Here is a 115157-nt window from a genome sequence, read left to right as displayed (position 1 = left end):
TGTCAGAACTTGGGCAACTGCTTGAAAAACCACTTTATTTTCTAGTTACCTGTTGACACCCAAAAATTGTAGGAATGATACTTCTTTGAGGCTGGAGTATTTCTAGGTATCCACTTTCCATAGACTGTGGAACAGAAAAGCATTTTTTGCAGTCACTTTCTTGTCAATCTAAGGGTAATACTTCCAGGTTTCACAGGTACTGTTTTTCTCAAACTTCTTTGGCATTTATGAAAAGTCCAATACTTTGAAGGTAGTTGCTGGCATCACCCTGGTGCAATACTTTTTTTTTTTTTTTTCTTCTGAATCAGCTCCCATTTAATTTAGGAAAAAGACTCTGGCAAGCCATCTCCCTTTCATGTTTGGGGTGTTTTTCTGTTTGTGGTTTTGTGAGGGGGAAGAGAGAGAGGGTTCAAGAACAGTCTGGATATCTGTCATCTTTTCGTATCATCTGATGCCATTTCTTCTTACCACAATAGTTCCTGCTACGATATCGTAGGCTGTTCTGTTATGCTGAAAAAACAGCAGTGTAATAAATGCAGGGAAAAATGAAGCAATAGAAAAATTCTTGATCAGAGCTCGTATGGTAGACCTGCAGAATGAGAATGAAATAGTCGGTGCCTTGTTTTCACTTCCCTGCTTAGAGCAGTAGTCACTTTGCCTTCAGTTTAGTGCCTCAGTTTTGCACAGCGCAAAGTCAGTCACAGGAATTTAAGAGGAGATATTTTAATACCTAATGTGGACAATACCCGTATGATTAAATTAGTATTTTATTCTTAGATCACAGAATGGCAAAGCCCAACAAAAACATGAAGGTGTCTTTCCCTTCAAAGCATGTGCTTTCCATACTGTTAACGTGAGCTAAGAGCACTTACGTTGTCATGCTAACGTTGGAGGAAGGAATCACCAACACACGACTTGGTGCAATAAGAACAGAGGTATCACAGGTCACAACTCGCAGCCCAAGCAAGAACTTCCCTGGGGTTGCTCCACCTGCTCCCCAAATACAGATAATCTGTAAAAAGAAAAGCTCTTTGAGTTCTACAACAAACTGCTGTTGACTGGTCTAGCAAATTTGGTTTTCAAACTGTCATACAACTTCAAGTGAACCAAAACATAGTAAAACTACTTTATAGACCAATGATAAGCGGAAATTTAAATGTTTACTCAGTAGCTGACAATTATTAATTTTAGAAGTTAATGTTTATGACTAGTTACCTCATAGAAGCAGACTAACAATCTGTAGATAAGAGCTACTATCATCATTTTCTGAAGATCCTCCATGGATGTATCTTCATCTATTTCTTCTATTATGTAATGCATAGCAAATTTAGAGATGTCCCTGTGCAAAATAAGACCGAGCTTTAAAATTAAAATTTATTTGACCCTTGTCATAATACTGATGTTACTCTTTTAGTACTAGAATCCAATCCTTTAATTAATTTATTATAGTATAAATTAATAAACAAAAAAAACCCTTGACTTAATACTTAGCATTAAGTATTAACAATTAAGTCATTAACGGTGCTGGATTTCATTCCAGGTTCTTGCCCAGTTTGTTTAGTCTTTCTCAATAATGAGTAATTCTATATAGCCACTTGGGCAATATGACAGGACAAGGTAGAGAACTGCAGAACGTTCTTGGGAAGAGACACAGGAGATTCTGTGTGTGATCATGTAACTCGGTATAAATGTAGTGCATGGTAATGCAAGTGAGAGAAAAGAAGAAAGGGAAAGGCTCTTCTCTCCTAATGCCACACAAAGAAGGGAAGACTTTTTCCTCCTTCGTGTGATCGGGACTCTGCACTTTCAAATAGCGCTCCACAAGATGATGAAATGAGGAAATAAACATCCTCCTGGAAATTAATTCCAAAAAAGACTCCTCCTCTTTCACCTCACCCTCCCTACTTCACAGAAGCAACACAGAGTTGCTCCCATCTTTCCATTGCTTCGGTATGAATCCTTTTCAGGTGACTGACAAGGAGAGAGAGGTGCTGTCACGCTGCACTCACACATGCTGCCCAGGCCCTCGGCATTTTAACTGCATGTTTATTTGAACAACAAAGACTGATAACTTGCATCAGCATATTTATTATTTTGGACTTAGCCCTATTCCAGACACCTTTCAGTCTGAGAGACCTTATCTCAACATACCACTTTGCATTTGGAAGGCTCTCTTAGTGGAAAATTTGGCTTCTGGAATATAATTGTACAGTAATGGAATCTCCTGATCAGACAAAAAAATACATGGTTACACCAATCCAAAGCACAAGAACTAAACTAGCTAGCAGGTAAGACATCTGCAGGTAAAGAAACTGATAAAAAGGAAACAGTCCTCGAGGTGAGTGATCACATCAGAGGATAAAATGTGAACTGGAAGCTGCTCCAGCATAATGTACTTGATGCAGACACATACTTCATTCTACTTGTTCAAGAATCCACCTTAAGCCAGTAAAGACTACAGCACGATAGCACTACTAGCAATCAAGCTGTATTTTAAACTATATACATATTTTATATGTAGGATCTGAATTTTTAAAGACTTTTAAAAATAAGTTCATTTAATAATTGATTTTTCTTTGAGATTTTAAAATGATTTTTAAAATTTTGGCAATAGCATCAAAAATAAGATTGCAAATCTAATCAATTCTTAATAAGGAGTTTGTGAGCCTATGAAAAGTTCTTTGTTCCCATCAAAAGAACCGAAATCAGAAAGTATTTTACAAGAGCATAAACAAGCGGTGCTTTTTTCCGTATATCTTTGACAGATAATGAAGTACCATCATGCACTTAATCATATCATATAGACCATAATCAGACTTGAAAGAAACAAAGCTGTATATAATAATGATTTAAACTGGTCAACTTACTTTATTCCACTGAGGTGCATGATGCCTAAAACAATGGCTGCCTTTATAAAGAACAGAATAAAAAAATCCACCATCTCTGCTACAAATCTGTGTGCCAACGAAGGAATAACAAACTCCCGACCTGCAACAGGAATAACTGAGATTATCCTAGGTTCTACTGAGTTAAAATGAAGTTAACACTGTGCTCTAAGAGACATTTCCCATTAATGCCACTGCAAGGAAAATTCTAAGATCTTCATCCCAACCCAAATCTTTTTCAATAAAATCCTCTTAAAAAAAAAGTGATTATGATCCCAAACAGAAATGAAAATCGCAAGCAAAAGCCACCCCTTTAAAAGAAGTACACTGAAGATGCTCTTATTTTTGCAATCTTCTGTTTGCAACAGCTTCCTGCAGAAGATTTCATCAAATCTGAAAGCATGGATGAAAGGAAGATTCACTTAACTCCCTAATTCTATCACATCCTTTATTCCCCTCTGCAACTAGATTTCAAAATGTACCAAACATGAGCTCTCCAAGTAAGATGCAGCCTCCTTGATGGCTCAAATCATCAAACCATGAGCCAAAGCAGATTAAAGTTATCAGCCACATTTAAGGCTCTAACTAACTGCTACATGGAATCTCACTCCCCTGGATGAGAGTTCCAGGAGCTTCCTGCTGTGCTTGCTCAGAACACGCAGTTTGTAACCACAGGCACTTGGGGGACATGGGTGCTGCCAGCTTTACAAGCAGCAGGGAGGCAGTGTCAGAGCTGGGAGCTCTCTTCCTGGCTGCTTCTTTCTCTAGGCTTCACTTCTCCAAAGCTCCATCTTTTTTTCACAGAGAAAGGGGATGAGAGAAAAGAATATTCCCATGTAATTGTATCTGTGCTACAGGATGTACCGCTGCAACTCCACTGTTAGAACAGATTAAAATATTACATATATTTGAAGTAAACATTCTTGTAGAGTGCTTATTAGGGCAAAACACAGCCCACTTTTTCACAGAAGAATTTCATCTGGGCCCATTTGCCCTTCAGTATTTCCCCGAACAGCACAAACCAACAACCTGCCACATGAAACGAGCAAAGGTTTTCAGCAGAATTTCAGTTAAAAACACCTATTACTACATGCAACTTCCAGGAATGAGCATCCAGGTCTGTCAAGTGTTTCTTGTGCCTCTGATCTGGCCACACATACAGGGAAAGGTCAAAAGAAAGCAAAAAGACTCTATCTCAATAAAAACACCAAGCTTTCCTTAGAAGAAGCTTCCACAACTCAGCTGGCAGGACTGATATTCCCAGGCCTGACCTCACAGGCTGTACAGGGGGAGCTGACAGCCCCTGGCACTTCTGCCCTTTTAAGAAAGAAGGCTGCAAGTTTAACTGGGCAGTGATCAAGAGCAATTTCTTATTTAATGCAGCTCACTTCACATGTTTATTTCATACCTGTTTCACTGACAGCTCTATGTCAATACTACTGAAGAGTGTGACTGTTACGTAAATAATACTTAGGTGGATTCAAGTCTGATTGTCAACAAGTTGTCAGCAAAGCTCTAATTAAAGATGCTTTATAACTGAGACAGGAGGGAACAGAGCCAATCTCCCCAGCAAGCTACACGCTCCTAGAGCACTGGAGAACACGGAGACTACGAATTCTTTAAGATGAGCATGTTCACTGAAGTTAGTGGCACCAGGTTTTGGCTGAATATACAGTTATTGCTTCAGTCGAGCATAAGGAAAAAGGTAACCGTTTGGGCCATGAAAATCAGCATACGAGTTATTTTAAACTCCACCATATTAAGCAACTTCCACAAGCCATCAACTCTGGCAGATTTACGTTGCTATGATCTAAGATTATGTCTGGCATCAGAAATGCACTGTTTTGTCAGGAGTTGCTATCAGTATGGGAAGGACAGCTAAATGAAATACGCCTCAAAGTCTTACATGAAACTAGTAATAAAGGATGGGTTTGTTAGCCAGGGGTTTAACACAACTCTTTTGCTGCTATTCTCAGAATAAAAGTAGTAATCTCCCACATTAAAGCTGAGAGGAGAAATCAAAAGGGGTGAGGAGAGGAAACATCTTGAATTCTGATGACTAAAATCTATCAAAAGCCTGGTAGTATCCAGAGAGCTACTTACACTGCTGCTCTGACATATCTGCAGGCAGACTGAACAGGAACAGGATGTCTTTATCAAGACATCCTTGATAAAGGTCTGCAACATTACACTGTCTCTTGGTTCAATTTACATGCACGCAGGCAGCAAACCACAGGGGTTTAGTGACGAGTAGACGTCCCATCCTGCCAGTGCTGCTGAGGGAGCTGTAATCTGCAGCGGAGAGGAAATAGCTGTAATCGCTTTAGCTGCTCCAGATAAATCCATACGCAACTGGGAGCAAAAGCACTGGAACAACAGTGCTTGTTTATAGCTCTGTCACTTCACTGTATCACACAAGGAATCCCCTTTGGACATTTGGGTGCTGTGATAGTATTTAACACTCATAACAGCCACATTCATGCTGACTTCACATTCAGCAGAATGGAGTGTTATTCATGCCCTAAATTACCTTCAGCATAAGGCATTAGTTCCTGAAGAACTAGGTAAAAGTCCAAGAGTTATTCCGGACTAGACTGGATCCACACTATCTTTTCCGATGATCTGCAATACCTGGTCACAAGCAATGTATAAATCAAGGCTTATTACTACTTTGTTTTACAACCACCATGAAACAACATCAGCTCAAACCCACAACAAAGCAGCAAGTTTGAGAGCTGGATTCTCTGTCAAAATAAGGAACAAGCCTCCCCTGATACTCAGTCACTGACTGAGCTCAGGAATAGCGTTACAGGTCATCAACCCAGCACTTTGCCCTAGAGAAAGCAAGGGCATGTGGCTTTTCTCCAAGCCCTTCAGCAGCATGTTGCTGTTACTGGAAGTACCACCGCACACCCATGGCTCACGAAGCCTGCATTCCAGCTTTGCCTTCCCATGCCGCCAGAGAGAAAGCTTGCTTGACTTCAGAGCAAACATATGCAGAAGCCCAGTTATTCCCCTGCTAAGCCCCTCAGAGCCATAGCTGATTTGAAGAAAGAAAACGTCACGTTCACTGAAACACTCAGCGAACGCGAAAGTAACAAGTTATAAATACAAGGCTTCGGCCTCGGCCGCCACGGCGCGCACGAAGCTGCCGCCGCCACCCCGCTCCCCTCGACCCCCTTCTCACCTGCGGGCCGCGGCGCCTCGCGGGGGGCGCCGCTGGGGGCGGCGCGGGGCAGCCGGGCCGGCGCGGGGGCCGCCGCGGCGCGGGGCGGCGGCGGGGGGGCGGCCGCGGGCGCCGGCGCGAGCAGGTAGAAGGGGCTGTAGAAGGCGGCGGCGGGCGGCGGGGCGGCGGCGCGGGCGGCGAGCAGCGCGGGGAGGCAGCTCTGCCAGCTCACGTAGCCGCAGTACGAGTCCCAGAGCCACTGGTGCACGCGGCGTGCGTACTCGGCCGCGCTCAGCGCCGCCGCCGCCTCGCCGCCAACGGACGCCGCGCAGGAGGAGGAGGGCGGCGGCGACGCAGCAGCTGCAGCCTCCGCCGCCTGCCCTCCTGCGCCGCTATCGCGCCGCTCGCTGCTGCTGCTGCTTCCCCCCGCCGCTGTCGCCATCGCTGCGGCCGCCGCGGGTCCGGCTCCAGGCCGGCCCGGGCCCCTCTCCGCACCAGCCTCCGCCATCTCCTGCAGCGCCTCTGACACTGAGCGTCGCCGGCGCCCACGGCGCTCACGGCGCACGCGCGGGGGCGGTGCCTCGCCTCTACCACGCACCGAAGAGGGGGAGAGGGTGGAAGCGGGCGCAACCTAGGGAGAGTCCTCGGGGCGCTCCCCGCCGCCCTCCTTGAGAATCAGCGCAGCACTTCTCCGTGGTCCCCATTCTGCTTCTGTGCCAAGGAAGAACACGCTTCACCAGGGGGGTAGGGAGGCTTTTTTCCCCTCATCCCAACTCCCCCCCCCCCCGTAAGATGGTCTCGTCCGGCGCGGAGGCAGAACCACCACAGACCGGTGGTGGGCGGGTGGGCCTGACGCTCGGCCGCTGGCGGCCGTTAATACCACGGTGGGCGCCGCAGAGCCCTCGGCCGCCTCGTGAGGGAGCTGCGCCGCGCGCAGGTAGCGCCTCGCCCCTCAGCTCGCCTCTGACGTCGGTCCAAAGAGCAGATACATTAATCTTAACAGGCTGCGGTAGGTCAGGTCAGCGATATAGACGCCGATAAGTAGTAGGGTGTTGCACTCGTTATGCACTTGTTATGCAGATCAGTTTCAAACGGTTCTGATCATAGAGGTGTGTTTTTCATCATATAGCTGGCTAAAATTAATATGGACAATTTATTTTGGAAACATGACAGGTTTTGTCATGATTAGGAATGACATTGAAGAATGGAAAAAGGGAAGGAAAAGACAGGAAGATAAAAGAAGGAAGACAGTCAAAGGTATAGAAGAAAGCTACCTTAGCAGTAATATGTTGAGGAAAGACAAGGAAGAGTCTGAATTTATGAAAACACAAAAAATACATTAAACAATCCCAGGACTATGTTTAGGATAGCCTGAAATATGTGATCTCAGAATAGCTATTAACTTGTAATAGGGAAACTAGTTTGGAAAATGACACTAGAAGTAGCTTACTAGAGATCCATTTTCATAATATTTCACTGATTTCTTTATCAGCTACAAAATAATTTATTTTTTTTTAATTGGCTGTACTGCAAATCTTTCAGAACCAGCCAGTGTCACTCAGACCTTTCTTTTTGTGTCTGCATAATTAGAGTTTCTACAAGCCAGATAAGATCTTTAGCTACAATTTCAAAAGCTCACAGGCTTCATATAATGGTGCCAGTCACCTGTAAATTTTAGGGGTGTCAGCAGCGTTACAGAAGCCAAACCAATTGGATTGCACTGTACAGCTGTGCTGGATATCCAGGTGAAAATTGCATCAGTTGGCAGCAGGGAAGTAACAGGTAGTGGAGGCAGATGATGCAACACTGCATTTCTTCATTGCCTTGGAAAGAATACCATAACAACAACAACAAAAAGCAATTTCTGTATAACCCAGCACTTAAATTACTCTGTGGTGATTCTTTGATGGTTCTGATAGAAATACATACTGAATCAACAAGGCTTGCCAGTGCTGTTGTAACTTGTACCGTATTATTCTTTTTGATTACAAAGAATCTTGTTTCATCGCTGTCTTAGGTTGTCACACATTATGGATATACTTACAGTCTTCCACATCACTGATTTCTCCCTCCTTGAGCTTGTTTTCTCAGTCAGAAAGGGAGATAATCTCTGGTAGTTCATTCTGCCAAGTGATGAAAATAAGTGGTTGAATGCCTTTGGCAGCTTTTTCTTTTCTAGAAGCAAAATTCAGGCAGGAGGAAACCTTTTGAGCTAGATCCAGAAAAGGGAGTTAAACCCCTAAAAGATGATGATGCAGTAGTTAAGAATCCCATCTTAAGCTTTTTATATATAGACAGGTGTTGAAAAGCATGATCTATCACTATGAAATGGGGAGCCTTTCACAGCCAGTAGAAAGTAATAAAGCAGTGGTCTGCTTTAAATCTGGCTGTTGTTCAGAACTACAGAGGTTCGTTTTTGATCCACATCCCAGCATCTTGTTTTCAAGGTAGGTTTTTAACCAATTTTTAAAGGACGTGATGAAGCATTAATTTGGGTGCATAACATCCCAGCTTATTTCCTTCCTTTGCCTGGGGCATTCATACCACATCTGCTTCACATTAAAATGCCCTAATAGTAGGAGCCCAAGAATCCTTGGTTGAGAGTTGTTGGACATTTATCACCAAGCAAACTATTGTCATTCCACAGTAGTCAATTAGTGTTATATGTGACCTACATACATTCATCCCATTTAGAACAAGTATGTGTGGTCATGTACAGAATGAAATTTAAATGCAGACTTTGGTTAAAGTGACCCTTCATTACTGAAACATACATGAAGTCACCAGAGGGCAAGAACTTTTCCCCTTGTTGGGGCAAGCAACCAGGTACAGACCTTGGCATTTGAACCAAAAAAAAGAGAAGCATACGCATCTACAGGAAAGTAAAACACTGTGCATTTCAGTGCAAAAGAGTGGCACAGCTGCCTCTCAGATTAAGTAAATTTAGTATTTCACTGTAAAGCTAATCCGTCTGTCCAGCTAAGGATTTTGAGGGAGAGATTGACTGTAAAAGGTAGCATGGCCCTCTAAGTAGAGGTTTCTTTTTAATAAGTCCACGCTCAGGTGGGATGCATACAGCAAACAGAATCCCAGTGGTCATGTTAGACCACAGGCCTTAGTGTCTCTCCCCGTCCACTCCCCCAGGTTCTTAATGTACCTAAGTTAGCATGGTTTCTTATTTAATAGCATTGTCTGTCTGGGGAGTTGTATGCAAATTTTTCTGTTTGACTTGGTTTAAATGAAGAGTTAAGTAGAAAATTCCTAAGGAGCGTGATAAAAATAGTAAGTGCGATGCTGAGAAGCTGTAACAAATACCTAATCCCCTGGCTTCTGTGTTAGTGAACCTGGAGAGGAAATGGAAGTGTGGCTCCGCTGACACTGTGTTTGCTGGTGGCACTGGGACCTAGGGGATTGGAGAAGAAAAGTGTGGTGCCAAGTGATCCAGAAGATATGTGGTTTGTATTTTTTATTCTTCCCTCCTTGTTCCAATCAAACCCTTTCCTTTTATTAAGACGACAAGTTCAAAATCAAAGTTCTTTAATGTTTTTAAGAATGACTTTTGGGAGTAGAGTTTCTAGATACACAGTACACACGTCCTTCCTAAATATTCTAGTCGGGCACTTCTGCCTTAGCAACAGAACCTGTGATGGGCTGCACCTCAGCGGGTTTCTGCCACCTGGTGGATACACAGAGGCACTAGCTCTAATACTTCCAATTTCCACTAATTCCTGGTAACCAATATGCTGAATAACTAAGCCGATACATTGACAGAGGTTGTGTTTAGGACAATGTGAGCTCCGTTGAAGCTTTATGTAGGATAAGAAAGCTTTCTGCATTTGGACACTGAGTTACAAATCTCCTCTTTAACATTACGTATTTATTGGCAGGCTCCTAGCATCTATACCAATGAATATTTGACCCATGCAGATTTAGAAAAATAAGCAGGCTAATTACATCATATACTTTTTGTTCCATATCGATATATGCACCAAACGTACCTCTGCCTGTTCAGACAGTTGCACTAAATCAAAGCATAGCCATAACTTTAGTGCAGTGCAAAAGCAACATAGAAATACAGATCTGAAATGGTGTGGCATGTCTTGTGTGACAGTACTGAATAGAAAGGAACAATCCCTATCACGTTAGGACTGCTCAGAATTCAGCAGGTCATCCTTGCTGGAGTCAAGCATTAGAATCATAGAATAGAATAGAATCATAGAATGCTTAGGGTTGGAAGGGACCTCTAGAGATCATCTAGTCCAACCCCCCTGCATACGCAGGGACACCTAGAGCACGTGGCACAGGACTGCATCCAAGCGGGTTTTGAAGATCTCCAGAGAAGGAGACTCCACAACCTCTCTGGGCAGAAGGTCAAGCTCTTGAAAGCTTGGTGGCCATAATTTATCATGGTTTGGATCATCATTCTGCAGAGTAACAAGCACACTGATCTTTCAGAAAAGTTTTTTTTTTTTTTTTTTTTTTTCACAAGTGGTTTCAGGAGGATCAGAGCTCTACACCAAACAAAAGTTGGTTGTAGATTTGCGTCATGTGCCTGATTGCAAGTACTGGATAAAAGATGTCTCACTGCTATTTTAGATTTCCGGTGTTTAATGATGTATGTAGTCATTAGCACTTCTCCAGTCGAAGCAGTTAGTTTGGGACCCTCCACACAAGGCCTTCCTCCTTTTCACCCTCTGTTTTGTGCTCAAGTTCCTGCAGTGTTCAGAGTGGCACACATGCAGGATTGCTGCTTAAGCCTTGTCTCTACTATGAAACCAGACAAAAAAAAAAGTGCACTGGGGTTTTGTATGCTGCAGAAATATCAGTGACTGAGAGAAGGTATAATTTCAAAGTCGAGTTGCCTTCAAATGTTTTTAAAAAAAAATTGCACAAGCAGGCACAGTCTGTTTGTTGGGGGTATCTGTGCAACAAGTCAGAGCTTTCTGTCTCACTGCTTTCTGTTTATTAAACACTTGATACTTGTTTTCTATCATCTCCATAAAGGGTATTGTGGCTTCCTGTTAGTGCATAATGGCTTGATCCCTATTTGATGTTGGATAAAAACAGGAGTCAGTATTTTAGATCAGAGTGTTCCAGAGTGTGATTTTTTTAATAGAACAAATGATGATTGTGTTAAGTATTAAGTAGTCCTTCACAAACACTTCTATCATGGTATGTATGTGATGCCCATTTCTCTGGGTCAGGCTACTTAATGTGGAACAGGTTAATGCAGGAGGGACATGTCCAAAGCCTTGCAGGAAAGCAATGGGAAAAGCTAAGAGAAGGCGGCAAACCCAATAAGCTTGCATCAAGGCATGACCAGCTCCCTATACATACTCTTTGGAAGATAAAAACGTATCTAAAAATGAGAAACACGAGAAGCTGAATTCTGTGCCTGTCAAAGATGATATGTACAAAACTGCAAGTTTATCTGTTAGCATGCAAAGTATCCCACTATTCACTGTCAGGTGGATTATGGCATCAGGAGTCATAATGCTTAATGAAAGGAAGGCAGAATTACTTTTTCTCAGTTAAGCTTTAGAGGTATTTTTAAAGAAGGAAGCAAACAATTAAAATGATGCAATGGAGGAAGCTCTGAACAATTTTGTATTTAAGCAGCTAGATTTTCCTTTTTATTTGAAAATAAGTTTACTGTTTAAAAATGGTATGTACTAAAGCAGCCACATTATACATATAGATAAAACATAAGATTTTAAAGCAAAAAAAACTTTATGGAACTTTGCTTTTTAAAGCAAAACTTTACAGAATGAACACTAGTGTTTGTTGTACTGTATAGGGTTTACAATCCAAAAGAGTTAAAAAAACCCTCAAGGATTAATGTGCTCTCAAGCTAAATTAGGCACAAAGTTTAGCCTGTAACTAGTTCTACAAGCATCTCACTATGATTTCATTGATACAAAGTATTACAAGTGATCAATAACATATGCTATATTTTTAAATTCTTAAAATTTTATTAGTACTATGTGCTGAAATAGTACAAATGTACACAACACTCCACCTTTGTTAGAAAAGCATGGGGACTATAAAGTAGAATCATAGGGCGAAACAAGAAATTATTTCTCTGTTTTGGGCTCTGAATTAATAGGAAATAAATCTATGACTTTGCTTCATGGACATAGTTGAAGTTTAGTAAGTCTTACAAACATAGGGGAGAAAGATATTTTTAATGAACATCAGCTACAATAGCAATATCTTAAATGAAAAATATTAGCATGGAAACCAGCCGATAAGTGCTCCAAAGCAAAATAACCCTCTCAGTTTTCTTAATGGGATGCAGAATATGGAGTGAAATTTTATCAGGTGAGAGCTTTTCTCTCTCTCTCACACACACACATAAAAACAAAAAGAAAAAAAAAGAAAAAAAGGAAATACAAGTGATTTGCTGCAAGGTTTTGGCTTAGGTAAGGTTTTTCTTAAGAAGATTTGTGAATTTACAAGAAATAAGAGCAAGTCTGCATAGACTGTAATAAAATGTTCTCTCTCTGAAAACCTAGGGATCTTCGAAATATACATACTAGAAAAATGTTTGATTAAAATACTGTTTTTTATTGTTTTCTGTTAACAAAATGTATTGCTGAAAGCTGTCCTTTTTTGCTTGTTTGAAACAAAATCCATTATGATTGCCACTGAACTACAAGGAATTGCACACTTCCTAAGAGTACATTTCTTTTTTTTCTGCTTAATTCAGGAATTGCCTGAAGGTAAAATAAACATTGAAGTCTTAATACTGTTTTTGACCAGCAGGAACAGAAAAGGGAATGCACTGAAGCAAGATGATAACAAAATGTATCATGCAGTATTTTGGCTTAACCTCTACAGTGTTTCAAACCAATGATGTAAGTGGAGGCTGGGAGGTTTAATCCATTACATTCACAGGATGTCATTTAGAATCAAAACCATAAGTGAAGGCAAACTGCGTGGAAACTCGAAAAATACTGGGATGCCTAACAAAAGCGTGTCAGATGTGTTACTGTTTCTAGCATGCAGAACTACTGCTTGCAGGCCTTATCATAGCAGTATGAGCTACTGCAACTTCTAGCTCTTTACATTACTGCTTTGCTTATGCTGGCTGGGGTCAGCAAGTACTGTATGGCATTAGGAAGTTAACCCACGATCTCTGCAGGTTCAGTGACCAACTTAGATCCGTCCCATGCTGTCTTGAACTGTTCAGGAACCGGAAATTCTTTCTGGTAAGAAACAAAAGCAACAGTGCCAGTTAGATACACACTGGCTACTTTATGAAAACGAGCGCAATAGTGTTAGTGATACATGACTGACAAGCATTGAGAGCTCAGACATGTCAGGATTACAGAGAGGCCTTCCTCATTACCCTAGGCAGCTAGTTTACAATGCCACACAGGAAAGAGCTGTATTGCTGTCCGGTTTCAAATTGCCTTGGTATGGTGCTACTTCATAATAATCCCTCTCACTGTTGTTTGGAACAACTAAATAAATATACTTCATGCTAGAAGTCACTTCAGACGCCACCAGTGATTGGGTTGGAAGACACAGGAAATGATTTGAACATGGAGTCCTAGTGAGACCAACCATTTTAGTGAGGAAAGCAATATTCTAGTACAGAAGGAAAAAAATAAAACCACTATCATTTAAAGTATAATATACTTAAAAAGATACAGTATCCCTTGCAGAATACACAAAATGAAACAGAACATTGCAGAAAGTCTCCCTCCATGCAGTGTATTTGTTAAAACTATGGGAGGTGTTGCTGAGTCCTTCCTGTGGTTCCAGAAAACAAAAAAATAAACTAAAAGTGTGGAAAGACTTTTCTTTCAGATCTAAAGAGGGTGTCTTGATAACCAATAATTTCAGATGTGACGGGTGATTTGGGGATGGTTTATGAAAGGGGCCTGTTTTTTCAGGGGGCCTGTTTCATTCAGGAGAATGCACTCCCTAAAGGTCACTCCCTTTTTAACTATCCAAGCTGAGTAACCCGTAGTCACTTTTGGAAGTGTGGAGCATGCAAATTCTCTTTTTTAAAGTATTTTCTTTTATAATACCCAAACCCCTTCACCATAAAAAATTCCATTCCAAGAGAGTTATGAAAAATATAAGGTCTCTCTGAGGCCTTTATGGAATTTCAATACTGCTTAGTTTACTCAGTGTACTGCTTAGTACAACTGAAAGTATGCTCCACCTCTGTGATACTTGTCCTGCTGTGTGCAGGGACAGAGGCAGGACTTTACTTGAGATGCTGATAAGCCTAGCATGCAAACTGTATTTGTCCAGAAAAGGAACCTTTGCTTCAGGATATGCATATCTCTCTTGTTCCAGTGACTTTGAGGGACCTTATTTGAAAAAACATAGGAAGTACTGCAGATGCTATGCGTGTATCAAAAAAAAAAGAGTATATAATAATATAAGTTTTAGAAAAAAAACAAGTATATAATACCATATCATTTGATCTGTAGTACTTTATCTTAGCTTTAGCATCATCATTTTAAGGCAAGAGTGTTCTTACATTGTATGTGAAGTGAGTTTTTTTGGGAGATTATGTTTAGATACCAATTTTTAAAAGAATATTAACTGAATGGACAGGAGATGAACATGAAGTAAATTCTAATTTTTGAATTTACTTTGTGCCCCAGGAAAAAGTTCTTCCTGCACTCATAGCTGAACTATTGGTATATAGAAATTCAATCTTTTTGAATCATGCTTTGGTGATGTAGTATGTGCACTATGTTAGTCCTTACTTTCCTAGCAGTTTAAATGCTAACAGCTACTACAACTAATGGGGCAGGGTAAGGAAATCTTAAGAAATATCCCACTCACATAATCGCCCTCTTGAGGGATGAGGATGTTCATTTCAGATGACTTGGCACTCACAATCTCACAATCCAAGGATTCCTCACTGAGGTAGATGTGGCAGCCTTCAGTTTTGTTAATGGAAATGGTTGGCACTTTTCCCATAACCTGCAAAGTATAGTTAATATCAATCTTAACATGTAAACAAAAATACTGTTAATAAAATCCTTCTTCCCTAATAGGTCTAATTTTGGTCACCAGCATCTGATCATTATGTCAACTGCCTGTGCAATGCTTATGTTTGAGATAGATGCTGTGAAAGTTCATAGTGGTGGTAACAAAGATATATCAACAACAGCAAACTTGTAGTTGTGAACGTATAAACTTTTAATACAGACTTTGGCAAAAGTTCTTCCCCCATTCACTCTAATTTCAGTGATACTTTCTTGCTGTTTTTTAAGCAGCAAGAAATTGGACACCTCAGTATCAACCCAGTAAGGGCAAAGCAATAATTCCTGCGTACAGCACTACCGAACGAGTGTTTTGTAATACGTTCTGAAGACTTCAGAGTTCTTTCAGAAACACAGTAGGAAAGAATTTTTAATGACCTAGAGGCAAGGACTGCTCTGCAAAAGTATTGAGACCAATTTAGTTGCAACTCTAAAGATATTTTGTATGTCACTTTAAAAGCAAGCATGTGATTTACTTGAGGAGAGAAAGGGAAATAAATCTTCTCTTGTTTACAAATCTACAGATTAAAAGATTTCTACAGGATTAACTGGCTGACTCATTGTTTGTCAGTAAAAATTCCTCCTTCTCCTCTTGCCTTCATAGCACAAACCAGCAGCAGCAATACACTCTGGACAATGTATTAAAAGGACAGAGGTTATTGGAGCTGTAAAACAGCAAGAGCACATGATACATAAGTACTTACTAACAAAAAGGAGTGTCATGATTCAAGTCAAGTTCTGCTTCAGTTCCTTAAGAGAACAACAGCAGGCAAAGACCAAATAATCTACCCTCTTGCATCCCACCCTGATCTGTGGAATGGATCAATGCATCCTAAACTGATCTCTCTTTTCCTTGATGAGGTCTCATCTAACAGTGGGCAGAGAAGGGTGTGTTTAACACAAACATCTATCAAGAAAAATAAATAGGGAGAAAGGAAGGACAACTAGTACTGTACTACTTTTAGCAAAATCTTTAATGTTTGGCCTTTACTGAAATGTGTTGCACTCGCATACCATGTTTTTGCAGTTTACAGGCACAGGTCTTCAAAATACACAGAAAATTGAGGTGCTCAGTACTTGGCTCAGCACTCAGCATAGGTGCTCATGCCCTGTGAAAGCTGCCTGATTGAAGCACTTTATAGCCAGAGTGTCTTTTTAAATGAAACTCACTTAGCTCCATTGCATAGAAACCTTATACAATATTAATTGAACCTGCTTAATCAAAAGAATTTTGATTCTTAGGAAAGCTTTCTCCCTTATTTGAATATTAGCAAGCTGTAGCTTTGCTGTTCATTACGTATGAATTTTTCAGCTTTTATGAATAGTTCTAGTGGTAATGATAAAAACCGTCTAATTATTAAAAAAAAAAATCCAATAAATGCCTAGGATTTTTTTCAGCAATTGCTCTGTCATAAGAAGACATGTGGTGATTATGAATAAAGCAGCTTGTTCAGAAGATGATGCACTGCTAATAGTAATGTTATACGCTTGCATGATGTTTATCTTGCTATTATTCTCTGTGGTGACTGTGACCTGTATTACTTAAGCATGGAGCAGGGCTGTCTGTATTTAATATCATTCAGTAGGAACAGACTTTTAAGCCGAAGAACTCACCTTGCTTGAAGTCTGGCATTTTTGTATAATTTAATTCACATTTCATTTATTTTTCGCTTAAAATAATTTATTTCTAAATCCTTACTCGAGATTAGATCTATGTCAGACACAACCCAACATTAGAGCATGCATAACTAGAGCTCTTTGGGATAGAATGAGTGAAGGCAGTGGCCAGGCAGAATCTGACTGTATTTTGAACCAGGCAAGTGTCTCCTTGAAAAAGAGCCAAATACAGCGTAGGAGTAGGTCTGTTTTCATTGCACCACTTCCACAAAGGAAAATGATCACTTTGCTCCCTAGTACAAGATGTACAAAGACAAAACTAGCACAGGCTCGTGGCCCTTTTCCAGACAAATGATTAGGCCATTTATTCATGCAACATGGCATATTGCTGACAGGGGAGATTTTCAAAATTCCAGCACCTACTTTCACTTCATGTCATTTAGCTGTCATTTGACAGTCTAGTTCAGCATTTCCAGTGAGAAATTAAGACAAGAAGAAACAGCCATCATTAGGAATCAATTAACTCTTTGCTAGGATTTGTTCCGTGAAGCACTGCTCAACTTTCAAGTGTGAGGAGCTGTTTACCAACAAAGCAAGCAAATTTGGAGCAGAAGACATAGTTCTCTTTATGTAAGATCTGTCTGCTTCACTGGAACGTAAAGGAGGTTTGAGCGATGCTCAATATTTTTAATAGCCACTTTCTGTATGCTTTAGCATACTTTAGTGTATTTAGATGAATATGGATGCATCAGCCTTCTAACTGTAGTGTGCTCATGGAACTTTTTAATAGCCTGTTGTAGGTTCATATTGGGCTCTTTTTTTCTGCCTTTATTCTTACTGTTTCAGTCTTTGTTTTGCACAGAGATTAATTTACCTGAATCTGAATATCCCTCGAATTGATCACTTCCACGATTCCCACAACGTTGTCAAACACAAGGCCGAACTTTTTACAGTTGTCTAAAATAAAGACAATCATAAATAAGAAAAACAAAAGAAAATATATATACATGCATGCCTGCTATATTAACTATTATAATTCCTCATCGTACAGCAAATAGCTAAGCAACTTTATTCATGTGATCAATCCATTAAAGCAAATGGAGCTATTTGGATGCATTACCAAGAACATAAGTTTGTTTTTTTAACAAGATTAGCATTTAAAGCTGAGTTGAGCTGTCCACTCACCAATAGTTATTGAATTGATTTTTCCTTTGATCTGAAGCGTAGATTTGTTACACTTAAAAATATAGGCCACTTGCTTGAGTTCAGTGTTGGTAATAACCAGGTCATTCTTATCCTCTTGATATTCCTATTTCAAAAGAAAGTCTGTTTAAGGGGTTGTCTCTAACTAGCCAGCAGTCAGTCAAATGGTAGTACAATTTAGCTTCAAGTCACTACATCTTCAATTGCAAGGGAATAAAATTCTTCCTGCGGTTTCACAGTCTAGTCTGATTGGCAATTGGGTGTTGCAGCTAATTCAGTCTTAGGTGACTCATGTACAGATTTCAGAGTTGCATAATCGAGCAACTTAGCATACACCAGGACAAAAAAAAAGTATTAATTTGGGAGCAAAGGCGTTATGCATAACTATTTAAAACTGTACTGGCAAAACTGTCACTTGTCTCCCATGGAATTTAGAACAGGCACCCTAAAGAACAGAACAAGTTACTCCTCTCGCGAATGTTATATAAGGCTCTATACAGTGCATTAGGAACAGATGTGAGCATCACTATACACAGTAATGCATCACAGGGTAAGAAATTTCTCTGCACCTTTACACCCTACTGATGTAAAGGACAGGGGAAGGACCCACAAGGAATATTCTAGGTATTGTAACTGTAATGGTACATAAAATGGGCAAATTCTGGCCTCACTGTATGCAAACTCTGCTCTCCACAGTAATAATTGTTTATTTCAGCTCCCAGATGAATAAACTACATATTGTTTCCTGCCTCTTTTAACTAAGAGTCACATGACTTATCCCACATGTAGGCATATCCCTCAAGGCATATGCCTACATAAATTAATCCCTAAGCTTCAAGCAAATATTATATTTCCATCCATGAATTGAGAAAAAGGGAACACTTGTCTCCTAAATTTATGCATGCAAGAGATGTTTGTGTGGAATTAGTGGTAAAAAGAAATATGTCTAATTGCATTGGTTACCAAAAAGAGAAAGTGTACAGTGATAATAATGTTATCTCATAACATAACATCGTAACTCATAACAATGGCCTGCGAGAGGGATTTTAATTGGAATTCTCCACTGGATTTGCTTCTGAGGAATTGCGTGACTTTGTCAAGAGTTGCTATGTTGGTTCTGATACTCTCCAGTTCACGTGAATTAGCATATGATTCTCAAAGACAAATGAATTAATTTCAGAACCTCTGGAATGGTAGCTACTAAACTGCAGCAAGGTAAGTACTGCAGAATCAGTGCTCCTTAGTTGCAAGATGCATTTGTTGCATCTTGCTCCTGGACAACCTTTTGCCCATTCAGGGCCTGGGCTGGTCTGCAGTGTGCAGAGTGCAATTCCAGGGAGTTAACGCAACTCACCACTCTCCACTTCTTTCCCTCTAGCTCTAAAACAGGGGCATGGCTCTGCTGAGGCAAACTCTTGGGAGATGTGGGGCTTGGAGTATAGCTTTTTGTGGGAGAGGGAACTGGCGGACATTGGGCACGGAGGCTGGGGTTCTTGTGAGTCTTCTGGTCATCAGAGACATGTCGAAGCCCTGAAAAAAAAATCTTAATGAAAAAGAGCCTCTTTTTCAGTCTAAGGATATTCACATTTAAACAAGAAAGATGATATGTAATACACTTGTAGTAGTGTTATCTAATGAATTTACATTTTTGACTTTATTGAGATTTGCCTCAGTAACCACCTAGAGGGTAACTGCCTTCATATTTTTAGCAGTTCATATAAAACCTGTCATTGCAGATAGACTATCCTTATAGTCTTACTAAGTTATGAAGACTATCCTTTATATCTTTACCAGGAAATGCAGCAATGTCTTTTAGTTGCTCTCTGTTTGTAGGAAGCTTGCTTGCTCTTTCATATTGCTCCATGGAAACTACTTTTCCACTAATTTCATAGCTCTACCTATAAAAATGAGGCACTGTGTCTAATTTATGACAGCCCACAGCAATAAAGGAAGATACGGTATGCATTAAGTTCATTGCCATCTACCTTAATTTCAACTGCCTGGTCTTATCTCAATAAGCCTAATTATTGCACTCCACACTGATATGTGAGCGTGCCACTTAATAGCACATTTTGACACAGATTCAGACACTGAGTGTGAATCAGAAAGGGGAAAATTCTGATTGCAATTACAACTTAAGAGATTCATCTGCCACCAGGGGTTGAAGATGTCTAGCTTAGATGCCTTAAAATTAAATAAAGGCTATTAAACAAATAGTTTTGATATTTGGAGGATGTTGTTCCTAAAGCAAGTTTTAGTATTCAGGCTCATCCGTCAGACTTAGTGCACATCACAGAAAGAACCGAGTTGCCTAAACGTAAAACTGTTGTTGGAATTTGGATCAGTACACTTAGCTCTTGTAGCTGGACTGAAGGACCACACTTTGATTTCTTTTCTCCTTACCTTTGGTAATTGCCTCTCCCTGGTTTAGTTGCGCAAATAGGGCTGAGCGAGCTGCAGTCCCCTCCTCCTTCCTGCCTTCTGTGTTGAGGACGGGAGGAGGCCCCGGCGGGGGCGGCGGCGGGGAAAGGCCTGGCCCGCTGCTTAAAACAGATCTCATAGACATGGACGAGGCAATAGGACCCTGTGTGAAACGGATGGCAATTACATTTTTGTATATACATTTTCAAGAAACATTTTATTATGGTAGATCGTATTTATTGTCTGTGAATGCTGAGTTAAGCCTCTGGGCAGTGACAGGCTCAGAAGAACTGCTGGCTCCATAATCAAAGTTACACTATGAACTTTCTTCCATATCAAAAACGGCAAGGTGAAAACCTAAGGATCTACACCATGACCACCCTGCAGAACTACTCCACTTAAAAGATTTATATCCATCAGATGCCTGTCAAGACTTTAACAGTAAAGATTCCATAATTTATTCTAGTACTGGTGATTCAGGTGGTTCATTTCTGAAATACATTTTTGTTGAGCTTCTAGTTCACTTTCTGAAGTTATGCAGTCCTGTGCCACGTGCTCTAGGTGATCCTGCGTGTGCCGGGGGGCTGGACTAGATGACCTCTAGAGGTCCCTTCCAACCTTAAGCATTCTATGATTTTATGATTCTATGTTTTTCTTCTCCACTGCAGGAGATCATAGCGCATGAATTATGAGAGTGTTGCTGCAGTAAGTAATCCAGTCTATCAGTTTGCATAATCAAAAGTACATGTTTTGCTCTGAATTATGATGCTTATGTAGCGTATTATAGAGCAAACAAAAAACATTAATTAAGATCTGATTAAGATTTCATGCATCCCATAAATAGAAAAGATAGAAAGAATCTGAGAAACTGAGAATCACTTTTTCTGCCTTGCCACAGAGTGTCACTCTGACTCCAAGCATTGCTCATCTGGACAGCACTTTCCTGCAGCAGAGCAGAGTCTATATTTTAGAAGAATTGTTGTGAAAAAATAGAATGGTTCTGATGAATTTAGCTAGCTGTGAATTGCACTAATACATATTTACTACGGAAACACAGCTTTTCTAACTGGCTACCTTTGCTAAAAGATGCAGGTGGTTAAAAATGCATCCCTAGTAATCAATATTGGGATTAGGGGATATTTTCTGCCCTTTATGATACCACTCTTTCTGCTTTCCACTGAGATGAAACACCAAAGTATCCATATGGTTCATACCTCTCACAAGAGTGAAAATGGCAGGTATTTTCTAAAGAGTAGTAGTAAAATAGTTCTGGCCTCGGATCCCAGACTGACAGTGGGAAAGGGCCTGAGGTGTATGTGCTCTCTTCTTACTTTTCAGACATGCTTAAGAAAAGGGCACATTTGAGTAAGTAACTGCATTCATACCTCTTTGTCAGTTTGCCCCTAATTAAAGTAGCACAGAAAGAGTAGTAATAAAATTAGCTGATGTATATCCTTCTCACCTGAGCTGCCAGCATATAGGTGCTGTTGCATTTGAGCGAGCTGCTTATGGAATACTTTAGTGATGAACACACTGCAAGATTCTTTGCCACATCAATGACATTAAGACTATGCTGCACAAACCAAACTCTGGTAGAATCACCAGTACTCAAATGAAACTTATGTAATGGAACAGTGTGTAAGATCTCTTAAGACAATGAGCTCTCTTCTGTGCTATTAGATCTCTTTGATCACATGTAAACAAATGCGAACAACTGATTATCACGTATTGCCACAATATACCAGAGTTAGATCCTGATGTGGATGGCTCGTAGAGACATTTCACTGCTGCATGGATGCAGCTAATGTGGAGCTGTTCTGCTAACACACTTAATCGTTAGTTGTATTATTTTAGTGTGAGGACAACTTCTCCACAGGGCTCCCAGTTTATGCTGTTTGCCTTCCTGGTTCTGCTATTGCCAGTAATGTTACCTGCAGCAGAGCCAGCACAACTGTGAGGTAGTATAGTCAAAAGAGTTAATGTAAGTGAATTTAGTGGCACAATCAGCTCTTGCTGCCTGAGGCACAATAGACATCTTTCCTATCTGTTGCTTGAAACCATAGCAACTGAATCCACTATGTCCTGGTTGTTCAGAATTATGAGCACTGCATTTGCAGCTTTTTTTTTTTTTCACAAAATACTCAGATGCCCTAAAATTTTGCTCACTGTTCACATTGCAGAATTTCGTGTGCTTTATGGGAGGAGATGATGTAGCCGGTCATAATTTGTGATTTCAGATAAAAAAAGGGCATCTGATTTCTCAGATGCCAGAATCACAGAATGATTTAGGGTGGAAGGGACCTTTGGAGATCATCTAGCCCAGCCTCCCACACAAGTAGGGTCACCTGGAGCACACTGTACAGGAAACAGACCTTATTGATTCCATCTGCATAAATACGCTGCTGTGATACTCTAGAGACTTGTATGTGAAAGATTTACTGTTTGAGGAGTAATTGTCACCTAGAAGCAGAAGCAGTGGATAATATTTTGAAATTAACACCAATTAAATTCTGCGAAGGCTGCAAAGATGCCTTATAGCAAATAGATGCAGGAGTTAACTGGATATCCTATGTATGGTATGGGATGATGGGCCACTCTGCCAGTCTTCTGCTTGAACTGTCAAAATAGGAGGCCACCTTGCTGCTGAGGCATAGAAATATGGGAATGTGTATGCAAGCAAGGTGGAGGCAAAACTGAGAGAGATTTAATGGGGAAGTGGATGATCTTCCTCACAGGACTGAAAAAAACTACCTTGGGAAAGCACAGACGAAATGCAGGGATTTTAAATATGGAGCCTTTGGATATGGTTCTGTATGACTGGAGAATGTCTTTTTTGCTTTTAAGAAAGTGAAGAGGAGGGAGAGGATTTGGGCAACTGGAAGCATCTTTACCTTCTAGAGCAGTACTTACTGGTGAATAGCTAAGTCTGAACAGAAACTTCAGACCTTGATCTGAGGACAGAAGATACTCTAATTTTTGTTAGTTCACAACAATAGGAAACAAAAAGTATCCCTTTCGCTCCTGTTGCCCATCTGCCTCCTTTTTTCTTACAAGTTCGGTCCAAAATTCACTAAAGTCAATGGCTATCTATCTCCACTGAGTTCAGAAGACTTTGAGTTAGGCCTGAAAGCTACAGAGGAGCTGTCAAAAGCTCTCAGGAGATACCCGGGGTTCAGTCAGCCTCCTTTCTCTCTCAATTCCATGGGATCATTCACAGAAATAAGAAATGGCATGAACCTTTGTTGGAAACTTTTCTGCTATGTAAAAAATTATTTTCTAGGCTCTAACCTGAATTATAGCTATACAATTTAACAGACCATCATGGCATTTCCAATTACGTCTGAACATTTATGGCTAATGTCTGAAAATCTGTTCCCTTCTGGAAAACACAAACCATTTCAGACATAAATAAGGCCAGACAGAATCTGAGCACCAATCAAAGGAGAAAGGGTTGCTGAAGTAGAGGCCAGGACCAACTGCTCTGCTGTAGGGCTACCATCTTGCAGCATAGAGAGAGCCAGGAGGGATACCCAAACAGCCTAGTCTAAAAAGCAGTTTTAATAACAGACTAGAGAAGTGGTCCTAACAACTTTTTTGATTAGTTTTGACCCCTACTGATATACAGACTAGCATGTTATGAACCTACCTCTAAGAACAAAATTGGTTTGCTTTTTTTTGTCACCTTTCACAGCGCTGAGACCCTCAGGGTCTAGAATATTTCTGTCCTAGACTCTTAAATTTCTCTGCTATCTGGCAACAATGGGGTATAGTCCTATCCAATTTCAACTAAAGTGCCATTCACAAAGTCCATTCATTTCTTTTCTGTACAGGGTGGTATTCAGAGAGCTCTTGGGAATAGAAAAAAATGGCACGTTTTGTGCCCACAAAAGTTCATCTTTCGTAAAGCAGCAGCTGCTTACCAGCTCTGCTATTTGCAAACAACTCTTTAGATTAACTTTGAGCAGATGTTAACAACAGTGTATCTTTGCACAAAGAGTATTAAGAAGCATTTGGACTAGCAAAGGCAGATATTTGCAAGCCCCCTTTCTTCCTCTTTTATTTCAGCTGTTTGCCTTGGTGACAGCTGCTCTTCTCAGTGCTTTGGTGTCTGCAGACACCAGGACAAGTTAGGCTGACGGATGATATTTTCCTCATTCACGTGTTGGAGTGGTCATTTTCCGTCATTTTCAAATGAACCCTTGTAAGAAATATCAAGTGAATGGATAGCTTTAGCCCTGCTTACTGAAAATGTAACACAGAAACAAGCCATTCTCTTTAAGCCTGTTAGCTTTGTGCAGTACTGAATTTACTGTGTTTTAGGGCTCAATCCTAAGGCTTTCTGAAAAGTGGGGGGAAAGGTAATTGCCTGAGTGAGGTCCTATGAAGAATATGGGATGCAGGCCCTACTTCCATGTGGTAATAGCTCTGTAAGGGATGGAACATTCCAGAGATTTCCTATCGGGGAAAAAAAAATGTCTTCAGCCTTCTACTAAGACTCTAAATGGGGTGACAGAAATCATCATGAAGGCTCCTTGTTGGACAGCCCAGAGCCATCTGCACAGGTACTCCAGGACTCCCATTGACTGTGGCTCAGCAGCTGCCCCGAGTGACAGTGTCCAAGGCTGCTCACGAGATTGTATTTTAAAATGGGGCTAATTGCAGGACTACAATACCACCTCAAATATGTTGTATTTCTACATTTATCTCCTAAAACCAGCAGAAGGGTGAGGTAGTCTTCGTCTTCTCCTTTCTGGCCACCTAGCTGGCTCAGTGAGAGAAACAGATGACTGGTGGTGTTGAGGCAGCTGGCTGATTAAAATTCATCTGTGACGATTATCACTTAAATCTGTCGAATTTGCAGTAGTGAGGAGTGAAGTCTTAGCTTCTGGCAAGATGGGCCTTGCTTACAGCACACTTCTGTGGAGTACGCTGAGCCCCTGGAGCTCAGTGCAGCAGCCGGCCTCGTTTGCCAAACAAAATGCTATTGATGCCCAACACAAGTGCACTGGATGCCACCCTGTCAGTAATTGCTGATGGCCATATGCAGCTTGAGGTGTTACTTATGGATTCTTTACGTCCAAACCTAGCTACTGAGAGACAGAATTTGGTTTTATGTCTCATCACAGGTTCTATTTCCTGAGCTGGCAGTTTTCTGGGGTAATCTTCCATAATACATTATTATATTTGTAGTATCAGCACCAAGGAGTCCTAATGAGGGGCCCTGACCCCAAGGGGCAGAAATCATACCTCTGTCACTGCTTCCTCGTGGCAGCTGGGCAGAGTTGAAGTAGAACTACCCAGTTTAATGCACTAGTGCATTGCTGTCTGGGGGTAGGAAGGGCAGTGAGGACTCTGCTGAGACCTGAACAACCTCCCACCCTGTTATCCAGTTTTGGCTGACACAGCAAAGCACAGAAGCTGGGGTGGGGCAGTTTGTAGAGTGGAAACCTGCTACATAGAATTTAAACGGAGACCTAACTCTTGTAGCTGTTGTTCTTACTGAGGACAGGTAGATCACAAACATCTATAGAATGCACATAAATAAGTTAAATACGTGTATAATATACAGTACTCATTAGTAATTCATATTTAAATATAAACATTTATTTGTGGCTGGGGCAACAGGTGGCTTGAATGGAGGCATAAAATCCTTTCCTTAATTTATTGAAAAGCCTGGTTTTCCAGACAGCAGATAAAGAGGAATCCTAATGGGGATTTTACATTCTCCTCATAAAAAAGATGTTCTCTCCCCTCTGTTCTCCCCGCCTCCGTTGTAATCCTAGTTTCACACCTCAAATGATTACTGCACTCTATCTTGTTCTTTCCATACATACGCACACCCAAACACAAGAATGGTGAAGCTCCAAATATCATGTATCAGCCTCTGCAAACAGGTGGACCGTGACTCAGGGGCACAGGGCTCTTGTTGAGGTGTTTCCTCTGTAAAAGTAGCTTAGCACAACAGTCCTATTACCTACCATATTTTAAGCCACCTGTTTGCAATGGGCTATGCTGCCCTGAGATACACGATTTACTAGATGAAACAGCTGACATACCTGGCCTCTAATCTTTGTGAGTTAAAGTCCAAAACAACAAAAAACAGCTCACTCTCCTCTTCTTCTTACTACTGCTTCCCAGCACAATTAATTATCTGTTGAGTCTGCACACTCTGAAGTGCCTTTTCATACACTTCTGCCTTTTATCACCTGCTCAGGATTTGAAATGGTGCTCACATCTCACAGTTACCCGGTCAGAAATGTTTTACACAGCCAAGGACTTCTAAATTGTTTGGCAACTGTACGCTAATACAGGCTAAGCTGTCAATAAATAACTTGCTCCAACAGGTACATTAAACCATGTTCTACTTATATACAATGCCAGTTAAAAAGAAGACAAATACCTTTTGCAATTTATTAAAGTTTTAATAGATGCGCTTTTCTCCTTTCTTTCCATTTTATGTGTTTTCAAATTTCTGTTTCTTTTCCCCTTTCCTCTTTCTGTTGGAACTAGCTTGCATTATGTTACAGGTCGTGTTGTATTTGACAGCTACCATCAAACGAACCTCTCCAGGTTCTCCCATAGTGTGTTTGAATGATGTTTGGGCACTGATGCTGAAAGGACATTGCTGACCTCCAGCAAAGACAAAGTATTTTTGGAATGAGGGGGTAAAATTACTTTCTTTCAAAGGGAGTTGGATGTAATTGAGGCACTCTCCACCAGAGGCAACTAATTGCAGGATTTTATAGGACAGTTTCCAAATAGAATGATGCTTTAAGAAAGTTTTTTTTTTTTCAAATCTTTCTGATGCCAGTTTTAGGTTTGACACTGTACCCAAAGCTGAACATTGCCTATTCTCTGGGAAGGAAACAGTGAAGATTAAAGGATGCAGGATGCAATGAAAATGTATATGGAAAGGCGAACGGGGAAATGGGAAAGAAGGAAGGGAAAGGGATGGTTTTGACACAGAGAACTGGAAAGTTCTGGAAAAGGTCTACATCTTAACCAAAATACACGTATTTAAATCAACATATGTTGCCCTTACTTCCATCTGAAAGAGGCCACTGGGGTTGCACAGCTGTAGCTTTGCATGGAATTTGACTGTACGGTTTTAACCTCTAGCTTCAGTGCAGTGCCGCAGATGATGGCTTCTTGACAAATGGGTCATACTAGACATAGCAGAGAACAGTATTGGTAAGGATGACAGGAGGCTTTTGTTTGCACAAGCTGGTCTTTTGCAACTTGTTCACTTGGAGAGTTATGATTTTATTTATATAATCTTTTTCTTAAATGATACATCAGGAAAAAAAAAGACCGGAAGATAAAATGTTGGCATCAATGGGAGCAGGATATAAATGAATCTCAACTACTTGTAAAGATGAAAACTTCCTCCTACAAATATGTTTTGAATTGTAAATACGGGGAAAGCATGATTTGTAACTTGTGGGAAATTCAGTATTAAACCAAACACTGTAGTGAAATTCAACCCTGTTGTATGAATATTCTTCAGATCCTGCTGGCAAAATTACTGTACTACTACTCTACTACTTTGTGTACTACTGTACACAAAGGAAAAAAAAAAAAACTTGCTGCAGTTCCACCTGCAACTGAGAGGAGTGGTTAGGACAATAATCCTCAAGCAGGCTTTGTTTTTAACGCTTACTTGATGTGCAGGAAACTACAGCAAGCTCTCCTTATTGCCAGTTATTTTACTGCTGCAAAGTCTCCTGTGGAAATAGAAGTCTCCCTTCCCCCAGCTTCCTTGTGCAATCCTTGTGGCAAGCAAACTTTTATGAGGCATTCTTGGGAGCTTATAGTACAGCTGTCCAGTTCTTTGCACCACCAAAAAGGAAAGAAAAAAAATAAAAAAGGATGGAAAAAAAGAGCCATGCTTCAATAGAGAGCCTTTTAGGCCAAATAAATAAATAAAAAGACACTGGCTCTTTATCAATGATAACTGAAAAAGACATAGGTTACTAACACAGATGCAAATATGAACTGCAGCATGGGTAAAGTGCTATATTGAGCATTTAAAACATTTCTTGATAATGACAGATTTTGCCCAAAGGTCACTGATGTCCAAAAATGTAAAAACCAGTAGCAAATTAAAAGGTGGAGATCTCCATCAGGCTGGTAATTGCTATCGTTCCCATTAAGATAGAGTGAGTAGAGCAATAACAAACTCCAAAATTACACCTTTAAGGAAATGCCAGTAGATCCCTCTGACTGCCACCAACAGGCACATGGTTTCTGACACATGCAATTTCTTGTTAAGGCTAGTGAAAATCAAGACTTTGGATCATGATAAAAGTCCCCAGTGGCAGGATGTTGTTCTCTGGGACAACCCTGCTCACAAAGATGCACATTTTAAAAATGCAGATTCCTTCTGTAAACAAAATATCAAGAAATATCCTAACTGTATCCATGATGCCCTGAAAGACCTGTTTTGTACCCTCATTTCCCAATAGTAGTATAGACAGACAGTCAGGTGTTGAGGTGCCTGACACCACTGATTTCCAGGTTTTCTCCTCACACAGCCCCACACATTTCAATAGGATGAGCTCCTGGAGTTAAATACTGTGACACAGCTCGGCAGAATGAGAACGAAAGCAAGTAAGAGAGAACTATGGCAGTTTTTATCCCTGAGTTTTTATAATGCTGGTAGAAATACCTATTATTTTCAGAGCCAATTGCATTGCCAATTCTTTCCACCTTTTGCAGACGTTTTAGTGTCCCTGTCTTGTAATTTATTAAGACATTTCTTCCCCTCTTCTCCAAGCGAGTGTGTGCACCGCTGCCGGGGCTGAGCATGTGACAAAAAGTGTGCTCATGATCTGCTCAGAGGTTGGCTGCAGCTGCCCGCGCAGCACGATGGCAGGGTATGCGGGGGCTGGAAATCAGGCTGCTTTGTGATCCTGCCGTGGAGCACGGCCAGAAATGCACACTCTGATACACAGCAGCAATAGAGAAAGGGGCCAACTGCCCATTTGAAAACCTGTCCCTTCCTCTTTGTAAATCCAAGCTTAGTCTGAGCTGGGCTGATGTTACTGTTGTTTTGTTGTAGGTCGAACTATGAGAATAGGGTTTGGAACCAAGCAGCAGTTAATGTTCTCCCTGACTCAGTCTCTTTAGAAATGACAGAATATGTTACTTAGTAGCTTTCTATATAAAGCATTGCTTTGTTGACTTTTGCAGATAGGAAGGGTATATTATTGGTATTATGTTCTTATAAATGTGTACTCATACTGGCCAAAGGCTTTTTATGTCTCCGCCTCAATAAAACAGCATTTCAGTATCAACTTTTGCCTTTCATAAATGTGCCACTTACTTTCTCAATGCCTTGCCAAACTACTGCTTTTTCCTTTTATGCATACAAGTGAAAGCCGCTGTGTGCAATGATTAACAACCGTGTCTGGAATATTTCTAAAGCTTTTATATATATTGTATTCCTGTCTAGGCCCTGATTCTGCAGACCTTTATGCTTAGCTTCACACAACATGAATCTGTGACTATTTCATTTTAAATTTAAAATGTAGAATCAAAATCAAATTATCGCTTTAGTAACTCATTGCTTTCTTGAATATATTTGCTATCAAGCTTCGTAAAACTATTTAAACAACACTTGAACAACAAGCTATTTAAACAACGGACTAGTTTTCTGGATTCTGATTTCATTATACATACATAAAGTAAAGCCTAAAAAAATTATACATCTTTAAAAATGTGTTTGTATTTTAATCTTTGAGCCACATACTACGTAAATGATAATTTGAATGATCCATACTTCCAATACGGCCTCTTTCGGATCTGAGTGATATCCAAAGTTAGTGTTATCACTAACTATCACTAACTATCACTAACATCAGAGGCAGTAATGGCAGTAATCACTCATGAGCGTGGTTTGGAGGAAGTCCTTAATATGAACAAACAGTCACAGCTAGATTTGTATTGCGCAACTGAAGAAGGGGAAATGTAGAGACATAATGGCTCAGATGCTGTTTTTTAGCCTAAGTATTATCTGCAATAGCTAGACTTCTGGATAAGACTGTCAGCACTTAGAACACTGAGAATGACTCCTATTTGATAAAATGGCAGTAATAAAACCTTGTCTTATAACACTATTTCTGTATGTGTAAAGTTCTGTTAAAGGTGAAGATGATTCTATGTATTAACAGAAATAAATTTGGCCCAGGTTCTCAGGCTTATTCTGCTGACAGAGTACTACTACTTTTTCCCCTTAGCTCGTAATCATTTCAGAATCATTAGTCCTTATTACACTCACTGATTAAAGCAGAATAGGATGTAGCAAGTGTGTAATTTTGTACTGAACAAGAGAACCTCATTTAATATTTTAAATTCTACAGAAACCTACAAAGCAGCAGCTAATTTCAGACATCTGATTTATTGGGTTTAAACGTTTTTACGTTACTTCAAACTAAAAAGTGCCTGCAAGTCATCAATTCTCCATGCTTCATCCTGCCCTTGAATAATTAAATACTCTTGGTCTGCACAATCTCTAGAGAAGGGTGTGAAGTTGAATGGCAAAATTTGTTGTTGAACACAATAAAGTTTAGTATTCGGCATATCATGAAAAAAAATTGAACTCAGAATCTGTCTTAGTCAGAGATTACACACACATTCTTCTAAGGAGCATTGTCAATAGTTACCATTGCCTGATATGTAACATTCACAGGGATGATCTAGCTCGTATTCTATTTGATGGGAAGTTTACCCTTTCTCGTGCAACTACATAAAATTAAAGAATATATGCAGAACGAAGTCCGGATGGGACTGCTGAGGGAGTAAGGAGCACAGAACTACTAGATGACATTTGTTCACATGGTTATCACCTCTGCAAAAGAGGAGATGAAGTAACTTCTTTAGATATGATGTTAAGATATTCTGCCATAAAGCTGTATTTCAGTAAGCTGTTACACTGGCTTGGTTTGGGTATTTATCTGGTGGCTTATATCAGTCTACTTAACAGTCATTTAATATTTTGAAATTTATTTGTCTAAACAGAAAAAAAGATATTATGAATGACTGTATGTGCAAGTATGCTTGTGAACTGATAAGTTTAGGAAATGATAACACCAAAGTGTTGGCTGATTATATTTTTGATGTGCTTCAGTAACTCTAATCTGAGCTGGAACATTGCATTAATGTAGACAGTGGACATGAGCTCTTACATTTATACCCAAGAGAAGGTTAATTCTTTGTATTTACACCTCTAGAGAAAGGTATTGAATGCTGTCATCTTGACATGCATCCCAGATGTAACACACAGAAAATATTTACATAAATCAATAGAGTATAAATACTTCTGCGCACAAGTATAATCTTCCTCTATATACACATATATAAATATGAAGTATTAATTTCAGAAACTATTAATATATATAAAAATTAACAGTTTTATGACGATTATATAAAGTAATAACTTGGAATATATCCCTTTTGTTTCTTTTTCTTGTTATTAGGTCACTTCCTGTGTTTAGATTCTTTCCACCATTCTCCTTTTCCCCTCGTGCTCACTCAGTTTTCCTTTAGACTGACATTTCCTTTTATTTTTGGTTTTGTTCTTAGCTTCTACCATAGCAAGCTCGGAAACCTGAATTTACCTTTTCTTCTCCTGTGCTGCTGGGGGTTATGGCTACGGCCCTTCCAAGTAACTCCTCTGTCTTCCTCAAAACCTGTGCTGCAATGGCCTAATGTATCTTCTCCATCTGCTTTTCAAACTTGATTGCTTGGTTGAAAAGCCCATGGACCAGGACTTATGTTCCTGGCCTAGATACTTATTTTCCCTGACCTATGATCTCCATTAAAAGCTAAATTGGTTGCTATTATTTTAATGTTCTTCATGAAGTACTTACAGTTTTGCTCCAGGTGAGACCTGTGGTATGGTGCTCCTTGATATAGGCTTGAAGCTCAGACCAGATATTCAGATATGCCTTCACCCAGTCGACATGGCGTTCATCACTGTGAAAAAGGGGCAACGTGGGTGAATGTTGTTTGAAAACACAACATGTCGCTACCCCTGTTTCAAGCAGGAAAAGCCCAAGGTCTGCCTTACAGCCATGCTCAAAACTGTTAGCAGGCTGAGGCCTAGAAGACCAGAAAGCTTTTGGATCCTTCAAGAGGTCAAACAAGGGCTCTTGCACAACTGTTTCCTGCTCGCGGGTTGTGTCACCATCCTGTTCAGGCTCAAAGTCAACTGCAGTAGCACTAAAGATATATGGAGCCCTGTTCCACCTACCTGGACTCAGTCTCAGGGTCCTGAATTTTAGGAAATAAAAAATCAGTGCGTTCTGTTAAAAAAAAAAAATAGTTTCTATGTTCAAACATAGCCAGTTTCACAGCTAGTGTCACAAAACTAAGAGAAACAGAGTGAGGACTGTTCATAAACATTCTCCTCATCAGGAGAACCAGCCTCACCTCCGACTAATGTTTCTGACCCTGTTTATGGCTTTATGAGAGACATTTCTCCGGAGTAAGTATTTCTAAAGTTACTTTGCAAAGGTTATGCTAAACAGATAAACCAGGACTTCAAGAATAATATATATTTCTACATATAAAATAAGTATAGAAAAATTACACTATAAATATATAAGTGTACATATTCACATACATACACATACATGCTTATATACATATGTGTGTGTGAGAATATATATGTATATAAAGACATGGAAGCATAGATTTTACCAAGGAGACAGGAAACAGTTGAACAATCCTACACTTTTGCTAAAGAAAGGTGCTAGATAAAAGCTAGATGCTGGGTGCTAGATGCATGAACTAGAGCGGCAGTACAATGGCATTTAATATGAACAAAAGGACAAAACATGATTTTTTTATATATATTTGTTATATATAGCTAACTCGTTATATATATGATCATTAGTGTTAATGATCTAATGATAGCCTAATTTGTTATATAAAATTATCATTAAAGAGGAAAAACTCATCTGCAAATACTGTTCTTCACTGAGAGTAAACTAAGGTGCCAAAATCAGACCTCCAAAAATGCCAAGTCAAAAGAATTCAAAGAAAGTTTTTTAAGAAGGGCATAGGAAGGACCTGTATTTGGCCTGTTCCTCTATCATATCTCATTAATGGAGCTGTTCCATGAGTTCTTCATGCTCTCTGAAAACAATGCAGCAGTACAAAAAATCACTGTGGGAGCTGTGCAAGTAGACGCTCAGCTGAATTCTCCTAGCATCTAAATGCTCATTTTAAAGCATGGAGCAAGAACAGCAGCAGTATCAGTGCAGGTGAGATAGGACATGCTGTTGCTGGCTAGCTATATGTTCATATGTAAATACACATTTGCATGTAAGCTTATGATGAACATGAACACAACATGAAACATAACCATATAATTTGCAGAGAGCCAGCACTGATGCTGCTAGTGCTTCTGCTATCTTTGCTGCAATACACTAGCTCAAAGATGAGGAGGGGAAAATATGCTACTTGCAATTGGATTATATCAAATACTTTGTGGTCTACAAAACCCTTTTTTGTCTTTGCAAATCCTATTAGTGTGGTTAATACTCTCTTATCTCCCTGTGGCTAGCAGATACTGGTGATCGGCAACGTACCTGTTCTTGTAGTCCTTTAATACCCTGTTAGTATAAAAGGTAGCAGCATCATTCATCTCCTTGACATAAGGGCCTGGTTTGGGAGACTAGGATCATCACCCCAGGGTAGCAGGAAACAACAGAAAGAGAAAGGAGGAAAAACATTAGTAAGACACCTTCTCTGGTATATTATAAAACACCTTCTAATGTGCAGTAGACTGAAGGCCTATGCAGATGAGACCACCAAGGTCAGCAATACGTGAAAGTGTTCAGGGTCACCCCCCCGAGAAGCACCTGCACAGCCCCCCCGGGCACCCTTTGGGCGACTCACCACTGCTATCCAGCCAAGTGCAGGGATGCTCTCACTGACAGCCGAGAGGTGGTTGAACATCTTGCTTCCTCTGTTCCTTTCTCTGAAGTTCTGGATTTCTTGAATCTTCTCTGATATTGGTTTGAGAAGCATCGCTACTTCATTCTGCAAGAGGAAAAAAAAAAAAAAGGCATGACACTGCTGTTAAAATGCGCAGGCCAAAAAAACCCCTGTGGTTTAACCTTGAACATTGGAACTCTGCCTGTTGATTTAACAGTTGCGAAGAAAGGTCAGCACGTTCTTATACTGAAGTAACAATTATATTACTCTAGTTGCAGCAGCAAAATGCACAAAACATTAAGTACTAAAAATGTGTTGCAGCATTTATTATTCTCAGTACTGGTAGCAGTTTTACATGCTGTGTAGGCTAGGCCCCATAGTGACCCTGTATCGCAGAGTTTGCAGACTGTTACTTTTTGTGTGTGTGTGATACCCCTAGAACTTCCTGAGAGTCTCTACACTAGCCTGAGTTTTTCATTTTATTGCTCAAGTTGTTCTTTCTGCTTCTTAGGTCAGTGGCCTCTTATCAGCTGGTAACAAGACTGAGAAAGTAATACACTGAAGGCAACATCAGTTTCGGCTTTTCCTATTGGTAAGTTTTAATGTTTAATTTCCTTTGGCTGCAAGCAGAGTAGGGAGCATTTAATGTGAAACATATTGTCCGCAAGCCATGATTTGGGGAAATTCCCCTGTGTTAATCAGAAACGAATGGCATCCACGGGAATAACTGCTGAGCAGAAGGAACACTGTATGAAAAGAAAAGCAGAGTGAATGTAGAAGCTGCCCAAACTCTTCCCCTGTGCAAAGTGAATGCTAATCACACTGGCCCAGCGTCTCAGGAAAACTTAGAGCACTAACTTGCTGGGAAAAACTCTTCCCACTCAGGAACAGCACATGTTGCTGGTGAGGGAGAAGCAGTCACTAGAGCAAAAGAACTGCTCTACCTTGCAACCCTATAAAAGGCTTCTATATATAAAGTCCAATTCTTCAAGTTGAAAGTATGCTCACAGAAGCCATCCCATGTCCCACCAGCACGAGGGCACCATTCTGATTTTCCCTAACCCCTTTCTCAGAAAGCACTCAGAGCATTCAGGTATTTACCTGTCAGCACTGCAAAACTAAGTATTTTTTTTTAATTCATCTTTTCTCAAGAGTATTTTTTAAATAAGATTAACTACTTAACTAGAGAGAATTGGTCCTTATGTTCTTGAGGACTAGTGCTGTCATGATACACAGAAAACGATGTATGTATACATGCTACTTGCTGTCTGTCCTCTGTAAGAATCTTTTTTCCATGCTTCCATGAGATCAATGATTTATAGAATTCCCTGTCATTTTAAAATAAATATGTTGAGTTTACTATGGATCAACAGAGGTCAAAGGAGCCTCCCAAAAACAAGACAAAAAGAGGCTCTGAATTTTAAATGGGATTCTGAGCCAACTATGGAGTCTTAACAATTCAGTGGTAATGGCATTTTGAGGAAAGCTGGTGTATCTGAAATACACAAGGACAGTGGTCTTTTTTCCTACAAAGAAGTGGCTTGGGAGAGAATGAACGTTTACAGTATTAGTGGCTGACGGAAAGTTCCTTTGTTTCTGGTTTAAGGACCAGCATAAATCATTGAGCCTGCAGAAACCCTGAAACCATAATTTGTGGTTCCTAAAAAATGATTTTTTTTAAATGATTTTTGTCATATTGTGATACAGTCTACAGGAATTTGTTGCTTGTTTACAACATGCTGCAGCTGGCTGGTTCTTTCTTATTTTACAGGGAAATCTTTCAAGTATGACAGTAGTTAAAAAAGCTGAAATTAAAACAAGTGCTTGTGCTGCTTTGAAATTATGCCAATTTTCCTTCTATAAAGTTTAAGGGATATTTACAGTCTTTAGCTTACTGTTAATCTTCATGGCCCTGTTCCAGACAAAGAGAGTATCATGGCTAAAAATACAGCTCCCCAGATGCCTGGTATGCATAGACAGCACTGGGAGGCAGCACATTTCTGTGAATAGGGCACAGAGTCCACAACCCAGGGTTCTGCTTGCAGCCCTTCCATGAGTTATCATCAGGCTTCAAGAAAACTGCCTCACCGTTCTGGCTTCCAGTTTCCTACATATGAACATAGGCAAATATATATTTTTTTCTTTGTAGAACTCTTCAATACCTACAAAGTCAGGAATAAGGAACAAACATTTTTCTGAATGGTGATTAAAGACTCGTCATTCCTCTGACTCCACTTGATTTGGAGGAAAAGCTACCAAACAAATTTGTAAGAATTTTCTCTTACAAATACAGATAGAATTTCTATCTCTCTAAGCATGTGCGTTTTTTATCTGTCCGGTGACTCAACTGTTTGAAAAACTATAGCAGATTTAAATAGTTTTACAGAAAAAGTCCACTGCAGGAATTCTAAAGGTGAAATATATATTGCTTAGCTAGGCAGCTCACCTAGCTTTTGGTAATGACACCAAAAGCAGCTACAAAGGGCTTGAGAAGACAGTCAACTCTATTCCATCTGCTTTGCACTGTAAGAACAATATAAGCTGCCTTCTCTTCACTATAGACTTGCCCTGTTCTGCTTGTCTGCATGGCTGGACAAAATGTGTCTGTCTGTGAAAGCCTCTTGTGAGCCAAGCTTCTGTGTAAGGGTCGGACACAGAGGAATACAGGGCCACAAGGAATTGCTTGATTGAGTCCTGTCCCCTGCAGTCACTTGAATTTTTAGTTAGTGATTAAACTGCAGCTGAATTACAGCGTATATGGCATATGGGTATGGAAGGGCTCATTAGTTCTGGCAGTAATCACTCTTGTTTGGCTCTACAGTATAGGAACCGCATGTGCAGAGGGTTCTAGAAGAATAATCTCTTTATTGCAATGAATGTTAAAGCAGCTGTCTGTTAATAAAATGATTGTCTATACTGTATCTCTAAGAAAAAAAAAAAGTTCAAGATGAATCAGAGCTGCTGGAAAAACCTTCAGCATGCCTTTGGCATGCGCTAGATGAAATTTCTTGTCATCTAAGACCCGGTACAGTTGTTTAACAGAAATTTAAGAGTCTTTCTATAAACACTGTTACTATTATAATATTACTTTTGCTGAAATGTTTAAAAATGTGACAGTGGTACAAACAAAAAATACTGGAAGTAGTTCTCAGTATGTCTTGGTCCTTTTTTTTTAATAACTGCAAAAACAGATTATCTTTTTAGATATTAATATTAATACCTAAACAACCAGCCAGCTTTGATCCATGCTTTATAATTCTTAGAAGCCAAGTGTAGTAAGACTACAGAGCTGGTTAGCCAAACACTCCAAAAGAAGTTAAAATATGCAACAAGATCTGCATTGGGCCTTAGCTACAGAGATTTAACAGTCTCTGTCCAGTCTTACAGAATGGCCTTGCATACAGGTATTCACGGAACAGGTTTGCTTCTCCTTTACATTTTTCGTAATACTCACATGAGAAGCCCCTCAGATGATGGGTTCAGGTGCAGTGGGGCATGTAGGTGCAGTTCAAGTGAATTGCAAACTTCTGTAATTTACATTCTAAGTCACATTAAACTGCAGGTCTTTCTTAAACTTTGGTTGCTTGAACAAAAAAAGTCTTAGCTTTTCTTTGAGAAAACTGGTATTTTTCAAGGTGCCCTGTTGTGTAGAAATGTGCCAGCAAGGCTCCAAACAGAGCACATCATTAACAAAAAATACAATTTTTAAAGATCTTTATTTTAGAGCTAATATTATGTGGTTTTCAGGAGTGATATTTTTTACTGAAGAATTTTTGTGCTGAAGGATAGCAACACAGTTCAGGCCTCATTATTAAGATGTTTAAACCAACCTGACCTTTTATGAAAAAAACGTGATGAGGGAACAAAAGCAATTTTAAGTTATGCTAAATGCATAGGCATAAGCTTTGGCTATGAGCACTAAGAGGAAGCTGAGAACATCAGGGATCAACAACCCTTTAATTTCAGTCAGCTGCAGCCAGAACAGCATGACTGCAGTCTTAATTCCACGCTGTCCCCAGGCCACAGGGCTGTTTTTTTTCTTGTGTGAGATCAAAATCTTCATCATACTTACATTTGCAGAGGCAAACTGAAAAGTGGAGTTGATTTGTGCAAGTAGTGCTCCTAACAGGAGTGGCAAAACAGCTGGTGTGCGGAGCTCACATCGACACTATACACATTGGCAGGGGCTGGTTTTGCACTCCCTATGAATTGTACATTAGCTAGAGCCTGGGAATGGGTACTTTAAAGGGATGAAAGCTGCTGTGGATGGCATCCACTGCACCCACTCCTAATAATTCACAAGGTGAGCATCTGCTGCCAGCTAAGCCTTGATTCCTTCTGCTGTAAATGGAGAAAGAGAGATCCCTAAGGATTTTTGTTTTCCATCTGTTAATAGATATTAGAGCGGGAAGACTGCACTCTGCCATTTACTGTGAGGAGAGCCCAGAAAGATATGCCTACTTGGGCAGTTAAAGCTGATGACAGGAATCCCATCCTGGGACTGTAAGAATACCAGTAGCTTTTGTGATCACTAAGGAATTTCTTCTGTGGCTGAGTATGATTTTAAATTAAAATAGATGCATTAACAGTACTTTCCCAAATTTCTACATATTTGTGTTTTGTAAAAGGCAATCTATAAAGAAATCTTTGTAAAATTGGACTTGGTCCCTTTTTGTATATTTATGTGGTGCATGAAAACCCTGTCTTCTTTTGTTGCTGCTTTCGAAATTCTGGGAATTTTAAGATTATTTGTGCTGCGATGGAGTAACTAGTCTAGGGTATCAACAGTTTGAATGGAATCAGTGTTCAGATTAGGCAGAGGAATAAACTTTTTATATAAAATATATGGCAAATACAATTTTTCAGAGGTGAATCTAAGCTAGTTAGTAACCTTGAGCCTCCAAATCATGCTGCTTGTGGTAAAAAATCTGGATTCTTCAAATGGTTGCAATTTTCTTTTTTTTTCTCCTATAGATAAATATTACTGGTTTTCCCTGGCAGCTGCCAACCTGCTATTTTGCACTGCCCATTTCTATCGCTCTTTGCAGGCTGTATTTCACATTTATTATCACAGTTTCACTCTGAGGGAGATGGAATTTGCAACCTCTCTATCAGCTCATTCAACCTATGGGTCTACAGGATCATCCTGTAACGTTGCACAGCAGGAAGTAACCTGTTTTGGATGGAAAATACATATACTTAGAATTGCAGTATAAGGTACTATAGGTTAATAGTTTTTCCACAATTGGTTACTGAGGGTCACCGGAGAAATCTGTCTTCGAAGGCCTTTAAGACCATTATAGTCATTTTCCCTCTACTTTTCTGGTATGTTCAGGATTCAAAGGCCTCCTGTAAACTTGCTGTGAAGAGACACTAATTTCTACTTTTTTTTTTCCTTTTTTCTTTTTTTTTGACCTTAAATCTTCAACATCATGGTGTAACCAGTGTTTGCTCTATCTCTCAGTAGCACAGATTTTGCCATTTTGACTCACTGCTACGTAGCTGGACTGTGGCACAAGGAGACAAAACTGCAGAAATGTCTGCTTAGCTTCTTTTGCTGGATACACAGAAGCTTAGATACATCTGCATGCTTTCAAAGTGACTTAATAGGTATTTAACATTTATTTCTCTTATACAGCACATAAAATCTTGTCCCAACAGCCAATATTAGCTGTGGCAATTTTGTGCTTTGCAAAGGAAGAAAAAAGAAAGAACCACCCCCCCAACATGACAAATTATTAGTTTAGTCATTGGTGGATTTATTTTGAAATACTAACTGTTAAGAGGGCAAATGGAGAAGAACATGTAAGATAAATATTTTCTAATCAGTACAGAAATCCCAGGCCAGATACAAACTGCATGCATCACTTGATAGCAATGCAGAATCCCAGCTAGCATTTTTGGTCGGGACTCCTTGACTCTTGTTTTTAAATAGGTTTGAATGCCCCCTGTGTTGCCTTTCCTCCCACTGCAGCTCTCTAAAGTGCACATGCTGGCAAGGGGGGCTCCTGTTTTCTGCCCACGGGCAACATCCCTCAGCTAATCAATGACAGGAATCACCCAAAGGAGCAGGTCTCAAGCTTCTGATTTACTCCTCAGCTTTTGTTGCTGTGATGGCAGTTCAGGTCCGTGAGCCCCCAGGGCACTGCCTGGGGCACAGCTCTGCCAGCAAACACTGTGCTGGGGAGCCACCCTTGTGCTGTGCACAATGTCTCCTCCAGGATGTGGTTTTGCAAAGGCTGTTACATCCCATGCGGTGAACTGACACTCAGGAAATAATTTATAATAGCCTGTGAACCACAAGCCTAGGTTTTCAGTCAGCAATCATCCCAATGCTTTCCTTTCTAGAGAGTTATATACAGTACAGAAATTCTGGGGAGCAACTGGGTGCTAAAGAGAAAGGAGTGAGCTGTTTCTGATTTGAGTTTAGCAACAATAAAGAATATGGTACTAAACAGGAAAGGGAGCATCCCATTGGCATAGTTCAGTGGGATCTTGTGTGGTGCAAAGGATTGGAAAATGAACACTGTTACACGGAATGAAAAAGACTATAATGATATTAGGACATTATTTTAGGGCACACCAGGATTCCAAGATCTCCAGTATTGCTTAGCAGGTAAGTTGGATAAGGAACTAAAAAATACAGCATATCGTCTTGGATGATGTTTTCCTCAGAGGGCAATACTGTTCATAGTCCAAGTACAGATGTGCTGGAGTAAAATGGTGCAAAGAGACTTTGCTTAGCGGAGCTTGGCTCTCACGCAGAGCATCAAGTGCAGCGGAGGCTGCGGCCGGTGGTGCTGAGGTGAGCCAGTGCAGGGCTGTGTGATAACCTCTGTGCACCTCTGGCTGTCTTCTGCACTGCCAGGGAGGTGTCACACTGCTGCCCTAGGTGCCGAGGTGTCCCTGGGCTTTCCTAAGGCTGACTACTCTGCCCTGGACCAGCACTGAACCTCAAACACATCAAACGCTTCATTGCAGGGCTGTTAACTTGAGAACTTCAGCAAATGCAAGTGGGGAAGGACAGCGGTACAAGGATACGTGGAGAAGTTAAGCACCTGACCAGAAAAGAGAGTAAGCCTGAGGTTGGTTACATGCAATCTAGCACCTTTGAGACAAAATTTTGAAATAACAAAAGGCTACCTGGAAAGTTGGAAACAACACCCCAAAACGAGCCTGTGAACACAGTGAGGTGATAAGACTAGCAACTGGTGCCTGTGAGCAGGCTGGTCACTGTGGCTGTGACCACATGTGGCATGCAGGCATGGGTTTGCTGAGAACAGCAATGTGTCAACAGTTTGGCAAGGCTGCAGCGAGCAGGAGCAGGAAGGGGGTCACTTTGGGACTCTGGACTCTCAAGCCCTGTCCATGCCAGTCTTGGCACCTGAGGAACAGCACCAAATTCTTGCCTAAGCTATTTCTAGATACCAAGGTGCAAGTTTGCAGCAGTCAAGCAACTGAGTGGAACGGCAGCAAAACTTAGCTCAAACGCTTTTGCTTAACAAAGTACTGAATTTAAAAAATAGGAAAATCCTGGTCCTTCTATTTTTGGAAAATACTAGGGGTGATCCTAGTAAGTATAAGGAAAAGTAGTTTAAACAAAAAGTAGTAGTATAAGCAGAAAAAATCAAGATAATTAGGAAACAAATCCTACTAAGATGTCCTAGGACTAATAAGTCCTAGGAGTCCTGTTATTGGAGTCATTTAAAAATAATAGAGAGGAAAAAAAGAACAGTCCTACATTGACAGAGAGTAGGGAACTGTAAATCTCCATTTGTAATTTCTACATACGAATTCTGAGGAAGAGTCCTCTATTCAGTCCTCTATCCTATGGCTACAACAGAATTTCTGATTGGCTCTAGAGAAATGAAAAACCTCAGGATTTGTTTTTATAACTCTCAGTGTAACTGCAAACACAGTTTCCTGGGTTCCATCATTTTTCATTTTTCTAGGAAAGACGGAAAAGGAGCCCCCCCCGCTCCCCTTACAGCGCACTCTCTTCCACCTCGGTCTTTCCAACTGTGTATAGGATGTGGCTATTTAAGGTAGCTATTTAATCGGCATGTTTGCCTGTGCAGTGTTAATAATTAAATCCATGAGCTCTGGCAGTAGTATGTATGCAGCAGTTGTTTCCTCTTTCTTTTTTTCCTTTCTCTCCATAATAAATTGTATAATTATTTATAGTCTGAACTTCATCTGTAATTCACATCTGTGTGCAATACTTCTTATTAAGAGCTGCTGCCATTCATAGGTTTCCCTACTTGTAAGGACATTTGCCTTTTTATTTGTAGACTGACTTACCTCAAATACGCTGAAATACAATTTCCAGTGAACAGACAATGTCAGCATATGCACCATGACTCTGTTAACAAAACCTCACCCTACTTCACGTAACAAGCCTGAGGAATAAAACCAATGTGAGTAGCCCCTGTTAAACACAGCAGCACCTTTCTCACTTTAGCCCTATCTGTTACTCTGAGTTTGACACAGATCTGAAGCTTAACCTGCATATGTTTATAGGAAAACTTATCTCATGAAGTAGCTCCCAGTATGTAACAATGCCTCATTCATCCCTTCAAAGCAGCTCCTGAACTCTTAAAAGGGAAATGAGGCAGCTCAGAAAGGGAAGGTGGTGTATAAATGAACATTCACAAAGGATTTAATGCAGTTGGCTTTGAGCACTCGTTTTGAGCACCATGTCAGTATTCAAGATCACACATTTAAAAATGTTTAAACAGATTAAGTTATTCATGAAGACTAATAATGTCTAAAATTATTATACTACAAAATAATAGTGTTTTATTCAGAGCTGCATTTGGCTTAGACTATGTGGAATAGGAAATTTAGACTCAAAGTATTTCACAATGTTTTGTGAAAATTTATGTTAAAACACATCTTACGAATTGCTCAAGCAATGTAAATTCTCAAAATGATTTTTTTCAACAGCTTCTCACAGAATATAGCACCACTCTCTCCCTCTATCTACCTCTTTCCCCCCTCTATCTACCCTTTATTATCTCCTACATAACAAACAATTTAGAATAGACAATTTTTAGCTTTAACGTTTCAAGTTTGGCGTCAGAAGAAAAGCTCTGCTAAGTGGATGAACTCAAGAATGCCTTTTTGCAGGAGTCTGTATCCAGCAGTCACTAGCTGGGACACACACAAACAGTAACATCAAACGATGGTTTTGTCATGTGATCTCTTCCACTGCACATACAAATATAGAACATGACCATAAAAAGTAACAGAACATGCTCTCTGCTAAGTAATTTATTGCAGTTGATGCTGGATTGGTATGCCAGCTGGAATTACCTTCTCCTCTCCTACTATTTTCTCATATACAGATAATAAAGGCTGTGCACAAGATTCCAAAATGAAAAAATATCCACACTGTTCACAGAAAGCAAAACTGAGCAAAAGTAACTTAACTGTTTGAAGGGTGTTTATTAGTGATTCATAGTAAGACTTAAAGAGCTGAGTGAATACTTGGGCATTCAACACTTTCTTAGAAGGCAAAAATATTGCTTTCATACAATACATATTTCTCTTTCCTCTCTTTGCTGACCAAAAAAAAAAAAACCATGCTCTGTAGATTGCTATAAATATAGGAGCTTTCTTTTCCTTTAAATTCCTTGTTCATTAGTTTTTAAGCTGCAAGAGCTGAGCTAGTTTATTTTTCCAGGGTATTTTCCCCTCCCTCCTTTTTTTTTAAAGGCACCATGTTTGACATCCCAACATGCCAGGAACTCAGTAAATCCCCTCAGTCTCCACACCGCTGTCTCTGAATGTCTGCAGAGCAGATATGCCATAAGCTCAACTCGCTGGCTCATTCACAGCTTTACGTTATAAAGCAAACAGTCTAGACAGCTGAATGACAGAATTACTGTCTTTTCTCTTGCATTTATAGATATGCTGTCATCTTCATTTGCTTTTCTCTACTCGGTGCATTCTGATACACTAATGATTAGCTTTCCTGTTTGGATTCCACACTGACTCGGTAGCTCTAGGCTATAACTACAAGCAGAGCCCAGATGACATCACATCGATATAGCTCTGGAGCGGAAGGACCCCTGCTTCCTTCCCTCTCCTGGGCTCTGTCGTGCTAACCAGCCTTTTTTTTCAACATTCTTAACCAATATGGGTTTACTAATAGGATTTTTCCCCCACTGACAGGGAGATATAAAAAGCCTGGTGCTTGGAACTCTCTCTGCAGTGGAAAACGCTATTCAAGCTGCACAACATATGCAGCTCCCAGCTAGTTACAGGGCTCTCTACAGTATAGCTGAATGAACATCTATGCAAAAAAACTGTGTGTAAAAAAAGAGAGAAAAAAAATGCAACATGTATTTCTGGATATCTGCCCCAAATATGTACCTAGCACTACATGAAAAAAAATCAAAAGCATTTGGACGGGGCTTGTCCTTACCGAGAAAGGAACCTTACTTAATCTTACTTAATATTCCTGACATTTTAACTATGTGTACACACATATCATGTAGCATTTCCTCCGTGCTAAAAGATAGCTAAATTATAAATGTATACTTTCCTGCCTTGAGCAATTTGCAAAAATCTGTGTAAGCTTGACAACATGCAGTAAAGACATACAGGTATCCATGGCCAAACCTGGTGAGTTTATATCGAGGTTTGTAGTATTTGTTGCTTTTCCTAATGCTTGTGTTGCTTCCCAGCTAGATGCCTTGAGAAGCTCGGTTTATTTCTCTTCTTTTCGTTTGCTTGTTTTGCTTGTTTGTTTGTTTTAATGAAAGTTTCTAATCCCTACAGTACAAAAGTTGTTCAAATTATTCCTCCATTTTTCTACTGGCTCTGAATAGATAAATAAGAAGTACCTAAATGTTTTTATTTTAGGTCAAGCTTATGATTTTCCTAGACTCAATTCAGGTCAGAAAGCTGTAAGAGTAAAAGCTGGGAGAAGTCATTTCAATTCTCAGTTGAGAACTGAGTCATTTTCAATTGAAAAGTAGAGAAATTCATGGTGATACCACACCCTTACAGGAGACCAATAAGGGGGCCGTAGCTTTTACTGTATCACCAACTCAAAATATTACATGACATTATGGGCCACTAGAAACTGTTTATTGGGGAAGAATATTTTACCTCTGAGCATTAAGAGTTTGGTGGTCACTATCTTTGCAATGTACATGACTGCTTTAGGCCTGAACCAACGGGAGCTTTGCCTGTTTTTTCTGGGTCATGATCCACTTTTACTTCTGAGAGAGAGAGAACAACTGGTCCCCCTTCTTCCTTGGTACTCTGTAGAATCTCACTTGGAGTATCTGTGCTTTTTTTTTTTTTTAAATGCTCTTGCCATTAAGAAATACAGATTAGAAAAAGAACTTCTAATTTGTGTCTCTAAGATCAATGGTGACAGCAAAGCTTCAATAATAGTGGTAGGGAAATCTGCTTTGGGAATACGGAGTTTAATGAGCTCCTTGGCAGGGCACTAGGAGAACATGTTAAGAGTTGAAGGCCATGCAGGGGCTGGGTAAGGAAGCCATCATTCTCTGCGTGCTCCAGGAGGGAAGGTTCACGGCCAGCTCCACAGAGAGGTGGGATGAGTGTTGGTCCCAGGAAGGATACAGGGACACCAGCCAAGTCCTTGTGCTCTACAGCAACTGCAGTTGAGGTGTTGTAAGACTGCCCTGGGCTTTCTAGCTGTGAAGAGGAGATTTAAATAGTTGCCACTAAAATAGGGAAATAAAACTAACTTGATAAAAGATGCACCTCCCTTCCAAAATCAATCTAACCTAGATGTTCTCAATTTGGAGAACGTTCAGTTCAGGGGTTAAAAAACGATTTTTCTCTCAGTAGCCTATCTCCTAACTTCTGGGGCTAGCAAAAAACTGTTCTATTATGGAATAAGAGAACTGGCATCTCCAGGTTGCAAAGATCCCATTTCTAGGCCTAAAGTGGGGAGTTCCTTTGGTTTCTTCAGTGATCGTACAGGTTTTGATATAGAAAAGGTTCTTTTTATCTCTGAACCATGGCTTTACAATTATTCCAGCACAGCATGCACAGCAATAAAAGCAAAATTCTAAGTTCTCTGTATGAAAAAGCAACAAACAAAAGAAAATACAGGGATTTATATTTAAACATACATGAAGACAGGCTTTTGAATACAGTCCTTTTGATACTGTGCATCTATTTTCTTACCTCTTGAGGCTCTTGACACTGAGATGCTAACACCAGGAAAGATCTCTGTGCTTGGAAAGCAGCCCGGACCATCTCTGCCTGTAAGAAAAGGAAGAACATAAATTAAACCTTAGCCTGTTGCCCCCAGTACCTGCTTCTGGCAGCTCAAAGTCAAATGTGACAGTTCAAATGCTTCTTGCTGCTTTTCATCTAAATCACAGCAACACTGACTGGCAAAAATATATTATAGTACTGGTTTAGTTATATATATATGTATACACACACACATATATATATATATTTCAAATCTAAGCATGGATTTCTTGTTTTCTTCAGACAGGAAGTAAAATGAGTTGATTTGCATGAATTCAAATCTCATTTAGATGATTAGTCAGAGGAGGACTTGATTTTAACTTTTCAGAGAACGCCTAGGTATTTTAATGGCTATGTTTACATTTTGAGTGCATGATAACAGGGTGTTACTCCCCAGAGCTGCGACCCACAAGCTGCCTGCTGAACTGTAGTTTAGGATGTTTAGAAAGACTTGAACTTGGTATATTTTTTGAGGAACATATGCAATAATACACTCCTTCTATATGAAGACCTTAAGATCAATGGCTGTGCCAAATGGCAGAAGATTTTGCGGCAATTTCCCCTCACAGAACTCTAGAATTTGAGTTAAATCTCCAAGATGTTTACATGATAACAATGTGAATTGGAGCTAAATTCCTAGTTGGAAGCTACATTCCCTAGCTCCTGTTTTTTTTTTTAAACACTGTACATCTTCTCTGCCTTATGAATGAAGTACATTGATTAGCTACCTGTACCTATATATTACCTACATATCACCCATGATCAGTGTATCACCTATATTTCATTCAAGTACATGACTAGTGACTTGGAGAAAGCATTATTGGTGTAGAAAAGAACTATTCATATGTAGTACATATTGCTAAATAAAAACCAAACCAAATTAAATGCTGTTAAGCTAAACTAATATGAATGGGTACATTTATAGTCACTTTGTGAAAGGGTGGGGAAGCTAGTGTTGTTTTTCCTTGGGGTTTCTTCAATCTAAAAAGAAAACATGGAAATTTTATATACAGGTCTACATGGATGCAACTTAAAATACATGAAAGTCAGTAAATTCAAAGTTACAGCAAAGTAAAACAGCCAGATTGTGTTTATTCATCTTAAAACAGAATAAAGCATAATCTGTTAGGATGAAAATCACTGCAAGGAAGCAGGGTAAAAGAGACTCAACTTGGACAGTAATTGAGGAGAAGGAGGTGTTATGGCCTGACGGGCTGACATTTGGAAGAGGGTAATCATCTCTATAAATGGATGAAGAAATAAATAATAGCAAAATTATATGAGGAGACTTAAATTTTCCAGACATAGACATAAATACCATCAATATTGGCAAGGTTCAGATATTCTTGGATATTGCAGAACACTGACTTTTTGGTACAGAAATCTATAAATCAACAACATGTTATGCTATTTTAAGACTAGTTTTTGTGAGTGAGGAGGATCTTGCAAAAGACCTGACCAAAAAATAATATTCTAGGAGGAAGTGATCATGAACTGATTCAATTAGCCTTGAAATGCAAGATGGACAAAAATAGGTTTATAGCTAGGGCTTGGTATTTTAGAAGGGCAAGATTTTAGAAAATAGGAAGTGTAGTGAATGTGACTAGACTGGGAAACCTAAAGACTTGAATGCAAGAGAAGGATGGATTTACATTAAGAATGGAAATGCTGAATGCATGCTGTGCAGAATGGGGAAATTGTAGGAAAGAGCCGTTATGTCTTCGGATTATTAAATAACTAAAGGAAGATAGTGGGAGATGGGAGATGGAAGTAGAAAAGATTTACAATAAACATAATTTGGGGATAGTATCAGCTAACATAAGCATGCAATGACACACTGGGCAAATATGTCAAAAAAAAAAAAAGGAAAAGAAGCAATTCAAGTGATTTTCATCCCTGTTAGTTTGACATTCTGCACATTTTGAACAGATTTTAAATGAATGATGAAAAACACAGATGCAAATTAAAAATGGGTGAAATTACAATGTGTTTTTATCAGACTTAAAAGTCTGTTACTTTGGGGAATCGTTTCAAGGATAATACGTGTAGCTAATACATGTAGCTATTATATAAAATGCTCAAACACAAAAGCCCCGGAGACGACTTTATGCAGATCTAGAATGGATGTGGCAAAATATTTCTAATAGAGCTACAGAAGTGTCAGTATCATTTGAGTTAGCATTACTACTTGAGAGGACATTGTAAGACTTCTGCTCGAATTCTGTCTGTAGCATTAGCCAGTTGTGTTAAAAAAGATGTGCTTAAACCAAAACTGCTGCAGAGAAAACTGATTTGCATGTTTAGAGGATTGCAGTGTCTGTCTTACAAAGATGAACTTGAAGTTTCACTTGTTTTGCTTAGCAACACAGAGACTGAGGAACATGAGAATTCTTTCCCATATGGAAGGTAAATATCAAAGACAAGGATAATATCAGCACCTGATATTATAGGTCTGTAAACTGGGGCGTGAATAATTCTCATCTCAGATTGACTGAGGTTTAATAGAACCTCACTAACCAAATAATGCAGTTTAGAAGTGATCTTCCAAACTGCTCCAAAGAACCAACACTCTTTTAGACAGATCTTCATATGCTGACGGAACAGAACATAAACCAAAAAAAGAAAAAAAAAGTTCTCCTAAGTAGGAGAGTTAAGCTTGTTTTATGATTTTTTCAATATCTGCTGAGCTGGTAGTATCAAGGAGGTTTGAAAAAAAATGGCGTGATTGGCGCTTTGTTTCCCCTGCATTAAATCCATGCTGTTGGGTTCCCACTATTCACTCATGGAGGCTGAGAAGGACTTTTTCCTTTGCTCAAGGTATAACATAACATCTCTTTTCTTGTTTGAATTTTCACCTTTTTTTGCTGAAGCAGTGGAAGACAGATTTTTGGATGATGTATACTGGTGTGTACACTGAAGTACTGACATGCCTTGAGTATGCCTCATACATGTGTCTTGCTCAGATGAGCAATGCTAAAACTTCTGCTGGAGCAGAGTAGGTTTTACTCACTTGTGGTTATTTCTCTTACTCGGTTCCAGAGTATGACCTAGGCCACTTTTCAAGATGTCTTTCTTTAAGATGAACTTTCCTTAAGAAATCTAATTGAGGGCCCCCAAGACATTAGTAAACTCTGGAGTTCAGACTTTGGCTATTTTCTTATAATGGCAATTTGATTTGGGGGTGTTGGAAACATTTGGTAGTCAGTGAACTAGACATCAATCACAAAGCTTGTACTGTTATCCCCAAGATTCATCCATCTTCAGAGGACTTTAGTTGTGTAGGAATCACAATACTCACACCTCTCACCTGTGAATTTAAATTTTAATCAAATGATTGTGCTGACAGTTTCTGAATCTTACAAGTGCCATTTTATGAGACTTTATGTCTGTCACAGTTACTTCCTTCCCTCTTGACTAGCATTAAAAATGGGTTTGAGTTCTACTATTTCCAAGTGTGTTATTTCTTTCCATGCACCCCATCAAAGTAACAGAAGAGCTTCTTCTCATTAAGAATGCAGTAGTCCAGCCTCTGCCCATTGCAGTTCGTCCTTGAAACATGACACGTTGCTGCTTTCTCCCTCTCTTGTGCGGACAGGCTGGCCGTGTAGCTATGCAGATGACCTTCTTTTTCTGGCTCTCACTAGACCCCCCCATAGTCAGTGCAGAATAATGAATGAAAGTGGACCATGGGAATAACGTTTTCTCAACAACTTGTGCTACTGAGTCAAAAAGGCACCACAAAACAGATCAGCTGAAACTCTTTTAGTTATAATGAGTGACGCTAAAGAAACCCAGGTGTCAAGAATGCAAATGTCATCACGTAAATTTATCAGAGTGAAGAAGAAGAATCTAAACTTCCACACATCTGTCTGTAGATAGATACAGATATATTGTGGAGCAAGAGCTGTTTGTCAACTCAAAAACTGGGATAGCCCTTTTGGCATTCTTGCTATTACATATGGATACGGCGATGCCAAGGCACATTCTTAGCTAAGATCAATGTTTGGAAGGAAGCAGGTTCCTTGAAGCACTTCATGCTTTGCTTTGACCAGTTTGCTGTACAGGCCTCAGGAGAATGGCGGTGCCGATGGACCCGAACGCCAGGCCCTGCCTCAGTCTCCCCGTCAGGCAGCTGTGGGCTAAGCTCGGGTGCAGTGGCCCCATTAGTTAGGTGAGCAGTATGCTTTGAACAGGAGAATTCTGACGTTTTCAGTGTCAGCTCAAGTGCTTTTCTGTCACTGGCCACGGTAAGTGCCCCTTTCATCATCATCATCATCACAGTAGCAGCTCGCAGGGACAGGCCTCTTTATGGTTAGGCTTGCACATGCTAAGGGAGGAATCTTGGCTGTTCAGAAATCACTTTCAACAGCCTTAACCTATTCCCTCACAACACGATGCTTCAACAGGTGTAAGTTTGCGTTGGGGCACTGGAGTTCTGCAGAGTTGCCATTATCAGAGGATCTTTTTCTCTGTTTAAACATTTTATTTAGTCTATGTTGCCCATTGTTCTGGTATCAAAGCATTAATTAATACAAATATTATTTATGTAACAACAGTCTGGCAAACTACAAGAGGAAGATGGAAACACGCATTCAGATCTCAAGTTACAAGTAAATTCAGTCTTAGGAAAAGATAATAAAAATTAATAATAAAACAATAAAACTAAATAAAAGAGGAAAAACAAAAAAATGATTTTCTAATGAAATTCTGTCCAGAAAATTACCCTACTAACCTGATAATATTAAATTTGACAAATAGAATTGTATTTAATAACATACTTCCTCAGAGGCATACTACTGAAAACCATAATGTAAACATCTGCTGGAGAGAGTCCAGCGCAGGGCCACAAGGATGATCAGGGGCCTGGAACATCTGCCCTATGAGGAGAGGCTGAGGGAGCTGGGCCTGTTCAGCATGGAGAAGAGAAGGCTGAGAGGGGATCTAATCAGTGTATATAAATACCTCAAGGGAGGGAGTGCAGAGGACGGTGCTGGCCTCTTTTCAGTGGTGGCCACTGATAGGACTAGAGGAAATGGCCGGAAACTGAAGCACCAAAAATTCCATAGGAACTTAAGGAAAAATTTCTTAACAGTGAGGGTGACAGAGCACTGGAACAGGCTGCCCAGAGAGGTTGTGGAGCCTCCTTCTCTGGAGATCTTCAAAACCCGCTTGGATGCAGTCCTGTGCCACGTGCTCTAGGTGACCCTGCGTGAGCAGGGGGGTTGGACTAGATGATCTCTAGAGGTCCCTTCCAACCCTAAGCATTCTATGATTCTATGATTCTATGATCTGAATCCACTCACTTTTATTGTTAGACAATACTATACTGCTGCATATATATGCACTCTTACATTAACTGTGAAAATTTGCAAACCAGAATACCTATCTGTATACATTTGGGGTTTTAAAATATTCTTCACATCTTTATTCAGAAACAAGATATTTAAGAAGATGTGAGAAAAAAGATTTGGGAGTTAGTGGGTCTGATTTCTAATAACAGTTTCTACAGAACTAATTTTAGATCCTTCAGGTCTGGCGGGACACAAGGATTGACAGCAAATGATAGTAACAGAGGCAACTTCCCTGTAGGAGCAAATCCCCTTTCTGTAAAGGGAACAGACGTGCCAGGGGGGAGGAAAAGCACTTGGGCTACTTTTCTGTTTTCAGAAGGCTCTTCAAAATGAAGTGGTGAAGTGGCCAGTGACTTGAAGGGACAAGCAAGAAATGGAAAAAGAATGGAGTTCAGATAAATTATGGGATGCCATAGAAACTATCCAGACCAGCTGCAGAGACAGTATTTATGTTGCACAGCTAATTGGCTGATGTAGTTTTTTTTTTTTTAAAGCTGGTCCAAATGCTAAAGAGTTGGTGGCAGTTCTCCAAACAGTGCCGTGTACTTTATACTGGAAAAGGAATAGGAAAGAAAGGAAAAAAAACTGCCACCTTTCTCTTACTGGCTCATGCAGAAAACAGGGTTGAAATTCTGGTCAAAACTGAAGTCAATGGGAGGCTTTCCAGTGATTTTCACAGAGCTAGACTTTTCCCAGATAATTTCTTTTCTATTTTCAGTTGGACACATTTGACTACCACCGATCAGCTGTTCTGTTACTGCTTTTTTTGTTTTGTTTTGCTTTTTTGTGTGTGTCTCAGCTTCCATGGCTATGTCTGTATTAGGGAATTTTTAAGGGAATTTCTCAGTACTGCCACTGCCAGTCCAGTGCCAATCTAAGGGTGCAGCAGAGCTGATCTCTCTAGTTGTTTGTGTCTCCCAATGCATTAAGCACCGTGCCATGTAACTGCGTACACTGCTAGCCAACATGACTTATTTGTTGGTTTTGAGTAGCATATGCACCTACGCTCACAATCTTTGACTTTTACTAAGCCTGACTCTAACTTAAAATACTCAAAGCTTCAAGTTTGCCATTTACATTGCAGATTACTGCCTTCTGCAAGGAATCAGTAACATGCTACAGATTTCAAAGGCATCTCATTGCACAACATATGGTCATGGATCTACATTTAAAGAACTCCATCTCAGTAGAAGTAAAAGATGCTATGGCATATTACAACACCTGAGCTTCTAAATGGTGGTGCTTATTTATAGACTGGACATACTCCAGATCCATACTGATTCTCTGCAGTGCGAAATTTATCCTCTGAAAGTCATGTTCTGATTGTATAATTACTGATAATTGTAAAAACATCCAGCTGATAAAAATATCAAAACATTGAAAAAACTTTAAAACATAATAAGAAGAAATGTCTTCTCTAAATCAGGGAGAATACATCACTGAACTTTGTACAAGGCTACCACTGTTGGTTTGAGTTTCTAACTACTAAAGACCCTGTCATAGCACATTTTAAAAGTATGAGTAACAGCAGATAGTGATCAGTTGTTTTTGACCTGTCTCCAATTTGTCCCCAGGACTCCTGAGATGAACTTAGAATATAAATACAAAACATAAATGTAAAATATAAAAGAAGGACAATTCAGGAAAGTATGTGGATTTCTAAGCAGAATTGATTTAACAAGTGACAGTAATGAATCAGATGTCAAAGGTTATACTTTGACACAGACATTAATTTGCTTGCAATACATTTGTATGGGAACACTTAGAAAGGGGTGAGTGGACAGATGCTCCCCAACCTGCATACACATTTATGGTCTTCCATAAAGAAATGTTAAACCTGCACCCTATCTTCACCCTATCATCTAGCCTGCAGAAACAAGCAGGTTTGTCAAAGGAGTCAGGAAAAGAAAAACAGCCCACTCACGGATTTCATCAGAGAACAGAAACTAGTGGCCTTTCAAGTTTCCTAATTCCTCACAGGCTTCCAAATCTGGGTTTCTAACATTACTTGGAGCTAAATTCTGCATCTTGGGAAGCATGTGTTACTTCTTGAAACCAATAGGAACTATGCAGTGAGCAGATGAAGTATGAACGTCAGCTGTTTTCAAAAACAACCATTTTAAAACTCAAGTTCCTTTTCTTCCACGGAAATCTGAGTACAGAAGTCTTTGGTGGGCCTCATTGTCTGTGTTGGGGATTTATTCATGGAAAGATCTCATTTCCCTGAGGAAAGGAAAACCTACATTTTGTACCTGAAACAGAAAGCATAAACTAGCATATCTCTTCAAGAGATCTCTGGGATGTGCAGGTCTCTCCATCCTACAGGCACCTACTGATGAGCTGACGTTGACTCTCTCTCTCTGACAAATATTAAATTCTTTGATACGCAGACTGAAGAACTACCCATTTCTATGAAACTGCAGTGTCCTTAAAGTAAGACCTTAGATAAACAGGTCCATAGACTGACTGGCTTATGTGCATATCCTAGCTCGTACACACTTCTTACAATATTACCCATCTCATCCTGCAAGCACTTCCTCAGAGCTCTGGAAACAACTAAAAGTGGCAGGATTTGTCTCCTTGTGACTTCGCTTATGGTTGCATTACTTTGGAAGAATTCCAGACCAAAATGTCTGCATAGAAGTAAGTTCAAAGCTTCAAGTTGACCCATCTTTAAGGTTTCTTACCTCTTGAAGCATGTTTTGGTTTTCAGAGGTGCTAAATACTAGAAGTGGACTGCAAGAGTGGGGTTAAACCTCTCTTGCACTGTGATGCAGCTGAAAAGCAAATCTGACCTAAAGTCATTCACCAAATAGGCCATATATTAAAAAAAAGAAAGATTTCAGCCTTAAGAATGTGCTTTAAAACCATTGATTTTTGTTGTAACTCTAGGGTTTGAAATAATACATGAAATTAAGCTTATGAAACAAACTAACACAAATTAATTAAACTGTTTGCAGTGAGATTCATTATGGAAACACATAGTTCAGTTTATGAGTGCCAGCAGGCTAACAGAAGTTAGCAGTGACAATACCATGATATTAAACTAGCCTAGTGGATTCCTCAACATTCAGAAATGTGGTCAAATTGATCATGCAGTGCAGGCTGGATGAAAAGAGGCAACATGCCTTTGTAGCCTCACTCTGTCCTCATTGCTCCTGACAGCACCCCCAGCTTATTTAAAACAACATTCAAACTGCACATTGGTTTCCCTTGTGGCTTAATTCTCATTATTCACTGAACTCCTTTTTACTAGAAACTGACTGAAGAGCCAGATCCTGAGCTCATTGTTTGCATTTCTGCTGACTGCTATGAACAGTCTTCTCTGTTTCCAAGCCCAGCACTTCTATACACTCAAAACAGTTGCAGCCACCAACTAACAAAATAAAATCGGGTCAGTGACAGGGAGGCAGGATGAGTGAAAAGCGCAGGCACGTGTTTTTTGGAAAGAATGAGACGGAAAATTCATAAAGATTTGTTCATAGCCTGTAACAACAAGTGACATCAATTGAGCGTGAGAGGTATGCTGCACAGTGTGGCATCCAGAACAGAAAAGAAAAATGTAAAAAAAGCACATTCCTGGATGTGTATTTTTCAGCTTTAAATAACAGGACATAAATACTGTTAGAGCTGCAGTGTGAAAAATCACAATTCTTCACAACAGAAATAAATTCCACAAGCACTGGTACTAAGGAAGAGAGTTGTCAGCTCCAGTAACGTTATCCTGATAATGGAAGCAGGGAATGCTCCCTCTCTTCCTCTGTGTTAGCTTTCCTGATGGATTGAAATGATTTCATTTTTTGCCAGTGGTCCACTGAAAATTACTGTTTTACTGTCCACTGAAAATTACTGTCCACTGAAAATTACTGAAAGAAGCACAGACCTCACTGGTCAGAGGATGGGCGGCCAAGATGACTGCCACCTTTGCCTTTCCAATCCTGAACTACTTCGAATCAAAAGAACATATTTCAGAGAGAAATGTCCAAGTCTGATCAACTTACCAAGGTTTCTAAAGACTTCCTCGTGGACCTTGGGTCTCCATCAACTTCTTGTGTCAAAACCTCCCTAATTATAAGGTTTTCCCCACTCTCTACCAAGAAGTTTCCTGGGCCATGGCCTGCAACAGGCTTGTTCAGACACAGCCATACTGTGTTTGTGGCAGTGAATGCAGCTGGTCCATACACCAAAGGTACCACTGATTTTACTAACTGATTAACTGTAAAATTTAATCACCTTGTGATTTTTGGTTAAACTGAAGCAGTGGTTTTGAAGGTATTTAACGCCTCTAGGTCTGTAAACTACATCTATGGAATCAATGGGAAACCACCAAGAAAAACAAGTTTCCTGTCAGTAGACAAAAATTTGCTCTGAAAGGGCTTCAGTAAGAAACCTTTGGAGGGCAGCAAATGGGAAAACAGTTAAAGCCTATTAACCTAGGACATATTATCTGTTCTGATTTAGAAACACTTAAATGGCTGAAAATTCATTGTATGTCTTCATAAAATGCTTCAACCATTAAATAAAATTTTGGAAAAAGATGCATCTTTAGTGTGAACTTTAATCACTTACTTAATATTATTCTGAATCCATCTTGCAGATTAAAGAGCCATTCGCTCTCCATTTTTGTCAGATGATCAGGTTATCTTTTAACATTTTTTAGGCAAACGAGCTGGAGTTTCTTTGGTTTCCCACTGCATATAAGGCTGTCCCACTCTCAAATCATTCTGGTATCTCTTTTTCCTGAACACTTTCTTGGCATCCCTTTGAGAACAGAAAATCCCACTGTATGGGTAACCAGATACAGACATAATCCCTGCTTTTAGCGACCAGTAGTTTTAGACCTTCATCCTAAAAATGGTACCTGATCAACTCGGTTGCTTTGCAATGAACACAGCTACATATGGAGCTAGCCAGGAACAAGAGCACATGCAAACAAGCCCTGTGAAAATAGGTTATGAGGAGTTGTTGACAGGTTAGACGGTGTGTGTCTCTGATGTACCATGTTTCTGACTGAGGGAATGCCATGTGGAACATTCCCATTACATATTCCCTTCCCCCTCATATTTACAGGTACATGTTTCTGGCACCAGCAATAACACAACTAAATATCCAGTATTCTTGGCCACCGTTTTACATATCTTTCAATAGAGCCCTTTAGACTTTGGTCTCTTTCTTGGCTCCTTAAATAAAAAGAAAAGCAAGGGGTGATATTGCAATGTTAATGGCAAGAAAGTAAGGGCCTGATCCCTCTCCTGTTAGCATTAGTGGAAACCCCTCTGTGCCTTTCAGGGGACGTTGGTCCAGGCTAGCAACAACAGCCAGTATCTTCATGCTCAGGAACCATTTTTATTCCCAACCAGATGTCTTGCAATCGGGTGAGTGCAAGCAAGTCTGCACGGCACTACACCTCACCTAATGAATCCTGCTGGTTTTGAAAGCCAGCAGTGAAATACAAGTGAAATCATCTTGAAATCAGTTATAAAACTCTGAAAATGATACTTTTTTCTGGATTAGTCACTTGGCTATGTTGTGTCTAGTCTATGTCCATCTTGCTTGTCATATTGAGACTAACGTCCTGCCTTGTTTATGTTACAAAATACCTTCTAATACAGATATATAGCTGAATTAGCATTACAGATAACTTCAATATTGATAATTTTCCAAGGCTCTTTTTTGTTGTTGCTCATTATTTGCCTTTTTTTTCCCACTTTAATGGATAGCAGTATGGTTTTATATGTTCAGTCTCCTTCTTTCAGCTATTTGATATGCCGTAAAAATGTCGATTTTAATCTTTTCTAGGTGTTCTCTTTTCCCCTCTCTTACGGATGCTATTGCTTTGGTGTTTATTATTTCTCCCAGCAGAAAATCCAAAGGCAGCCTGACAGCCAGCATCCCTGTGGGCACGTTGACATCACCCTCCTCTCTGAGCGCCAATTCAGCTGGCAACACAAAGCCTAAAACCGCACAGCCCCTGGGCACAAAAGATCAACAGGGGAGCCCACTTGTGCGTTCTGCTGCCCTGTAAGCACATTGCCTTGTGAATGAGGAATCCGACACATAATGGGCTGCATAGTCTGTGTTTAAATAGGTAGCATAAAGTGCAAAAGCATTTAGTGTGCATCACAGACAGGAGATCCTACTCAAAGTTCAGGGCTCTGAGGGTCCCCTGGCTAATTCTTCAGCATCTCTCCCAGTAAAAGGACACTTTCCTGTGTATTCAGCATTTACTCATGCTATTTCATGTGTAACCACTCTGCTTAGGAAGGAATGAGGAAGCTGTAATGTTCTAACTTGGCCAGTGGGCCCAACAGGAACTGTGCTGTGTGCCAAGGGCACATACACCTGGTAGAAGATAAATTCTGCCTGTATTTGCACGGACGTTGCCTGGAAGGGGAAAACATTGTTGTTTTCATTTAATTAATGAGAAAAATAAACTCTCAGGATATGTGTGTGCAAATAAGTTTGTGGGATGACCACAGATTCACTGAGCACACACCAGTCCATATGCACCTATTAGAGAGCTTGCTATAATTTGCTGAACCATGATAACCTGTTGTCATACATGGAATGAGATATATCCTAATCCTGTACCCTTAAGGAGCAAGCTAATCAACTGCTGCTTTATTCCTGAATGTTCAGAACCTGCAATGTGCTTGTTTGTCTGTCTGAGCTCTGTATTTCCCCAGCTGCAGGATGATACAGGAGGGGAGGTAGAAACCTTAGTGTTTCTATAGTTTTCCTTTCAAAGATAAATAGCTTGGATGAGAGAAGTGAGAACATAACTGAAACTGCACAGACAATCTGTTCTTTGAACTGGTGGGGTTGGAAAGTTAAGGGATTTTTACAAATAAAACAATAATAAAAAGGACAAGTATCAGTCCTGTGTTTAACAGGAAGGCAGTAACTCTGTTCTGTTCTATGCCATATAAAATAGGATAATATGGAAATCTCACATTATCTGTCCCTCTCTTGTAGAACTAGTACATTCTCTTCTTATCATTATATCTCATGTGGTACATTATTCAAACTCAAGCCAAAATACCCCAGCACTTGCAATCTCATAGAAACAAAAAAACAACGGAGGAAGCTCAAAATAAACACAAAAACTTGCTTCTTCACCTTCAAATCTCTTGCCCGCTTTGCTTTCACAGGGCAAAAAAAGAGCCAGTCAAATCTGCTTGACCTCAGTGGCCTGGCCTCAGTGGGATCAATGCGAGAGCTCATCAAGTCTTTCATGGGCAGCTCTTCTGCCTCCTCAGCCCAGGAGTGGTGGATGTGGCTGGGCAAACATGACAGGACCAGCAACTCTGTGACTGAGCACTCAGCCCCGGCTGCCACATCTGCTAGGCAGGAGTGTAGCCAGTTCACTTCAGATCCACATCTTATTTTCTACTGCCTTTAGACCCACTATACTGCCTTTTTTTTTTTAACTTTACATTGATATAAAGTATATCTGTAAGTATGTATATACATACTTCATATTGCTTTTGAATTCCCTGAGTCTAACAGCAGACTGGTCTAGCACTGACACGCATGGTCATCCAGCTTGAGGGCTCTGCTAACCTCTAATAGTTGGTGACGGCCTCCAAGACACTGTGACATGAGGCCGAGGCCAGATGGTTGGCAGCAGTCCTGACCCGTATTCCCCCACTGGCTTCACCTGGGGTCTGGTTTTGTCAGGGGCAGCATACAAGTGGTTCATAAACTCTGTGCCGCCTGGGGACTTTGTAATCTATAGAAATACCCCTATAATCACCAAATTTTTATCCACAGAGGTAGGACAGCAAAGAGGATCTAATCTTAACCATTTAGGATCTATCTTTTAATACACTAAGTAAAAAAACTAGCCATTTATTCTTTCTCCCTTTTAAAAAGCTAGTTTCTTTAGTGCAGCTGACCTTAGAGATTCACCACTGCACATGTGTAAGTTGAATCAAAACTATGCTGCTCATTAGACTGAATCTAAGCAGAACTCTTCTTTAGTAAACTAATCTTCGTAAAATCCTCCCTGCTGCTGTGTTTAAAAGGGCTAGGAAGGAGCTATCCATTCTCTTCTTCGTTTGTTTCTCTTTCCATAGACTACTTAGAATGCAGCATATAACCTAAAAAAAAAATAGAAATGGAGCACCCCAACAGATATTAGTTATGGCTGTATTCTTCCTTTCACGAGAAACATAAACCACACAATCCTTACATCAATCAGCACGAAATACATCACGTTAAATCCCTTATTTCTTTAGCATAATATGAGGTCTCTCTTTCTCTCATATTACCATTCTGGTCAGTCAGGTATGTGAGGTTTTCTAGGCAACAGGTGTTTTTTGAAATAAAATACAACCTTCCCTTCAGCTCATTATGTGGAAGAGACAGCAGCTGCAAGCATAATGCTGAGGACACATGGTCTATAAGACACCCCAAAGAAAAACACTCCTTGTTCCACTTGTTAAGGTAAAGCACAGATGTTGCTGCAGTGATAAGTAGGAGCATAAGGCAACCACGGTCTGCTTCATGTTGTAAATTCAGAATCTAAGATTTCAGAATATTTAATAGGCTGTAATCAGAATCACCAGTTTCTTTGTGTTAGGGCTAGTTGTTTATGTCTTATCGCACAGTCCTGAACAAATATTCCTTATTACAGCTTGTATTACACTACCATCAACAATATGCTAGGGACATTCCACAGATTTGGCAAATAAATTATAAATATTCTTCTATATGGACTCAGTTATGAGTGTCAGTGACAAAGGTGTAAATTAATACATTTACATATTTATGCTACTTACAGATCATTTAAATTAAAAAAAGCTTTAGTCATTTGGAATTTTAAATGCAATTCTTGCCCTGCTTAGTGTTGGGGTGCACTATTAATGTGTACTACTAAAGTTATATATGTATCTTGCAATTTTAGACTGCTGAGAAATCAACTGCAAAATATGGTGCCTAATGAACCTCATGACTTGGAGAGGATCTGTTTTAGCATTGTTTTGAATTATTATTTTTTCCCTATAATTTCTTTTAAGAGCTTACAGTTCTTTTAAGAACTTACAGTAACACAGTAAAAGTGCACAGTCTTTTTCAAATACGAAGGAAATGCAGTATTTCTATAAAAACACCTCAAAAATTGTCCCATCCCCTTACTCCCTCCAATATTCTGGGTCTATCAAAACCAGAAACTCTCCCCTACCAACAAAACATGTAATACCACAGAGAAAACACAGTGCTCTCAACAGTCACAGAGCTCTTGTTCCATAGACTGGTTCCTTTGGCTTTCTTACAAAGCACAGACACTGCCTCTGCAATTCCAAAAGCTTGCAGGGCTGCACGCTTTTCTGGCTGCGGAGTTTGTGATGTGGAGCAGCAGCTGCAATGATCGGTACACACTCTTCACACTCCTACCAACTCAGCTCAAACTGACCCTGCCTCTTTTTTCTTTTCTTTTTTTTTTTTTTTTTTTTTTTTAGCAAAGCCTATATTGATAAGCCGTTGTGAACTATAGTCAGATATGTCCTTTCTGCTTTAGAGAAAATAGGCTTAAAAAATAACATTAAACAAACAAGTTCTGATCACGACATATTATGAGAAAGGCTATAAAGTTATTTCATCATGAAAATAAATGATAGTACTCCCTTGCTATGACACATGGGGTAAAAAAACCACATTGTAAAGTCTGATGTCTGCTGTTTTTCATTTTTTATGACAGTTCTGAATGGGAGAGATGTGACAAAAGGCAGAAGGAAAAGCAAAATCTTTAAATGAATTGGTGTGATGCTCATAATGCTCATCCTCAGAAGATGCAAAAACAGTTATTACTGCTCTACCCTGGCTTTCTTCCTACTGTTTGCTGTTCATTTGTTGAAGCTTGTTTTGAACTGTATTCCTGCTTAGCAGGGCTTAGCAGACAGCAAGAGCACTCAAATGGCTTGCAATTCAGAATATTTATGTATTTTGCACGTTGCAGCCCTTGGGCTCTAGTGCTGGACAAAAGGAGCTGCCTTTTGTACTGTAACCATGTGGCCAGTAGCCCTTCGCCAACCAAATGTCTGAGTGTGTTACACCAGCATTATTACTGCTACAAGAAATAATAATTCAGGCAGTGGTTCCTCAGATTCACCTACACTCTGCAACCAAGGCAGATCACACCAGTCCCAAGACTTGTACATGTATTGTGTGGGAGAACTGGGATAAATACTCACGTGTGTCTTGACATCACCTTCAAGAATCTTGCTGTACCTGAGAAACTCAGCAACGCTCCCATTCAGCAGCCTATCAAAGGCTTCAACATACGGTGCTATCCCTATGGAAGAAGAGCACTCCGTTAGAATTGGTTCCTAAAGTACCTAACGGATAGAACTTTCCTCTGCAGCACATGGCAGGGAAATGCCATAGAAATGGGAAAGTTGCTTTAATCTCGTTTCTGCTGCGCTCATTGATTTGTGAAATCTGTGGGGGAAAAAAAGCTGTATAATGATTTTTTTTTTCTAGCTAGAAGGAAAAAAAAAGCTGTTCCCAGTATAACTTGGTTAGAAGCATGAAGAGAATTTAATCTGTGTACTAAATGTGGCAAGTCTCTTCTGCGCTAAAATAATAGGTGCTAAAGTAAATATGCCTCAGACCTTTGAAGGCCTAGTGGCCTGATAAATCTAACAGTCTTAAAATTCTGTTATTATACATAAAAAAAAGTCATCCCCTAAAAAGAATGTCCTGAACAACTATTTTTATACCACCCACTCATTCCTAAAGCTCTCTATATTTATGGGTGGCCATTAATAACAAGTAATTCAGTTTGCTGTTAGGACTGAGTCTGTAGATGACAACACTTCTGTACCTGAAAGGAGTTAGTCTGTTGCCAGTCAATGTATGCAGTGAGATGCAGCCTTGCAAACTCCTGATTTTGTTTTCTGACCTTGCAAAGCTGTCACTGGAGAAAGAAAACTCAAGCCAGTCTTCTAGACAACACATCCCAGTGACTACGTATGGGCTGTATATTCTGACAGAGGAATAAAAATGCTGTTTTCTGTATGGCACAGAGAACACTCTTTCCTGATAAAGTGGACAATCAGAAAGTCCAGATTAGACTCAGTTTCTTACATAACTGACTTTCTAAATGGCTTTGTGTGATACATTCTAAGACAGCAAAAGTCATCTTTTCCGGGATGCTTTCCAGCTCTCCCTTTTACTCCCTGACATATCCTCGTGTCTTGTTTATGCCGAAGAACCTTTGCCAGGTCCAGCATGAGTGACGCATGTGTGAATTTATGGCATCTGTGAGTTCTGAGAGACCAAGGTTAAAATTCTTCCCAGCCTCTCTCCCTCTTTAATGAAGCCTGAAGACTGCTCTGAAGAGGTACCAGGCTTTCCCCAGAGAGTTTGCTTTAACCTTTTGGCAGTATATGACAACTGGGCCCAAATTCATAATCTTGAAGGCTGGCTTTATTCTGTAAGAGTCAACTGGCTCTTTGACAGAAAAAAAATAAAGGCTCTGGCAATGGGAGTTTGCAATGGCCTATGAAAAAAAAAATTGCAGTTAGACAGCTGGGTGGGATTTTGAGGCTCCTTTTGTTCTCTTGATGTCACTCACCTTCAACTCTGAGGAATTTCTGGGCTTTCTTCCATATGAAGTGTTTATGTGTAAACCCCTCAAATGACCTCGTGTACAAAAGGTTTTAGTTGGGTGATGCTTTCCAAAGCCCATTTAATGTTCTTTGTCAGCGTCTCTGTGCATCTCCGGGAGAATCATTGTAACCTTCTACTTCAGAGCAGAGTTTTAAATAGCTCACGAAATGGCACTTGTCCTATGCATAACCAGAAAGCAGTTATGCTTTTTTTTTTAACTGTTCAATTCAGCTAATGTCCAAGAACAGCTACTAGGGTTTGCTGTGGGTTATGCAGAGCTATTGAATGTTTTGTTTGCAATTCTGCCATCGTAATACAATTTAGGGAAAAAAGGTGCAGGTACATTGCTCCCACTCCCCCCATTATATAGCTATTTCTGAAAAAAAAAATGATAAAAGGGTCAAGCTTATTTTTTGTAATAATTTTAACGGTCATTGCAAGAGGAGTCATGGGAGAAGAAAGCAATATATCCCCATTCCATTCCACTAGCCACCAGTCATTTCACTTTCCCCTCTCCACTAAGGACTAAAAATTTTAGGTTCTTTGGCTGAGTTTCAATTTTAAAGCAGTGAAAAGCAAGAGAGCTCTTTTCCGTACGGCTGTCAATTCTGCAACTGCTGGAGACTGTGTGAATCTCTGCAGCAAGAGAGGAGCACTGGCCTACAGAACTGTGTTTGTAGCACCTAAGCTTATCTGTTCCCCAAACCAAAAAACTGGTAGAGTCTTCCCTAACTGCATGTGTCTCCGTGCGGGACAATGTGGCCTTGAGAAGGGATGTAGGCAGCAAGCACCCCATGATCCCACTCTTTCTAGCTGCTTTCTGCAGTTACCCACCAGCTTTATTGTATCGTCTCTCACTGATTATTGTCAGTTGGTTTCTTCTGGGGTCCTACTTGGGTTTTAAGGCTGTCCTTCCTTAACGTTTCTTCAGCTCTTAGCTTAGCTCTTAGCTTAGGCAATGGGTATGGCAATTTCTGTGTGACCACTAACAGTGTGTTGACCTCCAGTTCTGAAAGCAGCCCTGATTCTGCTGAGACTCACCTAATGGGATTTATTGTAGGAGGGAAGCCTATGTTTTTGGAAAATGTGGAGTTCCTAGTAAGCAATTAACTTACCTACCATTTTGTGCATGGATCACGCTTCTCCCTGACTTTGTTAAGGTTTTCTAGCTGTCTAGATTATCTCCGGACTGTTCAGATTTTGTTACTAAGCCTACTCTGACCAGCGTTTGGTGGGGAAGGCCTGGCACACAGCTACAGTGCAGCAGCTGAGCTCAGTAACTCACTTTCGTGTCTCTCTGCTCATTCTGAAGGGCAGCTGAGCCCCCGCTGGCGGGTGCTCTTCGCTGGAGAGCGCTGGGCCAAGGGATGTGGAAAGTAAAGATATTCAGTTAAGAAAGGGGGAGCGTGTAGGGAGGAGAGTAGTTGTGTGAAAAAGCAAGCACTCCAGAAGGGTGAGAGCCCCTCTATTCAGTCAAAGTTAGAATTGCTGTATTTGTAAGTTGATTTACCCTGTAAATTTTAGGAACAGCAAGAAATTTAAGGAGTGAAAAATTGTGATTTAGCAATATGAAGTGAATAAATGACAGTAGATTTTTTTTCATCTATTACCCAGTGTAGTGCTTTGGAGATTCACTTCAAAAGCGAAAAGCCAAGAGAGAATACAAAAGAAGGCCAAGGATGTGTGGCTCCTCTTAGTGAGCAAATGCTTATAAACAGATTCCCATATGATTAAGGATATTAGGCAACTAAATAAAATAGCTTTGCACTGTGATATCCGTGGACTAAACAAGAAACCCATTGTTTTATGTTTCTGACTTCTTCAGGAATATTTATGCTGTAAGTTTTTAGGCCATCTATTTTCTTCTGCTAATTGGGATCAAGAAGACATTTTCAACTGGTGAGTTATGTCTAATTGCGTACATGTTAAAATGGAAAGAGCAATAAAGCTTGGAATATGGCAAATATATTTAAGTGACCGCTCAAATCCTGAATCTTCTAATCTATATTAATTTACTGTTATGCTTACAGCTAAGCTTGTCACATGTCATTTCTGAATACATTTTTTTAAACGATATTTTCTTCTAATGTGAAAAATTATTTTAATGTGAAAGGGGGGTGGATTGTATTCCCTTTTGTACAACAAGCACGTGTTCTTCTTAAAAACTTTTTTTTTTCTATCAGAAAAAGACAATATTTCCCAAAGAAGTGTGCTTACTTCCATTGACTCCGTTGACTGCATCACACACCATTCCAGCAGCTCTGTGTGAACCTGAGAATAACGATTCGAGCCGAATCACTGCTTTCTCCAGTCTCTCCACCAAACCATGAGGCTCTGCCATTCTGAAAAAAAAGACAGATGGAAACAGTGTTAGACCCCTCAAAACCTAAGAAAATGGGCTTTACTCCATTTTCCAGCTCTGTTAGTCTTGTGGCTTTATCTTTCATCACCTTTTAGGATAAAGCTTATTTTTTGAAGTGATTGTTTTTCTGGCATGTAAGCAGTTACAGCAAAGCTGCTGACATGGTAACTAGTGTCTCTGTCAACAAGGAGTATGTTCAGTACTCAGCCCTGCTTTTTCATTGCAAACAGCAGACACAAACCACTTGCTAGTGCAGCTTTGGACAGTCTATATTTGGACAGTTTATGATGAATCAGCAAACATAAAATATGTGGGTGCTCCCAATCAGAGGCTGAAGAGACTGAAATATTCATAAATGTAATCCTTATAAGGTTATGCCTACAATGATCATCATGGCATCAGCCATTTACAGACACAGAAATTTTGATCTGGTTAATACTTGACCAAAAGCCAGGCTTTAAACATATACCTCCTGAATTTTGGAAAGGTACCTTCTAAAATTTGCCAGGAGCTTTTCTGCTTTGTAGTAGGACTCAGCCCCATCACTGAAGACTACACAAGAAGCCAAGAAGATCTTTCATTTATTCTTCAGATGTGATTTCTTATACCTTCTTTTTCTTATGCAAGGACTTGAGGTGAATCAGTCTTTCCAAAGCTTTTTAAATCAGGCACTGATTTACCCTTGGAAAGGAGCAGCGAGGGGTATTCTTGTGCAGCATGATGGTGCTTTTCATTTAAAACGAAATGGAAGTTAGCCTAAACACTGAACAACTCATACCTCTTTTTTCACTTTCCTCACAATGCATTTATCTGCTTTCTTGCACGTGAGGTACTGACATTTTTGAAGCCTGGCCAATGCATGCATAGTGCTCCATACAGGTGGAGAAGCAGTTATGTAAGCAAAACGGCACAACTAGGTTCAATGTCCCATCATTTAGTTTAGGGAGTTTAACACAGGTGTTTCTCACTTGGATGTCGGGAGTGTTTTAATGTGCCGAGTGCTGCCCTGAAAGGCTGGGGATGGATGGGTTGCTTGTGATGAAGGTGATGCCTGTGAGGAGGGGAGATGTAGCCTCCCATGTGGCACCCACTCACAGTCACAAAATGTGGAAGGGTTGTGTGTACCTGAGTACTTATATGAGTTCTAATGCTCTTCAAAACAGTAATATTTTTAGAGAAAACAAACCCCAGTCACTGGATTCCAATAAGCTGCCTAATGCTGTACAACCACACAGCCCAGCGCTGTGCTTCCTCCACGTCCCCCTCCCCAGCAAAGAGCCTGCATGCTACTATTGCAAGGTAGAATCATGTGAAGACTTCTAATTTAGTAATTATTAGTAATAATCCTCATGAATAAAAATTGTAGTATTTTTATTCCTTAAACCTAAGTATAAAAGGAGATTAGCTGCTAGGATTATGGAAACACATGCTGAGTTCTTCCGCCAAGTCATGCTGTCAACCGGACCTTTAAGCTTTCCCCTATAAATATAGCGGGGTCTGTGTTTGACGTAAAAGTGAAGCAGAGGGCTTTACAGGGAGAAATCCTGTGGGGAAACACCATTCTCATGAGAAAGTTTTGGCCAGAGTTTACAGGTTTGTTCATTTTTATTCTAAGTAAAAGAAAAGCAGTCCTCTCAAAAAGAGGATGACACTACACAGTGTGCATGTAAACACTCTCCAAAAATTGGACGGGGCTCTGTCTTCTGCAGCTATTGGAAATATACATTGTTCTACTTAAAAAATCAGTGAATTTTCAAAAAATCTTGCTTTTTGTTAGGTAACAAGGATCTTGACAGCAATGAGTTAAAGGTTTCAGGACAGCTTCTAAAATATGCACATTCTTCTGAGAATATTAAAAATTATTTAAAAAAATGCACTTATTTCTGAGAAATACTATGGACACATTCTATTCACATTTTATACTACTAAGCCTAAAATTTGCCAGTTTTAAAAGTAAGGTTTTAAAATCACCTTAAGTCAAGCTGGTCTGACCTAGCATTTTGGCTGACAACATCTTTTATCATTTTTTTTAAACATATTCTTGTGCTGCTCAGTATGGTTCCTGTTTGTCTTTATTTGAAGACAGAGTAGACAGCCTTTTTTTTTTATCATCTAAGATTTTCATTGATGACACATACAAAATTTATTTGGAAGGCCTGTTAATTTTTAGCCGCTCAGCCTGGTTTTGCCTGTCGAAGGACCCAGTTCTGAACTGACCGCACAACCCTGGAGGTCTGAGAAATCTTATAAATGAACGGAGCAGAGCCTGGGATAGCTCAAACTTGTATTGTCTTACCCAGGAAAGCACCTTCTGTAAAATGCGACAAATATGGGTTATAGCATACAGCATAAAGGAATAATGCAGCTCAGTAGCCCTATGGACACTTTTATGCAATGCTCTCCAGCTGCAGCCTAGTCTTTTGCTTGCTATATTGTCCAGAATTTTATTTTGTTCCCATTAGCTGGAGAACTGCAATATCACTGTTGCTATCTCCAGCAAGGTAATCACTGAATAATGTATCATCTATATCGCATATCTAGTCTTGTAAGACAGAAGTAGGAACCATTTTTACCATAAAAACAGAACTGTCAGGTTTTCATTGTTTTTATGGGACATGTTTCGCTCAGTAACTCATTTTATCCACCTTTTTATAGCAGCATAATTAGATGGTATTTGTAGATACAAATACTTAATAGTTATGTGCGCACACAAGTATACTCAGAAGCAACCCTGTCATATATAAAGGAAGTACAAGGATACTTTTGCCATTACAGTGACTTATTCTGGATGGCATGTATGTACATCCTGATTTGTCAATAATTATCTAACAGTAAATCTAATTACACTGTAGATAAGACTTTAAGAGCAAATCAGTTGTACATAAAATAACCTTACGTATAAGTTTTGCCTTACCATCCATCCTACCTATGACAAGATATTTTACAAGCCAGATAACAGTAGAGACTATGTAAAAATGTGACGTAGAAGCAGGGATTATATCATAAATAGTAAAAGGACTGAATCTACTTGCATATATAGTGCCAAATAAAATCTCTGCAGGCCAATGAAAAGTAAGATGATTTAAGTACATCTATGGGATGCTTCCACTCCTATAAAGCACATTTTTCATCAAGACAGATTCTCTATCTTGTCCTACTAGAATTTTAATTAGAGCTTTGATCTTAATGTAGATGACCAGGGTTAATCATATATGTTTTCCTAGAGTGGATCCTGACTACCTAAAAGGAAAGAACTGGGACAGTGCTTCAAATGCAGGGTAATCCTGCATGTAGTCGCTCTCTTGGTGGTAGACACTGTTCTTCATTGTAGATAGGCTCAGCTCTGAAGCCTGGGAAGCTTTTAACTCACATCTAGTGAGTTAATGACGTGATGATCATTTAAAGGTTGCCCCCTGTTAGATGTGTACACAAAAAAATAGGAGGAGGATCCACAGATTTGCCCTGTTTACCTTGCAAACAATAGTATTGAGGTTCCATAATTTTACATCCTAGCACTCCTTAAATTTAGAAGAAAATCAAATGACTCATTCATTTATCTGTTTGTTTCTTGCCTAAATGCCAGTCCTTCCAAATCCACCTGGCATCTGAAAAATCAAGCCAGGTCTGACACATTCTCATCAATGTTGCAGGTCAGCCTTTTTCCTTTCCATGCCAAAAAAAGGGCATTTGCCTCAAACAGAAGGCAGGCAGCGGTGCTAAAGGCGCTTTTCCTGCCCCTAGCAGTCCTGCACTGCTGGGGAAATCCCAGTTCCTACACATCCCCTCACAGTGACACCTCGGGGCACGGTATTTCTCAAGCAGCCGTAGTCGCGCTGAGGCAGAGGTGGCTGCAGCCCCGGGCCGCACTGGGCGCGCGGCCTTTTCGCCGTCTTAGCAGCAGAGGCAGCGCTGCCGTCGCGCTGCTGCTGCACCCTGCCCGCCCACGACGGGAGGAGACGGGGCTCCTGGGCACTACCGACATCTGGGGGGCACGAAGCCTGGCAAGGGGGTTCTCCTAGGAGGCACGGGGTGTTGGCGCACAGAGCTGTTACCTTGTATGGCTCGTGCTCTGTGTCCCATTAGGCAGGCAAGAAGAATGTAAACAGGGGCTTGTGGAAGCGATGTCCAAGTGGATGGCACCAGGAGACCGCTTAGAAAGGCCCCTGGGGAGGAGACCGAGGGTTCAAATCAGAGCCTCTGCTGAGGGTTTTGTTTTGTTTCTCATATTTTGCCCCTAGGTCTGGTACAAGCTCCTTTGGAAGCAACACTCTTCTAAGCACAGAGAAAAGCCCAAGATTATTTCCTTTGGCTTCACGGTTTCAGTACCACCAAGCAGACTTTTCTCTTTGTATCCAGGCTCTTCCCTCACTGCCTCCTTTTTCCCAGTGATCAAGCTACTGTCTGTGAAAATAAACACAGAGCAAGGGAAGGCAGACAGTTTTGTATCAGGCTATTTAAAAAAACATTACAAAACCGCTTTGTAAAGCTATCTCTATTTTGACAAGTATCCCTAAGATTCTTGATGCATTTTAGATTTATTACATCGCAGCTTAGTCCCATAATTACAGGTAAGCAGCTGCTCATGTCAAGCTGTGTGTTTACAAGCCAATGCAGTAACAGTATGGACCGTGGTTAGGCCTCTGATAATTTAATTTGAATTCTTTAACATATGTCATGTTTATGTATGTGCTTAGTATCTCCTGGAATATCAGTTCCATTTCTAATTATATATGAGTAAGTTCTAATTATATATGAATAAGTTCTAGGAAGAAAACAGCTCCCATCCCATCCTGAATAATTCTGACTGTTTTATCAATTTTGTGATCATAAAGAACAACTCATTATTTAATGATATACTGAAGCAGTCAAGAGTTGACAGTCTGTGTAAGCATGATTGACTTAAAATAACCAAGACAACCCAGTTTCCCAGTACCTTCTCCTATGCTTTGTGTGCTCCCTTTTTATGTCACCACTGCTCATAGTCTTTTTTGTTTTCATTTTCTTCTTTCCCTCCAATGAAGGGTAAGGGTGTCTCACCAATCAACAGACATACATTGTTCTTAGCCACCTCATTTACTATGTATTGCCATTGTGCTTTTCATGTAATCACGCATCTTAAAGGCCCCACAAGCCATTTAATTAACTGTCACAAGTCCCATTACTGTATGTAAGCAACCTGCTTTGCTGAACTGAGAAAATACTGCATGTAGGCATTGATTTTTTTAGGTGCTTCAGCTCCATTTATAACTGAACAGACAGATTAGTAAGCGTGCTGCAGTTCCAACCAAACTGAACTTATCTCTTACAAACTGCACAAAGCAAAAAACAAAGGAAAAAAAAAAAACAGAACTACCCAAACAAACAAAAAAACCCACATTCCTTAGTGTTTCAGTTCTTCTGAGATGCAAGACAAGGAGAGCAAAGGGGAAAAATTAATACGAAACAGATACAGCTGGGAACTGTGAAATGCCTTTTTTGCAGAAAAGATACGACTGTACTTAAAGTCATTAAGTACAGGGTTAGTAGTTCTGCCTGCTGCCAGGGGAGGCTTTCAGAACATTACCATGGCCTTCTTACACACGCGCATCCATACTGTACCACAGTCGGCATTTATACCTTTCTGGGTGTGGCGGGATTTTCTCCACCATTAATGTTGAAGGATTAATCCCTTCTACTATTCTGCATGTTAACCCGCAAGAGTAGGTGTGCATATATACACAGCTCTGGAATTACATGAGCTTTAAAGTCAGCGGAATCATTTCCCTTACTGTGCAAAGGAAGTCGCTCTGGTGCTGCCATCCACCTGAAATCTAGCAACAGGAATTCTGAGTAATGGAGACTAACGCAAGTTGAAGTATCAGTGGACATCTGCCAGATGTCAGACTTGGCCTTATCTCAGCCAAGGTAGATTCTTGCTCTTAGCAGAATATCTGGCTACAAATTCTGATTGCAGCACTCGGTGTCTGATGGTTTCAGGCTCATTTCGGCTTGCAGTTTGTGGCCTCTCTTCCAGCTGGGTAGCAGTCAGGAAGGCTGACACAAACTTTGTGCTCTTTGGGTGCTCCCCTTGCTCTGCAACTGCTCTGGCTTCTTTTCTGATCTTAACTGATTGCAAATGATCTCCCATTCCAAAATCCAGGGCATTGCTTATGCATTACTGCTTGTATTGCAACGGACTGGGCCTTTGCTCTGGTGCAAGATGAAGTGGGCCACCTGCTACTAAAAAAGACCTATTTCCTGCTATAACCTGGTTCTACTTAGAGGTCTTAAATCTTCATGATAATCCATGCAATATTTTTCGTTTACAAGACCTGGGCAATGCAGCAGTTTGTCCTTCCTCTATTTCACTGTCAGGTGTCACAAAGCCCAGAAAGCTCAAACTGGTCTTAGAAAAGGTTAACTTCACAAGTGTCTCTGGTAGGTACATTAGTAGACTCAGAGCTGAATTGTTCTGCTGTTTCTTCTCTCTACACAAAGGCTGATTGCACTTGGAAACATAAAGGGCTCTTTGCCTTGCTTCCAAAAAGCAATTAATTAGGTGCTCACATTAATTAATTAAGAACTTCAATGCACTGAATCTGAGCATATCTAGCTGAAAAAAAAAATAAGACTCTATTCAGCTAAGTGCATCATCATTTACCTGGTTTTGGTATAGGCCAAAAATCCATTGGGACTCTGATTCCTAGCTCACTATAGTACTGGTATTTTTGATTTTACAAACAATTTCTCTAGCCTGTTCCTCTCTGGAAAAGTGTGGGTCAGAGAGAGCAATTTCTGCTAGCATGAGCTGAGGACAGTAGCCTCAGTGGGACCTTTTCTGGTAACAAAACCCATTAAGTTTGACATATTCAACATACCTGAACATACGCTGACAAAATGAGGACAATGGTTGCCAGCACAGGTAGGATTAAGATCCTATCTATGGCATAAAGTCATGCTAATATGTCAACAAAACCAGAGGTTTAACAAACCCAAAGAAATTGTGCCCTTGCTGAGCCAGCTGCATCAGCAAAATCTCTGCCATAGATTCCACGGTGCGTATTGTGCCTGTATCCGTTCAGCACATACTGCTTAGAAAAGTGTGGTAGTCTGGTAGGGCCCGAGCAGTCTTCAAGAAGGGCCCAGCCTCTAGAGCTCAAAGCAGTCCTACCAGAAGCCTCACAAACCCACGTCTGACAAAATTATCCCCAAGAAAATGGGAGCTACTGCAGCTGACTTTGTGCCTCAAGAAAATGACACTGATGACAACAAATTCCCGGTTACTGCCCTTTTACTGCAATAGAAGCATTTAAAATTTTAAAGAAGGGAATCAAAAATAGTTACTTGTCTTGGGGGGTGCTTGATCAAGTAAAATATTTTAGCTGTTTCATAATGAAAGAGCTGCCTGAATAATTACAATAGCTTTTACAGGTGTTTCTTTGGTTTTGCCCAGTAAGCATGGTAGGTAAAGAATGTTCTCCTGTATTAAGTCAGATGGTATAACAGGCAGTAACTTCAACTATTGATTTTTTTGCTACTGCACATGTTGTTAGAACATCACAAAAAATATACCTTTAAAATACTTGGCAGTTCAGCTTTTTTCTCTCCAAGTTCAAACCTCTTGCAATGTTACTGTTCCTGAGAGGTACAGATTGGAACATGGAAAGTTTGGGAGTTGCTCTAGGTGATGCTGCAGATCAATGTCAGGGCCAGGGGCTGAACACAGTCACTTCCAGCCTTCCTTACTGCACTATCCTTTTTCCAGGATCTGCTCATGCAGATTTCCATGAATCTTAGTCCTCTGGGAATTTTAATCATATCATTTGGCTTTTTTCCTAACTTAGGCTCCCCTTGATATTTAAAATGGTTAATGTAAATTACACAGTCGTTGGAAAATCTAATAATCAAGAATCTTTTAATATGTATAACAGTACCCTTGTTCTTTATGGTATTTCACGAATCACTTTTTTGAGTGCCAGAGCTGACAGAGGATAATGAAAACATGTCATACCATACTGTAGTAGTAAATAATGCACATCCTCTTTTCATTTTTATTTAATTGAGGAAGCGTATTCATTACATTTGGAGTTGTGCCTGTCCACCTTCCACATTTGCTTACTTGAGAGAAGGAAAACCAAATAAATCATAAGAATATTCTAAAGACTAACGTTTTTGTTAGGCCCGAGATCTAACAGGTCTTACTGCTCTATGTGACTGGCTTTGCCACAGGAGGTGTATCGGTTTTGTTCCGGTGCAATCCTGCTCAATATGGAATGGAACAGTGCTATAAAATCCTTGTTTTGAATGTTTACAGAATCAGAAGAAACTTTAACATCATTGTCATTATTTACCTAGTAAGTAACCAAAAGATAAAATTTGCATAGAATTAAGTTAGCAAAATGTTCATTTTCCAACTATCGATAACATCCAAAAATACCAGCCTTGAGTACTGCCCTGAGTTGCAACTCATTCCATCTACCTTTGCCCACCTGAAATATTTTTTAAATATTCTGAAGTAGTTCTGAAATTTCAGTTCCACAGAGAAGTGCGACATGGTAGCCACAAACCATTGCCACTTGTCTGACTTTTATAAAAGAAACAGTAATAAAAACCCCATCCCTCTCGCAAAGCAGAGTCCTTCGAGCAATTCACTGACGCACTGTCTCCGTGTAGGCTTTTACTTGACAATATTCTCCATCCCTTGGAAACAGCCACGTGTAGGTGATGCATATAAAGCAAGCTATTTTTCCTTCCCAGATGGTCTTTTTTTTTTTTTTTAAAGGCTGCCCCTCCTCATTATGAAACCTGCATCTGATTCGATAAAAACGGATCCTGTAACGAACTCCTGGCCCCGCAGAACCGAGGCCCCGGGGGGGGCGGGGGCCGCAGCCCGGCCGCGCCGCTGCCCGCCCGGCGCCTCCGCGTCGCGGCCGTGAGCGGCGGCTCCGCCCGGGCACGGAGCGGCGGACGGGGCCGCCCGGTCCCGCGCGGGCCCCCGTCCCGAGCGGGCCCTGCCGCCCCCGTCCCGCGCGGGCCCTGCCGCGCTCGCCCCGCCGCCGCCCGCTGCCCCTCTGCCGGGCGACGTGACCCACATAGCGCGGCCCCCGCCGCCGCAGCGCCCGCCCCCAGCGCGGCGGCCCGCGGCCCCCCGCCCCCGTTACCTGCGCGGCGGGCCCGGCCGGAGCAAGTCCCGCTTCCTCTCCCTGTCTGCCCTTCGCTTTTTTCCCTTTCCTCTCTGCAATGAAAATCCGTGGCCGGTCACTCGCTCCCCCCCTCCCTCGCCTCGCTGCTTCGCTCCCTCCTCCTCTTCCTCCTCCTCTTCCTCGGCGGAGCCCGTGTCAGTCAGTCACATTAGCTGCCCGAGGCGGCAGCGAGAGAAATGCCCGGCGGCTTCCGGGAGTGCCAAATAAAGCCAAGTCCAGAAAGCGCCCGAGACAGTGACAGAGATGGAGAAAGAGAGCAAAAAGTGGGTGGAGTGTGAAAATGGAGAGAGGCAGAGGCAGCGGGAGAAGCGTCTCTGCGCTGTACCGGCAGCAGCGGCCGCTCCGCACCGGAGAGGAAATGGCAGCGGTGGCGCATCCCCGAGGAGCAGGCGGCGGGATGGGAGGCCGGGCTGCCGCGAACGGGCCCCAACTGGAGCAGCCCGAGCGCTGCCCATCGGTGCCCACCGCAGGTTCTGCCTTGGCCCCGCATCGCCACCAGCCAGAGCCGCTCGCCGCACACCCACCCTGGTGCCACCAGGGCCCTGGTTCTTGTGCGCCGGGCGCTTCGCACCAGCGCGTGCCCCAGCTGAGCGGCAGCGCACGTGTTTCCCGCGGACACCCGGCTCTTCCTCTGCCCCAGCTGGTCCCAAGCGCCAGCTGGTCGCCCATTGGAAGCGTGCTTTGCCGCCAAGCATCGCTCTGCGCAGAAATCCCAGGGAAAGAGCGTGAGGTCACGGCCTCTAAAGAAACGGTTTGCTCTTGAAAGGGGCAAGCGTTCTTTAAGTATTCATAATAAAAAGGCCGCATATTTTCAAGTTAACCACATGGTTGTGTGGGAAACAGGTGAAAGTTTTGTCTGTCAGATGGATGGTTATGTTTCAGAATTTGTATTCAGTTCCTGATGGTTTGAGAATGCTATAATACATGGAACGTAAATATTTGTTTTAATAATGCAGGAAGTTGTATTTTAACCAGGGCATTATAATTACATCAACTCATAGAGCTAAGTTTATCTGCGTGGAAATGATCTTCAGAAACACAGCATTGAGCAAAAGCAAGTTGGCCACAAGAGTCAACTTGGGATCCAGCGTCACTAATATGGACAATGTAATTGGCATCAGAAGCTGGGAAAAAAACGTGCTGCAGCTTCCCAGTGAAAAGAGCTACTTCTCCTTGGCATGCATAAAAAGGCTGATGAGCTCCAAAGAACAACACAAGTCTTAAATGATAGGGTCTCATCAAAGCTTCAGACAGGGAAAAAGAGTAATGTGGAATTGAGTAACTGATTGCAAAAATGCACTGAACACAGAGATTACCTTAGAGAAGTAAAAAGAAACAGAAGGTTTTGTTCTGGGAAGAAAATCTGCAGATATTAAGAGACTGTTGAAACTACTGCATTTAAATAAAAGCTGAAAATCCATGTTCTGTACAGCTCAGGGAGAAAACAGTTCCAAACATGTGCAGCATCAGTGTGATAAATGGACTGTTTGGGATAATAAATGCAGTCAGATTTCTCCACAATGGGAATTGCTTTTGGGGAAGGCATCTAGTTTACTTCTGCAAAGTTTTACAAGCTTTTACTGCAAGAAGAGTCAAGCACTCTACATCATCCCCTTAGCCTGTAGGCATGCAAAAGGAAGGGAAAAGCAATGGGGCATTCCCTTTGCATGGAATTGCTTAGTAGCCTTCTAAACTGGTAGATGCTTTACGTGTATAAAAAAATCCCCCCAGTCTCCTGACACCTAATGCTTTCTTCAAGGATGGGAACTACACAAAAGAGACGAGTGCTTTGCTCTTTTTGCTTCCCCAGGAGACTGCTGGCTCTCACCAAAGGCTAGGGCTAAGACAAAGGCAATGACAAAAAGTGATAAATTGAGTAAGAAGGGAAAAAGGGGGATTCTGTAATTGTAAAGTCATTTCCAAGCACAGAGGAAACACAGTAGCAAGCAAAGATGGAAGAGGCAGCTGCTGGAAACATGTGGTGCTGGTGAAGAGAGCCTTGCCCACTTTGGTTTCTGTGTAGCTGCAAGTAATCTTTAAAGCTGCTCTATAAAGATCTTTTAGTAGTTCTTAACTCTGGCCTAACAACAGTCTCCTAAACAGATAAATGAGAGATGTGAAAATTTTGGACTTTATAAAATAGTGTATGTGCAGAAATACCAAGTAGATGACACAGTACTGCTTCATCTCATGGAGAAAAAAAAGAAAGCTTTGGCAGCAATAAGAAAAAATATATCTGTTTTGAAAGCAGTTGCCATTGACATCAAGTGAAACACTGTGCAAGGGAAGCCTGGAAGATGGGACTTGGAGGCTAAGTAGTTTGCCCTCAAACGAATAGTGCATTCATATGTTTGCTTAGTTTATACACAAAAGGTTGTTTGATGCCAGTATCTGCAACAATAATATTGAAGGCTTTTTTATTTGTATACTTTTATAAATGCAGGGGAAAAAAATCATCTTACAATTCCAATTTATGCAATTCTCTTCCTGAAATTATGAGGGCCTTTCTTATGTAAGAAGAGCAATAATAGACCTCCTGCTTTCTGAATAAAATGTATGGCATGTGGCATTTAATATAACTTTGTATCTTTTTTTTTTTTTAACTTTTTGACTTGGTTGCTGCAGACAATCTGTGCCAGAGCTTGCATGTTTTATTCCCTTTTATAGAAGAATGTATTTCTAAAGTTGTGCAGAGATCCCAAAGTACACATCAGAGGCTGCTGTAGAGATAGGCTATCAAAATCTCCATAGGATGACAGAATTATAACCTACTTAAAAGAAAATGTTCTGGAATGTCTTTTATTTGCATACTTTTCTTTTTTCCTTTTTTTTTCAGCAGATGACTGTTGAAAATGCATACATTTCCAGTATCTGTTGAAAAAGGACTTTGAATGTTTGAATGTTTGTAAAATTTCCCCATCGATATGTTGCGTCTAAATGATTCATAGCTTAGTTTGGAAAAATATATATATATTACTACTGATTTCCTTGTTTTCATCTAGACTATTTTTCTGGAGATGCAACACAGAACAAAAGGTTCATAGAAATTAATATTGCATAAGCATGTATTGATGTGAAAATAAATTGGACTATCTTCCTGAGCAAATCTTGGCAGTATGGCTTGCTCCATAATTAATATTAGCATGTATTCAGGATGGGTCAAGCTGCCTTTTGCTCACCAAATCTACTCTTCAGTTAACAGGGTTTGAAGAACAGGAAACAATTAATTGAATCTGTGAAGAGCACACTGTGGGTATTTTGTGCAGAACAAGTGTCAAGTCATGCAGAAAAAAAAATCTGCCAAAATATGTAATATTTTTCATCTCTCAAATTAGCATGAAATAAGGCTGAAGCTGTCATCAGCCATTCTGATCACCTGTAAGATGTAAGATTAAGGCTGATTCAGATTAAATTTAATTTCACAAATGTCACTGCACTGCTTTTTTATCTCTTTTCTGTATTCTGCCTTCTTTTTTATGCAGTAAGCTCTGGAGGGTACAGATTCTCATTTTATACTTGTACATTAATTACTTGTATGCCTCTTTAGGCATGGCAGCATAAAAAAGTGAAATAATAAGCGCATGCTTACCATTAAATATGTGAGTAGTGGCACCCTCATGTAGCAGAACAATTTGGCTTTTGTATTTAAGTAGCTTTCTCATGTAGGGATGGAATTACTCACTTGCTTATAATTCGGTTTATGTTTAAGGGCTTTGCTGACTCCAGAGGGAAAATATCCTGATTTCACAAATGCTAATCTGGGTGGCTACTTTCACTAGAGGTATTTTTGTATTTTAATTCAGTTCTGTGGAGCTGTTCTTACAGGGAGAGCTACTTCAGTTAATATTACAGGCTTGATTCCAGGTCTGCTCAGTGTTTATTCTGCCCTATTTGCTGTCACTACATACAAGCCTTTGTTCTATTCCCAAAAAATCCTGCCATATATTGTGTTTCAATATATGTTTCAAGTGAAATATTTTTCATTTAGTGAGGGGCAGGAATTGGCAAGGGGTACTTCTAGTGAGGGCAATTCACTGAAGAACAGGGCAAGCGAAGCAGAATGTTTCAAGTGTGCGAGTGAAGTGTTACCATGTCATTCTGAACACCATCGTCTCTGATAGAAACATTTGCATTTTCAGAACTACAGCAAAGGAAGCAATATATCCTGCATCTACTTTTTGGTGCTCCTTTTCTACATAGGAAAGCTGTGGAAACAGTAGTCAGAAAGAATTACGAGGTCTTACTCACTGAGCAATGCTAGTTTTTTGCATTGTAGAATCCTTAGTGCTTCTGTTTGAGCACCTTTGTAACTTCAATTTTTCAATCAGTCTAGACTGCCTAGGATCCTTCAAGAGTCTAGAAGTCTCCTGTAGTTAGGTGTCAGTGCACCTTAGTAGTTGAACATGCACTCCTGCTTTTCCCTTGGTTTCCAGATGGCTTTTCCATGATCCCAGGGCACCGTGCCAGCCCCACATGTGAGCTATGCAGTGTCTTGGTAGGATAGTGGCAGATGGTGAAATGTCTATGTGCTTGCCTTTGGCAGTGCTTGTAATCCAGCTGTGCCCGAGGTGAATGTAAGTGAACCCAGATGTTGCCAAGTGTCAAAAACTACTAAAATAGTACCTGGGCTTCTCCATAACAAAACTTTTTTGGCTTGTTCAAAATGTCCCAGCATCCTCAGACAATCCCATCATCTTCAGGACTTGGAAATGATTCCAGCATGAAAGCCTGGTGTTTTAATCTGTGGCCTGGTGTTTCTTGTGTCTGTTATTGCCTCTTATGGATGACTTTCTTTGACTTATCTTCTCAGTGCTTTCTCCTGCTATGTTTCTTACTTGACCACCCATATGGTGGCATCAATATCATGATCAGACCTTGCCAGCATTTGCAGCATCTATATCATGCAGCAGTCCCCTTGACCTACTAACGTACAAACTGTTAAAATCCCACTGCTGTTTTCAGCAAGAAACAATTCTGCTTAGTACTGAAGAGGTCCTGTCATGGCTCACATTTTTCTTTGTGAACTCAGTTTACAAGTAGTCTTTCATGCCCTAGAGGTAGAAAGCACAGACCCATCTCTAAACTTTGACCTGGGATGACTTCTCAAGGATGATTTCCTGAGTTAAATGTTTCCCCTATATAGGAGGGATAGTCGGTGTAATGGAACCACTGAAAAATCTAGACACACAAAAAATGGGAGGTTTCTTAAAAGATGAGAAAATTTGGGATTCTTCTTGTTGCTGTTTTAGAGATGTTCGGAAACAATCAAGACCTGAATTTAAGTTTTATACACAAGAAATGGGGCTAAGAATTTTAATTTGAAAACTTCATACAATCACCTGATTCTAGGTCACCAGAATCAACAGATTGTGCAAAATTCACAGTAAAGTCTCGTGAGTCAATAACTTGATTTCATAACTATTCCTAAAAGAGTACCCCATAGGACATAATCACACAGCAGTGTGGACACTTAAGCAGCATGTGTCCAGGCAGGCAGACATTTAGTAATGTTCCCAGCACTAAACTAGCCTGCGTCCTTATCCAGAGAGCAGTGAAAGCCCAGCTGAGGTACTGCAGGCCAAGTATGTCGAAGAAACCTCCTTAGAGACAGAATTCCTGTCTTGTTGCACAGAAGTAGTAATTCTGTTGGGCAACATTTGCTACCCGCTTCTGCTCCTGCTGTACATAGCTGGGTTTGCTCCCCTCAAGCTCCTTTGCTCTGGTTACGTGAGGTGTGGGAGAGAGGGAGGTGACTCAGACATCCCAAGCAGAAAATAATGACCTACCAACAGGTATCATCTGTGGATACATTGGTTCATCCTAATGTAGTGGAACTGAGGGGAAGAGATCGCAAGTTCTGAATGTCAGTCTTTGAATACTTACTCTTGAAAAGTACTGAGCTATTCTATGCTTTTCTCTTACAGAATTGGAATGCCAAGGGCGGCAGCAGTGTGAATTGTCTTCAGCTCCCTCAACCCCTCCTCAGCCAAGGAGTTGGAGGCTGAGGATATCTGAGGTTTTCATCTTCCCTCAAAATGCGACTGCCAGCATAGATACCAAGGGACAGCACATGACTTTTAAATTAATAAGCAATTTGGTCAGCCTAAAATATTTTAAAGTTGATGACTATGTAGATTAGGTACAAGGAGCTGACCAGCCACAGGAGCACAGAACCTAACACCAAATAATTTACCCTCCTTTCCATCTTCTTCACGACAAACAGAGGTTTTTTTGTTTTTTGTTTTTTTTTTTTCAGTATTTTGAGAGCTTTTGTGATCCACTCAGCTGTGTGGCAGAAGGGCTATTTCTGCTATTTCAGTAAAGCCTGTGGATAATAGTAGGACACTTTCTTTTATAAGGACTTTAGCCCAAGAACTTTTGCAGAATAGCTTTTTGAATTATCATCATGTGTAAATTAAATTGAGGAAAAAATATTCCTCTGTGAAAACACAGGAACAAATATAAATCTAGAAAAAGCTGTAGAGTATATCAAGCTAAATACTGGAGTAGCCAGACTATCTTCCTGTCTTCCAGGCTTGCGTTTTCTAAAAGAGAAATAAGGAGCAAAGAAGAAAAAGAACAAAACAAATTTGATGTTTAAACTAGATTAGAAACAGCTATAAATATTTCACACTGCTGGGATGAAATCCTGTTCCCCCTCAAGTCAGTGAATGTTCTGTCACTGCCTAACAGGGTGAGCATTTCACCTTAAATTTCCAGGTTGATATTTCTCTTGAAGACATGTAGACCAGTGGTGTAAGTATCAGAAACAATACTTTTGTTTTAAAATTAGTCTTTTATTCTTACTTTCTTGCTTTCCTGTATTTACACAAGCTCTGTACGTAGTGCACTACATTTATAAAAGTTATCATTTTCTTTGGGAAAGAATATTGTTTGCTCTCCTGAATAATTCATGTTGGAGTTCTTTTTTAATCCCTCATCAAATGTGTCATTCTTGTATCTTCATAAAGGAAAAGGAAGGAAAACAACACTCTAAAGCTGATTTATGAATTAGACCATGAACATTAAAAATATATAAAGCGTTTGTATGAATGACAAGTTCATCTCAGATTCTAGTTCAGTTATGTCAGTACCTCTGGAATAACACTATTGTTTCTGTACAGATTTCCACTAGTTTAACTAAAAGATCTGGCCGTGACTTATCACAGAGTATGAAAAATGAGCATGAGAGAAATATGAGTGTATTTTCTTTCAATTTAGCCTTGAGCTATTATGGCTTATAATACATGTAGGAGTTGAAGTAAAGATTAATTTAGAAAAGCTTAGAGTACAGTATAATCTCAACAGTTAATGTGATTTATAATACTTGTGCAAACAACCGAATAGTAGTTGCCAAAAGAGCTTTTTATCCAAAATCCTCTATCATCTATTATGGTGAAGTATAAATATTTTAAATGGAAATGAAAGAAGCCAGTAGTACCTTCATAGAGTCCCTGGGGTCTGCAGGTACAACATGAGGTATTTCATTGCATTTATTGTTGCACATTTGGTGTCCAGGGCAGGTTAGTGCAAGAACTTCCAGCATCGCTGTGAGGTTCAACTCCATCCTGTCGCTTGGATGTGAAGGGGGTCGCCTACCTCCAGTGCCCTGCTGTTGAGCTGGGGTATCTACAAATCTTTAGTGTTAGCAACTCCAACTCACTTTCCCTGTGTAAGATAGGCACTGCAACTTGTATAAGGCAGGCTTGTCATTGCAAAGGTGTTTATCATCTTAAGGGTGCCTATAAAATGGTAAAGAGTAATAACCAAAACAGTTGTGTACCTCCTTGAAGGACACGTGTTAAAAAAGTCAAGGAGAATTAAGGTGCATAGCAATCCCACAGCACATAAAAGATTGTGACTTGTATCTGAGCTGACCAGTTCTGAAATGCCAGCCTCTTCCAGGTGCCACCTTCATTCAGGCTGCTACAATCAGCCAAACCTGTTTTTCTTACTCGGTGTTGACTGCTTCAGCGTGTTTGAGTGCTTGTCTGTGGCTTTTGTGACCTGCCGTGTACCTTAGGCTCAGCAAAGACAGGGACTGCACTGGGGGACCTCAGAAGTTGCATCCCATCTGTAGTTTATGCAGCAGCTGCCCATGAAGGGCAGCCAGGAATGGGTTGTGGAGGGTTCTTTTGTAAGCACTTAACGAAAGTAAAATGTATTTAGGGAAAGAGTGGAGTGGAGCGTAAATCTGTGTTTCCCAGCATTGACTTGGGAGCGGGTAATGCTGAAGGCCAGGGCCTCAGAGGTGCTCAGGTCTTTCATTCGTACCCGCATGCATTTCAGTGAGCTCTGGCACCTAACTGGAAAATGGGCAGCACCAATACATCTATCCCTGCCCTGGATCTGTTTTAAGAAATGGGAAGTTCGTGCAGGAGACTTTTTGAGCAAAACACCTGCTGATTTTGGTCAAGCTTTGTCAGAAGGGGGGAGCCTCTGGTTAAAAGGTCTGTCTGGGATGACTGAAGTCAAGCCAAGTTTAGCCATTGATCTGGAGGAGCAGGTGCAGTCGTTAGGAGGCCAGTCCTTTCCAGCTGAAGTCAACTGAATCACTACCTTTATTGCTACAGCTAGCTGGAATTCAGCAAATCATTAGTAAAAATGTCAGTAGAAATGTCCTTAAACCTTTGTGCAGCTGAATGAACTCACCTTTGGGCAGAGTTCGTCTCCTTGAGACAGGGCAGCATTACACAGTGTTTTTTTCAGCAGCAGCAGCTTCTGCCCAGTGTTCCTGCTTTCTTGGAAAGCATCCAGGTGCTCTCTGTTTTTCCAAGCTAACTCTCCCGCTTGGGATGCTAGCAGGGCACATCCAGGCCCCCTTGTGCCACTGCTGTGGACTTCAAGATCACTGCAGAGCTGTGGTTGCATGTAGAACGACATGTGCAAGTGAACCAGCATTGTATCAGCATTGACATGCCTCTGATTTATATACATACAAAAAATTGTATTACAAGGCCTAGAATTCATACATATATATATATATATGCATATATATATGTATGTATGTAATGCTTACTTTATTAGTGATGTATTTTGTGTAATGGATTCCTGTAAACATAGCCATAATCATTTTGTCTGTGTTCTAGTTACACACATTGAAGTAGAAAGTGTGTAATTAAAATACCTGATCAAGAATGTAAAAACATCTGTATCTGTTTTCCTCTCTTGCTAATTTTCTTTACTAATGCTCCTTAGTTTGCATATCTACCAAAAACAATCAGATTCTCAGTTTCTCTCACTGTTTCTCTCTGTTTCTCACTGTTTCTCTCAGTTTCCTCTACTTAGATGATTTACATATGAATAAAATAAATGCACTTTTTAGAATAATTAAAAACGGAGTGACCGCAAACTTCACCATGGTAACTATAGCTCCTTCAGAATTGCGATGACACTGTTTTATACTGTCCACAACTCAGGATCTGAATTACTCTATGAGTCTTTAAAATCATTGCCCTGATTATGGTCAGGTATTTTTTTTTTTTTTAGCCTCTTTAAAAACTGTTTTGAACATTCCCCATCTGAGCTGCAACCAAAAGACTCTGCACACCTCATTTAAGGTTTAACCCAGCACCAGTGATAAACCTGTTTCGGTCTGTCATGCTGCTGCTTAAAATGCCATGGAGCTTGAGAGTTTTTGTCTGCTTATTTAGCACGTTGGTTCATTTTGATCTGTACTGGCGTAGAATAGATTTCTGCAGTTCAAGTTCTGCATAGTGTACTTTTCTTCCACTATTAATATTTGCTAAAATATATATATATATATTTTCAAAGAGATAATAGAGACAGCTTGATAGGACCGTAAGCTGAAGACTCCTAGTTATGTCCAAGCAGATGTAGTTCAGATAACAGACAACTAAACTCCTCACATTAACCCAGAAACACTCAGTCTTGTCTTTCACCCACGTGCAACTTTGTTTTTACATGCTCTTGCTGGCATGTTCAGCAATAGTCACAGGTTGATTTAGTAGGTTTCCCTAAAAAATGTGTGGATGCCACCACTACTGCAAGGACTTTGTGGGAAGATAAAATGAGACAGCAATTCATTTTGCTTTAGGCCGTCATGATGCTACAACGGTCAAAAAGATACCTAGCGTTAGAGCTGCAGAATTGCTGGGAGATTCAGGAGCCTGACTCCAAGGTGACCTTTTCTGACAAGGAAAAAGGCTGGCATGCCACACGCTGACTTGCCAAAGCAACTGCTTTTCTCTGCAGACTAATGCTGTGGGGCCCCGGGTGCAGATCCGTTAAGCAACTTGGCCAAGCTACTGCTTTTTCTTGTTTCAGGCACAATTTGTGTGGTTGTAGTTTCATACTAAATGACAGTGATTTCTGTGTCAATGGAAGTAAACTTAGCATTGAAAATGCTTAAAATTAATCCTGTGGCTCCTTCTACATTCGCTGCAAATTTTTAGTATTTTAATGCAGATTTCATTCACAGGACTTGTTTCTGTACAAATGTCCCTCTTCAGTTTTTATGCTCATTCATTCTTTTATTCTTTCAGTGTCAGAAGGGAGGGCTCAGAGACTTATTTAGTACATTGGGGAACCATCTTCCAACTGTTTCAATTAGCTTAGTATCAGAAAATAACCATGTTATTGTCACAATATTGTTGTTATTTTGTTACTTATTTTGCCAAAGAGTTTTGACCAGAATTTATTACCTTTACTGTAAGGGACAATTTTTGTGGGTACAGAATCTGGACAGGTCATTGCCTGTTATTTCAAACAGATGATAGAGCAGTAGAAACGTTTTGACCATGTCTTGGGGTATTTTGATTTGCACCCAAAGATGACATTTGAGTCAGAATAAATATGTCGTCTTGCCATCCTCTACCTTCAAATTTGTCTTCGTGAGATAAATGGACATTACTACTGAAAAGACTGTAGAAGCTGAAGATTTTATTGTGTTAAACCTCACCTGCAACACTGCATTTCCTCTACTTTCTCTTATCCCTATTTACTTGTATATTATATTATTGTTACCTGTTTAGTGCAGGGACGGTGTTTTGGGGCAGGATTAATCAGCTGTATCTTTGGGGAAAATATTGCAAATGTTTTTGTTAATATTCAAGAAAAAGACTCTTATTTTGCTAATACTGTAACAATTATGTATTAAAGAGTTCAGGTCAGATTCTCAGCTCATCTGTATCTCCAGACCTGCACTGAAAGCTCTGGAGATCTGCTGATTTTTAGCAGCTGAACATCTGACCCAGCTCTCACGCAATTGTTTTCCTAGAATATAATCTCCAAATAGAAATATGTATGTTGCTAATTATTTAAAACTTTATCAATGTAAGTATAATGAAAAAATATGCCAGTGAAAAATGTTTTCTATGCTGAATATTGTTGGGTCCATCCACGTCCACCCAGGCTTCCTAAAAGATGTAGAATTCAGAAACAGGGCATGGATATGACACTGGGAAGTGGGAGCTCTGGGGCTGTACTGAGAGATATTAGTGAGTCCTGAACATATCTGAGTAAAATACATTATTAATTTTTATTAATCACATGAGAAGCTTCAGTCAAGGTGCTTACAGCAGAGCAAAGTGTGAATATATCAAATTCCTATGTGAGGCACAGACCCAATGCTGGGGATCAAAGCTCAGTTACGGAACTTTGCACTGGGCTTTGTAAAAATAATTTGAACTTAAGAGTCCAAGGGATGTCTGTTGTTGCTGAGGGTTCTATATTCAGATAGTTCTGCCTAGAACAAAATATTCACTTAGATTTTGTTCGGTACTCTAAGAAACAACCTGTCATCAAACCTGCATGTCAGGAATATGTATGTGGTGGCTAAAGATAGATTGCTCACGTCAATGGCAAAAAGCAGGAGAATATATGTCAGTTGGATCTTCAGTTGTTTATGATATAAATCACTTTTCCCATTAAGTTCCATCTGTTTCAGAGAGTGACAGATCTGAATTTGTGGTGTCCTGTCCTTCGGTGTTATCCGAAGGACGCAGCAAGATATTTTGGGTTTGGCAGCGGCACTGGCTATTTTGGCTAGTGCTGTGTAGCATTAACTGGGACTATCACCGGCTCTGGGCATGTGTTGCAGTAGCAAACATTGCCTTGTATCTATGGCTTACATCTACTGATAGGAAACTGCTGGTGCTGTCCAAAAATGAGGCAGGAGACCAGTGGTGGAGATGAAAGACATAATGCTAAAATGTATGTATGTATAATGTATAAAATGTATGTATGTATGTCGCCGTGCTGCAGTAGTTAAAAGGCAGGTTGGGTTTTGCAGAATGACCCCTGATTCTGAAACTGTGAAATTTTGGTGCAACTTTATGCAGAATCGTTTTGTTTATATCAACAACTTTTTAAAGTTTTTTTCACAACTTTTAAAATAATTCACCTTTCATAAATAGAGATTTTCTATGATCACTCAATCATAAAAAGCCTGCCGCCTTGTTTTGATCGAAGAAAAGTAGTTTAATAAGCAGACATTCTGTATTGTATTGGCCAAGTAAAAATCACCATTAAAACTGCCATGGTTCCAGCTCATGAATTGAGTCTTTTGAAAGAATTCTTATAATCTGCATGTCTCTTAAGAAGGAGGGCATGATATGGCTTATTTTGAAAAACTATGTCTATATTTCTGCAGCGCTTGATTTCAAAGCAAGCCCACAACAGGATTTTGCTGGGTTGAGTCCATGGTGCTTGGACAAGGATGAGGTCTGGCCCGGTGCTGCTGGGGGGCTGGAAGGCCCCATCCTGCACATGCAGGTTTGGGGCCGGCTTTTGGCATGCCTGGTGCAGCTCGCAGGGAGCGTCTGCATCCCGAGTGTGCCGGCACACGGAGCCACGCGGATCCTGCCACACTTCCCAGCACAGCTGTTCTTCACGGCCAGCGCTAGGCTTCTAGCTAGTTACAAATGTTCGTTTGTGAAGGCTACGTGGAAATGTGTTGGGTTTCACAAGTAGCGTGGACAGCACGCAGCAGCCGCACACACTGTGTCCTCTGCTAACTAGATACCAGCAGTGGATGTGTTGGAGAGTAAGACTTGGAAAATAACCCAAACAAAACTTTAGCTGCTTCCTACACTTGCAGCTTTCTGCTCATCCATTCACCCTCTTAACTGATGATCTAAATGCACAAGGTAGTGGTAGAAATTTGATATTGTGATTTTTTTCGTAGATGTTTCAAGCAGTCTGTTTACGTACAGGCTGGGCACATTGTTTTCTCTCAGTGCTTATCTTTGATATCAGAAGAAGGCTGATAAATTTCAGGCCAGTAAAGATCTTTGTGTGACTTAGCTCCAGAACCCTCTTGCTCTGGGTAGCAGTACATTTGTAACAGGACATCTGTAACAGGACATTTGTAACAGGACATCTGTAACTTAACATGTTGCTCTGTGACTTTTATGATTGTCTCTATGAACTGCATTCAATATTTGCTTCAGTTTTTAATTTTTAATTTTTTTAATTTTTTAATTTTTTAATTAATAGTTTTTAATTTTTTTTCATTCTATGATTCTATGATTCTATGAAATTAGGCAGTCCTTGTATTCCATTTCTATTTGAAAAACAAACAAACAAAAAAATCAGAAAAGATGTAGGAGAAGACAAAACCGGGTGACGTACATGCAGAGGTGAGCTGTGCCTTAGGTGGGCTAGTGCCCCTTGCCTCCTCTTGCAGGCAACAGAAGGAAAGAGGCTCCTTGTGACAGTGATCCAGGCCTATGTGTCTCTGCACTGTAGAGTACAGTTCGGTACCATCAAGCAGTGCTTGCCTAATTTGTTGAAGAAAGGGGAGGGCTTATTGTCTTTGTTTTTCCCTTCTTTTAAGAGAGAAAACATTTGATCCCATTTAACCTGACACAGCCATAGATATAAAACATAGTTTTGTATTGGGTGTGCTGAATATATAGTCACACTCTAATTTCTCACTGTCAAAGATATCTGGTGATCTAATGTGGAAAGTTCAGAGTGCTGTGTCACAGTCAGCATATTTGGTTTCTTTGGAACAAGGCCACTCCAGCTTAGTCTTTTCCACATAACAACATTTCTTATTAATAGGGCTCTTCTTAGTGTATTGATATTCCTGGTAGGTACAGAGAGCCGCGTGTGCCTATTAAATTTGGAACTTGATTCCCCTTTATTTCATGAACTGTCTTGCAAATTCCTCTAAGACCACTGTAGGAGCCATATGGAAGCACATAGAGTCTGAATCGGGGAAAAAACGGGGCTTTTTGTTCTCTCTGCTGGCAGCAACCACGTGTATTGCAAAGACTACAAAACTCTCCTGACTTTATCTACACTGAGCAGTGTTCACAAACACCAGCTGATGCACTTTATTGAAAACAAGCAATCTAAAAAACTACTAAGAGCAGACCACAAGACCTCATCCAAAGACGGCTGGAGGGCAGATCCTTCTTCCCATCCCTGTGCCAAGAGTATCAGAGAAGGAAAGGATGAGGAAGAGCAGAGGAGCTTTCCTCCACTTTCTCCACAGTAGCAGAAGAAGATGCCCTTCTCAGGTAGTTATGAGTATGTGTCCCTGTCTGCAGACTGATGTGAAGGTTGTAAATTAATTTTCTGAGCTCACAATCTATATCAAAGCAATGCTGGATGCCAGTACATCCAGTCCGTGCAGATCCGTGGACAGTGGGCCCCTGTTGTAGAGAAGGTTCCTCAACCGGTTCTCTCCAGTGGTGGAATCTGAGTTTCCATTTGGTTAAAAAAGGATCTTCAATAGAGACATGATTCAGACAGAAACTTGGATGATATGTAGATAAGATTGTTTGTTTGTTTTATTTTATGAGCTTTCAAGAATGCTTTCTTCAAATGACATTTCTAAAAACAAAGTTGTATAAAACCCAGTTAGGATTCCATAACTTTTAAATATACCCTCATAGACAAATTTTCATTTGACCTATGAAGGAAAGTGAAGACAAACAGCTTTGAAATTTAATTTTAAGTAATTTAATTAGATGGCAGGCTTTTCCTGTAGCCACACACTTTTTGGATAGGATTTTACAAATCCAGCATGACAGAAAAGAATCACCTGCTTCCCAAAGTGCAAAAGAACATGTGAGAAGAGCCATCAGATGTGCCTAAACTTTCAATTACAGAGTTAAGAACAATTATAATATAAAGTATGTAAACATTATATTGTATATAAAGTTTCTTTCCTGACCATGAAAATCAAGGGATTCACATGTGCCTATATGTGTGTAAGAATAAGGCTTTTTTGTCTATCTCATCTGCAGAGCCTACAGGAATAATGCAGGCATCAGGACACTATTTGACAGTGATTCTGAATTGTAACTTGGACTTTCTTTCTAAATTTTAGAGTTTTCACACACAGCATTGGTGCTGGGTAACATGTGGAGCACAAGGAACAAGATAGCGGAAGTCTGTGAGGCAGCTCGAGGTGAGATTTGGTCAGTCTAAGAAAAAGCCTGTATTTTCACCTCTTGTGATTTAGCACCATGCCCTTCTTCTGCCAGCTTCCCAGCATTCCCCGATAACCAAAAGAAACTTTCAGTTTGGTGCATGAAAATTTTGAAAAGACTTGGATGAGATTTCTCCCAGAGCAGAAGGCGGCTTTGGAAATCTGCCGTCATCCCATTAGCCCACAATAATGCTCCGAAATGTCATGTTCTGAGGGAGAGAGAGAATGAAAAGTACCTAGAGCACCAAATGTGGCAACCGGAAAAGATTTTTTTTTAAAATACACAGGCTGAGTAGGTCAGAAATGCTATGAGGGGTAAGAGAGGCAGGTGGGAGATTGAAAAGGGAAGGCTCGGGAGCAGCTGAAAGACGCCCCCGGTCTGCTAGCGAGAGAGGCTGGAGCTGCGTGCCTCCATGTGAGGAGAAAACATGCCACAGTGATAAGAAAAACAGCTGGAGAAAAACAAATCTGGAAGCTCTGAAGCAAGGATGGCAATGCAAATGCGGTTAACACTGCTGACCGAGGACGTGAGTTAAGCATTCCTTTTTTTCTTCTCTGATGCCATTCTTTCCCTTCATTTTCATGAATGAACCCTTCATACAGAACCTCCAAGGGTGTTTTCCTGCTGCCTTATAACAACTTTCATGTTGCCTCTTATGTTCAGGCCAACAGGAAAACAGCAGCAGTTTTGAAAGTAGAGTCACAAAATAATAAAATAATGGAGCAAATTGAAAGAGTGAGAGGGTGTAAAATGCAGATTAAAATATATCAGATTGAGCATTTTAGGAAAGACATCTGTTCACTATTCCTGAACATTATGTAACATTTACCAAGTATTTTATATAAATAAAAATAACAGTGTCATCTCGAAAGATTTTAAATCTAAGCAGATAAAATGCCAGACAAGACAAGGAGGTCTAGAACTTTTGCCTAAGGGAAAGTTATACACAACTGGCATGGGAAAAAGACTTGAAATTAGTGAGCAAGAAGTGCTTATGCTGCAAAATAGTTGTTTTTAAAGAAAGTATTTAAAATAAGCCTTCAGATACCTGAAAGTCTTTGGATGTGTGTTTTAAAAGAGGATCTCTTGTTTTGGAAAGCCTTGACAGCAATTACCCCTAATGGAAGCAATCAACAAAAGCATAAATTTATCTGAAATTTTACATATAAGCTCTAGTGACGCACTTTTTGTGGTTAAGTACATTTCTCTTTTGGAATACAAAATTCCAGCTTTCCCATATGATGATCTCCTCAATTCCTCTATGATTAGCAGCAGTCCAGGCAATTTATTATTTTACATTCCAGTGTAATTATAGATGGCCTCTGCTTTAAAATATCAGCGCATAGAGAAATGACTGCCGGTGTGCTTATCTGAAAGAAGGGTGATAATAGATTTGGGAAATATTGGGGAAAGCTTTGCCCATGTGGTTTGTTTCTTTTTTTTTTTTCTCTCTCTGTGCATTGCCTTTGAGAGTTGGAGTGGAGCTCAGCTTGCCAAGCGTCCTGCTTTCCAATGTCCTGTTTGACTGAACCGAGCCGCTCGCTGACAGGCTGCGTTTGCAGGAGCTCCTACAGCATGAGCCTGTGAACGCAGACGAGCTGCTGCGGAGCCTGCAAACTAGGGACGAGCCTTGGGGGCTGCATTTAAATGGGGGCGGCCCTTCTGTTTGACACGTGTCGTGATTCCCACGTGCTGCTCTTTCAGGGATCCTGCTCCATTCTGTTTCTCAACAAATCCTTAAAGTCTGTGGAGGTTTCTGCTGCTTCCTAGGAAAAATCTGCTCTCTCTGATCTGAGCTGCCCTGCTCTGCACTGTTCTCTGGAGCAACCAAATGTTCTTGCAACTCTGGGTAGTTCCCTAAATAGCAGGATCCGTGAACAAAGCAGCAAGAGAGATCATTTCCTGAGATCCTTTCTGGTTTGGGAATTGAACTTAAGTTAGTGTTATTAGATCTTTTACCTGTATGACTGACAGAAAGCTGAGACTTTGCAGATGACCCTGCATAGATTTAATAACAGTTCTCTGAGGAGCTCTTTGTTCTCATGATGGCATATTTATGACTTTGTCTTCAGGAGTCACCAACTGTGCAATAACGGCTCTCCTTCTTAGCCAGCAAAAACCTGGAAGGTCTGTTTTCTTTTTAGCTTTTAAACTCAGAACCATCATACCATCCTTCTAAGAACATTAAATACCACAGTAAATGTCAAGAATCCATGAAAATCTTTTAATGTCTTCAAGTAATAGCGCTTTCCCTGCAACGGAGCAGGCTGTACTCCTGACCCCCCTAGAGCAAACCCATCCGGCCCCCCGCAATGTTCCCGGTGTAGGAGTGTGCGGATCTGCCGCTTTCCGTCTGGCTGCGCTCCCTCCAGTGCCTGGGTATCGCCCTGCTCTCCCCTGTGCCCCAGACTCGCCCGTCTGCCCTCCCTGCTGCAGCGGGTGCCCTTGGTAGCCGCCAAGCAGCCTCCCTACAACCTCATAGCATCAGTACTGTGCAGCCACGTTTCAAATAAAACGTATCTTAAAAGTAATAAAAGGCAGATATGACACAGGGCCTGCTTCTCCCTAATACTTACCATTCCTGAGTTTAGGAAAGCCAGACTCCCTGAGGCTCCTGCACTAGCTCTGTTTGTCTCTCTGCCAAGCCATATTCACAGAGAACTGCTGGCAAGTGTCACTGCTCTCGCAGGAGTCGAAATGCTTAGACAAGGCTGCTGCAGAAGGTTCACATTATACTGAAGGTAGGATACAAGATCTCTGAAGCCAGCCTGAGTCTTTGAAGCTCCAGCGAATACGAAGGTTTTCCTCCCTAGAAAGTCACGGTGCTTTGCTTGACTGTCGCCTAGCCCCGGTGAACTAAACCAAAGCACCTGCGCGTGGAAGCATCCACTGCAACGTGTCCCTGCGCTTACCTCAACGGAGCCGCAGCGCCTACTGCAGCCCCCCGTTTGACAGCAGCACCCTGCGGCCCAAGGACACCCTTCCTTTTCCACACTTGGCCATGTCTCCTACTGCTTTACATTAGGTTCTGGTTTCTTTTGACAAGAGCCTAGGTGTCATTGCAGTGGACAGGGATATCGTTGGTCTTGATAAGGTCGCAGGAAAGCCCTCTTGGAGGTATAGTGGTGTAAGTGGAACTGATGACATTTACAGAAGAATAATGCCTGGAGATCTTTGAACGTTCTCTTACATGAAAAACAGTTTAAATTATGATGGCACTCATGAGTTACTGAAAATATGCACTTTACAGACAGTGGGGAAAGAGGATCTTTATTTGATCAAGCAGTTCACTAATGGAAAAAAGGCAATATTGATGAATATGAAAAAAGAATAGCGCTTGAACTTACACCCTGTGATATCAAATGCTTGTTGTAACAAGCCCACATTTTCCTTAAACAGTGTTCATGTTAACATGTTGAAGCCAAGGAATGCTCACTGCTCCGTAACAAAATCTTGAAAAAGAAACTGTGAGCATTGCTCATCACACTAACATACTACTTACCATGTTTCAAGGCTAGAAGAGAGCAGCACTTTTAGTGTCCTGATGTTCTGAAGAAATTACTTTATAATGAAGACTGACCATCCTTTAAAAGTGTTTTAGACATACCTTTAAAAAAGGCTTATGTTTCAACTCAGTTATGCCTGTATTGTTTCTCTTGCTCCTGTTCACTTACCTAGATAAAATAGTCAAGACTGTTTGCATATTCTTTCTAAAGAAAGCCTTTCTAAAAGGCTTGCCTTCTCGCGAGGACAAGATTTGCCCCTAGACCTTAGCTGCCTTCATTCAGAAATATTGCTAGTGACCAAATTAGGACAGGAACCCCAGCAGTCTGAGCAAATAGCTAGGGAATCCCGATTCTTGGCAACAGTACAGAATCCGCAGCCTTGAGCAAGTAGCTTGTCTTCTCTTTGAAGTAACAGGGAAATATACTGAAGCTTTAGTTTTCTGGAGGTTGTTCCATTGTAGTGATTCATATCAGGAAAAAAAAATCAGAATACTCCATTTTGAAATTTTCCCGGTGCAAGGACATTTTGTTTTTAAGCAATCAATGAGAGTTTTTATTCTTTTTTGATCAAAATAGTAATTGGTAAAATTTTTATGTAAAAAGTTAGGAGGATTGAATTTTGTTTTCTGCAGGCTTTTCTAAGCTTTATCTTAGTTTTGTCATCGTTGCCACAAATGAGGATAAATAAACAAAAGAATTTTCTCAGGATAGGAAACTCCAGTTTTGCCTCAAGTCCTTTTTATGCAATGCTGGAAAAAAAGAAGTTCTTTCATAGACCTAAAAATCATTAGTTGTAAGATGCTTTTTTGGTTTGCATAAATGTAGCATGTAACAGTACAATGAATCTGTTCCGTGGTATTTTTACTCCTCCAAATATGGTACTTTGAAAGTAATAAACTAGCTAAAAAACATTTTCCTGTTTTTTTTTCAGGGGTATACATGGAAATGATGAATGCAAACTTCCAGCACTCATCTTGTAATACAGCCTATAGGTTGTCATACGTACTTCTTATGGTAGCATTAAATGTAATCTAACGATGAATGTTTTTCCTTTTCCTACATTATCCCATTCCTGCTATTGTAGTACATTCTCTTTGGTGTATGCTTTGGTGAAAAGCGCAACCCCAAATTCCTTCACAGTCTTCAGTTTTCATTCACTTGCAGATGTTTCGTAAGAAAAATTCCTGTGGATCTGAGCTTTTCACAGTTAGGCTTTGCCCAAAGTGTTTTTTATTATCGATATGAGGAAGTTTCACCTGTGTGGTTTGAAGTTCAAGGGCATAGGAAAACAGAATATATATAATTTGCAGTTTGAAAACATTGCTAAAATGTTTGCTTATACAAGAAGCCTGGAAAAGAAGTTGAAATTGAACTGAAGACAAATCATGTACAAGCTATTTAAAATGTAACAGTGCAGAATAGAATGCTTTTTCTTAAAAAAAATGCAGCAGAACTAGAGAATTACTCTCTTTATACATATGAAATGGCTCAGCATCTGACTAATAATAAGATGGAAAAGCACTGTGAATAATTGGGTCATGTTTTATTCTTAATAATTTCCTTCTTGTTTGGAAAACCCAATGGATAGACACAGAGAATTGTAGTAATGGCAAGTAATGTTCAGAAGCTTTTTTGGGAAAATAGACCTATTGGGAAACGTTACAGTCTGAGCAGTTCCAGCTCATCAATGTAACCTTTCAAGGCATTCCAACTTTTTTATCCACATATTCTTTAGCAAAGGTGTTTAGTTTTAACTTCTCCTTCCTCCTCTCCCCCAAACAGAGCTGAGCACTGGACACTTTTTTTTTTATTGTGTACAAGCACTTTTGCAGGCACTCGAAACCTAGCAGTGCTGAACAGTTCTGTGTGCAACCTCTTGCTCCTGGCATCTAGGCCTTTTCTCCAGCAAAACGCTAACATTTCTGCTGATAATTCACCCATTTCACAAATAAGTGCTGCTATTTCGCTATTATTATTTTTTATCCTGATAATATGAATTCTTTGCATTCATATAGGTGAAGTGCTATTGATCTACTCATTTTGCAAGAATAAAAGTTAATGTTCAAGTTACATGCCCGAGTTAGCTTTACTAGCAGACTTCGCGTGTTTGCTTTTTTGCTGAGGTCATTTAAGCTGTCATGTCACAGAGCTACCTTGACCTTTATGATGTGAAGAGTCATAAACTTTTATTCCGTTCCTGCCGAGGCTTTCCACAACACTGGTCCCTTCCTACGCAGCAGGGACACCCCTTCACGTCCTGCGCTGGGGTGGAGGCAGGGGAAGGGCCTGGGGCATTGGCATGGGGTAAATATTGGTGTATAGGCGGGGCCAAGATGCCTTCTCCATACTACCCCAGGCAATAGGTAACCATGTCTCAGAGTTCAGAAGGACTCCTGCTTTTAATCCAACTTTTTATCAGGTCCTTTAGCCAAACCCTCAGTGCAGAGCCTGGCATTGTGGAATGGGGCAAGAGAGCAGAAAACAGCATTTATTAAAGGGATTCGTGCTCACCTCGCTGCTGGATGTTTACATGCTTCTTAGCACAAAGAACAAGACATTGCGCTCTCCAGGATCACAGAGCTTAAGGTCAGATTGCAAGAGGCAGTTCAGCAAAACTTCCCAGAAAACATATTATGAGCACTCCGTAAGAAAGGAACAGGACATAACCACCCCAGGATGTTAGTGAATGTGCCAGTTCTGGGCAACTAAGGCCCATAATCATGGTGAAAAGAGGTCTGTCCAGGACCAGCAAAAATCTTTTCTATCTCTTCAATTCCCCCTTCTGCCCTCAAATAGAGGCTTGAAGGCAGTGTGAAGCAGCCACCCCAGTCAAAGCAGTTCAGAGGGAGTTCAACCCCTTGTATGGCTGAAAGAAAAGCTCTACAGTCACATCTGTGCCTCTGCTGAAGGTGCTATAGGAATAAGAGATACAGTAATGATTTTTGACATGTAGATTATTTGAACCTCTCTCCCTCCCCAAACAATTGGCCAAGACTGTCATGCATTTCACACAGGCCTCTTTCACATGTAAGGTAGCAACCATATTTGGTCCTTAGAAGCTTGAACTGATATTGAAATGAGAAGAGATTACATATCTAACATCAACTAGATCTGAGCAGTTACTTTAATGCTTCCCTGTCCAAATACCATATGCAAAAAGGTGCCTTTATATTTAGGTCTTTAATAACAAGTCTTGGTACCTATAAGAAGGGTTCAAGGAGGACAGAAGCTACCAGGTGTGGAAGAGAATTGATTTGGGGATCTTTTGAGGAATCTGCATTTACACCAGTTCATGGGACCAGATGGGTTGCTTTCAAGGGTGCTAAGAGAGCTGGTTCTTGTGGTTGTTAGGCTGCTCTCTATCATCTTTGAAAGGTCATACAGATGCAGAGAGCTCTGTCATGACTGGACAAGTGATGCACGCATCTGCAGAAAGGGCAAGAAAGACAATGTAGGGAACTATGGAGCTCACTTCTGTCACTGGAAAAATCATGCAACATTTCAAGGCATTGAAGGTAGAGACTGGGAAGAGCCAGCATGGATTTACCAATAATAAATCATGTTGACCAACCTCATTTCCACCTGATGAAATGACTATATCCGTGGATGAAGGGAAAGTGGAGGATATCTAGCTTACCTTTATTAAAGTGTTTAGTGTGGTGTCCCCCAGAATCCTTATATCTAAGTTTGGGACCTGACAGCCTAGATGGGTACAAAACTGTCTGGACTGCTGGCTGACATGGTTATTGCTAATCATAACTTACTCCACCTGGTAGAGGCTGGTCGAATTCCTCAGCAGTCTGTCCTGCCTGATGTCTGTATCAATGAACTGCAGGAGGAGACAGAATGCCCTCCACGAGGTCTGTGGGCTGATGATACTAACCGGGGAGCACAGTTGCTGTGCCCATGAGCAGGCCTGCCTTTCAGAGGGACTTCTATGTGCTAGAAGATTTGGCCAACAGGAACCTCATGAATTCAGCAAGAAGAGTCCTGCACATGGGATGGCCTAGCCCCCTGCAACCGTATAGGCCAGAGCCTGACATAGCAGACCTTCATATGTGCTAAAAAGTGAAGACACATTGGGCTCCTCCACCATCCATGCTGCTGTTAATACAAGGGCACTGGTCATTCCCCTTTACTCTGCACTTATTAGATCACATGTGGAACAGTGTGTCCAGTTTTGAGCCTCCTAGTACATGACAGTTGTTGAATTATTCATTGGGAGGGCCACCAAGATGGCTGGGAGTTGAAGCATGAGGCTTGGCAGGAGAGACATAGTGCACTGGGTTTGCTCAGCCTGCAGCAGAGAGCAGCCACCTCCCAGTATCTAAAGGGCAGATTACTGAAACGATGGGGCTGGGCTCTTTGCTAAAGAATGGAGAGATGAACAAGGGACGCTCTGGCTAGATATAAATAAATAATTTGACACTATGGAGATGTTTAGGTAGTGGAATCGGTTGCCCAGAGAGATCGTGCATTCTCAACAGGCAGGTTTTCAATATCCAAGTTGACAAAGCCCGAAGCAACCTGGGCTGGATCAAATGACCTCCTACACTCCCTTCCATTCCCAATTATTTCATGCTAACTCTTGGGGTAGATCATTTCCCTCTTCTTTGTTGGATTTTCTCCATTTAATACAGTTTACATCAGTCTACATATTGAAAGTCATTGCATATGCTGCTGCTCACCCCACAGACCAGGAATACTACAAAAAAAGTAGCCCCCTAGTTTTATCTTGCCATCTGAGCCAACGTCTAAGCCAATCTGAGCAAAAACATCAGGAGACTAGATGCAACAACATTTTTTATTTTATTTAATACAAGTGAATAGATTAAGAGATCTGAAATGTTGTAAAGCAGTATACATACTGAATAAATAATATGCACAGAAGAGTCATGTTTACCTTATAACACTGGCTAGTATTCAGAATACTTAAAATAAATCCAGTGACATTGAATAAAGTCCATAAAAATGCTATCCTGTCTTCCCTTGTATGAAATTGTTCAAGTATAAAAAAATCCAATACAGTGTAAAATATTAAATTCCATTTCGGTCAAGAATAAAAATTGCAAGTACTGTATTTTCACAGGACAATGTAAAGCAGCATCTTCTAGCAAAGGGAAAAATAGTCTACGTACAGATGAGTGAGAAAAATGCACTAATGTATTTGAGAGGTCTACATGAAAAACTATGAGAGGGAAAAGAATGAAGTAGCAATATTTTATGTAAAACCCTAAAAAGGTGTTACTTTAAGAGTACCCTCATACAGTGCACATACTGAATTTAAATAAATCCAAGTCAACATCCTTAGTTAATTAGGTTAATATTTAATATGCTACATCTAATCCTACTGAATAATTTATGCCATGAGATGAATACATAATTTTACAGTGTCACATCTAAAGTTGCTTTCTTTAGAGCGCAGCATAGTAAAACTTTCAAAATAAATATTTCTTTTTAAATAGCATTACAATTAAGGCACAGTATAAATCACATACCATTAACCCTTGAAGAACTGCAGTCTTGGTAACAAAAGTTGCCTTGTGTACTGTATGTTTGCTAATAAATATTTTAAATATAGTCCTGAAATAGATATTAAAATTGTACAAATGGTTTCCAAAAAAAGAGAGAGAGAGAGAAAAAGAGGAAATTCCCTTAAAACAGTTCTTAAAGGTTTAAATTCGTCAAGCTTCTTCCTGCCTTTATTGACAAGTTCTGAATAGCAATAAATAGAAAGAGAAGGCTGTTGTAGTAAAGGGCTGATCCTATTTTAGAATCAGAAGAGCTGACACCAGCAGTTAAAGTTTCCCAAAAGTGAAACAGCATGGGGCGAGGGATTAGGATGTGACAAGCTCATCACATGAGCGCGAGTGATGTGTTCTTTCCAGAACGCTCTGTGTTATCGATTGTCGCTACAGCTGCTGCACCCGCTCCTTCCACCTCACTTGCTCCACAGCTCCAATCGGCCAGAGGACATGGGAGAAAATAACTTTGGTGCCCAGGCGCCATCTTACTAGCAGGCCTCGCTCCTCTGCTTGCTCCGTGCCCCGCAACACCGCGGTGAGAAGGCAGGGTCTCTCTAAGGCAACTCGTGGAGGCCCTGTGCAAAGCTAAAGAGGGCAATCGGTGCCTTGAGTTCCTCTTCAGATGGAGAGAGATTACGTATTGCTGATTCAGATGGTTGGGTTTTTGTTTTGTGATTTTTCTTTTCCCCCCATTCAACCTTTTCAAGCGCCATTTTTCTTACTTATAAAGGCAGTTTTGTTTCCCTGATACTGTAAAAAAAATACACCTTGGCTTTTTTTGCTTCTTTGTTGCTTTTTTTTTAAAATACGAAGTCTCATTGCTACTCCCGCCACTCTGGCGTGGCAGTACAATATTTTTTTTCCCATTTTCTTCCAGATTGATATTTGAAACTAAACATCCCACGCTACCCCTCCCATCTAACAACATGGTTTGGATGCAGACTGTATGAAGACAGTGGAATAAAAACCTTTAGTTTTGCAATAGCATGGCGTTCCTTAAAGCTCCTTAGTTAATATCAATTGTCTCTTACTAACTACCTACACTGGAAGGCCGAAAAGAGGAAGAGAGAGAAAGGGCTTCCCTGGCGAGTCCATCTGCTATTGCATGCGGTCCGTCTGCAGCTGTTGGGGCTGGTACTGCCCGAAGGCAGCGGCGGCGGCGGCGGCGGCAGCAGCCGTGCCTGGCGCCGCGGCGGCGATGGGCTGCTGCACGGCGTAGCCGTAGCCGCCTGCCGCCACATAGCCTGCGGCGGCGGCCGGCGACGCGGCGTACGGGTACTGCTCGTAGGCAGCCGCAGCGGCCGAGTACTGCGCGTACGCGGCGGCTCCTGTGTAGTCGATGTAGGGCGTCGTGGATGCAGCGGCTGCCGCGGGCTGCACGTGCGGGATCACCACTCCAGGCTGCACAAAAGCCTGCGGATAGACATAGTGAGCAGGTATCCTGTTGAAAGAGGGGAGAGCGAGTCAGCGGGGGCCCAAGAAGCAGCGCCTGCCAAACCCATACTCGGAACTAAACCAAACTCAATTTAGTCGTTGTTATGTGCATAGGGTTGCCACAATAGCTAGGCAGAATGGAGCGACTAGCAGCTCACTGGCCCACTATGGCGCATTGCTCCGAAGCATTGCAGCCCAGTTAAAGCAGGTTGCTCGAGGATGTTAGGCTTAATGCTATGACCATCTTTGAAAGGACCAGGATTACTGATGTTCGTTCTAAAACGGCTCTGAATGAGTAAGCTCAATTACTCCATTTGGAAAATTTCAGTATTTATTTTTCAAGTCACCTACATGTGATTTTTATTACCTTAATTCACCCTGAATTACTTGACTGTTAGTGACATTATTTCCTGCAAATACTCTATTATTCTTAATAATAGCTAAGCAATTTGACAGCATCACTATAATAAGTTTGACAATAGCCCATAAGGCAACAAAGTGGTTTAACTCTGATTTCATATAAAGCCTTGGGGGAGAGAAGTGTATTGTGGCAACCCTACTTAAGTTGCTATGCAGACTCAGCACACATTAATTTCTCTGCAACCTCAGTCACCCTTATTAAAAATAAATAAACAAAATAAAAACCCCAACAACACAGGCGACAAAGGAGTTTTAAAAAAAGTTCACAAGTGTGGTAAACACAGCAAGAATCACACTTTCCAAACGAACTATAGTGCAGCTCACTCCGTCACAAGAGGCCATTGAGGGGAAGCTACATAGATGCTATTAAAATCCATAACAGTGACTCCTAGGTACATGTGCATCACACTTTTATAAAGGTCATAAGGACACAAGGGTCAAACCTGTTTGATTATCAGGCCACTGATGTCCTGTTTTGTGCCCGCTTGTTTTTTTCTACGCAAGACATATAGCGTAGAATTTTGGGGAGGTGGGCATAGATCTAAATAGATCTGGTGCTCAACAAAAGCAAAAAAAAAAAAAAAAAAAAAAAGTTTATGGCTTAAGAAATTACCATTCTGAACACATCAGTACACACACTTTTCCATTTCCATCAAGTTTCAGCACGTGCTTCCCTGGCTTGTTTACTCAGCCCTTCAATTCTGAACATTGGTTATGCCATCATCTTAGCACACAAGTGTACATACCAGTTGATCTCATAGTTGTATTTCATCATATAATACAGTTTTAAAATAGAATGTTTTCAGTGGTATTTTCATTTTACGTTTATAACCTTGTCTTGCATCTGGATCTCCACAGAGAAGTCCTTCATACATGGAACTCACTTCTAGATGGATCTTAAAAAAACCACGAACATGTGCTTGTGCAAATGAATTATTCTGCAGAACTGAAATTTACCTTTACAGACAATGCTAAAGACTGTGCCAACCTGTCGATGCACAGTAAACATGGATGCAAATTGTAGTGGTGCAATCTATCCTCTTTTCTTGAAATGCAAGATTTAACAGAAAATGTTGTTTTGTTAAATAACTTCAAGTTTTACTTAAGTGGTCAACAAGGAAACATTGCAGTCACAGAGGATGCTGTCAACTATACTTATAGCAAAACATATTTTACAATAAGTGATAGTCAGGCTTTAAACTGCCCAGTTTTCTACTTAAGAAAAAAAAATAGCTCAGGCAGTTGAGTGAATGGAAGTATTAGCAGAGAGAAGTGCTTGCTCAGCCGCAGTGCTTAAGACATGAACACCACCATAAAAACTCAACAGGTCATTGGAATTCAATTCCCACTGTATGAAGGGATGCAGAAAATAATAGAGTGACAAGTAAGCGTTGAGGAGGGAAAGAAAACAGAAAGCAGTAAGTTGGGTTTTTAAAACTCACCTAATGTATGAAGTGATTAGCCAGAAGTGCATTTGAAGCCTGCTTAAGCTGGCTCTGCCATCTAATCATACGTCCTCACCTGAGCTCTCCATACAAAATGGATGTGCATGTACAAGCATTTTGTATTGGTCACCAATCAAGTACCATCCTAATAAATACAACACCATTTTTTAAATATTAATGAAAGAGGAATAAAACATTTTTGCAAACTAAATTGCACAATATTGAAAAAAACAGAGATCCTCCTCTGCCTCATATAAGATATCACATCAGAGTTTTTTGATTTTTTAACATACTATTGTTACAAAATAGAGATAGCCTAACAGCAGAGATACAGAAAGCAAGCTTATCTGGATGCTTAGGTTACCCTGCAAAAGACATTTCCTCGAGGCAGGAGATTTGATAGCACTAAGGTTTTCTTGAGGCATTAGGACACTTGTCCATATAGTTGAACAAGGCAGAGAGATATATGTGCTCCCACTTGTGTTTTATTTAAGCCAAGAGCTAACAGGTGGTGAAGTTATGAAACATTATCTCCTTGCAACATCTTACCCTACCCTGTACGTAAACCCTGGGCAGGCTGCTCACCACCATGCCATTTCACACATGGTGATTGACAGTGTAAGCTGCACCGGGGCTATTTTTGATCGTCTGTCATGCTGCAATTCTTTTGAGGCGAATAAAATGGCTTTATATGGCCAAAGTAAATTCCTACCTAGTACGAAGGTCAGCACATGTAGACCCCAGCCATTCGGAAGCTGACTGCTTTTAATGCTAGGTCCAAAGTTGATAAAGCAATTCCCTATTTTGCTGAATATGCCTCTCTTAAATGTTTGCAGTGAAGGAAAAGGAAAGCCACATTTAACTTTAATAGTAAGTGTATTCTGTGCATATACAAGATTAAATACGCTCCTGCCATATGCCTTAGGATTTGCAATATTATAACAATAGTTTTTTGTGTAACTAAGACCTAAGAAAATAATATAAGCACTAATAAAGTGATAGCTAATTGTTTCAAGCCACCAAAGATAGGACACGGTCCAGACTAATCCAAAGCGCTCCAAAGAGCTCTGGTGTATGGAAAGTCAGCAGGAACAGCACGTTAAGTGACTCTCAACATTAAATACTTGAGCAAGTAGCTGTTTAACTTGGAATTAAATGTTTTCCTCTGGAGCTTAAATTACATCATCTGGTTTTATAAGTATGACTAAAAAGTACATTTTACTCAGTGAACTGCTATCCACATTGTAGAGATTGGATTGATCTCCACATTGTAGAGACAGCTTATGTAAGCACCAAGACAAACACGGCCCTAAACATGCTTCTTTCAAAATTGTGACTAAAAGCATCAAGATGACATTTAGTATTCTTCAGGTTAACCTCTGACCGCTCCACTTTCATTCCCTATTTACAGATTATCAACAGTCGAATATTAGACAAGACTTTTGTTCATAAACTCACAACAGGGCTTTTCTTTCCCTCTTCAGGAAGGCAAGATTGCCACGCTCCTGGAGGGAGCAGAGTAGGCAGTATCAGCTAACCAGCTGAATGGACTTGTTACTTTGGGATTTAAGTCTAGTTTTACCTAAAAAAGAGGAAATGCCTCCATTTTGATTCAGGTGCTAGTTACAGACAAAAACGGGGAGACGAAAAAATCTCTCCAACAGAATGAATGATATCCTATCCTAGGATAAACCTGTGTTTTTCCACTAACGGTTCAATAAAAATATACATTCAAAAGGAGAAAATTTATATTAGGGTGTAGATAAAATCACCTTCCCTTTCTATGAAATCTCACTGAGGTACCATTTTAATAAACACTCCCAAAAATCAGTGCTGTGATCAGACAACTTTCCAGGACAAGACCAGCATTAAGTACAAAAGATGCTGAATGTGAAGAGCAGGAAGAAATGTTATTTGGTGGCCAAACTGATCTCTGCAGGACTGAATAAAGGAAAATTCCCAGCATTTTGAATGCTTTGTGCATTGACACTAATGTAGTTTCTGGCTCCTTTCAGCACAGTAATGTTGTACTTAATTCAGAATACTGTACTTCTGCATCTTCTCAGTAAAAGTAATGCAACATAATTCAATTATTTTCAGTTTCTTGCTTGATAGGTGGAACCGTGAGATAACGCTGCTGACCATACCAGAGTACGGCAGAGCCTCACTAATTTGCACTCTGGTAGGAGAAAACAAAATGCTTGGACCTTTTGTGTGTGGATTAGCAGAGTATTGGTAGTATATTTCCACTATAACCTACTTCACACAGCATATTAGTAAAATGTACTTTTAAAAAATGCACCCTGCACAGGAGGAAAAGTGATTTTGAAGTATTTCAGTGCAACCCATGGATCACCTTCTAAAAGTGAACTCTTAAATAAAAATAGATCCAAGTAAACACTGAAACAACCCTACTGATTGCCTGAAAATAGAGTGAATGAAAATAGTGACTTCTATAGTCCAGTCAGATGTCTACAGTTCTGCCTAACTTAAACTCTGTTCTGTAGGAAAGATACACGTTTTTGGAAGTTTTGAGCAGGAAGCAGGATGGAGTAGGAAGCAGGATTAGCAATCATCTCCTTTGTTTCCACATAATAGAAGAAAGGCAAAAAACAGAATTAAAAATAAAACAACATATGTCACCCACTGGACACACACAAATGACCCCATTACCCGTATTCCTGCAGATTGGCATACGCTGCATTAGAAACAAAACCTTATGCAGCCTGCTGGAAAACTTTTCCTGGCCTATACCTTGAGCGTGGCGTTGTTGGTTTGGGGCGTGCAGAGCCAGGAGGAGCCCCACGTTCACACGCTGCTTTAAGCACGGGCCGGCTGCAGAATCCCCCTCGCTGCTCGGCCTCCCCGCAGCCGGCCCCGGCCCCGCTCTGCTGCTGCTGCTGCTGCTGCTTAGCGGTGCCTGGGCTGCAGCTCCCCTCCAGCCTGTCCTAGGGAGGGTGCCCCAAACTCATCGCTGCCCGCCCAGCTGCTCTGGGCTCCTCACGCCTAGTCCAACAACACACAACTGGGGATAATCAGAAGAAGAAAAAATACGTATTTTTTCCAACCTGTTTTCCACAAGTGTTTGAGAAGAAACATTCTCTTGCACAAAGTACACAAATAATCTAGGCAAACAGATTTCCTACGGGTTTGAAGACAGGAGAAACCAACTCTTGAGAAGCTATTGTGGTTTAAGAACAGCTAGGTACAATATTCTGAAGCTATTCTAGTCAAATAAAAACATTCCTTATAAACGTTTGTGACATGTTGTTCCTACTTCACTGTTAGCTTACTCGTTATTTAGGAAAATCTATTATTTTGTCACAAGTTTCTCAGTCAGTGTGCATTAGTGAGGTGATACCGTATGGAAAGTTTAACGCAAACTTAACCTTCTAGTTATGCCTCTAAGAAGCAAGAGTTAGAACTACTCAGGAATAATACTCTCAGGGAAGAAGACAAATGCACTACATATTGAAGTCACATTGTGGAAGTAAAAATCTCCAATTAGAAAGCCCAAGTGGACGCACATTGTTAATAAGGAGCTCCACACGCCTCCCAAGAACAGCACCTCCCTCCCCAAAATTATGAACATGCAAGCAATACGTGGATTTACTTAAGAGTCAAGAAGTCACACAATTTAGCACTCACTACAAAATACGGTTAAAAAAAATCACAGGCTACAGCTTGAAAGCAAGAAAAAAAAAAGGCCCTTTGCTCCCCATGGCAAAGTCACTTCTCAACAACAAAAACAAAATCAGAAAGACACCCCCAAAAACTTTCACTACAGCTCTTTCAATTAAATAAAAGCACACAGTTTAGCTATCAACACCACTTCATTACTGTAATAAATAAAAAAAAAAGCACACGGAGGTCTAGTGACTATATGAAAAAAACATACATGCATCGTTAATCACCATTTTAGCTTGTTTGTGTTTGAGTCTACTGGTTACAGAGTTTAATTCCAAACAGAACTATTCCACCTCTTATCATCATATCCTTCTGATCAGTTATCTTAACTGTAAACGATCCCTGTCAGATTAGAAAGAGATAAATAACATTGAGTCAAGCTGAAAAAAAGAGAAACGGGGCACAGCAATCTTACATAAAGTCATACCTCCTCTTTTTACCATAGGGTCATACAGGATGGGACTGCTTAGCTGCAATGGACACATCCCGTACAACTTGACTCAGCTATGGCCTTTAGGACATTACCAACAAGGTGAGCACACTTACGGGTACATATATTTAAGTCTGAGAACTTGAATACTGCTGGTGAATTTACAAGGATGCTACTACGAGAGGCGTTCAGAGGTCTTACTTTTCTTTCCTTTTTTAAAAATGATTTTTCCTCCCCTGTTTGAGGTCCCATTGTACAGACTTACCCAAAAGGCCTCTGTATGAGAGCTGGATGAAGCTGCTGAACACCGAAGGCAAAACCTACCAACAAAAACATCACATTCTCTAAATAGGTGTTTCTTTGGCTGCTTATCTTTTCTATGTGCATACACAAATATACACAGAAAACACAGAGTAACAGCCTTCACCAACAGGCTGCAGGGAAGATTTTTGAAAGGTTATACAACCACAAATTAGCAAGCAAAATAAATCATATATATAATGCATACGCTCAGACGAATGAGCAGAGAACTTAAACAGCAAAGCGCACATGTACAACTTTGATTCTTACAGATGTTTAAATGAAAAACTTTGTCTAAACAACAAGCACAAGTCATTCCTTTCTTATTTTGTGCTTCTTTCTGGTCCCTTATTATAAGCCTCTGAAGGATTCTATGTTACTTTTTAAATCCTGCCTGCAGCTGGGAACTCTGTGCAGCCTTGTATGCAAGTCACCTCCGCACATGGGGTCTAACCCGCCTTCATCTCTTGCTCGCTTCTGCCTCCAAGTGCCCAGGCCCGAGCCCACTCCCTCCTTGATGGGCACCACGTTGCTTGCCCGAGTATTGCTCGGGTTTGGCACTCAGGAATTTGGAGCAGCCTCCGCTAGAGCACAGATAAATGTCCACAGGCTACGCACTCCCGGCTCTCTTGCTGCAAAAGCAACAGTTTGGGAAGCGGCTAGGACATCAGGTGGGCTCCGATGTGGTCGCGGGAAGAGCCGTTTCCTTTTCAAGCCTACATAATAACTCCCATCTGTTCCAGGAGCTCGCATTAAGATCCTGTTTATGTTAATAAGACCGCACACGTTGGAAGCGCTTCACGCCTTGGCCAGTCTTTCCCTGCAATGATACTGTAAATGGTAAGTGCTTCTGCGTTCCCAGGAGCGGGAATAACCAATGAAGAGTCTCAGTTGCAGAACTCTTCCCGGGCAACTTTAGATACTTTATCCTTGCATCCTTTCACTTTTAAACAAGGCTCGGGTGCAGAACGGACAGAAAGTTACCACACATTACACTTAAAAATCCCATCCGTGGCGCACCCAGCCACGGAGCGCTGCAGGGAAAGCACAGGCCCGCGCGAGCCCTCCGGCCTTTGCGGCGTGCCGGGAGAGCCGGCCGGAGCGGGGGAGGCGCGGGGGCCGCTGCTCACCTGGCTGCATTATCCGCGGCTTGGCGCCCAGGTAGGCCAGGTTCACGTTGGCCTTCCTGCCGTCGATGATGGGGTTGGGGTCCTTGCACGCTCGCTCTGCAGCGCCTCTGTCAGCCATGGTGACCTGCGCAGGGTGATGCATGTGGTGCCTTGGAGCGGGTCTCGCGCGACGCCGAGGGCTCCCCACGGGGTGGGGTGGGGAAGGGGGACCCGCGGGCAGGCGGCGCAGGGCACGGGCTGGGCTCGGCCGATAGCGCCCGGCGCGGCCCTATCAGGCAGCAACAGGCACGACAGGGGAAGAAAAGAGAAAAAAAAAAAGAGAGAGAGAGAGAGAGAAAAACACCCGAGCAGCCCCGCACAGCCGTGCAGTCCCCTTCTCCCTTCTCCCCGCTAGTTCTCAGAGGTGGCCCCGGCCCCGCGGCACTTACAAAGCCGTATCCACGGGACTTGCCCGTCTGCCGGTCCGTGATGACCACGGCCTCCTCGATGTCGCCGAACACCTCGAAGTACTTGCGCAGGCTGCCGTCGGTGGTGTGGTAGGGCAGGCCGCCCACGAAGATCTTGGTGTACGTGGTGTCCTTCTGCGTCGTGTGCATCTTGCGCGGGGGCGCCGGCCCCCACGCGCGGCCGCCGCGGCGAGCGGGTGCGGGGCGCCGAGCGCCGCTGCCAGCCTCAGCGCCCCGCGCCGGCCCCGCTTCTCCTGCTCGCCTTCCTTCTCCTTCCCGCCCCGTGTCCCCCCTCCGCCCAGCCGCGCTGCTGTATTATTATTCCTTTTTTTTTTTCTTTCTTCTTTTTTTCCTTCTGCAAAGCCGGCTTCCTTCCCCCGCGGGAACGGAGCCTGCGGCGGCTTTGAGGCGGCGAGCGGGACGAGGAGGAGGCGGCGAGGCCGGCAGCGAAGAGGCGCGAGCAGCGGCTGCACGGGAGAGGAGCGCGGGGCCCCGGCGCTAACAACTGAGTGGCCTCCCCGCCGCTAAAAGCCACCGGGTCGGGCACTCGCGGTCCCCCCGCCTCCTCCTCCTCCTCCTGCCCCTCGCAGGGGCGGGGACGGCGGCGGGGCGGCCCCCCGGCCGGGCTCGCCCGCAGCTGCTGCGAGCTGATGCGCCCCCCGCGGCACCCCCGGCGGCGCCGCGGCCACCGGGCTGCTCCGTCCCGGCATGCGGGGAGCAGCGGGGTCCTCGCTGCCCCGCAGCCAGCGAGGCCTGGGGCAGAGGCGGCTCCGCGGGAGCCGCAGCCCTCCCCGAAGGCTCCTTCGGGGCAAAACCCCTGCTCGCCCGCACTTCCCTGGCTCCCCCGCCAGGACCACGGCCATCCTCATCCACCTCGTTATTGCTGCGTTTTTGAACACGCAGCGGCCGTGAAACCACTAACGCGGCCACCTTTTCTCTTCCCTCGCTGCCTCTGCCTCTGCCCCGTGCTGGGACTGGGAAGGACACGTGGAACAACAAAAGAAAAGGGAAGTCTGGGTGAGGGGAGACACCCAGGGCTGAGACAGTGGCAGGGAAGGAGAATCACAGGGAGGCAGGAAGGATGGGAGGAAGGTTAAAGACATAGGTGCACAAGGTATGCAGGTGACTAAGGCGTTCCCTGTGCTCCCAAAGCCTGGCTAAGCGCTGCTGTCTCTTCTTGCCCTTGCCCTAGTTCCTTTGCTAGACTTTCTCCTGTGCAGTCCCTCACTCCCTTATAGACAGGAGCAATGTACACGTCTGCAGGAGGGACCTGTACATAGCTCTTCAATTCCTCCAGTACCCATCCTTAGCCATAAGACAACACTTAGCCCTACGCTTTGGCCCTGCCTGCCCCACATCCAGCCTTGGCCCCACTTGATTTTGTCAGCAGTCCTTGTCCTTGCTCTAATGGCCTGTACAGTACTAGGCCACACTGTCACTAAACCTAGCCCCAAACCCTACTTGATCCCCAGATTAACCACTGGGTTTTATATGTCTGGACCATCGTATATTCAAATCTAGTAACTCTTGAAGGTTCCAGATGTAAATACTGCTCTTTGTCTCCTGCCATGCAAACCTCCTAACCTTAGCTTAGACCCTATTAGGCCAGCTAACTCTGTCCCAAAATCTCTTTCAGCACAGCTCTCATTGGCCTGGAACATCATTTCAAACCTGCTCCAAGGGGTAATGGAGCCCTTAAACTCTGGCCTAGGGACTGAGCTTAAATGTTAGTCCATTCTAGCTGATTGTAAAGGCCTCAGCACTCCCTACAGCACTACAGCACACCCCAAACTTAGGAGTATATTAGACTTCTCAGGCTCTTGTCAACCTGAACAACTGACTTTGCCTAAAACCGGTCTGATAAACACAGCTCATCTTATCCCTTTCTCTTCCATGCTATGCCCTGCACGCTGGCATGTTTTGTGGCATCTACAGGAACTGTGATTTAACCTAGTTCTTCAGCTACTGCACAAACTCTAACGTTCACTACAGTGTTAAGGCCAGAAGAGCAACACTTGGCTATTCTGAAAGTAATTGCAGCTGTATTTAGGAATTTGCTTCTTTTGTTTCAAATACCAGACTTATCTTTATTCTCTCACACAGCAGTTTTTGCTTGCTACAGCTCGATCTCTTACAGCTAACAACATCAGCCATCTCCCAAAGACCATCAGCCTTGCAGGATCACATAACAGCACTAGATCTTCGGCACAAATCTTACTGCTAGCCTAAAACACATCATCGTATCTTGTCCAGCAGAGGGACTTTCTCAACCCTAACCTCAACTAAATTGGCTGTTAGGATCCAGCAACAAATACAGTTTGTCTACCATAACTGGATGATGGCTTCATACTGTCAATAGTATGATGCTTCTGCCAACCCTGCAGATATTATAGGTTCTAGGTATAAACAAAGAGCTCTTTAACTGCCTTGGAATCTTCAGTCTTGTATCTCACTTTAGCAGCTAAGTCCTCTTTCCAGCTTGCTTGCCCAAGTTCCCCTCTAAGTCCATAGCTGCATCCTTCCCTTGAGCCTTCTCAAGAAATTCCTCTCTGCCCACAATATATTTGATAAATCCATCCAGGCTGGCAGTAGTTCTCCCATTTTGTGCCCCATAAAGACTGCAGTAATCGATAGAGGTCTTTAGTCCCACCAGTTCCAAACTGTATCCAGAGCCCAGCAAAAACTTGGGCCTTGTGGAAGAAAGGGCTCATTGGGTAGCCCTTGCCCAAGGGCTTCCCTTCGTGCCAGCCCTTGCCCAAGCCCAGTCCTTCTGTCTCAAATCCAAAGGCAACCACAGACCGTTATTAACTTGAGGTCCAGGAAGCTCAACCACAGCTGATTTCCTTCAGGTGTCTGCAGCTTGCCTACTGTTTCTTCAGCTTTTACAGGTTCTTCTAATGAACAACCTTTTTTCAGGTCTTTTTCTCTTAGGCCACAGCCTGGATTCCAACCAAATATGGTCTTAAACTAAGAAAGGCCGCCCCCCCAGTAACCGACCTAACTAGCTGTACGACACTACCTTCAAGCTACATTCCTAGGAGATATTCAGCCTGTTCTGTCCCCGTTCCTGTTCCAAACATGAGCTTAAAATGTAGCTAGGCCAACCTTTCTTAAAAATTTCCCCCCACCAGCACTAAGCCTGTTTTTTTGGTTTGTTTCTGTTTTGTTTTTCTGCTCCTGCAACCATTATCTTTTCTCCTCCATCCATCTTCTCCAAAACTGGAATCTTTTCTTTCACCCTAATCATAAATTACCTTCTTGGCTAGTTATGCTCACTTGTCCTAATCTCAACCTTGACCCCTTTGTGTAGAGTGCACCAATCCTTTTCCTAACCCACATAGCATTTGCAGGGCATATATTCTAGCTAGAAATAATCTAGCTCCTCAACCTCTGCCTTTCTGCACAGTAGCCCTAACTCCACTTCATACTTGACCCTGCAACTCAGATTAATCCTGCTCAGAATTCACAAGGGTGAAGATCAGTGGCTGCTGGCCTGAATTTACTGTGATGCATATCCCTGGATCCTGTAATGACTAAGCTGGGGGCCACAGTGGGTCAGGATACAAAAGGGCAGATTTGTCTGGGACAGGCAGCAGGGTTAGGTCTTTGCTGTGTGTTGAGTTCAGTCCAGAGAGTTTAAGAATTGAAGGGCAGGAGAGCACAGTTTGTTGCTGAATCTACAGGCTTAATATAAGCACCAAGAAGTGGTTGCGGCAATGGGGCCCAGCACTCAGTCAGGGTTAGGAGAAGTGGAGCTAGCTCTCCCACTGCCCCTCCTGTAAGAGTCACAGTGCTAGGAAGGGGGTCGTGAGGAGGTGGTTAGTCTCAGCTGGGCAGAAGTGACAGGGCTGGCCTTAATACTGGAGTTAGGGTTCTCAGGTACTAATGAGCAAGATTATCTGCTGTCAGAATGAAGATAAAAACTGAGGCTGACTTGTGTGTATTGAGTTTAAGATAGTGTTGTGGCGGATAGTGGATTCAAGGGTTTAGTCAGGGTTAGGTTTTGGCGGTCCCTGCAGAAAGAAATAAGCACAGATGTTCAACCCTTTTGCTCCTAGAAAGTAGCCCCTTCCCTCCTAGAAAGAAATACCCTTTCTGTCCTATCAGGAGCAACCCCCAACCTAATTTATAATCCCTGCAGACTGAAGAAATAAACAGTGCTCCAGCACCTGCTCACTCCATTCCTAACTCTACCACTCATCTTGACCCAGGAGAGTTAGCACAGCAATGCAAGTCTAAATTGTTGCCCATTAGATTTTCCTATGTGCCCAACCTCATCCTATTTCATTGGCTCCTGCAACCTTCACATAAAACTGCAGCTGTTCATGCCTTTCTTTCCCTAACCTTAAACTGAACCATAACTAGGGACAGGGAATGTCAGCCACTGCAAGACCTAATGGTCCTAGAACCAGAATTCCCTAATCTAGTTTCTCCCATGCCCTAAGAACAGTTTTCAGCCTAACTAGTTTAAACTTAGAAAAGGTGAGTGCGCTGTCCAGTGAGTATCCCATGCCATCTCCATAGTACCAGTCCGCTTTCTTGTTTGATCGTCATGGAGAATTACAATGGTCACACAATTCTTTATCCAGTTCTTCCTCAAACTTTAGCTCTGTCCTTAAACCAAACACTAACTGTAGCCTTAACACAAGAATTGTTACTGTTAGGATCCAAAGCACATACAGCTCAGTTCTCATCCTATCCTGGTGGAGTAATACCTCCCCTATTCTAAAACCAAGAGAAGTGATCTTGGCCATTAGCATATAAAATATATATTCCACTAAGCTCTATTTACATCCATTCTCCTGCATTAGCATCCACAGTTTAAGATGGTAATCCCAACAACCTTCAGGAGTGAATACAGTTCTCCAGCCCATTCTTTCTTCTAACTCAAAGTATTCCTAATACTAACTTCAACACGAGGAGAACCCCTACTTTGGATAGAGGGCTCACCTCTCAAAACTCAGTTTTCAACCCTGCCAGCATCAAGCCTCCTCCTACTTTGATGGCACTGTCAGAATCTAAACTGCATTTTTCTAGCACGATCTCTCCAGAATTCTAACCTAAATCCCAGCGAGTTGATCCCTACCATTCTGTGATTAATTCTAGTCCATTCAGCATTGTCAACACCAGTCTTTATCTTTGCATGGTAGACTTGTGAGAAGCAAACACACTCCTCCAACTCTCGGTTGATTTCTGCTCTTTGATGACTGAGTTTAAGGTCCATATGGGACTATGTTTTGCTTGGGCAACCCTCAGAAATAACAATGTTTTCCAACTCTTGCTCAATCTTAATTGTTACCTGAACTCTAGGTTTAACCTAAGGAAGGTGAATTCTACCATCTGCAAATGAATTCAAGACCATTTGCAAGTTCAAGACAAAACTCCATACTTTTCTCCTAAACCCTATCCTAATTCCAAATTTTAGCCTAATCTTAACCCAAGAGATCTATCAGCTTAACACCTCAGCAAGCTAGTTCCTTGCACTCAAATCAGTTCTGGGCAGATTAGGGCTTGCATCTTCATGCCAGGGTTAGGGCTGTACATAGAGAAACCTGAGGAGCGAAGTGCAGCCGTGGAACCTGTAGGTATCATGGGTGAGACTGCATGAGTTTAGATAGGAGGTCAGAATCAGCTACTGGATGGACAGTGTTTACCTGGCTGTGCTGGATTTATGTGTAAGTTTGCAGTCAGACTACTGGGTTTGAAGGTGGGGAGTATAGGGCATCTACGGTGCTACAGGGAGGTCTGTGGGGAGCTATAGCAATTGCATTGTCTCCATTGCTTGAGATAATACATATATTGAGTTTTGGGTTGGGTCAGCAGAATGACTCACTGTTAGGGATGAGGTTATGAAATAAGAGCACAAAAGAAAGGGATTTCACAGAATCACAGAACGGTTGAGGTTGGAAGGGACCTCTAGAGACCACCTAGTCCAAATCTCCTGCTCCAGCAGGGACACCTAGGGCACGTGGCACAGGGTGGCATCCAGGTGGGTTTTGAAGATCTCCAGAGAAGGAGACTCCACAACCTCTCTGGGCAGCCTGTTCTAGAGCTCTCTCACCCTCACAGTAAAGTTCTTTCTGCCGTGGAGACGGAACTTCCTGTGTTTCAACTTATCCTGTCACTGGCCACCACCGAGAAGAGTTTGGCCCCATCCTCCCTACATTCTCCCTCAAGTATTTGTACATATTGATCAGATCCTCTCTCAATCTTCTCTAGGCTAAACAGGCCCAGCTTACGTAGTCTTTCCTCATAAGATAGATGCTCCAGTCCCTTAATAATCTCTGTGGCCTGCACTGGACCCTCTTGAGAAGCTCCATGTCCCTCCTGTGCTGGGGAGCAGCACGATACTCCAGGGGCGGCCTCACCAGTATGGGATTTCTTCCCATACCCTGCACGTTTTGCAGTAGTCCACTGGTGAAA

The 115157-nt window shown here is 41.2% G+C and overlaps 3 protein-coding genes across 3 annotated transcripts; all 3 read right to left on the bottom strand.

The window, feature by feature from the left end:
* Positions 1–436: 436 nt before the first annotated feature.
* On the bottom strand, positions 437–6755 carry FAM8A1 (family with sequence similarity 8 member A1). Its single transcript, XM_088521754.1, has 6 exons — positions 6739–6755; positions 6073–6638; positions 2868–2988; positions 1216–1339; positions 873–1012; positions 437–589 (listed from the first exon to the last, which is right to left on the bottom strand). The coding sequence occupies exons 1-6, from the start codon at positions 6753–6755 to the stop codon at positions 445–447; spliced, it is 1113 nt and encodes a 370-aa protein (XP_088377880.1). The 3' UTR covers positions 437–444.
* A 5929-nt stretch (positions 6756–12684) lies between these two features.
* On the bottom strand, positions 12685–75325 carry CAP2 (cyclase associated actin cytoskeleton regulatory protein 2). The gene is made up of 13 exons (XM_088521707.1): positions 74963–75325; positions 65678–65802; positions 62041–62141; positions 46425–46502; positions 34212–34355; positions 33902–33987; positions 32177–32282; positions 20289–20469; positions 19240–19415; positions 17868–17991; positions 17557–17639; positions 14863–15003; positions 12685–13259 (listed from the first exon to the last, which is right to left on the bottom strand). Exons 2-13 carry the CDS (start codon positions 65799–65801, stop codon positions 13176–13178), a joined length of 1428 nt encoding a protein of 475 aa, XP_088377833.1. The 5' UTR covers position 65802; positions 74963–75325; the 3' UTR covers positions 12685–13175.
* Positions 75326–98707: 23382 nt separating this feature from the next.
* Positions 98708–109127, bottom strand: RBM24 (RNA binding motif protein 24). The gene is made up of 4 exons (XM_088521745.1): positions 108717–109127; positions 108289–108412; positions 107124–107178; positions 98708–100883 (listed from the first exon to the last, which is right to left on the bottom strand). The coding sequence occupies exons 1-4, from the start codon at positions 108882–108884 to the stop codon at positions 100541–100543; spliced, it is 690 nt and encodes a 229-aa protein (XP_088377871.1). The 5' UTR covers positions 108885–109127; the 3' UTR covers positions 98708–100540.
* Positions 109128–115157: the final 6030 nt, after the last annotated feature.

The sequence above is a fragment of the Tinamus guttatus genome, unplaced genomic scaffold, assembly GCF_059628265.1.
Source record: "Tinamus guttatus ecotype Peru unplaced genomic scaffold, ASM5962826v1 Tinamus_guttatus_pri_ptg000131l, whole genome shotgun sequence".
Taxonomy (NCBI): domain Eukaryota; kingdom Metazoa; phylum Chordata; class Aves; order Tinamiformes; family Tinamidae; genus Tinamus; species Tinamus guttatus.
The sequence above is the reverse complement of the archived record's forward strand: the minus strand, read 5'-3'. Positions and strand labels throughout refer to the sequence as shown.

Bases quoted from the DNA above. Each gene is read 5' to 3' on its own strand.
- FAM8A1 (XM_088521754.1), bottom strand. The intron at 1,340-2,867 runs GTAAGTTGACCA...TATTTTGCACAG, and splicing joins ATGCACCTCAGTGGAATAAA to GGACATCTCTAAATTTGCTA. The intron at 590-872 runs GTAAGTGCTCTT...CTCATTCTGCAG, and splicing joins TCCAACGTTAGCATGACAAC to GTCTACCATACGAGCTCTGA.
- CAP2 (XM_088521707.1), bottom strand. From the start codon at position 65,801: ATGGCAGAGCCTCATGGTTTGGTGGAGAGACTGGAGAAAGCAGTGATT. The intron at 62,142-65,677 runs GTAAGCACACTT...CTTCTTCCATAG, and splicing joins AGTCAACGGAGTCAATGGAA to GGATAGCACCGTATGTTGAA. The intron at 32,283-33,901 runs GTACGTTGCCGA...CCTTTTTCACAG, and splicing joins TTAAAGGACTACAAGAACAG to TGATGAACGCCATGTCGACT.
- RBM24 (XM_088521745.1), bottom strand. From the start codon at position 108,884: ATGCACACGACGCAGAAGGACACCACGTACACCAAGATCTTCGTGGGC. The intron at 108,413-108,716 runs GTAAGTGCCGCG...CACCCTGCGCAG, and splicing joins AGTCCCGTGGATACGGCTTT to GTCACCATGGCTGACAGAGG. The intron at 100,884-107,123 runs GTAAGTCTGTAC...CTCTTTCAACAG, and splicing joins CTCATACAGAGGCCTTTTGG to GATACCTGCTCACTATGTCT.